The 141,216-nt window shown below is 43.8% G+C and overlaps 3 protein-coding genes and 1 long non-coding RNA gene across 4 annotated transcripts; 2 read left to right on the forward strand and 2 right to left on the reverse strand.

Annotated features, from left to right (window-relative positions):
* Positions 1-32,221: 32,221 nt before the first annotated feature.
* B4GALT1 (beta-1,4-galactosyltransferase 1) lies at positions 32,222-91,694 on the reverse strand. Its single transcript, XM_044418865.1, has 6 exons — positions 91,356-91,694; positions 61,824-62,059; positions 44,400-44,587; positions 42,768-42,890; positions 38,811-38,915; positions 32,222-37,947 (listed from the first exon to the last, which is right to left on the reverse strand). Exons 1-6 carry the CDS (start codon positions 91,588-91,590, stop codon positions 37,812-37,814), a joined length of 1,023 nt encoding a protein of 340 aa, XP_044274800.1. The 5' UTR covers positions 91,591-91,694; the 3' UTR covers positions 32,222-37,811.
* Positions 91,695-106,574: 14,880 nt separating this feature from the next.
* Positions 106,575-114,588, forward strand: LOC123017531 (cystatin-F-like). Its single transcript, XM_044418945.1, has 4 exons — positions 106,575-106,657; positions 110,767-110,939; positions 112,044-112,160; positions 114,425-114,588. Exons 1-4 carry the CDS (start codon positions 106,594-106,596, stop codon positions 114,500-114,502), a joined length of 432 nt encoding a protein of 143 aa, XP_044274880.1. The 5' UTR covers positions 106,575-106,593; the 3' UTR covers positions 114,503-114,588.
* Positions 114,589-116,069: 1,481 nt separating this feature from the next.
* Positions 116,070-138,513, forward strand: GSR (glutathione-disulfide reductase). The gene is made up of 13 exons (XM_044418913.1): positions 116,070-116,630; positions 120,101-120,127; positions 121,756-121,844; positions 123,422-123,491; positions 125,706-125,853; positions 128,907-128,961; positions 129,841-129,940; positions 131,986-132,072; positions 133,293-133,454; positions 134,321-134,432; positions 135,624-135,755; positions 137,609-137,742; positions 138,112-138,513. Exons 1-13 carry the CDS (start codon positions 116,070-116,072, stop codon positions 138,259-138,261), a joined length of 1,827 nt encoding a protein of 608 aa, XP_044274848.1. The 3' UTR covers positions 138,262-138,513.
* An 842-nt stretch (positions 138,514-139,355) lies between these two features.
* Positions 139,356-141,210, reverse strand: LOC123017500. The gene is made up of 2 exons (XR_006413620.1): positions 140,803-141,210; positions 139,356-140,010 (listed from the first exon to the last, which is right to left on the reverse strand). It is a non-coding gene; the product is annotated as an uncharacterized LOC123017500 (long non-coding RNA).
* Between the last annotated feature and the right edge of the window lie 6 nt (positions 141,211-141,216).

The following is a 141,216-nucleotide window of genomic DNA, read 5'->3' on the forward strand; positions in this document are numbered from 1 at the left end:
GTGTGAAAGGTAAATAATTTCATGAGTTCTGGCACCTGGTGCTGAGCCTAAAACAACCCAAAGATGGCTGACTCCAATCCCTACCAGTATGAACTTGCTTTTGCAGTCACATTGTTCAAGCAGTTTTGATTCAATTTGAGAGCAAGGTAACGCATCCCGAAGATTTTCAGAAAACTGAGTAGAAAAAATGCAAAATGACAGCCAAGTGAAATTTACTTTGGGCAACATCTATACAAAACATATTGCAAAGCCAGTACATTGATCAGTCTTCTGTGGCGCAGCAGTGGTGAGACTATGGCAAAATGATGGCCAGAATCACTACTCCTTGATTAAAAACTATGCTCCCAATTTTGTAATCAGAACAGCAATGAAAGATTAAAAACTACAGAACTGGCCAAAACTATTCTTTATGTTTCCCAGGAGTCTTTATATTTGCTCTTATTTTATTTCAGTAGGGAACTCCATAACAAAATTAAATAACAGGATCCAAAATGTTACTGTTGACGATCATCCACTTAGCATTTAAATGAAGAATATTTGGCTTGTATTGGCAACTCAGCGGGGTTGCAGAGACACTGTCCGTGTACCTTCATGAAAAATCAATCGTGCCTGAGCATCGGACTCCTTATAAATTCAAGACCATTTGTGTCATCTTCATACATTCTTGCGCAATGCCTATGCAACTCTCCTGCCTTTTCTTCTTGCAGCCCCTCTGCTCCTGATGCACATAATCCTCTGAACTGAGAGGTTTACACACGTCTGATGAGCATAGCTAGGCACACCAGTCGCAGCAATTGCTGCTGCCAGTGTGCCAAGTGCCACGTCTTTTACCTAGAGGAAGTGCCAGGGAGGGGGTGGGAAGGAGGCCGGGACATCAGTGCAAGCCGCTGGGCCCATCTGTCTCCCCTCCTTGCCTCTGGCATGTCCCTTTTCATCCTCTCCGAGGCCCTTTGTGACCTTGAGGGGGCAACTCTTGGAGCCAGTCTGGAATGAGCCATGCTGGCGAGCCTCCAAGTTCAGAAAAGTGACCTCAGAGAAGGGGGAAAGAGGATTTTCCAGTGAGTGGGGAAGGGAGGAGTCTGGAGGGGCCAGGATATGAGATATCCTATGCCTCTTCTAGCTTCCTTACTTCCTTCTGCTCCTTCCAGAGTGGCTTAGTGAACTGAACGAAAAGGCTGTCTAGCAAGAATCGCCAAAGAAGGAAGAGGGGGAGGGTCTGGGAACTGCACAAGTCTCTGAGTTTGGATGCTGCTGAGCAGCAAAAATGCATTTGCTAGGATTGTACCCTGAGGCACCCAGTTCCCCTGGTTAACAGTCGTCTGTACTATGGTGGGATGTACTGTATTTCTATCTATACGATCAGTTTAAATAATGGTGCACATGAATTACATATGTAAAAATTATACAAACTCGTATCCATTTTGGGGTTGATGCATTTCTTGGTTCTGTGTGACTACCCTAAGTCCACCTCGCCTTTTTTTGTAGCTTGAGCCACAGAGATGTGTCTCTGTTAGGATGGAAAGAGAATCTGATTCCACCCAAGAAAAATGGATCACGAAACACAAAAGTTCATCCCAAAGAGATAGGTTTTAATATAATCATTCTGCAGAATCATTTTCAGTGTAGACTTATGCAGTGATTCCAAAATCCGGGACCTCCAAGAAAGCAATTTTGATATTTTTTTTATGAGAAATGGCCTTCAGCTTTAACTTGAATAAAGATCACCACCATATTTGTGTTTGGAAAAATAAAATACTTAAACAATAACAAGAAAGGGATTCAAATTAGCAAATCTCCCTCCCTCAAAGAGCTTTTCCCCCTTGGCTCTTTAATCATGAGAGAGGTTTTGCCAAGCGTATTCAACCTAAGAGGTTACAGATGTTCTTGGCAAACTTGTGTGCTGGCGCCCAGCCTGTGCCTGGCCCTTATTAGCATGTGTACTGCCTGTCTAGTGTTTCATCTTAAGAGGAATTGCAGTGCTAAGGGGTAAAACCTGTAGGAAGAGCAAAGCACAATGGCATTTTGCAGAAGGCACTTTGGCACGGGACGCTGTGTGTCCTTAGCTGGACTAGAGCCCCATTGAATAAAAATGATAAATATAAAAGTAATTAAGCACTAGTAAATTGTATGGGGCTTACTCCCAGGAAAGTGCATATAGCATTGCAGCTATAATGTATGTTGACTAATACATTGAACATATTTACCAGAATCATACCCAATCTTGTGTTAAAGCTGGGGTTCAGCCACAAGCACCCCTATTTTCCCAAGATGTTTTCAGGCAGTGCCAAAAATTACCTTGCAAAAATGTTTGGCCTTCCACTTGTCTTCAGTGACCTCATCACTTAGTCAGATTGGATTGGCTACATCATCTGACACTTTTTGTTATAGAATGCCAACCGTCTGAATTCTGACTGTTGGAATTTCACAGGCACTTATTGGCTGTTGTCCATGTCATCACTGGTGCTAAGTCACTGCTTCCCAAGGGAGGGAGATAATAAATCAGGTTTCCCATTTCAGATGTTGGTGCTACAGCAGAAAGGCTGGACAGGGAAGTGGGGAAATTTTTCGTAAAGCTTTGCTGGACAACATCCAGTGGTGTCATTCTACAAAGTCTACACAGTTCCCTTGACTCGTCTTGTGCAAGTGGCTGACTTTTAAGATGGCACAGCCAGTTGTGTAAACGCTTGAGCATAGCCCAGTGGTGGAATGCACAACCGGATAAGCAACAGGTGGAATGTGCAACCAGATGAGCAACAGATTGTACATGTATAACGTACAACTGCCTGCACAACTATGCTTGTGCAAATGTAACTTTAGTTGGATTCTCCTCTTGCTCATTGTTTGGAATGTAGTTTCTGCTCATGCAGCCTCCTTTGCACTAACAAAACGACTTGGATACTGCCTAGTGAGATGAAATTGCAGCAAAGGAAGTACATTTTAAGATAAGGTAAGCGATTGCATTCAGAATGCAAACTCTACACTTCATTTAAAGAGTCTCACTCAATATTGAGCTGGACACAGATGCCCTTGAATATGGACCCAGCTTGAAATGGTTCTCACCTCCACCTGTTTCTGTCTTCTCCCTCCTTCCAATCCCTCCCTCTCCACATACAAAGGTGAAATTGTTTAACAGTGGCAGTAAGGACCATTGAACATACAAAGAGTCTTGCAGGTCCTGTCTTTATTTTGGGAGCTGGTGATAATGCATGTTGTAATGTTTTTTACCCCTTGAATGGATAGACATCTAGCAGGAAACTGGACGGCCATGTGTTCTAATTAAATAGGACAGTCCTCTGCTTGTAGGTCTGGGAGAGGATAACTTTGAAAGAGGACACTTCTGTGTTTGGAAGGCTGTCTGGTCCAAATCCAGAATAAAGATAAAGAACAGGAAGAAGGAAAAGCTGACACATTGGCCAGTGGTACTTTCCACCTGGAGAGGCAGGCACAGAGGTCATTTGGTCAATCCTCCTCACTAGGGCAAGTTGGATTGTATTTCTATTTTTGTTAAGAATGATTATTTCTAAATTTTCACCTATACATATAAATTAGCACATGTGTGTTTTATGCAGATCTGTTCTCCCTACTGTACTCTTTTCAGCCAGTGCGTGAGTGCGCACTTGAACAGGTAATCATAGCCTGTAATCCCACATAGAGTGTGGGATTTAATCCCCCCCCCCCCCCGCTTTTCAATTCTGTTCGGGAGGCAGACAAAACTGACATATCCTGTGAACGCCATTGGAAAATGAGCCATGTTGCGATCTCACCCTGGTTTCCTGGTCCTACCCTCCCCTGTTGCAACCTTATTTGTTTGCTGTTTTGTTGCTTGCGAAAGAAGGAACTGGCAAGGGATGGAGGGTGGGAGGCGATGCTTCATCCATTTGGTTTTTTTTTTTTTTTTTTTAGAATTCCTCTGCAAAGCTCAGAAAACCTGACAGGAGCAGTCCAAAACCCAAATGATTTTTGAGGTGAGCTGGTTAGGCAAGGGTTGCATGTCATAGAAAATGTATTCTATTTACATAATACACAGAATACTTTGCAGTAACCACACTGATGGAAACAAGGGGTGGGTTCAGGCATCATTTGGACCACTCAGACTGGCATTTGTGAGGCTCAACAGCTCTGCCATTGCAGTCCCGTCCAAAATGCATCTATTTTGCTAGATCTGCTTCCAAGTCAGTGTGCTTGGCTTTGCCACCTTTGTGCAGAATATTCTATCCCCCAAATGCCTTGCTCAACAGTTCTCTCTGTTATTAGATGATGCAACTTTTGATGTCTGTTACTGACCACTGACTCATGTGTTTTTCCAGCGGCTATTGTGCAACAACCAACAGAAGGAAAAGCTCCGCAATCTAGTGTGTCATGTTTATTCAGTGATGCCGAGTGTTCCAGCTTTGCCTCTGTGGCGGATTGGCAGACACCATTCCACGTTGTGCATGCAATGGTTGCTGAAGTCCCATCAAAAGTGCTTTTGCTCAAGACCTTCCTGGGAGCTCCTTACATGTCTTCCAACCATGTGGCTTTGCCAACTCCATCTCCCAGCACAAAGCACGGTTTGGAATTTAAGACAGTCCCGACAAGACTCAGAGCATCAGATGATACATGAATGGTGCTTTTCCCAAGAACTCCCAGAGCTTCATCCACACACAGGACCAAAACGTACCTTGGTGTGGCTGTTTGCCAAGGAAGAATCCCAGCCCTAGGGAAGGAATACCTGCTCCTGTCTGCAAGCGAGGCAGCTGGCAGCCTGGGGGTCCTGATCAGGCCTCCCTCTGGGGCTCAGCATGGCCTGTCATTCCAGCAGCCCCTTCCCTGAAGCATGACAGCTGCTTTCCCTGAGGCAAGCAAAGGTTCTTCGACCCACCGGTCCCTGATGTCCACAGCAACAGACACCCCTCTGTGGATGCCGTGTGTCCATTGTGTGAGCAACTGTCCAGTGGGCTTCTCTACACAGGGCAGGGTTGTCTGCTCATGATTCCTCACTCTCGGTTGTTTGCAGTAATTTCAGTCTTGAAATCCTCCAGGGCCTTTCCCTTAGTCTCCAAATATTTTCGGAGCAGGAATACAAGGCATTGCACATCTAATATGCAACAACCTGAAATGAGAACCTCGTGTATTCTGGCACTTCTGCCATGCCACAATTCCACCCTGTTGAATATGCAATGAAACATATAGAAAGGCAGAAAAGTGGATGGAAACCAGGGACACAGCCTGAGATCCAGTCTTAATCTAAAAAGAAGCCAGGAGAAGACGCCTCGCTAACGTTCTCACATGGATGGCCCAAATCCAGGTCTAGGATAAGAGCTTGCCCACCCGGGATCCTCTGTGCATGGCAGGGTGAAGTGGGCACAAACGGACGATAACTGCAGGCAAAGACATGTTGCTTGGCCCACCTGGAAGCTTTCCAAATGTCTCCTTTTCCTCTTTGCCCTGGACCCTGTGCCTTTACTGCTATTCGTTTTGAAATCTTACTTATAAGTATTTGCTCTCTGTGGTTCCTGGACATGCATATGGTAAGCATGTCATGAGAGGAGCCGGCTGGAGCTGGGGGTCAAACTAGATGGCCCGGGAAGCCCCTTCTGACTTGCTCTGTTTCTGTGTTTCTTCTTTAATTTCAATTCATTGTCCTTGGATGTCAGTTTTTAGTTTAGACCAGTATTTACATCTGTGTTGATTCATTCCTGTAGCTTATTGTTTGGCAGCAACTTATCTTTGGAGTTTGGAAACACATCAGCTTTAAAATGTTTCCCCGTCTTCCTGGATGACTACAGTATTTCTATATCAGTTACCATTACCTATTTCTATTTCATTACCTATTTCTAATAGTATTTCTATACTGTTACCATTTCTGCCTCTTTCCCCCATGCATCCATTTGTGTAGCTTGTAAACTGCCTGGCAAGTTGATCCCGTTTCTTCTTTGTATTCTTCCTCCTGTACAATTCTATACATGTAAACTGAGAAGTAAGTCTTACCTGGATTTTTTTTCCAGGTAAGTTGCTATAGGGTTTCAGCCCTAATTCTGTTTATTATACAGTGGAATGCCTTGTCTTTATAGGAACTTAAGAAACAATTTGATTACTCAGCCAGGAATTAAAAGCAGATACTACCTTTATGCTTGCTCCCATAAAGGAACAATTAGATTAAATGAAAAAGAAATAAGTGAAAACTGCCAAAACTGCATGTGAAGCTTTTGACATGTCTAAAACTTCATCCATTGTCACAGCTGCTCTTACTTATAAACAGCATTGCCTCAAAAATTAAAATGGTGGGTCTTGAAAATCAAACACACTGCCAAGATCTGTGTTTTCATATTTTGGGGGAAGAACAATTCCTCTCTGGTGGATGCCCCATCCTCTTTAACTTCCAAAGAGTCCTCTCTTTTTTGCATAATCCCCCTGTAAATCTGTTCCATCCTGCAAAAAGAACAACTGTAGTCTGTTTCAGGACAGATGCCACGTCTCTGTTGCAGGCCACAAAATCTTGACTTAAATTGAAGCACCACCCCAAAGTCTGTGTAGTAACCTATTTTGAATCCAACGCAGGTGCCTGAAGATGAGAGTTGTCCCTGAAGGAGATGATATATGTATTATTTCTTTACTGCATATCTATACTGCCTGATAGCTGAAGCCTTCTGAAACCACCACCAGATCAGGGGATGTGCTACTCAGGTAGTGTTGGGAAAATTCAGATAAATCCTGGCAGAAAAGGGTTGCTTCAATGTGCCTTTGTGTTATAAAATCAAACCTGCACCCCTTTCTCAGAAAGCAGCAGAATTCCAAGCCAGGTCACTGTTTAGTGCTGCTGTTACTTTAAGAAGATGGAATTATTAGCTGGACTGAGAAGTTGCTGTAGGCTAACACTATTAGTGAGGAAATACCTGTGTTCTCATCAGCTGCAGAAAAACTGAAACAATGGTGTCCATTTGTTTCTGAATGGACCCACCTACTAGTCCCACAGAGGCAAGTCCCTGTCCAGTATAGTTGTCAAACCAGGATTTCCTGAATGGTTCCTCCATCAGACACATTTGTATGCTTAAGCAGACACAGGCTGATCCATCGGTCAGGAATTCATTGAACCGACTTGTCAATAAGGCTCAGTCAGGGAAATTTTCTAATCTATTGTCACAGGCATTTCTGATTGGTTTAGAGTACTGTTTTGTGTATGAAGATATCAAGATGCTATTATGTTAACATTATCTGGAAACCTAATACTCTGTACAGGACTGGAACATTATAAAAATGTCTGTATATGAGCTGCGGTTTGTAGTTGGCAGAGGAGACCACTACCCGGTAGCATGCAGGGGTTCTGGGTGATCTCACCAATAAAAATGCTGGGGTTCAAGGTGATTCAATCTTCCCTGTGGGTCCAAGTATTCATTCTCGCCATTGGTAAGGAGACTCTGACAGTAGCCAGAAACCATTTGGCTGAAGAAAGAACCAGAAGTGAGGACAGGCATAAGGTGTCTAGCTAGCCCTCCTCTCTTCAAAGAAAGCAAAAGCAGGTCCAATGCATCCACCAGCATCATTGGACCAACAATCCTCCTGCTCCAACTCCATCTTCTGTCCCCCCAAAGTAAAGGGGAATGATCAAGCACCCAAAAGCAACCTCTTCCTTCCCTCAGATTAAGCAATTTTATTGTTCTCTTTCCTTCTACTCCTTGCCAAGCCCTAGCTTCATTCATTGGTGAGGGGAGAAGAGAGAAAATTCCTGAGCCCCCTTTATCTCTAGCCCAAGTAAAGAGTGCAGTTTTCCCATCCTGAAAATGTCTGATGTGAAAACAGAAGTTTTCTGTTGCCTATACAGTGACAGCAAGTTGATCAAGAAAAGCAAGAATCAAGGAGGGCCTCAAAGCAAAGACTACAGAAACTCAGTTCCCATCTTCCTTCATGGGAGAGCCTGGAACTTGGCAACCTGTCAGGCTTAGGATCTGGCCGCCGGGTCATGCTGCCATCAGGAAAGATGAGACAGAATGAAACCCTCTCTGAGCAGCTGTGGACAACAGTTGGGAAATGCACAGCCCTCCAAATCTTGGTGGACAGGAGTCCCCATCCCTGTCAAGATAGTTCTCTAGATGGCACCAAGTTCCTGTGCTCCCTGGCCCACTGAACTCTGTCTCAAGAAAGTTCACCAACATGGAGCCCCATGGATCGATTCTACAAAGCTGAAACAAAAAGTTCCAAAGAAGGAGAACCTTTATCGGCATTGGATTCACCAGCCTCCCCTCCTGCCATGCAAGCCCACTGCTGGAGGCTCCCAGAGTTTACTGACTGGTGGAAGCTTGTGTCCCTGCCTTGAGGTCCTGGTTTCTCTTCCTTGCTTTTGGCTGAACTTTTGCAGCCTGTGCTCTACAAATGCAGTAGGCCTTACAGTGTCAGAAATGGTGGGAAAACCTCCTCGCAGAATGGAACACTATGGGGCTGTTTCACTCACTGCCTTCCTGGATAGCCCACCAGAGATCAGTAAAACTCTGTTACAACCCAGCAGGGGCAAACTTACAGAGCTCCTCAGGTCAAGTGCAAGCGAAAACATGAGTGTCTGCTACGGAAGACTGGGGGCCAGCGACACAAACAGCAGCTGGAGGGGCTCTGCAGGTTTATAAAAGCACACGGCAAATTAAGCTGTCTGGCTTAGAGTGGAAATCCCTCCGGAATAACCTAATAATAGTAGGCCTCAAAGAAGAGAGCGTGCTGCCAATGTTTGTAGCAGATAAGCCGAGAGGGGTCTTGAAACTACTGGGTGGGTGCGCCCTAGAAACTGCTTCCCGTCTCCATTTCTTGAGATCCAACCCACCCACTAGCGATGCTCATAAAATCCCTATACTCTAAAGGGGGCGTTGAAATGAGCATGCAAAAATGGTGCCTTGCATTTGGGTATCTGAAGAGAAATGCATGATGCTCTTTTTGAACAATTCAAAAGGCACGGTGGAAATGCGCCGCATCTCTGCACTGGCAAGGAGATGGCCATGTAATTGTGACACTGTCTGCCACAGGCTTTGCTTTCCCACAGTCTTCAGTGCTCAACACGATGGAGGCTTCCACCTTCGAGGCAGCTCCAGAAGCAGATTTTCTTGGAGAAATCAATCCAATGTTCCTACAGGTTTATTCTACCTACTTCTCTTGTACTTTGTATAGCACAGCCCTTGAATGAAGGTTGTTGATCCGGCCATATGATGGCAATATGGAAGCAATGCCACAGAAAAGGGGTATGAAGTTTAAGTTGATGAAAGTTTTATATTTTCATCTATATGAGGTTAAGAAGGCCTTATTAAAGGTACCTTAATGCTTATTATTGTTAATAATATTGTTTGTATCTTCAAGAAAGGCAAAGAAGAAGAACCTGGGAACTGCAGACCAGTCAGTCTGACATCAATCCTTGGGAACATTTGGTGCAGATTATAAAGTAGTCATTCTGCAAACACCTTGAAAGCAATGCCGCAATTACTAGAAGCCAACATGGTTTTCCCAAGAACAAATCCTACCAGACTAATCTGATTTCATTTTCTAAAAGAGGCACAGAGTGTAATGTTATTTTTATTCTCCCTTAAATTACCATTTGTCAATGTGTTTTTGGTACATTGAGGGTACAATCCTGTGGCAAGTAGATGCTGTCTGGCCGGCCATAGAAATAGGAAGAGTCCCTGCTTCAAGCTTGGAAAAGCTTTCTGAGGCTGCAGCAAGGGAACCATCTTTGAAGGTCCCCTCCTCTTTCCACTCAGGGCCTGAGGCCCTCAAGGTGGTCAGGACTGGAAGTGGGGAGAAAAAGGAAGGGGTGAGGCACCACTGGCTCCAGCCCAATCCACATAGTGCCTCAGCACCCCCCCCCCACACACACACCTATCCCACAAGACTGGGGAAAGCATTTAGGTGGCCCAAGTCAGCCATCAAAACGTTTTGCGGCATTTCTCACTTCCATGCTTGTCCCACGTTTGATTGAATGTTCTGCAATGAAGGACTCCCGTCGCTGGATCATGCCCACACATGCAGTCAAACAAGTTTGCTGCCCTTCATAATGATTGACTGTAACCATGAAATGCTAATATGTGTTGCCATTTTCTGATCCACTTCTTTCCTTAGTTACAGCATCAATATCCAGGTCGGTTAGAGGCTTGGATACACCCAAAAAGTGCAAAGAGGTACTTATGAAACGTAAGAGGCTGAAAACTGATACTTCCTTCTTTACAGAAACATAAGAGGCTGAAAACTGATGCTTCCTTCTTTACAGAAAACCCATCTGTTCACTAAGAATACAAACAGGCTCCATAAGGACTGAGTGGGTGGATGCTAGAAACTTTATCCACAAGTGAACCCCAGTCTTGGTGTTACACCCAGTGGCCAGCAAGGAAGGAGGAATTTCTTGTCCTCACCCTTAAGACTTCTGTGTTGACACTGGCTCTGCATGACCCTAACTTAAATGCTTCCTTGATGATTCATGGCTGCTTTTGCCACCTGTCTTCTTTGGACTGCAAGCAAATCATCATGAGAGGAGACTTTTTTGCTTCTGGATCCAACCCTAGATAGGAATAACCCCCAGATACCAAGTATCCCCCATGCTGTGCTCCATCCTCAAAGCACGTGTTGTGGGACAGTATCTGGTAGGCACGTTGCAAGTATTGAATCCCAGTCAGTAAACAATCCCTTCATATCAGCCCATGAAAGCTTCTTGTTTAATCTTTTCTGCATGTCAAGGCCTGCAACTGGTTTCTCAGATCATGCTCTGGTTCAGTAAACTGCACTATAAGCCGTCAACTCTGTGGAGACTGAATGTCTCCCTTGTGAATTTGCAAGAGCTCAGAATCCAAGGGCCTCAGCGCTGGTGGATTATTTTGTCCTCAATGCCGTGTCCACAACCTCACGTTCGAATAAGAAGGATTCCTGTGAGGCATTTCTGCCTGGCAGAATCAAAGCCTATGCCTCCAGTAAGACAGGTGAGAGACAACATCAGGAAAATAAGCTCCAAGAGAAGATGAAATCATTGTGAGCCCATTTTGCAGCTCGCCCTTTCCCTGAGCTGCACACCAAACTGCAATGTCCCAGATAGGTTCTTGATATGCTACTGTTACATAAAGCAGTTTTATTTAATTTGCTTGTACCAGCAGTACTGGGAACGTGCTCAGTAAAATCTGTTTTATTCTGAGGCTTGTGAAGCAGGCAGGGCCTCTGAGGCAGAGGCAGTGGAGGTTTTCTTGCCCACCTAAAAGTTTTGTAAGTCAGCTTCAGGATGTGAGATGGGAGGCAGCATTTAGGCCTAAGCCTCAGGCAGCAAAATGCCCAGGGTGGGCCTGTTTTTTGTTACCGAAATGCTTGCTGTTATGACTGTTGCCACTAAGTGGCATCCATGTTCTAATATTTCTTTTAAAGAGGGTGTATTAGGGGATGTATGGGGATTTTGCTAATATTTGAAAGATTAATGAAAATACCCTTTTTCCAACCCCAGATGCAAGAACAAACATTGCTACAAACGCTGGAAAAGGTTCATACATTCTCAAGGTTCTGACTGTGTTTCAGAATGTGTCCTTTTGGGAAAAAATGCACGCAATATTGCACATTTGTCAACCTTTTCATGCTTTAATCAGTGGTGTGTATGGGAGAGGGGGTCCTCATTTGGATGCACTTGGATTTCCAAGCATTTGGATGCTTGGAAAAATGTGTATTTTTCTTGATCAAAAGGGCATACACTTACTGTTTCAGGATGGGGTGGAGGCATGCTTACACCAGCAAGCAAGAAGGAAGCAAAACAAACATCACACCAGAGGAGAGCTTTAACAAGCTCAGAAATCACTTTTTTGCAAATCTCCATTTTTCATTCATTCTCTCTCCTCCCCCCCTTCCTTCCTTCCTTCCTTCCTTCCTTTGATTGACTGGAAGTACTAGTACTTAAGTAGTACTTAAGTCGTCATCTACAAATGCCCACAGGGGATAGTTCCCCACCCATTGATCTTAATTCACTCCATCTCAGCTGTGGGGGAAAGGATAAACTAAAAATAAATGGGGAGGGGCCAAATTGCAGGATAGAGGTGATGCATGTGATAAGAAGTAACCACCTGCCTCCTCCCAGTTGATTCTCCCCTGCAAGTATCTTTCCTGCCCCTGCCACCTCTTTCATTTCCGCTGACATAGGGGTGGGGGGAACCTGTGTCAGGGATTTAACCTTGTGATTGTGCAAAGGCAGGAAAAGTTCAGTGGCTACGCTCTTAATGTTACAGGAAAGTTGAATGACCCAGATGGGAGGACTGATAGCAGGAATAATCCACATTCCTGGTGCATTAGCTTTCCCTCTAGCACAGGATGTTCTCAAACAGGCAGCACTGCATTTTCCTCCAGAGGGCCTTGCTTTGATGTCAAATATCACGGGGGAACCATGGCCCATGGCCCTTACCCGCAGAGTATCTAGAGTTCTTGCTAGAGAGATTGGAGATAAGGTTGCCACCTGTCTGCTGCTCCCTTGCTCGGACAGGAGTCCTTGTCTTTAACAGCTGTGCAGCAGGCAGAATGTAAGGCATTCCCCATCGCCCTGCCATACCGGGAAAGCCACCGCCTATTAGGTTTCTGTCTGGCACACAGCTCTTGGAAAGTGCAGGAGCAGGTGGCAAGTTCAGGCTAATGTAGCTCCAACATGAAAGCAAAGAAACCATTTGACATTATCACAGAATCATAGAATGGTAGAGTTGGAAGGGGCCAGAGGGTCCAACCTGCTCAGTGCAGGACTCCAAGTTAAACCATCTCAGGTGGCTGTCCAGCTGCAACCTGAATGCCTCTAGTGTGGGAGAGCCCACAAACTCCTGGAGTTACTGGCTCCGTGACTGTACTGCTCCAACAGTCAGGAAGTTCTTCCTACTGTCCAGCCAGAACCTGCCTTCCTGCAACCAGTTATTCCGTGTCCTGCACTCTGGGATGAACAAGAAGAGAGCCTTAGTATTTGTCCATATTGAATTTATGTATGTATTTATTTATACTTATATGAACCTGAGGGTTCTCTGGGCAGCTTACAAGATTTGAAACCAGCATCTAAAAACACAATAAATACAACAGATAAAAACAATAAAACTAATAACACGTTAAACAAGGTGTTATAGAATAAAAGATCATGAGGAATTATGCTCAAAACACAAACCAAGTACAACCAAATAATTAAAAACAAAACCAACCAATTAAACAAATCATCAACAAATACAAATTAAATTAGCCAAATGCCTGTTGGAACACGGAAGTTTTTACCTGGAGCCTAAAAGAAAGCAAGGTTGGTGCCAGCCATATGTCCCTGGAAGTGAATTCCAAAGTCTGGGTATCATTGCAGAGAATGCCCCCCTCCTAGGCTTTCCCCCCAATCTCTCATGGAGAGAGGCTTTTCCCCAGGAACCCTGGTCCCAAGCCATGTAAGGCTTTATATGTCAGTGACAGCCCTTTGAATTGTTTTCAGCCCTCTTCATTCTGTTGTTTTCATCCTAGTGCTCTGACCTATCAAGACCACTCTGAATCTTTTTTAATTAATGTATTAATTAAAACAAAGAAATAAACTACCCAGTTTGGTGTCATCTGAATTGTTGATCAGTGTTCCTTGCACTCCCTCATACAAATCACTCATAAAAATGTTGAAGAACACTGGGCCCAAGACTGAAACCTTCAGCACCACACTTGTTACTTCTTTCCACTTTGAGAAGGTGCCACTGAACGTTTTGAGTCCAATTCTGCAGCCATTTGTGGATCCATCTGATGGTTGTGATCAGGAGATCACAGGGTGCTTTGTCAAAAGCTCTGCTGGAGCCAAGTTATATTAAGTCCACAGCATTCCCACAAGGAGGTTACCCAATCAAAAAGGGAAATCAGTATAGTCTGGCAGGATTTGCTCTCAAGGAATGCATGTTGGCTTCTAGCAAACTCTGCATTGCCATCAAGGTGTTGGCAGACTGACTGCTTTATAATCTGCCCCAGATTTTTCTCGGGGATTAACTGGTATTAGACAATGGGACTGGGAGTTCTTTTGCCAGCTCCTTTATGACACTTGGGTGCAGTTCATTGGGCCCTAGAGATTTGGAGTCATTCAATCCAGTCTGATGGTCTTTAAACTCATTCAGCCCAGTTAGATGATCATAGCAAGTCCTGCTTTTGATAGAGGGGTTGCCTTTGGCAAGATCCCCAACAGACACACCCCTGCCCCAGTGACAAGAAGCAGCAGACGGAGCAGTGGCACCACTCTGTCTTGCCTTCTCCTGGACAGTGGCATGGACCAGGCCCAGAGGGACCGGGCAGACAAATAGGCAGTGACTGCACAGCTAAGGAGAGGGGACCCTCTCAAGGTGACCACCTGCATGACAGCATCTTCCCCACGGGCCTCACTGCATCTGCATCCAATGCTGCCTCACCCTCCCTGTTGCCTTTATTGTTCCTCAAGCAGACCAGGTCGGGCACAGATTGCTTTCTGAGTGGAGCTGAGCAGTGCAGGCCTTTGTCTCTGCCATCAGCCAGAAGCTGAAGCAAAATCATGGCTCTACCTGACGCTATGGGCTGGCATACCAGGCTGGCATTCAGCTGCCCAGTAAGCTCTTTGCTCAGAAATAAATCCCATTTGCAGTGATAGAACCTGCACATTCTCATGCTTTGAAATAAGCATGAGAAATGAGGGGTGTGGAGAATTTATGGGGCATTTGGTTGCAGGAATCCTACATGGGGTGTTTGCTGGAACAAGATTTTGGAACCCCGGGAACTCTTTGAACATGAATCCCTGAAGTAGCTTTAAAAAGGAGGAAGGGCTGAGCAGTGTGCAGGTTTGCACAAGAGTTAATCTGTATGAGAAAAGGCCTCTGCGGGTCATTATGCAATTCCTAGTTAAAAACTGAGCTGCTTTGACCTTTCAAAGGGCACCTAATCGTTCCAGGTTCTCCTGTCCTATGTGCCTAGCCCTGCGTGATACTTGCCCGCTTGAAAACACCTCCACCTTCACTCCTGGGCCACTCCTGCCACTTTTCTTCCTCTTGTTATTTGGCTGCATCAAAAGGACCTGGCATGGCTGTCCCGGGATCTGATCCCCACTGGTGGAATAGCCTGACTCTCGCACTGCCATTTTGATTCCCCAGCAGCTGAAGCAGCGGCTCCGTTCACTGACTGTCTCCAACCCCAGCTTCCCCAGCTGGGTAAGCTACAGATGTTGGGCCTACAGCACTGGGAACCCTCAGCCAGTGTCCCTTTAGAAAGGGTTATTGACAGGGCAAGGAGTGGCTATTGACAGGGACACAGGGGTGTGGATGTCCCAGTAAAAAAAGCCTCCATTGTGCTTTCATAATGCCTTAGGAAGGGATTTTGTTTGTTTGTTTGAAACTTTTCTGTACTGACCCATTACAGATGTCTCGGGATGGTTTACAGCTCCATTAATAAAATAGAATAGGAATAGAAATAGAAATAAGAATAGGAGTGGTACAGCATCCGATATTAAGTGTTTGGGGGTTTGATGCAGGTCCCTTGCTACAGGTCCTTCTGAAACCAGAAAATCACATGATTTTCAGGAGATCACAGTAATTAGAGCAGTAATCTCAGAGCAGCATTCCCCAACCTCATGTGCTCCATGCGTGTTGGACAGCAACTTCCAGCATCCACAGACAGCGTTATCTCTTGAAATGGTGAGATATGTGGTTCAACACATTATTATTATTATTATTATTATTATTATTATTATTATTATTATTATAACATTTCTATGCCGCCCCTTGCCGAAACCTCGGGGCGGCTTACAACATGATAAAATACATTGAAATACAATAGTACATAATAAATTACCATTAAATATAACAATACAAAAGCACTGGGCTGGGAAAGGCTGCCTTCCCCCAGGGCAGAGCTTGCAGGATTTTCACCCAAACTGTGGCAGATTTTGCATAATGTTTGCCCTCAGCTAAGCACAGTGCAGCCCTGTGGTCACTCCGGAACCACATTCAGATCTGCAGCAAGGGACAAAAGGGAGAAGTGGGGGGGGGGGTGCAGCTGCAGGGCTTGCATGAGTTGCTGGCTGGGTTGTTTGCTCCTCCAATACTTTGGCCTGGTTTGCGTGCAGTGAGAAGTCATCATAGCGGAATTTCACTTGTGAGATTTCCTGTTGTGGTGGCACGTGCCATTTTGCTTATTTTTGGTGGGGGCGGGTCGTGGCTTGTTGTTACATGCAGACCCAGTGAGGAGGGTTGTTGGGGGTGCTTGAAAGGCCACCCAGAACCCATGGGCTGTTTTAGGGTTGGAGCTGGCTTGTCAGCCACCCCAACAAACCACGGATGCTGGATTTGCACAAAATGGGAACTACGTACACCACCATATCCTGAATATGCAGAATAGAAGCTTCTTGGGACAATTCACCCATGGCAGCTTCTTGTTATGTGTAAGTCAGATCTTGGTTTGGTAGAGTTGCCAGCCCCCAAGTGTTTTTGCTCCAGGTTCAGTGTGGGGGCATTTTTTTATTTTTTGGTTTGGTGCCAGAGGGTTTATCTTTTTTTTACTGACCTCAGCTCCAATTTGCCTTAGCAGTCCAGTCCCACCTGCCTTTGCCCCTTGCCCACCCAAATGTCCACTAAGTTTTAGTCCTTGGCAGATAGCGGCATGTTAGGCTCCAGCCTACGATAATTATCAAAACCTCTTCTTGACTCCAGCCATATTTGGAGCCATGTGCTGGCAACATAATGTTTAAACAGGCATGAGCAGTGGTGGCTTCCAAACAAATTCAAGGTTTTCTCCAAATTCAAGGTTTTTCTCCAAAAAACACAATGTCTGTGGCTTGCTGGGTTAATTATGTCAATTCAGCATATTTGTATAAGTTTATGTCACCGCCTTTATTCTGCTTCCAAAATCTAACTGCTGAAAGGTTTAAGGAATGAATGGCAATCAGGGCTTGTTTCGGAGAATAGCAAGATGTGAGACCCCTAAGATCAGCACACTGGGAATACTGGTGTAGTGGTGGGTTCTTCTTTGAAAGGTTAGAAAAACTATTGAGGGTGCTTTACAAATACTCTGGACTGGCAGAAAGATGAACAAATGGGTCCTAGATCAAATCTTTGCTTAACCTAGAAGCAAAAATGACAAGAAAAAGGCTGTCATACTTTGGACGTATCATGAAAAGGCAAAACTCCCTGAAGAAGACAACCATGCTAGGGAAAGTCAAAACCAGAAGATGGAAGGGAAGAGCAAATAAAGGTTGACTTCATAAAGGAAGCCACAACCTTGAATTCAGAACAAGCTAAGCCGGGATGTCATGGATAGAACCTACTGGAGGATGTGTTGGAGATCACCTGATGGCACATACCATCAGCAAATTGAGGGTGCAGCTCTCCATGTGTTTGGCCTGGGCTGGTAAGGAATGTGGAGATATCCAAGACTTTGTTCTCTCTCAACAGGCTCCATGAGTATGAAAGGACACTCAGTTGACACAAGTTAACTGGCAAGCCACAGAGTTTCAGTATCTACGATGCAAAGCTTGAATTTCGCTGGTATTGCATGTTTAATCTCATTTTAATTATACTCTTCTCCAATGCAAAGCTTAATCTGTATCTTGCTGGGGGAAATCATTGGAAATTTTGCCACTAAGTTCAGTATCTATGGCTGCAGCTAAGCCGGTCTCTTCTTCATTAGCTTTAAGGCTGCTGTAGCAAGTATATCCAATTATACTTGGAGAAGTTGTGGAAACTTTGTGCTGCTTCAAAGTGTCTTCTTCTTCTAAAGTTCAGTGTTTGTCTTAGAGTTCCTAGCATTTGAGAAGGTATTTACTGTCAGCACAGAGAAGTGCTGAAAGGTTTTGTTTGGGCAGAGGATGCCTGCCAATGTATTAATTTTTCCATTAGAAACATCCATCACTCCCAGGATACTTTAAGATGAGGCTTTTATTATTCAGTCAGCTTGCCTCATTCATGACATTTTAAGAGAGGTCCAGAGGAAATTTCCCACTTCTAACTTTTGTGTGTATTCCCCCAGCACCTTCTGTCCTTCTCCTTTCCACAAAAAAGAGATGTTTAAAAAAACAGAATAGCAGGACAGTATTTTCTGTTTGGTACTGCTAGGACCTTATCTGTCTGGAAGAACCCACAGAATCAGCCATTTGGCTGAGTTTTGCATTTGGTTCTTGCTTTCTCTGTTTTAATCAAAAAGGGTGTCTGTGAGTATGAATCTTTCTCAACCAATAAACCCCACTTTTTAAGGCAGCATTTCCTGGAACCTGTCTGTGCTTGAGCCAGTGTGGCGTAGTGGTTAAGAGCATGGGACTGGGACTCAGGCGATCTGGGTTCTAGTCCCCGCTCAGCCATGGAGCCAACTGGGTGACTTTGGGCCAGTCACAGACTCTCAGCCCAATCTACCCTCACAGGGTTGTTGTTGTGGGGATAAGATGGAGGAGGAGAATGATGTAAGCTGCCTTGAGCCCTTTGTAGGAAAAAGGCAGGATATAAATCAAAAAATAAAATAAATAAAAATAAATAAAAGTCAGAGGTGGGGAACCTGCCACCCTCCAGAGGTTGCTGGACTGCCATCATCCATGACCATTTGATGCTGATGGGATCCAGAGTCCAACAACATCAGCTTGAGGTTTAAAACCTTTCAGCTCAGTTGAAAGGCCTTGACCTGATATCACCATTTCAAACATTGTTGATTTCTGAAAGCAGAAGAAATCCAAACGAAAACAATAATACACTTATCAGCAATATTGTGATATACCTCAAGGTATATTAGTTAAATATCTACCAGGAATAGACTATTCATCCTTTGTAACTCCATCAATTAAATCTGGCTGTTGATACTGAAAGAATATTTGAAGCACAATCCAATGCATGTTTAGACAGGAGAGTGGCCTGCAAGGATAGGTGGGACATGTTGGGGGCTGTAGGCCCTTTTTGTCTGTCTGAACATGTATAGGGCTGCACCCTTAATTTTGCAAAAGTTTGTAAGGGTGCTATACAAACCGTGTTCCCCCCAAAATGAGACCAGGTCTTATATTAATTTTTGCTCCAAAAGACGCACTAGGGCTTACTTTCAGGTGATGTCTTATTTTTTCATGTACAACAATCTACATTTCATTTATTCATGTACAAAAATCTATATTTATTCAAATACAGTCATGTCATCTTCTGGAACATTATCATAACTCACCAAACCCCAGATTGTGTTGCAACAAACATACTAAATGCATCCGTCTGGCTGATGATCTTAATTGGGGATTATTTTTGGGGTAGGGCTTATATTACAAGCATCCTGAAAAATCACACTAGCACTTATTTTCCAGTTAGGTCTTAACTGTGGGGAAACAGGGTAGAAATATAGAAACAGAGTGAGCCTCCCAGGCCATCTAGTCTGACCCCCAGATCCAGCCGGCTCCACTCATGGCATGGCTACCATGTGCATGTCCAGCCTATCCTTGAACACACCCACCGATGTGGCTTCAACCACCACAGATGACCATGGACAGAATAAGATCCCTATTTCTGATATTCTGTATAAGAGTCTCTTCCTGAGTGAATCACAATCCACCAGAAATATGCTTTGATTTGTTTGCAATGCTCTGATTTCTTGGACCCTCATTCATGTATCTCTGCCAAGCACCTAATACATCTGAGGTCTCGACAAGAGAGAGATGTATGTGACTAGCAAGGATCCTGATGATTTTCTGGCTAGTTGCACAATAGGAAACTATTTTTTATTACTCTGAGTTTGCTCTGCATGTTCTCAATTGTAGGTCCCATCCACAGGTGACAAACCCCAGCATTTGCAAACATTATGCACAATTAGTTAAACAATTGTTCTTGTTTGCTCAGACTATTCCAAGACTCTTGCTTAGCTTAATTCATCATGTTTCATCCCTGACTGTCTACGTCTCCTGCCATGAGACATGTGCTTAATCATAGTGCTGTACTCCATCTCACTGACAGAAGAAACATGAGTCAGCACTTCAGGTCAGTGATGGAAAATCTAAATAAGCTGGGATGAGACACTCTATAGATGAACAAGACTCTTTTGTGTCTCTTCTGCTATTCTTTCAAGAAAAGAGAAGGAAAATATTCTTACTGCATTTTCTTATTTTTAAAGTAGAGACCAATACAGAAATACATTTTAGTAAAATGACTTACACTATATTTAACACACGTCTCCCATGTTTTCTAAAAAGATGCATAAATTAAGATTTGCTATTTTAATTTATTTTGTGCAAATGAAGTAAGTCTCTTAAAAGGTAAGTAATTTGTCAAGGGCAAAAACTGACTGAAAGCACTTGCTTATGTAGTGTATTTTGTCTAGTGAATGCAGCAACAGCATCGACTATTCAGAGCTACAGCCCAGCAGGGAACCCTCAAGGGGCCACTGCTTTTCATTGAATGTACCTCCCAGTCACAAGCAGTAAAAGCTGTGACTGTGCGATTGTCACAGTTGCTGTACGTGGACCTGCACTCAGACAACTGCTGGGAAGCTCCCATTGGTGCAGGATGCGCCATTCCCCTTGCAAAAGGTGTAAAAAGACAGGATCCTGCACATGCGGTGAGTAGTGTGGTAGTCGCATTAGTTGGCTTCTGGGCCCGTGTCTGTGTGCTGACTTGTCCTCAGCATTTTTCACCCTGATCTTCAGTGGAAAAAGGCTTTCAGGGCTATTTACAGAGATCAGCAATAAGATGGTCTTTTAATAAGGCAGTCCCTTCAAAAGGTAGACTTACAATCTAGGAGACATAGGAAAAAGTGGAAACGGGGAGGAAAGCCAAGTCAGTGGAGAGGAGGAAAGCAAGCTCCCTGTAGCTCAGGCTGAATTGCTTAAAACCAGGCTTAAGAATTAAACCTCAGACCTCTGATTAGCCAATGGAATGAAGCATCCATGTTCAGGGTCTAAGTTTAGGGGGAAACAAGGGTGAGCTGTTGGCTCTGTGCTGTGTTGGTGAGCTTCCCAAAAGCATATGACTGTCCACAGGTGGAAACAGAAAGCTGGGTGAGACATTCAGGAAGCCTGTCCTTATGTGCAGGGGGACTAAGCTCTGAGATACCATTCAAGGTAATGGAAAACTTTTAAGAGGAAAAACTTGTTCCCCTATCCTCCAGCTTTGCTTTGCTAATGCTGATAATATGTATGCTAAGTAACAAATACCCAGCTCTAAGCTATGTAAAAATCCTTTCACACCTATTTTCACCCTCAGAATCTTAACTACTTGCTATATATGAAATCAGGGTGGAAAGAATTTGACCCTCAGGCTTTTGCCCTCCTTCCCTTAGCAACATAGCAGTGAACATGCCTATGGCCCATTTTTTGAAATGTATCCTTTGCTTTCCCAGAGCTGTGGGAACAAGTTATCCTGATTGCCCCTATCCTGGACTTGTGGTTTTCCATATTCTGAAAGGTGTAAGCTAACAATGCTCAGGACCAGAAGCTTCTCCCCACTCTACTCCGTGTTAGAACTGAACTGCAGATTTTGAGATCCATTTTTGCTTTACAATTTTAACATCAAGTAAGGTTTGCACATATGAAAAATGCATCCCTGTAATTCATTTTCTCTCTCCACCAACACTCTCTCATGTTTCCTTGTGAGTTATGGGCAGGATGTGGCCGGGCAGCATGAATGCCGTGATTCCATACAAGGGCAGACACAGCTGCCAAATTGGTATTGCTTGAAGAATTCCACTTTCCAAGAAATAGCATTTTAAAAACTGTCTAGACCTCGTGCTGCAAAGAAAGTGCGTGGACAATGTGTAGAGAAATCCTTAACAGCCAGAGACTGAGTGCCTCTTCCCCATAACTAAATTATGTAGAATCAATGATACAAGAGGCAAATATTGCAGAATGAATTATAAAAAGGAGTTCAGCAAAACAGTATAACTTGTACTGTTAGTCAAATTCAACTTTCCATGTCATGGAAGTTCAATTCGCCACCCTTGCAGGATTTCCTGCATCTGTGTTGCCTTTGGCTGGACTCACACAATTCACTTTTCCTACTACAAACATCAGAACAAGATGCTGGTGCTAATTATCTCCTGGTGATCTCTTCTTGCTAACTGATTGAAAACACTAAGAATCTTTAGTAGATCCAATGACTTAGACACCTCCCAAGCACCGGTGATTCTGTACCTTTACAATATCAAATACACTGAAAGAATCAGCAGCACACCTATATAATCTTTGAGCCTGGCTGAATGTTCTTAGTTGTAGTAGAAATACAGAAATGCCAAGAAGGCTAGTTAATTAATGTCAGGGATCTTGAACTGACCCATCACAGCTGAGTGATCAAAAGTTACAACCACAGGTAAGTATGGGTGATGTAAACCCTCTCCCCACTGCTGTTTCAGACCCTGACCTACAACAATATTCTTAATTCTTTCCTGCCCTGCCCTTTCTTTTTGGCTATATATCTATCTTCTCTTTTCCTCTTGCTTGCCTGGACTTTCTTCTACCCTTTTGCAACCCCGACCCATGGAGGGAAATCCCAGTCCAGCAGCTAAAGACCAGAGTACTAAAGATTTTCCTAGACTTGGAGGGACATGGCTAGACCAGACTTTTGCAGACTCGAAAATATCAGTACATGGATGCCATTCATCTTGCAACTTTTACAAAAGGAGTGACATAACAGCAACTTTTTAATGGCAAATAGAACAACAGAAGCAAGGGGCAGCAGGGGCCTGGCTGAGGAGTGCAATTAAGAGATGAAAAACTCCAGTTACAAAACTACAACAAATATATGCCTGGAGTACGACTGCCTGGCAACAGTGACACACGCGCTGGTGACTTCCCAACTTGACTTCTGTAACGTGCTCTACGTGGGGCTACCCTTGAAGATGGTCCGGATACTTCAATTGGTTCAAAATAGAGCTGCCAGGCTGCTGACGGGGACTGGGCATTATGTTCACATGACTCCAGTCCTCCGTCAGCTTCACTGGCTTCCCATTGAAGTCCGGGCCCAATTCAAGGTGTTGGTGATGACCTATAAAGCCCTAAACAGCTTGGGTCCTGGTTACCTGAAGGAGCGCTTACGTCCATATATGCCCGGCCGCCCCTTGAGATCTGCAGGAGAGGCCCTTCTCTGGGAACCCTCCGTGAAGGAAATTAGGAGTGTGAGTACTCGGAGGAGGACTTTCTTTGCTGTGGCGCCCAATCTATGGAATGTGCTCCCCAGAGAGGTCCGCCTGGCGCTGTTGTTATTTGTTTTTCGGCGCCAGGCGAAGACCTTTTTATTCAAATGTTATTTTAATTGTTAATAGTATTTATTCATTTTATTCTTTGGCCAGGGCGACTTAATTTATATATTTATATTATTCTATTGAAGTTTATTTATGGTTGTGAGCCGCCTCAAGGCTTCGGTGAATGGGGCAGCATAGAAGTCTCCTAAATAAATAAATAAATAATATGCTGGAATTTAGACTTTTTTTTACAGGAGGCTCCTGGCAATCAGGCAGAGGAACTTATGTTGGCTCCTTTTTATTCAGAACCTGCCACAAGGGAAGTATGTGTGTGGTTGCTAAAAGTCTTGAGGTATAGTAACCTTTAGGGCCTGTTAGGGAGGTTAGATTCAAGATTCTGTTGGTGTACCGTGCACCCTTCTGCCCAACAGACTCCCTGCCTGAGCTGATGGAGATCGTCTCGGACCTGGTGTTGAAGACTCCCAGGATGTTGGTCCTGGGGGACTTCAATCTCCATGCCGAGACGGTTCTAACCGGGGCAGCTCAGGACTTCATGGCCTCTATGGCGGCCATGGGGCTGTCTCAACATGTCATTGGCCCGACGCATGAACGTGGACACACTCTGGACCTGGTTTTCTCAACGGGGCAGGAAGAGGGTGATCTTAGGGTGAGGAATTTAAGTTTGACGCCCTTGTCATGGTCAGATCACTTCCTCATAAGGTTTGAGCTCGAGAGTGGCCTTTCTCTCTGTAAGGGTGCAGACCTGATTGTATTGGTCCGCCCCCGGAGCCGGATGGATCTTGATGGATTCCTGGAAGCTCTGGGGGATTTTCCGGTTGACAAGGCTGGTGATCCTGTCGATGCCCTTGTTGAACTGTGGAATGAGGAGATGACCAGGGCTATTGACACAATCGCTCCCAAGCATCTTCTCCCACCTGGCAGAGCCTGTTCATCTCCTTGGTATACAACTGAATTACGGGCGATGAAGCAGGTTGGGAGACGTCTAGAGCATAGGTGGAGATCACGGGGTGATTCTGATTGAACACACTTAAGAGCCCACTATCAGGCCTATGCTGTGGCGGTGAGGACGGCAAAGAAGAAATTCTTCTCTGTTTCCATTGTCTCCTCACAATGCCGTCTGGTGGGGCTCTTTCGGGTGGTGCAGGGGCTGGTACATCTGCGCCCAAAGAAAGATCTTGTGCCACCCTCGAAGGCCCGCTGTGGCAACTTTGCCAAGCATGTCAGGGAGAAAATCACTCAGATTCGCCACGAGCTTGACTCTACTATTGAACCAGATTCTACTGGGGAGATGCCATCGATGCCGTCAAGTCCACAATTAATGGATGAATTTCAGTTGTTGCGGCCTGATGATGTGGACAAGGTGCTTGGACAAGTACGCCCTACCACTTGCTTACTAGACCCATGCCCATCTTGGCTACTTAAGGAAGTCAAGGACTGGATTGGAACCTGGATCCTGGAGGTGGTCAACGCCTCTTTAAGAGACGGCCTCTTTAAAGGTGGTCAACGCCTCTTTAAAGGAGGTGGTAGTCTGGCCAGTCCTAAAGAAGGCATCCCTGGATTCAGAGGTGGCCGCCAATTATAGACCGGTGGCCAACATCCCGTTCCTGGGCAAGGTGCTAGAGCGGGTGGTGGCGGGACAACTCCAAGCACTCTTGGATGAAACTGATTATCTGGACCCATTTCAATCCGGCTTCAGACCCGGGTACGGCACTGAATCTGCCTTGGTCGCCCTGTATGATGACCTGTGCAGGGAGAGAAACAGGGGGAGTGCATCCCTGTTAGTTCTCCTGGACCTCTCAGCGGCTTTCGATACCATGGTATCAGACCATGGTATCCTTCTGAATAGGCTAGCGGGATTGGGAGTTGGAGGCACCGCGTGGCGGTGGTTCCGCTCCTATCTCAATGGCCGATTTCAGAAGGTGGTGCTGAGGGACTATGGCTCTGCGCCATGGCAGTTATGCCATGGAGTTCCGCAGGGGTCCATTTTGTCCCCTTTGCTATTTAACATCTACATGAAACCGCTGGGAGAGGTCATCAGGAGGTGTGGGCTGCGGAATCATCAGTACGCTGATGATACCCAGCTCTACCTCTCGTTTTCTACCAATCCAGGTGAGGCAGTGGCTGTGCTGAACTGGTGCCTGGCCAAGGTAATGGGCTGGATGAGGGCCAATAAACTGAAGCTCAATCCAGACAAGACGGAGGTCCTGTTGGTGGGTGGCTCGGGCTGCGGGATGGGGGACTTGGGCCTTGTCCTAAATGGGGTTGCGCTCCCTCTGAGGGACAGGGTTCACAGCTTAAGAGTGCTCCTGGACCCTGAGCTATCTCTAGAAGCTCAGGTGACGGCGGTGGCGAGGAGCGCCTTCCTTCAGCTTCAGCTGATACATCAGCTGCATCCCTTCCTGGAGAATGACTGCCTGGCAACAGTGACACACGCATTGGTGACTTCCCAATTAGATTTCTGTAACGCACTCTATGTGGGGCTGCCCTTGAAAACGGTCCGGATACTTCAGTTGGTGCAGAATATTGCTGCCCAGGTTGCTGACGGGGACTGGGCGTTGTTCTCATATAACCCCAGTTCTCCATCAGCTCCACTGGCTCCCTATTGAAGTCCGGGCCCAATTCAAGGTGTTGGTTATGACCTATAAAGCCCTAAACGGCTCGGGACCTGGATATCTACAGGAACGCTTGCATCCATATATGCCCTTCCACCCCTTGAGATCAGCAACAGATGCTCTTCTCCGGGAACCCTCTGTGAATGATATTAGGAGGGTGAGTACCCGGAGGAGGGCTTTCTCTGCGGTGGCGCCCCATCAATGGAATGCGCTCCCCAGAGAGGTCTGCCTGGTGCCGTCGTTATTTGGTTTTTGGCGCCAGGCTAAGACCTTTTTATTTAAAACTTATTTTAATTGTTAAATTATTTGTATTTATAGGATTTTAAATTTTTAGCCGAGATGCACCGGAGGTTTTTAAATATTTTTTTTGTTATATTTTTATTTATTTATGTTTTTTGTTTCTGTTGTGAGCTGCCCCGAGGCTTCGTTGCGATGGGGGTGGCATAAAAATGTTTTAAATAATAAATAAATAAGATATATACAGCACAATGAAGATCCAGGTGAACAATGCCTTCCTGTGGGCATTTCTGAGTGTGAATTCTGCAGCCCTGGGCAAGATGTGCACAAGAAAGCCTCTGTCGAGTAGAATTGGTCTTCATGAGAGGCCCAAATTCAATCTTGCACATAGGGCAGATGTTCTATGCACAGCTACGCTGGGGCTGTATCTGCGTGTGCAACAGAGGGAGGTCAGAAAATAGACTCCCCCATTGCAGGGCAAGTGTCACTAACAACAACAAATTATCCATGTGCAAAACAGAGCCAATCAGTAGAAGCATAAGCAGACTAAGTAGTAGTGTTTATTTTACAGTCACAGACGAGAATGCGCAACAAAAAGGTAAAATAGCAGTAGAAAAATTAAAACACAGTTAAAACAAGTGCAATTTATACATTTCCATCCAAGCGAGTGACCACTTTTTTTCTAATCTGCATTGCAGTCCTAAAAAAATTCAGCAACATTTCTGGTAACATAAGGAAAACATTCCGTTAACAATTGAGATACCAGGGTGGAAGAATCATTCCCATAAGGATCTGTTATTAAAGGTTTAATCAACTTCTCTCGGAATTCCCTATAAAAGCTGCAACATAAGAGAACGTGTTCCACTGTTTCTGCTGCTCCAGTACAAGAATTTACCCGCTCATTGACTGGGGTCTTATTAAATCAACCTTTTAAAAGTGCTGATGGAATCACATTAAAACGGGCAGGAGTCAATGCTCTTCTTAATCTGGAATAGTAAATGTGTACTGAGTAAATCCATCATTATAGCAATTATTGCAGTTAAGATGAAATAATGAGGACCTAGTTTTATTGGCAGCAGTTCTCCATTATTGAAGATCCAGATCTATTAATCATTGGACATCAAGAAACTGGGACTTCTCCGACCCATAGTTGCCCTGCACTTCTGCAGAGGAGCCTAGCTGATGTAGCTGCTTGTCCATTTCTCTCATCCATCAGGTAACATACATGCCTGAAAGCAGTAGAGACAGGTAGCTACCAGGCACTACTAGAGAATGTAAACATAGTCATTTTTTCAGTCCATGCCTTGCACTCAACAGATGGAATTCCTACTTCCAGATAAATGGCTGCATTGCACACACAAGGAGGAAGACCCAAAGCTTCCTAAGAAAAACAGACTGAACTTTTTCCATTTGCTGCTGTTTAGTTTGCTGATTCAATTGCTTGTCTACGTTGTTCAGACCAGGGCCCAGGGCTCTGCTGTTGGATTCCGAGATATTTCATATGGACAACTTGCTTACTGATGTTGCCATTTAAAGTCCATTTAAATTGCTTTCTAACTTTAGTGAACACCGGAACATTAGACTTATCATAATTAACCATGAGGCTATTCATGGAGTTCCTAATGCAGCTAGTAAATGATGTAACTCAGTTCTGGAAAATGGCACTAATACAGCATCATCAGCATACAGAAGTAAAGGTATCTTAGTATTACACAGTCTGGGAGCATGAGAATTGATGTTGCAGAAACAAAGAGCCAAATCACTTAAAGATAAATTAAAAAGGGGCCAAACCCTGTCTAACTCCACTTGTAACAGGGACTGGGTTAATACAGGAGTTGGCAACCCGTGGCTCTGGAGCCGCACATGGCTCTTGAATCCCTCTGCTGCAGTTCCGTTGCTCAAAACACACGCAGCCACGGCTGCCAATCTGCGACCCACGCCGATCTACTGAGCTTTTCCCCCCGATAGGCCAACCATGGATAAATCGAAGAAAAGTTTCTGAAGAAAACCGAACGTTTAATGGTACATGGGTAGATTAATTTGCTTTTACTGCTCACGAAATTATGGGGTTTGCTGTTTAATGCATGCAGTCCTTTAGCACTGACTTTGACTCTGCAGGAAGCTGTTCTCCTATTCAAAATATATGAAAGGAGTCCTACTAGATTATAATGTAAGATTAAAAATAAGTTTTCAGTGACTGAACAAGAGCTGCAGCTAAATCATAATGAAGATATACTGTAGATCTACTTTCTTGTTTTAAGAAGATTCTTATAAAAATTCCAGCAACATTATTACATTGGGAGAGGGATGTTTGTTCAGTATTTCACCAGACTATTATTGATATTTGTTGTATTGCAGAAACTCTACTTACTGTATGAAAGTATCAGTTAGTCCTTTTTTTATTCAGGTTGACAGCTGACTGCACCCTCCAGTACATGTGATAAAAGGATGAGGGCACACAGAAGCAGACAGCATTTTTGATTTGCTGCAGGTGGACAATTTAAGTTCGGCTTTTTATTTCATAAATACGAGGAGAACTCAAATAGACATTAAGTATTTTATTTGAAAGTAACCTTCAACCCAGCATCTTTTTTTTTGGAGTTCAAAATGTTTTTGTTGCATGCAGAAATAAAAATTTGTTTCCTCTGTAGTAGTTCATTGATTTTATAAATGAAACACACTAGTTTTTTATATATAGCATAAAGGTAAAAAACTATATATGCAGTGTTATCTTCATTTCAGTTGTCAAAAGGGCTTTGTGGCTCCTGGTGCTTTCTGTGGGAAACTGGTCCAAATGGCTCTTTGAGTGTTAAAGGTTGCCAACCCCTGGGTTAGTAGAAACTTGTCCCTGCAGACTACATCTGACTCAGCTGGAAGTCTGGTTGTACAAACACTTGAAAAGGAACAGTAAGTGCCTATCTGTGGAGCTATTACATAACTTAGACCACAACAGTTCCCTCGAAATCATATCAAAAGTTGATTTAAAGCAGGGGTCTCAAACTCGCGGCCCACGGGCCAATTGCCGGGACGGGCAGGGCACAGGGGAGAGGCCCTGCGGCCTTCAAAGTGCCGGCGGCGCCCAGGCCGGCTGTGGGATGAGCGGCCCACCCCCACCGCAGGGGTGGAATACTTGATGCGGCCCAGACTCACCCAGACTCTACTTCCAGCGGCCCCCAGGTAAGTTGAGTTTGAGACCCCTGATTTAAGGTCAATAAAGGCAGTGAATAGTTTCCACCAGAAACGGAGGTATACTTCTCTGCAAAGTGATTTAGCACAATGGTTTAAGGTTGACTGCCCCACTTTAAACCCAGTCTGTTCCTCACCTATTACACAATTTTATTTCATCCAGGTTAAAGGCTTATGCTTTGAGTACCTAGCATGAAGTTTCCTGATAAATGAAAGGTTGATAGGGGAATAACAGGCAGGGTTAGCTTTGTCACCTTTTTTTTAAAAATAGGAACTATTATTGTTTTATTCCAGATATCAGGAATCCTTCCAGAGTTATTAATATATGTAAAAAGGCTAACAATAGAGGCAGCCACCATCCTGGATTTGATTTTAGAAGATCAGGTGAAGCAGAATCTGAGCTAGGTGCTTTACCAGACTTAGGTCCGACAATCAAATCAATAACTGCACTAGGAGTAACAGTCTGCCATTCCAGAGTATCAGAAGACAAGCAAAAGCTATGCAAGAAAAGAATATTAGAATCCTGAAATATTGCAGAAAAATGTTTTTCCCACTCATGATTAGAAAGACAACAAGCAGGATATTCATATTGCTCTGATAAGACTCCCATTACAAGTTGCCAAAATAATTTATCATTCTTCTTTTGCGCAACACATAGTAACAAATTTCATATATCTCTTTAGCTCTTTTCTTTTGGTTATTAAAATCTTGTATTCTTGTTTCAAGTTGTAATATATCTCTGGTTAGACATTTGTCTCCATTATCTCAATATGCAGAATAAACCTACCTAATGTTATTCTTACACAATCGACACACATTATCAACACAGCTTTTGTTTCAGTAGTCTTTATTCCCAACAGGGGAACTATTAAGTAGGCTAAGTGTACTCCTTGCTGAGATTTTTTTTCTTTTGAAGAAAAATGGATCAGGCACCTGCAATTTGCAGCCTCCAAGTTCACTGCCAGTTTACAGATCTGTACAGGTAGAACATACTTAAGAGGAAAGAGGCTACAGTGCACAAGTCTGCTTAAATATTTTTCAAATGAGTATCATATCAGAACCATCTTATGTAAACAGGAGAAAATTCTATGGTGCAACTCTTGCTGTAAATGGGAGAAAAGCTGGATGCTTCAGTGCTCCCTCATAGTCAACGAGAAATCAGTGAAATAAAATGCTAGCATTGAGCTCTTTGTCTTATGTGCTATTTTCAAAGTTCATGGAATGTTTAATATCCGGGTGAGTAAAACCTCACACTTCCACTCTGAAATAATCCAGCAACAGCTGCGGCATGGACTTCTTCTGGCATCTTGGTTCTTTGAATAACAAATGTAGAATATTCAAAGGAAGAAAGTAAATCACAAAGTAAGGCAGGAACAAAATAAATGTATTTCAAGTACACCACAACACATATTGATTAAAAAAATACTTTATTTTGCTGTCAGTATAAAAAAATGAGACCATTGTTATAACATGTGTAGATATGGGCAACAATAGTGAACAGCAAAACAAATGAACAACCCCCCCCCCAAAAAAAAATCATCCATAGAATGCCAGAGGTATACTGTGCTGATTAATGGTAGAGGGTATTTGATAAACAGCAAACAAATGATTGTTTCCTCCTGGGATAATTAGCATTAGTCCTTAAGGTTAAAGACTCCTATGGGGATTTTGCAGCTTGCTGCAACAGAAACTCCTCCTTCCTTGTGCCACAATTAGATTCTCTTCCAATTGGACCTTGAGCCGTATGCAAGCATCAGCAGGGTTCCATAACACCAGAAATCTGAGGCCAGAGGGAAGAAGGCCATGCAGTGACTCTTTCCCATGCCAGCACTTATCTAGCCCTTGGGAAAAGAGATTCTGGCACAAGAACTGCTGATAGGGTGAGGTGGGGAACTGCCCCTTCGTGCTTCTTCAGACTGCAATTGCTTATTTATCATGGTTACCCACATTCAGGTTCTCCATCTGCTGTGATATTTATGCATCTTTGCTTCAATTGCTTAATTTATAAGGTAACAGAATTCAAATATTTTTGGTGTGGAACTTGGGTTGCTTGAGAACTGAACATGATGCCAACCTATAATGCAAAATGGAAATATTTCTGCCATTTACCTGCAGCTACTTACTCAGCAGTCTCTGCACAAGTTGGCTATTGATATAACAATTAAATACTCTGTAATCACAGTTATATTAATCATTTTTCCATAGCCTGATGTTTGGGACTACAGTACCCATCTTCCCTGATCATTAGCCATGCTGGCTATGGCTGACAGCAGTTGTGGGTCAAAACATCTAGGGGCCACAAGATTGGGGAAGGTTATACCAGCAGAGGGCCTTCCAAATCATTTCCCCTCCATGTTCTGTGCATGGAAAGCTGCACCTGTGGAATGACTGGGCACATCACATGAGACAAAAGCATTAACTTAGCCTAGCTGTGCATATGAAGGGCAAGGAGAGGGTGCACCATCTGTTACAAATAATCACACTACAAGGTTTAAAGAAGAACTGCAAGCAATGCCAGTACTTGCCTTCCCCAACCAGGTGTGTTGGACTGCAACTCCCAGGATGGCCATGGCTGGGAAAGTGGGTGTTACAATCTCCCACACCTTGGGGTAACAGGTTGAGGAAGGTGGGCTTACATTACACTTTCTAATTTGCTATTTTAGTACAATGAAATCAAGGAGTGGGCTTTTCAGTCTTGTTTCTGCACCCTAAAATAAATCCAGAAGGGGGGGCGCTAAGGAGCTGCAGTGTGGGCTTCTTCCACATGGACTTCTAAGGCTGCCAGTTACATGCAGGGAGGCTCACGTCACAGTGGCTCTCGTGCAACTAAAAGGTAATTTCGGAAGCCCCAATTTCTGCTAATCCAGGAATGGGAAACCTCCATTTCCTAACTGACCTGAACTTCTGAGTAACCATGTTTGGATAAACATTTCCCACCATCTGCCCCGGTGTAAGATAAAAGGGTTTCATGTACTCTTTCACAATTTAAAATGAAAGGTGAGTCAATTCTTAGTGAAGAAACCAGGGAGGGAAAGCAGCAGGGGATCAAAATATAAGAGTAGAAACGATTTTTCCTTAAGTAACCAGATTTTATTATTTAAGTCTTTAATGCTGTAACTTGTAAAGACAAAAATCAGCCCACAGCAAATATAAAGTAACTTACCAAATGTTGTTCTATGGAGGAGACTTCCTCGTCTCTTCCCAAACCTCACCCATGAACATACTTTAAGGCACTTTTGTCAAAAGTCTTTCAAGCTGAAAGCTAATACACCTCTCAGAGAGTGAAAAACGGTTTCTGTGACAATTTTTCCCTGATCTTCACATGCATCACACACATCCATACACACATATGCATACCAAAACTATTTATGATACCTAAGTTGCTTGCATAGAATGTCTGTAAACTACAAAGAATATTGTACTGTTCAGAACTCAGCTTACTCTAGGCTCAGAATAACAAAGCCCCAGTACTAGAGATAACCTGGTAGTTCCCGGATCTGGCCAGGCTTTTAAATGCCTCCTAATGTTCAAGGAGCCTAGAGACAGATGGTACGTAGCATTTTCCAAGGAGATAGGCAGTTTAGGAGAGAGATGGTATGTATGCTTTTTCCACCCCTGAATCTGGGAAGTGGGCTTTTGGGATGGGGTTACATTGCATCCCAAATCCAACAAGATCTTTTTGAACAGAGCTGATAATGGGGCCAAATAAATATGCACAAGCACTCCAGAAGGGAAGCTTCTTTCAAACAGCTTTAAACGTATTGACTGTCTCCAACTTTAACCTCTTTAACTGTCATAGAGGGCTTTCACATGTATTTTGCTCTGGAACCATTCAAAGCAAGAATAGCCTAACTTTCCAGAAGGACATTATTATTATTATTAATTATTATTATTTTGTTATTTGACAGTGGGCACTTCAGATTCTGTCAGAATGATAAAAACAGGTAATTTCAACAAAAGATTGGTAGTGGGGTCTTCTAATTGCTTAAGAAATTAGAAAACCGGATGCATTATAATATTATGGCACTATTCTGATTCATGCAACAGCAGAAGGGAAGCCCCTGGAAGCCAGGGATTGGAAACTGGACCCCAGACCACCCAAGGTTGCCCACTTCTGCAAGTGTTTGCATTCAAACATGGAATCTCCTGCCTCTGTAACTGAGCCATCTCAGAGAAAGTGCATTGACTGGATTGAGGTTCAGGTAAATACTGCATTCAAATACAAGCAGTGTAGCCTGGACATTCTTAAACAAGCTCCCCGTTCTTCGTTAATACTAATTCAATCCTCCTCAAGCAGGTGCCCATGAGATGTATTGGACTGTAACTCCCAGTACCCCAGACAGCATGGCCCACAATGAGAATTTTGGGGCCATTTTGGAGTCCAAAACATCTCCAGGGTGCTGGCTTAGGGAAGGTCATTTTAGTTAGCGTTAACAAAAAGATCTTGCCACTGACCTCTCAGGAAAGGCACATTCCAGCATTACTGCAGTCGTCTCCAAACATGTGATTACATTTTAAGGTGAGAGCAACAAATGTACCTCCATTCCAGATACTGGTTTCCAGACCCAGTAGAGAAAGCAAGCAGCTCAGTACATTTAAATAAATAGAAATATTGGATCCAATATGCATAGAAGACTAACAATCACACACACACATAAACACCAAAGAACTACCAGCTAAATAAAATGTGACACAGTCCTTTGCAAGCCTTCACCTCTTTGTTTTGTCAAATTGGAGTAAGACAAACAAATAGCAAGATCTTCCATTTGGGACAGCCAAGGTCTGTTTCAAAAGTTTTACCTGCAGAACAGAGGACTCCTTTCAACTCCTCTCCTGGCAAGGAGAGTGACTGCTCAGGAGATCTTACCAGAGAAATTAAGTCTTTAAAGAAGTTTTCTTCTCAATGGAACAGGGGCCATCTCATTTAAACAAAGCTGCAATTACTCAGCTTGAACATTTACTTTTCTACCTTGTGATAAAGGGAACTCAGAAAGTGCCAGAGGCAATGAAGGAAGGAGTGAGTCCAGAATCTGCACTGGTTTCTCAGCTACAGAATCCCACATCTGAGAAGTGCCTTCTGTACCACTGACTGAAAAATGCAAACATTCAGGGTTGCTCACTGCAGCCCAACTTTGGTGACAGCTGCCAGCTTTGGGGGAAGGCACTACGGTAGCAGTTCAAAGCATGGCCGGCAAGGAAGAGGCAATCCAAAGCATGGCCAGCAAAAAAGAGGCCAAGTGGGGAGGGCAGGTTCCTTCTTGCTCTACTGCCATTGGACTCAACAGCAAGGCTGTGGCAGATGGAATTTAGCATGCCTGTTTTTGCCCCTTCCTAAAGCCACAAATTGCCCTCTTGGCTTTCCTAATGGGAATGTGTGGGCAACGGATGTTGGATGATTGGGAGAATCTAAAAAGATTGTGGAGGAATCCAAAAGGGAGGAAACGGCCATAAACCCACACCCTTTAAAAGAAGGAGCAGGGGATGGCAAGCCCTGGGGTCAGAGCTGCCTGAAGGCTGAAATGGAGATTGTTGAGGAATACGGAAGCTGCTGTTCCTCAAGGCACTTGCTTATCATCAATGGAGAAACAGGGAAGGCAGAAGAAGGCTAAAGCTCTACATGAGCTTTGTGCAGGATGCAGGGAATGCTCTGAGAATCCCTGAAGCTATAAGCACAGCTAAAATTGAGTTGGTGTGGATCAGTTTCTTGGATGAAAACCCATGTAAAAGATAAAAATCATGCTTAAAAAAAAGAATTCTAATGGGGAAAAAAATCAAGATTTTGATGAGACAAGTGAAGAGAAAAAGGCCCGAGGCACAGCGAAAGAGGGTCGCAAGCAGACTGGGGAAAGGGTGGGCACTCCAACCATTTATACTATGCGGGGGTGGAGTTCCCGCCAAAAACTGTTAAAGGTATTAAATCTTCCCGGCAACAGGCACTGTGCTGGCATAGCACCCATGATGTGTGATGCACAGAGACCACAATGAATCACTTAGGTTTGCAAATATATGTGAAGGCAAGATCCAACCCTATACAGAAGCTATAACCGAAAGCAACAATAACACATGCTTGTGCTGCAGCTTCAATGTCAGCCTGTCAAAAGAACAGGCAAAGAACCTCACCATGATGGTTTGTATGAAGTAAAACCTTGTTTTAACATGACTTTGCCTGCAGCTTATATTAACAGTGTTAATGTGCTGCTTTATGGTGCAATTAGATTTTATATACCTTGCCCCACACTAACATTTTGTTACAATAAAACTCAGGAGCTCATTTCAAGTTTTACACACAACACTGCAAGAAAAAAACATTTTGTTGACCTTTGCACAATACTTAACACTTTACAATGGTAAACATATCCGATAAGACATTTTAAAAGCAAAGAGGGTGCATCACGAGCCCTGAATGCGCAAACGGTCTGCCATCCCATTGCAAGAAAGCATTTGATGCAAATAAACTGTGAAATGAAAGTCTACAACGTTCAGGATCTCATTTGGCTTTAAGAGGCTGCATTCACACATAAGGCAATCCAGAAAGAGCACTTCTGCCAGTTGGAAGGGTTTGGGGTTTTTTTGCAATGCCAAGAAGCAGGGGGTTCACTGAGCAATTGCACCTCAGCAATACAGCATTGGTTGCCAGTTCACCTGCTCTGCTATCATCTGTGGAGGCAGCTTTGCAGGCAGGCAGAAGAAAAAGATGACGAGTGCAGGGGTGGAATCCTACTCTGCTTCAGAAGGTGCTCCCATGCGGGGCCTCCAGCATGTTTAGTCAGTGCACTCAAAATCTGCATCTTGGCCCTGTCTCTATAACCTGTCCACTCCAAGGCTGCGCAGGGATGCCATTAGGCCCGTTCACATGACAAAGCAGATCCCCAGGGGTTATTTAACCTACAGTGAGGCTGCAGTGCGTGTGGCTGCCATTTTGAATTTGCTTATATGGGGTTCAACCCCATGCATAGCCCATGCTCTCTGGGTTTGCGCAGCACAACAACCCTGAATTTGCAGTGCAGAGCCCAGCTCAGCATGGCCCAAGGTGCCACAACAAGCCATTGTGCGTTGCCCAAACCTAGTTATTATGTACCCGTAGAAAATGGGCCCTGTTGGCTCAACAAATCCTCAGCCAGTCACACCTTATTTTTTGAGGCACTGCTTCCACGTGTTTCCAGTTGCATGGCAAGACTGCAAAGTAGCAGGGAAGGTCTTGGACAAAGGTCACTTCTGGTCATTCCCATCTGCAGGCAGCCCTCCTGAGCCTGGTGGAGCACTGCTTCGACAGCAAATGGTTGGACGCTCAATGGGCAGAGCCATGAAGTACGTCCATTTAGAAGAGGGATGCGGAAAGTGTCATATCACAAAATAACCATGACGGAAGGCCATTTGGTCCAGGACACTGAGTGAAGCCACCTGAACTGCAGCTTTCTCATAGTTGCCTATGCCAGCTGGGCTCATGGGGGTGGCAATCTAACAATGCCTAGACGGTGACTCGTTCCCCAGCCCAAGTATAGATTGGATGGAGCACCTGGAAGGGTCCTCTGGTGCCCATGAGCCCATTACATACATTCTGGCCCCAAGTCTCCCAGTGGTGGGCCTCACGACAGAGAGAAAGCATTGCATGATCTGGCCTGTATTGGGTGTATTCTTTGAACCTGGTGTTGCTCTGAATACCTAACCCAAGTGGGAGGCTGGAGAGAGCAAGCTGCATTCAAATAAATATGGTCCAAATTTTCACCACACACTTCCCCACCCCTGCTGCCCCCAGGGTGCACGTAAGCCCAAGATGATGAATGGGCTGAGGGCACTCCTAGGCACAACCAAGTGGACACCACCTGGCACTTAAGCTCTGAGCTTGAATATTTTTGCTATGCAAAGCTACTTTTTGAGCAAAGAGGCCTGAACAATTAAAATCCCCTCTGCCAGCAGAAAAGAATTTAAGGCAATTTTTCATTCTGATATGTATATTCCTTTTCTTTCTTTTTCTTTCCAGGAGAAATTATCTCTGTTGTTATTAGACAAAAATGAATGACCCTATCTACATGAAGGGGAGCTATAGACTGAAACATGTAAACTCGTACAACTTGTAGCAGCATTTTCCAGTCCTTCATTCTGTAACCACAGTGAATTTTCATAAATGTTGCCTATTTTGATTTTAAAATCCAAGTGGGGGAAGGAGAGAGGGGAATGACCTAAAACTGCAGAAGATGTCACAGTGGTGAAAGCAATGTTTTCCACATTGTCTGCTACTATTATTTAAAGAGAAGAGCATTGCAGTAGACACGGGGGCTTTGATCACCAGGAACTCTCGTTTGTGCCCCTTGGGGACAGACAGCAGCCTCACGACAGCATTTCCACAGAGCTCCCGTTTTTTTCTCTGGGGTTTGGACAGGAAATCTTCCCAGTGGATGGAGCACGTGTGTCCCCATCTTTCCCTGAAAATAGACATATTTGCTAACATCTCTGCTTATTTTCTAAACCTATAAAAACTGTACAGCAAAGTTCGGGATTAAAAGTCTCATTATCGCAGCCAACTGAAAGGCCTCGGAATGGCAAAAGAAGGCGTTCTTCTTCCATGGTGATTGTAAGAAAAACAGCAGGTATAAAAGGTTGACAGGATGAGTTGTCCCCAGCTAGGTGCGCCAAGTCCTCTGCCATGCTTCTGCCGCACTAGCTGTTTGGTGTTCCAATATCCACTGTGATTTTTGTATACAATCGGAATTTATCAGTTTTTACTACAGTATATGTCAGAGTGTTTAAACCATCGGACTTCATAGTCTCCCTTGTGTGAGCAATTTTGTTAAACCTGTAAAGATGAGAGAGATTTACAGCTGGGAAATACCAACTTGCAACCAGCATCTTACTTTGCATCTTTGTCAAGAGAATTTTGGTTAATTGCTTTCCGTGAGAATGAAACCAACATATTTTATAGTGAAATGTTCAAAGTCAAATATTTGATAGTCAAATGTTCTTCACAAAGCATGTGAAGACTCTGCTGGAACCACAGGCTGGCTAACAAAGAAATGATCACGGCAGCCCATCGTGGTTTGAATAAACCATGCTGGGTTGCACTGTGTGTTGGTGTCCATTTTGAATATTCAGCCTCCAGTGAGGGGCTGCCATGCTGTATTCTATCATCTGAACACAGGTGGCAGGGGTTGTTTGAGGGTTAAATGACCCTCAAATAATCTTACCCTGGGTTATCTGCAGATTGCTTAACTTGCACACAAGCCCCGCTGCCCAGGTTCAGATGACATGACAAACCATAAGAGTTCCCCACTGAGAGGTGAATTTTCAAAACGGCCACTGGCAAATGCCACAACTCATCATGGCTTAAATAAATAAGTTGTGGGTGGTTTCAGTCACTGTCTGAACACAGTCAGAATCTATGAGATAGATTGAAATGGCTCGTAGCTTAGCTTAAAGTTAGTGACAAAAGTTCAAGTTTCCTAGACCAATTCATTAGTAAAAATTAGTACCCAGAGTTAAAGAGGGCATAAATGAGCTCTTACATGTCCCTTCGGGGCAGCTGTGTTCCCTGCTCATGTGGATGCCTTATTCACATCTAAAAACATTCACTATCAGACAATTTAAGGGAAAGGGACACAAAATAGATAGACTGTAACTCTTTTGGAATGGTGTCCACAGAATGCAGAGCAAAAGACCAACCTCTGTGGATTAGGCTCATTTTTGCTGTCCCTCGAATGGCGGATCATTCGACATTTTCCAATGGTAGCATCTGGGCGGGAGATCCCCATGCCTTTGAAAACTAGCCTGCAAAGGCAAACAAATGGAGATGCTGTTATTACATAAATGCCATCTCTCTCATGCACACACACCTTTTAAAGCCACCTGAAAAGAACCATCTGGTTGCAAATAGGTTAGCAAATGGATTCATGGGAAAATGTGACAGTACCGCTACGGAATGTTTATATAGCGTTTGAAGTGTCTAAAGTACTTCCCGCAGCCATTAACTCAGCGAGTTATGCAATGTTGCTGCAGGTGAGGCTAATCATCTACAAAGTCCTGTGTCACATTCCTAATCGATCTGGGAATGGAATGGCTATTGCTAAGGGCAGGGCCTCAACATCAGTCACCCCACTAATTTGGAAACCAGTGAAAAGGGTGGGCAATGTGATTTTAGACTCCAGTCATAGAATCATCACTCCCAAATCACAAGAAATAATAGTTGGACTTTGCCCTGCATTTATCCTCTGAAGCACTTTGTTCCAGACATCATGCTTCAATTTCCCCCAACGATATTTGAAGAACACTTAATGCAAATCTTTGTTAAGACTTTAAGGCTTCGGGTTGCTTTCCTCTACCACAGCCCAATCCTGTGCTTGTAAACCAAACCCCTCACTTTCCCCATAGTCAGGAGATCCCAAAATCTTGGCATTATTATGTCAAAACTGCCTGGCCTTCCAAACAAGATGCAAGTCCCAAGGGCCAAGGAATAAACGTTTGTCAGCAGGCTGATGCAAGCGGCCGCTGCCAAAGGCTTGACCCTGACAGTGGGAAGTTGTACTTTTGTTTGTTCTCCACCTTGGATTGCTGTGCTAAGAGACAAGGAGCAATGACCCCCGCAGGTTGGAAAGCATCAGACTCCACTCCTGCATCTTCTGCCAGCTTGGTTTGATGGCAAGCCAGCAAGAAAAGGGAAACAGTACATGAGCAACATTCCCTGGCCGTTGCTGGATACAGGTCGCTGCAGGCTAGATCTGCAGGTCAGCTTGTAGCTGAACAACAAGCCAGACACTCTTTGCAAACGACATCCTGCACAAGCAAAACAGAAGGGAAAGCCAGGGCAATAGCCTAGACAATATGAGGAGTAGGTAAGGTAGCCAAGAGGAGTATAAAAATATCCATCAGGTACACAAGGCAGAGCAGAGCTTTTTTCCCTTTGTCCTTTTACTTGAACCCAGGGCCATCCCATGAAGCTGAAGGGTGGGAGATTCAGGAAAGAGGGAAGCCCCCCCCCCCACCCCCAGAGTCTGTGCTTGCAATTTGCAACTGCAAGCTGCGGTGATGTCACTACGCCAGCCCTGGAAAAGGGACCAAGCATTCCATAATTTGGCTTCGCTCCCTTGCTCGCTCCTTAGCAAGCGACCAGCAGAACAGATCAAAATGCAGCCATGAGAAAGAGGGAGGCTACTTAGCCTGTTCCCCCCAGTTCCTGACTGCAGTTGATAAGCAGGCAGAGTGTGTGCGCAAAAGGGGTGTGTGTGTGAGCGAGCCAAGGAAGCACGAGGGCAATGACTCGTCTGCACATCCTGTCCCAGCTGCTGGGAAGATACTTTGCTCTCTGCCTTTCTATTTGGGGGGAGGAGTTGAGGACCCACTGCTTTTTATAATTTTATTTTCTATAAAATAATTACTTCCCCCTCCGATCCCCACAGAAGCTGCTTTATACTGAGAACTTAGTCCATCTAGCTCAGTACTGTTGACACTGACTGGCAGCCACTCTCCAGGGTTTCAGGAATGATTTTTTCCAGCCCTCCCGTGAGATGCCACAAAGCAGGAGCTCTGCCCCTGAGCCAGTGGCTGGTGCAGTAGACCAATGTGGATTTAAAAAGGACTTGGGGTACTTCTGGGAGTTGGATGCATCCTCCAACCCTCTTCTTTGCACTCCTGATGTTAAAGTTATCTTTCATGCGTGAGTTTGCACTTTTGTAAAACCGGTCACTGATGGAGCAGAGAAATGTGGGGTCAAAGGATTTAATGCTCTGGTGCAGTTCCATGGGACAGAGATACCAACTCCTTGCTTTGAACACATGCTCTGGTTGACTCCATTCTCTGAAGCCTTCCTTGCCTGCCGTTCACTTCCCAGCCTCCGCTTTATCAACTGCCACTGAGTGCAAGCTTGTCTTACCGCAACTGAAGCCTGAATCTTACATTAATTGCAGAAAACAGGTTGCCCCAGCAACTAGCATTATGACTCAGTCATTATCTGTAACTGCATGGCAGCAGCCAAGATAACAGATCTTAAATAGCAGTGGCATATAATGCAGCACTTGCTTGTACCAACAGAAATAAAACTGTTCCATTCCGAGCTCTTCTACTTCTTTTCTAAAAATGCACAGCTCAGAAATAAGGAACTGAGAGGAGTTATCTTTAAATATGCAAGGTTGCTGTGTCCCAGCTCTGCACAGAATAGGCTTACACAGGTCCCACTCCATCTCAGTGCCAGAACATCCCAATAGCTGAATGGAAGGGCAAAGCTTCCACCTGATTTAGTAGCACAGGTGCTGCATCTCCAAAATGCCCATTAAAATTAAAATTAAAAGAGCCAGCAACATGCTGGACTTTCATGATACTGAAGGTTCCTTCCATCAAGGGTTCTAATTCGCTGCCACATTAGTGGGCTTTACACTTATAAGCTGCACTTTGGCAAAGCAGCAACTCTGGAAGACTCATTATATAATCAGGATGCTTATTGGGTTTGAGAATTTTTAAAAATACAGTCCCCCTCCCTCCCTCCCCCCCCCCTCTCTCTCTCTCTCTCACACACACACATACACAGAGGGAGGGAGGAATGGAACTAGAATGAGGAAGTGCCCATCATAAAACAGTATGGGTAGTCATTCTTCAGCAGATTTCTGTTTCCATATTTCCATGTGCCTGGGGGACTACTTGGCAATCCTTTACTGCACAGGGAGCACACCAGTAGCACAAACGGAATGACATTTTTTCAGTTTGCCATCACCATAATGGCAATTATTCCTCCACTTTTCTGGTTTTTAAATCAAATTAAAGATTGGTTCAGGACACACAGAATCTGAAAGCTAAAATGCTCCTTCCTTGGAAACAAAATATTTTGCGAAGGTGCCCATGTCTAGACTTGGATTCAAGCCCCACCTCTGCAGAGGGATGCATCCTGAATCAAGAAATGTTTTCCCAACTTGAAGCAAGAAACTTTCCCCAGGCAGTTACTCTCTCCCATCTGCCAGATAGCAAAGCTCAAGCACCACAGTGGTGGAAAAGAGGAAGCGGGCCCAGGGGGAGTGAGTCACCTTGGAAGAGGCAGAGTACTCCTACTCTGAGAAATTAGCCACGACTGATAAAGAAAAGTCCATTTTACAGAAAAAATACTTGTATTTTGAGAAACACACCTTTAACCAGAAACCCTGCTCACTGGAGGTGTGCAAAACAAGAATGAATTTGAATGGACTAGGCTCTCTTGTAGATAGTGCACTTAGAAATCACAGCGGAGAAGGCAGCCCTCCAAGCAAGTAGTACGTTCAAGGAAAACTCTCTCATGCAGGGCCTCTGCTGGTGGCTGTACTTTAGATGTGCCAGTCGCTTCTATCACTCCTGACTGAACAAAGGGACTAGCAGGCATTGCCTCCCCTGCCCCCTGGCTTGTTACACCTGAGCATGCAGTCTGTTTGGGGAGCAGTTCTCTGATCCAGCGAGTGCTCATAACCTCCAGCCTGAAAGGTCTGGGTGATCCCTAGACAAGAGCTCAGCACATCAGAAAACATGGAGGAAAACCCTGTGTCACCCGCTGGCACTCAGATCAAGGGATGCCAGAAGGACACTGGAGGCCAAGCACTTTCTGGCCAAAGGCCTCCAAAAAGGAGCTTCCCTAGACAGCAAAGACATCTTGAAGCACAAGTGCCTTACCTGTTATAAATGTCGTCATCTTCACCACCCCAGCCCCAATAATTATTGGGAAACCCATTGATTTTTTGGAATTGCTCCTTGCTTAAAGCAGACACGCCTCCAAAATACTGATTGTAAGGTAAGCTGAAAGAGAGAAAGGCAAGTGGTTAATCTGTTTCCACTACCTTGGGAAAGTATGGATTGCACTTCTGGTCATTTTTTAAAAAGTATTAATAATTGCATTGAAAAGAATATGTAAGGACAGCTATATAAATATCTGCTTCCACACACAGGACCAGCTGTTATTTTCTCTATCAGAATTACAGAAGAACTCAAAAGTTACTGGCACTTGCTTTTTCCTAGCAATTAACAATTCTTAAAACGTCACTTTGCAGATCATCTTTTCCGCAAATAGTAACAGCTTATTTGCTTTACCCAAACCTGTCCCTAGTGAAGCTGCGTAACTTGCAGTCGTTCAGTTCAGTGGTAATCAGAAACCATGCTCTTACCAGCTACATATTGTGGCAAGACCTGGGCTGGCGCAGGCACTCCTCCCATCTCGGAGGAGGAGAGAGGATGGGTGAGGCTAGAATCCCCAGTGCTCACCAGATTAATTTCACACAATGCTGTCGGAGAGTGCCTCAGATACTTTGTCATGCTTCAGTACTGGGCATACCAAATGGGCAGATTAGTAAAGGGACCTGACAGCTTTTCTTACTCTGGAAGGCTTGTCCTACTCTTTCACCCACAAGATGTTTCTTTTCAGATGTTTAGAGTTGTCCTATTTCCTGTTGGATTTGGTACATACTCTCCCAGCCATGGCCAAATAGTTGCCATCCTGAGCTATGAAGCATTACATACAAGGGGCATGGTTTTTTAATATGTGGGGGGGCATGCATAAGCATGCACCCACAGATCCATGTATATATAGGAGGTATGGGAGCATGGTGACCAATGTCTGATTTGATTTTCTAAAAATACAATATGGCGCATGCCTCAAGAGCTGCAAATAAATTAGCTAGGAAATTAAAGTATAGGATATATTTATTTGAGCAGTTTCAAGCACTTTTTAGGCTATGCCTTCCCAAAAGAACATGGAAACAAGTGATCCCATCAGGACAGGTGTCCGGAATTACCCTGTGAAGTGGCTCTGCAAACATGAACTACTGTAATCGGTCAAGGGCAGGCTAGAAGAGGCCACGGCTTTAAGGACTTCCTAAATGCTACTTCAGGCACCCAGACCGCCGAGGGATGTTAGATATCCTTGGAATAGGGTACCCCAAGTGCAGTGGGGTCATGCCCTCCACTGGGCAGGCTCTCCTGAGTACAAGCACATATGATTAATCCAGCCATGACATTAACAAATGCAGTAGACTTCCCCCTGCTACCTCAGTTGTTGTGGAAGGCGACCTGGTCCAGGGGGGAGCCCTCAGTCCGGGCACAGGGCCCCGCCAGACATAGAAAAGGCTCTCCCCAACCCTCCACTAACTTCCATGTGTAGAAGATAACAAAAATGACAAGTGGGGGTGGAGTTAAGACGCTTGTCCTCACTCATCTTCTCTCAGAAAGTGCTGACATGGAATCAGAAGGCTACTTGCTCCAGGACATGATTTTGTGCTGAGTTCAGAGAAATGACAGCAACTGAGCTCTTACCGAAATCCAAACTTATCCATAGACACGGAGAGGTGCCTGGGTTGACTGTAACACTTGTAGGTATTTCTGTCATCCATCGGGATTAGGTCGACATCACTAAATACAAAGCAGTCATAGTCGTATTCTTTTAGAGCTTCTGTGAAGCCTACGTTCAGAAGCTTTGCGCGATTAAATGTTGCTTCTCCATCCTAATGTAAGAAAAAGAAGAGCTGTTACATTCCCCAAGAGAAGGCATTCCACATTTTGGTCTGTTACAGGCTTGGTCCTCCACAAGCAACAGCATACACATGTTGGGAAAATTCATACAAGCCCACTGCTGACCAGTTTCCCCTAGTGTTCATTTCAGCGTAACATTAGCAAGATTGCTTTAACCCCAAGAGCATTATGAATTTGAGATCACAATCCCTGCTTATTTTGTCTTCTGCGCAGACTTCTCTGGAAGAGGCTGCAAGTCTCAATTGCCACCTTTCCATCAGCAGACAAAGACATTTCTAGTCAACCAAGCAGGCGAGCCAGTAGGGTTGGATGCAGCTTTCTTTCTGTTATTACTGTGGTTTTAGTTTGTTTTATCACAGTTTTATCATTGTTTCGATAAAGTTTTCTAAGCTGCTGTTTTTATTGGAATAAAGGTAGGGTACAAATTAAGGGTGCAGTCCTATGCATGTTTAGAGAGAAACTGGTCCTACAAATCCCAGCATTCCCCTGCCAGCCTGGCTGGGGAATGCTGGGAGTTTTAAGACCTTTTTTGTCTAAACATGTGTACAGTTGTGCTCCAAATAAATAGGAATCTCACATTGCTCTTCTTTGTGGTCACTTTCCCCATCAGTATCCCTGTATAAGTGCTATCTCTTCATGTTCCTCAACCCCTGAATGTTTCTGAATTTTCAGAGCAAACTGGACTGGTCAGATGCAGCACAATTACACACCTACAATCCAGTTAATTTCAGCACACCCTGACAACGTGGAAATAAAAGAACAAAGCTTTCAAATTATTTTGGAGAACTCTTAGCTGCATTTATGGAAGGCAAAATCAGCTTCAGAATGAAGCAAGGAATTCTGAAATGTTTTTAGGTATGCTCTTAAAATATTACTTCCTTATTACAGGGTTTGACGCACTGTGACTGTAACAGGAGGGGCCAAGGTCAAATCGTTGCACAAAAGTCATACAAGTGGTTTAATCGTGACATTAAGCAAACAAGTATGCAGCTACCACTTGGTTCTTTTGTTCTTCCTTCCTCCTGTGTTTGGTTTCCCAGAGAACACACCTGGCTGAAGGTCACCTAGTGACCTGAGGAGTTTCAGCTGATCTCCTTTAGCCTTCCTTGGCTGCCTGAACTGCTTTCGCTCCCTCCTTTGGCCAACATTATGGGAAAGCCAGAATCAGGTTGATGGCAAGGCACTGGAAGCTCACACAGTGCTTGCCAAGAAGAGCCCCTGGTGGAGAGCCACCACTGGATGTAATACAGAAGGTGGATGTGATGACTTCCTCTGAGGAAGTGGTAGCCAATGTGTGGTGCCCAAGTCCTACAGAAGAGTTTAGTCCCGCTGTTTGGGTGCTGGGGTGGTGGAGAGCAGATACTGAGGGCAAGCTGGAGCCTTCCAGATAGCAATACTGAACCTGTTTGGTAGTTCTGGCTATTACTGCTAAATTTGGATGTATTAAAGGTGTTTCTTCAACTGCAATGCAGAATCAATGGAATTATTTGGACTGCTGATTCAGTGCTGAGGGAAGATCTGCTATTCTTAGTTTAAATTTCAGTAAGAGTAGCTACCACAGAGTGGGGAATCCTTCACGGATGTGTCCCAGATTTTGGGGTCAGATCCTCAGGACCAGCTAGCGTTCCAATAGATCCCGTGCTCAAATGGACACAGGAGCCTTTGCTTTGTTTGTCACTCCTAATCTCACCCAGAGGTATGACCTTGGTGGAGAAAATAAGCAAGAAGGCCAACGGGGCTTTGCTAGAACAGGATAGGACAGAAGAGGGTGCTGAATGATGAGAGCTGCATAATCTTCACAGAATCCACAGCCGTTTCCAACAGTAGAAAGAGTAAAAGTTATTTGACAGGAACTTTAGCAGCACTCTAACGCTGCCCTATTCTGCTGTTATTTTAGTAAGTAAATAGTTACTAGAAACAATGGACTGCCAATAGTTTCCAGAATTCTAAATTGTAATCTTAGCTTTTGCCAAGGTTGAAATATAATGACGCTCTTCATAACTTTGGCAAGACTTCCACAATACTTAAATCAGCACAATTAAAAAGTATCCATGCCAGTTTAACTAGAATAGAGAACATGGATGGAACCACATGTTTCTCTTACTCTGATTAACCCTTCAGGCAAACCCTTTTCCGTGAATATAGAGCAATACATGAACAAACAGTGGGAAAAGAATTCCAAGATGAGACAGATGTTGTCTTGAGCAGGGACTTCAAGATGCAGATGTTTATTAGGAGATTAACATACTTTAACATGCATTTCAAGCAACAGTTCAAAATTCTTTCCTTTTGGAAAAGTCCAAACCAGAATAACTTTCAGAAATGATGCTAAACTATCATTCAGGGTTAAGCAGAAATTATTTTATTCATTCATTATTTTATGTCCTGCTGTTTTCCCCTTCCTTCAAAGGAACTCAAGGAGGCTTACGTAATTCTTACATAACAGTATTCTCACAACAACCCTGTGAGGCAGGCTGGGCTTAGAATCTGTGCCTGGCTCAAAGTCACCCAGTGAGCTGCATGACTGAGCAGGGACTAGAACCCGGATCGCCTGAGACCATCCTGCACTCTTCACCAGAACACCACACTGGCTCTCAGTGTGGATGGATTATTTATTTGCCACATTACGGACTATATAGTATGTAAATTAATGGATTATTAAGTTACCACATCTTTATCTTCCTCTTTCTACAAGGAAATGAGTATCACTACATGAAGGCATCTCTTTTTCGCTCCACAGCTTCCCCCTTGAGGTAGGCCAGGCAGAGAAGCAATGAACTGCTCACAAGGTCAGTTCAGAGCTTCTCAGCTCTATCTATCATCCATTTTAGCACAGTAACTGTCTCTCTCTCACACACATATTTCTATATAACTGCTACTTGTCTAAAAAAATCTATATTCTCCTCTGAAATGGTTACTAGCCTAAGACTCTGGAAAAGGGAAAGACAGACATTAAATCGACTCACACGGACAAGTGAAAACTTGCTGGAAATTGCACCCAGCAAGGCGATTCCCTTGGGAATTCTCCCCACATGCTGCAGGGAAAATTCCTCCATACCCGACAGACAAGCAGGCCCAGTGTGGGGTGTCCCTCCCCTCCCTCCCCTCAGGGCACCTGCAGTAACTCAGATCCTCCCTTAGCTGTGGAAGCCATTTCAGGTTGGGGACAGCTTGGCTTAAAAAAAAAATCCAAGCACAAGGGGATCTATCTGGGAGGTGCCTCCCCAGGGAAGCCCCCAGTGGTACCTTGGAGAGGACCACCTATGCTTGCCCTCTAGTTTTTGCCTGATACCGAGTTTGACTGGGTGTGCTCAATATCAGAGGTGGTGGTTTTTTAACCTGAGCTGTCATTTGCACTAAGGCAACCAGGCTCTTTGGTGCCACTGGGAGGGGTTTGCGGAGTGTGGCAGGAATAGACTGGTGTCCCATTGTCCAAACCTGGTGGGTGCCCACACCAGCCAGCCCCTCCCCATCTGCGTGGTCAGACCATGACAGGGAGAACCCTGCTTCCTCTCTTTCACAGCATGCCCCCCCATTCCTTTGGGGGCAGGTCCATTGCTGCAGGTGTCCCCCAAATGTTGACACTGCCTCCCTGCTGCTAGCACCCAAAACTTGGGGAACCCCCTGCGGGAAACTAGCCTGTCCCTTTAAATGCCAATCCTCACCCAGATAACCAGGTGCACAGGATTCTGTCCAGTTTGTCCACTTCTCAAGAGCAATCGACTCAGGGTAAATGGCAACATTGAGGGGATACTTCGGACTTCCCAGCACCCCCCTCCCAAACCAAGGGATTCTGCATGGAAGGGGAATGGGATTAAAGGGCTATCCCTTAAACAGCATCTGTGTTGTGTCTGTGCCAATCTGGAACACTGCACCCCACTTCTAACTATTTTTCAAGGTTTTTTTTTTAAATTTAGGGAGGAAAGCATCCTTTGCACCAGAATCTTTGGTGCTGCACACGTGGCCCTGGACTAGCCTTGCTTTCCCTGGTCATACAAATGACACTCTATTTCATTATCTGACACCGCACTGCACCCACCTGCACAGAGAGTTTCACACAAAACAAGTCCACGAGATGAGTAGCCCTATGGCATCCACCTCAACTCCTCACCCCACCAAAGATCCCAGTGCCAGACCAAATGCAGCAACCCCAAGTCCTCGCTTCCCTCACATTCTCACTACCTCACACTCAGCCCATCACAGATCCAATTTGCACATACATCAGTGTGCATGCAGTCAGATCAAACAGATAAGTGGCTAGTGTGTCCTAGGCAAAAATAAAACTACCAACAACATTGTAAACAATTCATGCCAGTGATCAGGTTACCTAATCATTTGGTATTGACAATTTCCTGCTGCAAGAAAGAAGGATTCTCAGGATTTCTCTTGTTTAAAAAGGCTGAAGGGATTAGCATTCCTTCTTTCTCATTTTAGCTTTTCCATGACAATCCTACATGATTGTTAACATTTACAAATGCCTCAATCCCTTCTGCATATTAGGGAGGGAGAGGAATCATGCTGCCACCCCAGCTTCAAAAATCAAGCTAAATGTGCAATCTAGCACAGAGTTAAAAAATAAAAATAAAGAAGGGTCTTTAGTCCAGAACTGCTTGGAGGCATTTGGGTAAAGGGCTAACTTCTGCTTGTTTGCCACTTTAAATAGTACCAGAGTGTCCTAAGTTAAAAGTTGTACAGTGGGAGACTGCAGATCTTTCTCCCCAAATCAAGGTAACCTGCTAAAACAAAAGAGTTAACCAAATGGCACAGAGTATTGTTGAGGTCCCTGCTAGCCAGGTGACTTACAGACCCACTAAACCAAGTGCCAATGAGTGTCAGGTAGAGATTCGTTCAGTTTCTTTATTTAGCTGAGCAAAGCAACCGGGTGTCCACTCTACACACGCAGGCAGGAACACACCACGCAATTCACCAACTCATCCTTTTTATACCTTTTTCCTTAATCTCGCCCCCATTGTTCCCTCACCCAATCCCCTCTCAGGGCCTGCTTGACTCTTGCATGTCTGACCTCATGCATGTCTGACCTCATGTGATCACTGAATGCCAGACCTTGTGTAGGGGGTCTTCTTCTTCACAATATGTCTTACTTTATCAACATTCTTTTGCCTTCCCTTTTTCCTCTCCAAAGCAAGCAGTTTTACAAAAAAGCAAATCGCATCAGTTAAGCTAATCAAGCTCCTTCAGTATGGAGGAACTTGGAAGTTCGAGGGGCATGTGGTATTTGCCAAGAGAGGTAACCCTGTGACTCCTCATCTCCCCGCAATGTGTGGGTTCATGCAAGAAAACATGTGAAATGACAGTAGTCTGAAAGCAGCAGCTTCTTTGGCAAAACCGAGCTCGATGGATGGAATATTTTGATTGGGATGAGGCATGCGGGGGAGGGGGGATTGCCCAGGTACAAATTACCACAATCTACACACAAGGAAAAGGAATGAAGAGATCAGTTGCCATGCCAGGAGAGTCTTAGTGATGTGCGGGGGGGGGGGGAGTAAGTACAAGCTGTAGCACAGATTACCTTTCATGCATACAAGCCCCAGTGCAGCCAAGTCTGTCCTGGAACAGCCATGCAAATAGTGCTGCAGCTTCCTCACAGCTGGGTAGTGTTGGAGTTGTCCTCATAAAAGTTACAGTTTTATATTCTGGAATTCAGAAATCTTTGCCACCTTTCCTTCCCCACCCCCACAAAAATGCAGGGTTTTTTTCATTCAGGTTCCTTTTACAGGAAAAGGAGCAGAGCCCCAGGTTATGCAAATACATACTGTTTCACATGCACCCTTGCCAGCTGCTTCTCCCTGGCTATCTAAAACACCCAACTGGTTTACCCTTTTGTCTGTATGGAATTTCCTAATTCAGACTGTAAAGGGCAATCACTGAAACCTATTAAACTCTGTAACTTTTGATTGTGCTAGTGTTAATCTCTTCTTCAAGTCATATGTTTTACAGATTTTTTCTGTATTGTCCGTGTGCTTCCATATTGTTCTTGTATATCATCCATTCAAAGTCTCCTTCTGCCTCCCTACAATGCCTACATGACACCAACTCTGTAAAACGCTCTGTGTGCGCGTTGCTCCTTTGTAATCAGCTTAAAAGTGGCTACCCCTCAGGACTGCTGTAATTTAGGAATATCTGCTTGCTGTAAATAAACTGTCGAATGCTTGGCTGTGATTGCTCCCGTTTGGATCTAGACATACATTCTTTGAAGGTCTGAAATCCTGACAGTAGCGAAGAAGTGAGCCAGAAAATCGTTAGCTCAAGCACAAACTCATTAGGTGGCCTTCAGGAAACCAGAGCTGCTCATAACAGACAGAGAGTATGAATTTGAAACATAAATGTGGATTATTACTGGCTGTGCCTCAATATTACCTTTTAAGAAGGTATAAGTGTGTGTGGCAAGCCCAGTTTGCGGAGTAAGTTCCACAACGTATTTTCCTAGTTAATTCCTTCTTTAAATGAACTATACTAGCTTCAACTTCCCTCCAGTGGAATAAATATATAGGAAAAGTTCCAGGAAGGAATTAGAAGCCAAGTGCCTCAGACCAAAGATTAAAATATGAAAGCTTTTCATATGTTAACCAAGATAATAAGCTTTCACTTTCAGCCTCTTCCATACTTAAAGTTCAAAGCTTCAGAACATTGACATTTTCTCTTTTTACTTAAAAACCCACTGACAAAGAAGCAATGTTACATTCTCGGCAAAGAGCGAGCTTGGGTAAGTCCAAGGTCAAGTGTACTTTTAGAAAAACAAGCTTCACTGGAATGCCTATTAAAAGGCCGAAGAGGTGGTCTTTCCTATTAAGAGGTGGTCTTTCCCAGCTGGTTTGCCACAGCTTATTATCTGCCCTTTCAGCAGCTAAGGTCCTCTCCTCTTCCCTTCATTTCCCAGTCAGCTGCTCCTGGTGACCCAGTACCTGGCCCACCATTTCCCCCACACCTTTAGCAGTGTCCCACCAAATCCCAAATTGGCCACACACTCAGAAGTGCTCAGTGAGACTCCCTCCCAAGTAACCATACATGGAGTCATGCCCTGGGTTTATCCCACAGAACTCAATGGGGGCTGCTGGGAACTGTCTTGGCTCCAGAATGCATTTCTAGATTATGCTGGACTGAGACAGAACCCATGAGTGTGCATTATGAGATTAATAGGCGTTCTATTGGTGAACTTTTTCTGGAAATGTTGTGCAATCACGGAGATCAGCACAAGAAATTCCTGCTGGCACAGGAAACTGAAGATCTGGAGCAGGTTCCATGATGCAGATCTTTTCTTGGCATGTGGAGGACGGGCTGAGAGACAGGAATGCAACCATGAGATCAGATCAAACCATGTTCGTTGTAGGGTGTACGTGGCGGGATTGCCTGGACAGGGCTAGCATACCAGAATTAAGATCCTTCTGGTTCTCTCAAATCTCTGTGAATGGCACAGACCCAACCCAATTTAAAGCCCTGCATTTGGGGGTTTTGTACCATAGTCAGTTTATGTGATAATGGAAAGATTTGGTCTACATACGGGATGCACAGTTCTGTATCATGGAGGACACAAACAATCATACAATGAGATCTTAACTATATTGTAGGGCACAAAACCAGTAATTTCCCCCAAAAGATATAACTTGTGTTTCTCAGTAAATCCAACTATGTAAAGGAAAAGATCTCTTCTGAGCTACTAGTGGATTCAAATAATACAAAATTTCTGGTAAGCAACTGGTATATGCTGTTGTTAAAAATAAGACATTTTGCAGTTTTCAGAAGGGATCAGAGAGAGGATTGGGGCACTACAACTCGCGAACAGAGAAGGAAGGGATCTGGGGTAATGTAATTTCTACTTTGAGATTTTGCAAAGTTAAAAAAACTCATTAATATCCAGTTTCACTGATATCTGACACCCCCCACAACTGTTGCATTTATAGCCTGATGCGGGACAGTTGTCACAGCTGTGCAGCAGTATATGTAAATCTGAACATACAATTTCAGTGTTGCATTATACAAAACTCTGGAGAATCAATTGATCAGACTGACAGGATTGGTTGTTTCCTATCTCGCACTTCTGAAGTGATGCTACTAACTTAAAGGAATGCTCAAGATACTTATTAAGAGTTATAATACTACATTTACAATGGGAAGAAAGCAGTGGCCCTTCATAGATCAGAGTGTATAACGATCTGGAATATTGTGTGGGAGGAAAGCCCACTGAACTGAATAGGATATATTCTGAGTAAACATGAACAGGTTTGCACTATACATGGGGAACCAAACTAAACAGTAAAGAAACAGTCACTGACTTATGGTTGCAATCTTTCACAATACATTTCAAGGTCATATTTTTCCCGCAGTGATAGAATCTTCTTTGTGCCATCGCCCTTTATGCATGCAAATTTCCTCCTTTCTAAATAAAAATGGAACACAATAAGCACATTTAACTTATGCAAGATGGGCAGATTTGCATAATGTATACAGGTGGTTGTTGAATTCACTTTATCATAGGACAGTTTAAATTCCCTGAATTCAGTTCTTGTTAATTACAGTGCTGCGTTCACACTGCTGCATAAGCTGGAGAACTTGCTTGCTAGTTGCTCATGCCCAATTCCTGCCGTGCACCTGAGCCAGCTTCAGCCGCAATCAAATACAGAAATCAAAACAGGAAATAGATTTTTGATTTCTAGGTCCAGAGAAGTCAACTGGTTGAGAACAGGGCTGCACGATTAGTATCTCGTGCCAGTTCCCAAGCTCATACAACATCAATCTTGTATGAACTACATTGGTTACCAGTTGAAGCTTGGGCCCAATTTAAAGTGCTTGTTTGAACATATAAAGCTCTAAATAGCTTAGGACCTGACTACCTGAAGGACCATCTTCTTCAGTATATGCCTACCCAATCATTAAGATCTGGGCAAGAAGCCCTTCTGAATGAGCCATCCCTCAAGGAGGTGCCAAATAGAAGAAGGGCTTTTCAGTGGCTGCCCCCCTCCTGTGGAATGGCCTCCTCAAAGGAGTTCACCTAGCACCAACTCTGCTTTCGCTTCAGCACCAGGCAAAAACATACCTCTTCTCTGCCCATTTTAACAATTTTAATAATTGATTTTAATAATTGTTTTAGATGCATATTTTGTTATTTTAGTAAATTTGGTTGTCCGTCTCACCTGAACATGTTTTTGAATCATTCTAGTTAAATTATTATTATCAATTTGTTATTTATATTTTAAAGATGGTTTTAATGTTGTTGTCTAGTTGTAATTTTGCCACCGAGAGAATCCATCAGAGCTAAATGGTGACATAAATAAATAGACAAGTTTAGCTTTTAAACTAAGAGGCCAATCACAAATAAACAAACAGAGTTTGCCACAGCATTGTAAATGATTGAGAAAAATGAGGCAAAAGATTTAAAGAAGACCAATCTTTTTCCTAACTTGTTTCTAAGGGAAGAAGCTTTAAGGCACCTATTTCTTGCTTGGGCCTTTTCCTTAGGAAGGAAAAACATTCTAAAATATTATCCAAATCTGACACTGCATTGTCTCCTCACCAAGAAGTAACAGAGCCCACGGCTTGCAAAGCAGACACAATGCCTGCTTTGTGTTGCAGAATCACATGTATCTGCATTATGACTTATCTCAAATTGGGAATGCCTTCTAGATGGCTCAGATAAAAATTCTGCTTGAGCAGATCCATCCACCCTATGAACTACATGCTGAAAGGAAACTAACTCTCTGTTCAGCAAGATGCAAATATGTAGAGCAACAGGTAAGAACTGAAATCAACTAAGCAAAATGGCATTTGCACGTGTACATCTTTGTTCCATTTTCATGCTCTTTTGCAGTACATCGCAATGGCTGCAGTATATTAAAGCATATCCTACTAGCCCAGTGGTTTTCAGATGTCTAGTCTTTGAGAAGCCCTTTCTTCATTGACTCATCTGCTGTGGATCGCAGTGTGGAACTCCCCTGCACTGCAGAAGATGCAGCGGTACCAGCTCAGCTCCCTGGAGTCCCATCCATGCCCAGGTGGCTCTTAACAGTGCCCCCTGTACACAGCAGAATGTCTCTAAGGATTCCCTAGAGCTATGCATCGTAGGAGTAGATCAACAGTTGGGGAGAAGCCCTCTCTCCGGAAAGACTGAGTTGCTACTGCAGACCTTCCCATGAGGAACCCCTGATAAGCATCCCAAGGACTCCTGTTACCCCCCTCTCACCAGCTGGAGGTAATGAGTTTCACACACAGGTCGCTAATAGGAGAGACCGGGTTGGGCGACTGCAGGAGCAGCTGCTATTGGATTGCCTTTTGCACCGACTGAGCAGATAATCTCAGAGCTGCGGAACAATAACCCACAACTTCAGGCAGGGCTGTGAACCATGACCTCCGCCGAGCATTTACATGGCGCTGAGGAGTGCGGCAAAGATGCTTGCCTCTTTGTTTACCACCATTCCCCACGGCCCCTCCTCTCCCAGCCGCAGCAATCATAGGCCTCGGAGCCCCAGATGGAAGAAGAGCCATTGGAGAAGCAAAATGCAAGAGGAAAGGAGTACGTGGGTGGAGAGTTAAGTCTCCTTTCCTCTCTTCTTGCTCATTCTCTCCAAGTTGTGCTCCCTGCTGTGGTTTCAATGCTTGGCTGAGATCTACTTCTCGAAGCCTAGTTTGCCATGGAATGGCTAGCTTGGCTGTCGGTCAGAGGATTCGGTGAAACCTATATTCTTGGAGAAGAAGGGTGCATTTGGAACCTCTGTGCATTGCCAGAAAATTCAATAGGCCAATGGTATCTACTATGTAGCCAGGGTATCGTTCATACAGCCCACTGATGTCATAGTAAAAATGACTGCCTAGAGTTGTGGAGGATCTTGGGAGGGGTAAGGAACTAAGGAAAATTATTTTCCTTCCTTTACCTCAGGCTTAATATGGGGGCAAAAAAAGAATTTGGCAAGGAAACTCTTAGAAAATATTCGCCTTCAGTACAAACCACGAAATTATGTCCAATCAGGAAATTTCTAAACTCTCAGTGCTTCTAATCTCAGATAAACTTCCTTTTTGTCTAACAAACAAATGTTCAGCTTCCTCCTGTATTTACCAATGGCAGGAGTCTTTTTAGGCCTGTGAAGGAGGAGAGAGATAATTTTATAAATCATGGGCAGTGCAAATCAAATGCAGCTGCCTCTAACCTTCCAAAATCAGAGGATTTCAGGCATAATGATGATGAGGACAGAAGGGGCATGGAAACAAAGATCATACTTCTCCCGCTCTGCAAAAGACTTAGCTAATTTTGGCCGTCTGTTTTGTGCTTGCTCACAAGGAGGAGAGGCTCACTGGGGTGCACCTTATCTTGGCCTCATTCTTCCACACCCCACCATCCCAGAAACCCGCCCCGCTTGACTAACACTGGCACCAGGGTTGGTCTCGCATCCTCAGAGCCGCAGCCAATGTGGAAAGGAGTGCGCCAGCCACAGGGCTGGAGCCAGTAGCCTCTGGTGAGACTTCCAGCTCCAACCCCAGAAAGCATATGCAAGGTCAGAGTTGCGACCTTTGGCTGCTGAACAGGATTTCAACGCTCCAGGCTTGCACCCTAAACTGATACACAAACTGACAAAAATATATGTTTGGATATTTTGAAGTGTCGCAGTTTGCAGCTCCATCTGAAATGCTGAATATATTTGTAATTGGCTTGAATACTGTTTCTCTGTAAACAAACCAAAGAGTTATATTTTACATATTAGCTTCTAAGTTATGCATAACAGGATGGATCCAAGGTTTCCTTCCTTTCCAGAATGGTTGTTTTTGGTTCCAACCCAGTGTGATTCATGTTCTTAAAGCAGTAAATAAAATTTAGGCTTTTTAAGTCAATACTGTCCCAAACAGTATTTCCCCTCAGACTTCATTCCCAGACAACAAGAAAGAGACACCCATCTCCATTTCTTTTCCTCAACTCTTCCGGTTTCAAATATTTTCTAAATTGCCTTTGAAGAAAGGTGTTCCACAGCTAGTTCTTCATGACTGTACAAAACAGCCACGTTTACAATTATTGTATTAACAGAACTGGAGAACATTCAGAGCACCTTCCGCATGATGTTCCTGAATTAGGCAGCTTCAAACTAATTACTATTTGGTTCAGAAGGCCAGCTGGGCGTCTGCCGTAAGCAGCAGCTGTAGGTTTCTGTCAAGTTTGAGCAGGGAAAAAAACAACCCTGTTGATTCTACTAAGTCAGTCAGTCTCACACAGAGCTCACTTCTCCAAGGCTGCAACATGTCAAACAGCTGGTGCTCATTAATTATCTGGCACAAATATTCTCTAAGAAGAATTAAGAGCATAAGACTGGTGTTGCAAGCTTAGCAGGTTCAAATCCGACTTGGCTGTGGTTCCTTCCCTGAGCCTGACAGAGCTCACAAATTAAGAGGCTCCCTGCCCTGTCCCATTTTGCAGAAGAGAGTTCATGTCCTCATTAATTAAATCTTTCAAATATGATCAGATTAGGAAGTTGTGACAGCAGATGCAGATTTCATAAAGTAATGAGGCCACTGAAAGTAGCCGCTCTATTATTTTTAGAGGGGCTGCTTCCTGGTTTGCCCTCTGTGTTCCAGGGCTTTTCGGAGTCGCCAAAAGCATATTGGTGGCTGCCCAGTAAGGCTTGCTGGGTTTGCTCTAGAACATGCACAGCTTTGCGGTGTGCCCAGCATCCATAATAAAACCCCTGCAACATCCCCCTGCTGTTTCCACACAGATGCCCCCGTCAGCCCCCCAGTCACACAGAAGCACCCTATGCATGCACGCACGCACACCAAGATACACATAGGCACATGCCTCCCTTCTCCTCCTCAGTGCAAGTACTTACCCCTTTTCAGGTTCTTCCCACATCCACGCAGCCCCCATCCATTCAGGCATACAAGCAGACTACCCCCAGCTTGCTCACGACTGGGCTCCACAGGCTTTCTGCAGACCTCTCTGGCTCAAGCTGGCTTCCTGTTGCCCTTCCTAGCCCCTCCCACTGCTTCCTGGAGCTTCCTCACCTCCAGCTTGGCCAAAGTCCCTGGGAGCTTTCCCAATCCCCCCTCCTTTTGCTTGCCGGGTGGGGGCACTGCAGAAAAAAACACAGAGCCGCAGTCCCCATGGCCTTCATTTTATAAGAATCTTACTGTGGTTCAAAGGGAGCCATGGGAAATGAAGGTGGCGGCAGCTGCAGGCCCTCAGTTGGCCTTCGGGTGAACCTAGCTGGCCTCAAGAACGTGCGTTCAGTAAAAATTTGGGATGTATAAAGCAACACAAGGGTCCCAAGAAAGGGGTCTGGGGGAACATGGATGTCTGAGAGCAGCAGTCTGTTAAAGTGAGTAAGCCAACTTGCATGCTACAAAAATGGACAATTTGCATCCTGGCTTTTCCAGTCACACCAACCCAGACAGACTGTACAGCCCCTACATATTCTCACTTTGCCCCCCCACCCCCATTTCAGCACAGTGTTCAAGCTAACCCATTTCAGAGGCCCCAAAGGTCAATGGTGAGAAAGCAAAGGTTTCATGTGTGAATTTGCACTGCACTGACAGTTAAGAGATGGGACATTACCATTGAAGCCGTAGGATCACCAGTATTCCTTCCTGTCTTTTTTTTTCCTATGGGATGCAGAGTATAGAAGGTGCGAACGGAGTAAGAATCACCCACACAGAAATTCTCCTTGCTTCAGTGACTGCTTTGCTATAGGACAGGTTTAATAAGAAAAAGGTAAGATTTCCCCCCTAGAAGGAAGAAGAAGAAAATAAAAGAGAAGGAAGGATGGATGCAAAGGGGGGATACACAAGGGGGCAGGGGGAGAGAAAATCAATTGTCAAGAAAGCAAAGAAATAAGAACGTCTTAGCAGGCTTTAAAAACTCCTCACATACCAATCCTTCCAAGAAAAATACCATGTGGATCATTAGTGTCATTGCTGGGATGCAACATACTTAACTGGTCAAAGTGATACTGCCCAGAATTGCAGAAAACACATAGAAGACATTCTGCTTTAATGAAGTTAATCAAGCTGAATGCTTCATTGACAATTTAGTTCATGACGCTGGATAGATTTTACGTGGCTTTGCACCACAGTGGAAGAAGCTACAGCATAATTATGCTCTGCGTGCACCTTGCTTGTGTGTGCTTAGCATTAGCCATTATTCTCTTTTTTTCTTCCTAAGTATATAATTTTATTCTGCAGAGAATCCCATGAGAACCCAGAACCCAAAACAAACCCACTGAAGACCATTGAACTGATTTCAGAATAATGTGTATTTGAGATCAAGCTGCCAGTATTCCTGTGAAAACATGGATTGCTATATGAACAGCTCCATGGAGGGACATAAACCTGTTTTTGAGTGAAAGAAGAAAACAATTACATCCTAAGCTGCTGAAGGGAACAGCAGAAATTAAAAAGGACAAGGTAGAACTTTGATTCCTCAAAGACTCCACCAAAGATTTGCCATCTTGTTCATACAAGACTAGTCAGAAGCATTCACAAAGCCCACTCCGAGATGACACGTCCAATGCTTCTCAAGCCGATGTAGATGGCAAAGTGCAACACTACACACAAGGAGAAATGAGCAACACTTTGATTCCCTATCTGTATGGACTGGCATGTGCCTTGAAAACCTAGCCCCACCCTGTCAAAATCTGGAGCACTGACTTCATCCCAAGGATTTGAGCTTGAGCGTTGAGGGCTCTGTGACACAGCCGGTCTGGATCAGACATTTCCTGGCAAGTCCGTTGCCAAGAAAGCATGTCTCATCCCTGAGCCCTGACAAATGAAGCAAATGGAAACATGTCAGGAAGCCATATTCAATGGGCTATTCTGCAATTGCCAGGAGGATTGCGGGCCCATTGTTCTGGGAGTGGACTAGGAAAATATGCACGGCCTTTTAAAAATGTAACTGTGAAGGGTCCATCTTACTTTCATCAAGGAGAAGAGAAACTGTGCTATTGCTCGGCAGAATAATTTCAGAAATTCTTGGGTGAGATCCAAATCAAAAAAGGTTGTCTAATCGGCTAGGACAACCCACAATGTACAGAATTTAGAATGACTAGTTCCTTCTTGGGAAACAGATATAACTAAGCCTGGGAGAGTTGCATCATGAAGCAATGCACAGCCTATAAAACTGGTACATGCAATCATTGCCTTGATGGCTCATGATTTTTTCCCTTCTGCATCTTGCTATTCCTCGCTAGGCAAGAGGCATTTCCTTTTGCGAAGCTCAGGAAGACATGAACAGATAAGCAGGCATAGGAAATCAAACTCGGCAAGATCATGGTGGCCCTTGAACTTTGCACAACCGGGAAGCACAGCTAAAGTTTTCAGCATGTGGTGCCAAAGTATTCACCCCCTACCAGAAGAAGGGACAGACTTGAAGCTTAGCAAATTTGCTATGAATTGTGGCAGCATTCTGTGTTACAGCTGTTCAGTCCGTGCAAGGAAACTAGCAGTCTATTCTGATACGACTCAAGGTTCAGACGCCACAGGGCTTGAACACCTAGCCCTTGAGCTCAGGACTAAGTGACCTGGGCAACCACCCAGGGCTGCTGTTTAAAGAAGGGATGTGCAGGTATGAGAGGCTCAGGGACACCAGAGAGTTAATCTGGTGCCCCTGCCTGAGATAACGTGCCTGCCATCCTTGTGTCCACAGTTGCTTTTGGAGGCTGCCAGCTTCTCTCTGTGGGCTGGCCTTCTGCCTGCTTCCCTGTCCCCCAAGCAAGCAGCTTGCCCCTCAGCCTAAACAAAGGACCTGAAGACATTTCCCTACACCATGAAAAGTCAGGGGGGAAAGATCTCCTTATTAGGGAGCTCCTTCCAGTATTTTGCTATTAGAATGGTAAGCTAGTCCATCAGCGGGATGAACTGAAACACCCCAGCACGTGCAACGATCAGAAAAAAAGAAAAATAAAGAGTTCAAAAAGATGCATTTTGGGAACTGAAACCATAGCTCCAAAGAAATATTGTAAATGTGTTTGCCACATTGTTTTATTATTCCATTGCATGTATATTCTGCTTTTTTTCCTCTAGCAAAGAACCCAAGGTGTCTTGCATAGTTCTCCTCCACTCCATTTTATCCCCACCACAACAGTCCTGGCAAGTGGGTTGGACTGAGAGTAAGTGAGTGGGCCAAAGCCACTTAGTGAGCTTCATGGCTGGGTGGGAACTAGAACCCAGATCTCGCAGGTCCCCAGTCCAGCACTAACAGCACCACACCACACTGGTTCTCCAGAAGAAACCCTCATTAGCCAATGCTATTCTTTGCATAATGTATAACCACATTATACACTTGCTACAGGATTTTGTATTCTTTTAACAGCAGGAAAAGTCTATTGCTTTCTTGTTTCAGATAGGGTTAACTAAGGTTATATCCCTAACTGACAAGGAACAAAACTATCCTTTTCATACTTTTCTTAGAATCTGTTTATATAACTCTTCTGTTCATATAGGACACACCTTTTCATATTTTTCTTCAGAAAATGTTTATATAACTCTACTGATCATGTAAGACACGTTGCTCTCTGTCTTCTGAGCTTGACAGGGGAGTTACCAATTCCCAATCTTAGGTAAGTTAGAATTTTGCTTATCACCTATTGAGTTTCCAAGATAAAACAGAAATTCACAGGCATGAGAGCCAGCTTATCAGAGGAAGAATTTTTATAACATTAAGAACTGGAACTGATTAAAGGAAGACATGCCTCCACCAGTATGCTGTGCTGCCTGCCCTAAATATTGTAGGTTCAAATGTTGACAACTAGATTACAGAGAAGGCTCCAGAGAATTGAGATGATTTAGATTGATTTAGATGATTTAGAATTCTTCACTCAAAAACATCCTGCCTAGACAGCTGATTTCTGACTTTTAGAGGGTTGGCAACTATGAGTGAATGGCATTTGAGTTGCTGAACACAGATGGAGAATGATTTTATGTAATTTGGGGTTATTTTATGTAATTTAGCTGCTTGTTTGATAGTGCAATTTTTATATTGTATTATATACATTTTAAAAATAAAATAGTAATCAAACATAATTGGTTTTGTTAACCAGCATGCAAAGCAAGAGTCTTTTGCATCACTGTAAAGAAACATCCCATTTCACCATTATTTAGTACTACGTTGCTTCTCTAGTGACTCCAAAAAAAGGCCAAATCTATGTCTGAAAGAAACCTTCCAGCATGCACAGATCCCTTGCACACATGCAGCTTGCAGATCAGAATCAGACAATCTCTTACCTGGTTAATTACATAAACACCATAATCGAGTTGCTGTCTTTGAAGAATCGGATGGAGGTAATACAGCCAGTATTTCAAGTGTTCATCTCGTTTCCTGAACGGGATGATAATGGCCACTTTCTGCAGTGCTTTGCAGTCCTTTGGAGTGTAGCGGCCTCCATCTCTGACTTCTGGGTTGTTGGCCTCCACAGTCTTCAAATTTACAGGCTGGGAAAACTCCACATGCAAGGCGCCAACTGGGTGGAAGAGCAAGAGAAAGCAGGACATTATTGCTTTGTTAAGCAGAGCTCCAGTCTAGAAAAGTCTCCTTAGACAGTGGTAGGAGCCAGTGATGTAGTTAGGGATACATTTAGGAATGGTATTGTATGAGAAGCGTTAATTTGATAATTCAGAAATGGCAGACTGGGGTCATAAAGGTTTCATTTCCTAGCAATGTGTGGATACAGCCACATGACACATGTTATGCTCAGCTGCACCTGACTTTTTTCCCCAGAACATTTTATTTAAACTTCTATCTCCTTTTACATTTTTTTCCCAATGGCATCTCTGGTAAAACTGTAACACAGGTAGGAAATATGTTATAATTTCTATTGGATCATACATGGACACAGCTGCTTGTCTAGAAAGATATTCCAGATTAAAATGCTTGGGTCTTTTAAAAATTCCCCATCAGTGGCCCAATGGTCTAGATGCTCCATGATGGAGCTGTTGTCCTGCCAGATCTCTTGTAACATCCAGGTACACAGGCTAGAATTCCTTCCTAGCAGATGCAGTCTATGAGCAATAAAAGATAATTCTTCCCATTGCAAATCTGTTTTTCCTATCTCGGGCTGCAAAAGCTCTAACAGTCCATTCTACCAGGTCCGCATTACCTTTGTGAAGGCCAGCATGGCACACTGGTTAGAGTGTTGAACTGGAGACCTGGGAGATCCAGGTTCTAGTCCCCACTTGGCCATGAAGCTTACCGGGTGACTTTGTGCCAGTCCCTCACTCTCAGCCTAACCTACATCACAGGGTTGTTGTCATGATAAAATGGAATGGATGAAGCCTGCGTAAAATGCCTCAGGTTCCTCACAAGAGGAAAAAAAGCAGGATGTAGTAATAACAACAACAACAAATTATTGTTGGGAACATCAGTTTGGGAGAATCCTCACCACCACCACCAGCAATAACCCTCTCTGCTGATTTTGCATGGATGAAAATGGGTCTTTTTCTTTTAAAATGTGCCAGCCCAAAAGACCTTTGCTGATCTTTGGAATATCTCTTTAAAAGTATCGAATGTAGGAGGGACAGAGAGCAAACTTTCTGAATTCTTTTGATACTGCCTATCCAACTCCACCCTCATTCCTTGGCTTTAATCTTAATAAGGCACCTGAATTTGGAGTTTAACTGTATACTTTTGATCACCCCAGGATTTTAACCCTGCATGCCACTTTGCTTGCTCTGCTTTGCCCAAGGACTCTGCTCAGGGCATTTGCTGGCAGTTTCCCCCATGACTAAAAACCTGCAGACTTAGGAGTTCCCGATTTACTTGCACGTCCACATGCATGTGCATGCAAACACACACAGCATTTGTTTAACAGAACTGTGTGAGAAATCAGGAAGGCTGGCCCACCCTGCAGTCGGTCCTTCACATTTCTTTTAAAAAAAGTTGTGGTTTTCCAACCTCTCCAATTCTGGGGATTGGTATTAAGATGGTAAACAGGTTCTTGGGTTAGCATTAGAACAGGACACAGAAGGGCATCCATTATGAAATATAAATTGCAAATGGTAAGCATGGTTTCCTACAAGCATGCAATTTCTCTCCGATGTCCATCTGTGTCCATGTGAGATCAAGCATGCATCGGACAACTGCAGCCGGCAGGTTTCAGAATTCATCTTACCATTTGCCAGGATAACAGAGGTGATTGAAATAGCCCAAAGCTGGTGGAATTCCCAAAGGTGGTCTGGTGGCCACCCATCCTGGTTCGAACAGGCAGCTTACCAAGTAGTGACACATAGGCCATGATAAGCTATTGCTTGATATAGGCATCTGCTTTCCGCCTTTGCTCCTCCTCCTCCTAATGCATGAGGCTTGGCCAAACTGGGCTACCAGCTGTTGGATAAGCTGGATTTAAACTACCAGGCTTTTAAAAGGACCTCTTGGGAAGACTTAGATAAAGGGTTTTCTTTCATGCTTTAGGGTTTAAGGGAAAATCTCTTCAGCAGGCATAGACAGAAGGTTGAATGCAGCACGGCGGCTTAATTTTTCAGGGTAGGCCCAGTCTCTTGTGGTACACTAATATGCCTCAGTACACAATTTGGGGATTACTACTGTAAGTGATAAGCTGATTGGGGCTTGGGATCTTTAAAACATTCCTTCGTTCATTTTTGCACATCAGACAATAGCACTAAGCCACTATTATCTCCATATTACAGATGACAGTGCTGAGGTAGAGAGAATAGCGAGAGGCTTTGGTCACAGTGCATGTCTGTGGCAAAAGGAAAGTATGAATTCAGGACTCAATGGTATACCAGCTCATTTGCTTATGCTACGTTTACCCTGAGGTTCCATAGACATCTCTTTTTCTTCTCCCTCATCTCCATTTCTGACATATCACACATTATTAGATAAGGAAATCTAAACTGAAAAGGGAGTTTTGGATGTAGAGAAACCTGCAAAGAGCAAAGGGAACTGCAACAAATAAGATGATCTTGTTTTTCAACTCCTTCTTCCTGTCAAAACCCTAACGTTTTGGCCCAAACAACACTTTATGATAGGCACACACAAAGCAAATCCCAAAGAAGCTACAGCTCTGGACATCTTGCAGCCCTCCAGATGTTCTGGCCTGCAGCTCCAGTAAGCCCAAGCCAGGAAAGAAAATGGTGAGGAACAGTGGCAATTCTGGGCCAAAACATCTGGAGTACCAGAAGTTCTCCACCTACACTAAAGCAACACTGAAATCAATGAGGAGCCTCTTACCAGTGAACACAAGATAAGCCTGAAAAATTATCTTGAAACAGTGTGTGCATTATATCCAGTGAACTTTTGTCTCTGTTATAAAGCCTCAGACCACCAGAGTCTCAAATGGTTGGTTAGAAACACATCTGGATTGCTGTTAACTCTGATTAACGGCAGTGTACTTGGGATCTTGACCCACATTTAAAGGTGGCTTAAGGCCAAATATGAAAGCAAGAGGGTAAAGGCAGAAGTAGCTGCCCCCGTGACAAGATGCTTTAGCTCATGTTATATGTTCCATGCCTGCACCAGTCCTTCATAATCCACAACCTTGTAAACAGCCCCTCACATCAGCACATCTCCAAACAGTCAGTCAGAGAAGCTTTTCTAAATCAGAATTTGAGTCATTTTCTCCACTCCCCTCCTTCTAGGGGTTGATGTGCCACAAGCGACTAATGCAGATAACTCTGTGCAGATGTGCACAGAGCAACAGTTCTATGACCGTATTTTCAAAGCCGGATCTACCATTCAAAGAAACTAGTATTCTGTCTGCTGCATATTGTGAAGTGTGTGAAGCAGCGATCTTGAAGAGGAGGAGGCCTGGCTGACACCTTTCTGGGAACCCTGTTTTGCCTTGCATTCTTTCATGGAAGAAAAGGGTGCATGTGTGTGAATGTAACAAATGTATAAATAAAAGACATCTTGGCATGATAACTTGTCCCTGTGTTGCACAAACCTCAGCGCAGCAACTAACCCATAGCTGTTTCTGAAACATTAGGTGGGAATCATCTTGGCAACTGTCATTTTCAGATGTTGGCTTTGCTTGTTTATCCGTAGGAACTAACCACATGCAAAACAAAACCTCTTTTTGGTTTAGTTTACCCACTGAAACTAGGCACCTCCTAAAACTTCTGTATTAAAATTCTGAAGCAAAATGAATCACCAACACAACAGCTGGCAATGCTTTGTCAAGTTTCAGACACCTCACACATGGGCACATGTGTGTGTGCACACGCACACACTCCAATCATCTTTCCAAATGGCATTCATGGCTCAGGATACTTGGAACGCACTCACGTAGCAGGAGGCACCAGAAAGTCTGAGAAAAAGCAAATGTTATCCTTCCTAAGGAAAATTAAACACGCCAGGGGTAGATCTTTGTTTAAACATGGATTTCCCCTAACAATCATGTAAAAATGGCAGGGGGTAGAACTGAACTTGTGGATTTCCCATTTGAAGTATTGCACTAGGCTCTGTAGTCTGGTTTTGAAGAACGCCGACGCTTTAACAAGCTGCCTGCCAAAGTTGCTGGTACTTGCTAGGCACCCTTTGTCTGGTGGAGCTAGTTGTGTTGTCGGAAACAGACAGCAAGATCTGTTAGAGAAGAAATAACCTTCAAATAACCCATGGGCTGTGCTGCCCAGGTTCGGCATTTGTGTACTTCGCAAATTTAGCCAGGCATGGCTTGTTTAGGCCGCAAAAATAATGTGAACCAGATCCGTAAGCAGGAGAACCATGTTTAAACACACTAATGTGTGTCTAAATTGTATCTAAAGCAAACCTCGAGGGACAGCACATAACCTTCCATTTGGCTAAGGCACAAAATGCCGAAAGGTATGTGGCAAAGAATAAACAAAGTAATTAAAGGGCACCTGGGCTCCAAGCACACCCACACAGAGGAGGTGGCTGTCCTACCTCTGAGTTCCTTTGCTCTTTTGCTTTATCCTCCCTTGCCACCTTGCAGCTGGACTTCATGGGGGGGGGGGGAGGGCAATCCTGCCACCCCACTGTTTTCTCTGTGATTGGCTTGTTCAAGCATCCTGGGCACGCTTGCTCTTGCTCCTCCCTCTGAACACACCCACGGAAACCCAGTCACTGGGCGTATGGTTAGTTGGATTCTTCTCTAACAGAGCATCAACTTGGCATGATCAACACTGAAGCCGTGGCTTCTGAGCTTCTTCTTGTGATGGCTTTCTTCCACATCTTCTCTCCCTGTATTTTACTGGCTCATTTCCAAATCTAGAGTGAAATGTACACAGGAGTAAAATAGCCATTCCTAAATTATGTGGATTAGTTATAGGCCCCTGTAAGAGGCCCTGGCAGGGGCAGGAAAGAGAGAGAGCCAGGCAAAGCCTATTGTGAGCCGCCCCGAGGCTATGGCGAATGGGGCAGCATAGAAATTTTCTAAATAAATAAAAATAAATTTTCTAAATAAATAAAAATAAAGCCTATCGCATTATCTGAGGAGTGGGAGGAGAGCCAGAATGGGAAGCCCATGCCTGCTACTCATAATATGTGAGCTCAATAGGATTTGGCCCTTGGGTAAGCAAGTTGCAGCCCTTTTGGCTTTTCAGACTCAGTCCTGGTGATACGGCAGAAAAAGCTTCTACTGGCTGAAGCATAAAATATTGGATTGCTGGTAAACTTAGCTGGGTCTTATGACAGACATCCAGCAGTAAGGAATCTGTGCCAAAAATGAAATATAAATGTACTTTTCCCAAATATGGTACAAAACTCTGTGTTATGAATCATAACACTTAATTGCTGGGGACACTAAAAAACTACTTTGCAATATCAAATGCTCAGCCATTAGCAAAATACTAGGAAATTTCCAGGTATCAATGGGCTTCACTTATTCACAGGGAATCCATACTCAGTGTTGGAAGCGAACAACTGGCAATGAGCTAGCCATGTAGCTATGAATAAGGGTTACCAGCCCAGCCTTATCACGACCCAGCAGCCGTTTTGACTTCTTTAGCAGACACAAAACACCACACAAATAACAGCTTTGCTGGAAATGAAAATCCATCCCAGCAAAATGCAAGTCTAAGGTGAAAAAGACCGCATCACCTTCTTAATGTATGCTTCCACCGAAAGACAGTTGCTACAAATCCTTCCAGAAGTTACTTATTTAAAATGACTATACAATTGGCCACATCTTGGATGTTTCTTTCCTATCTCTGATAGTGGGAGTGCTAGAGAAATTTTCTGCTGCCCCAATTTGCAAGGTTTTATGTTTAGTAGTTGCCTTCAGCATTTCATTCTGATGGCTTTATTATAATTCTCCAATGGTCGCTTTATTATTGTATCGAAGGGGAGTTCGAACAATCCTTTCAGAAAAGAGATTCCTCAATGTATAAAATGTATACATGTGCCAGGCCAACTGCTGGAATAGCAATGGAGGAAGCCACAGAGAACTGCCTTAGCCCTGGAACAGATGTAACCCTAACCATGGTTGCAAAATAGGGCTCAGAAACTCCCACCTGACCCTCTTGTCACATGCAGGCTTTACACTCCCAGTTAAATTTCCTTTGAGAACATCTGAATCCGCACTAACTTCATCTCTATCCAAGAGGGTGCCCATCACCTCTTTCATGGGCTGGCCAAGTGTTAGTTTCTGGCCTTAGTGTCAGTTTCTTTCACGCTTGCTAGCTCCTCTTCCTGCTGCCCCTAGGCAGAAACTAGTCTCTGCAACTGAGATCTGTCTGAGCTTGCTAGCTGTAGTATCTGGTGAGCAGTGTCCACAAAGTTTAAGCTACAATAACCTTCCAGGTGCCACAAGGCACGGCTGCCCAGGGAGTGGCCAACCTCCAGCCATAGTTGCACTTCAAGTAGATCCACTGGGATGTAAGTGGACTGATTTGAATGGGTTTACTCAAAGTAGGGTTAACACTAGGGAAATCTAAAGGAGGTTCTCCTTTCTTATTTTAGGTTTGCAAGTGAAAATCTGACTGGGTTTTTCCATCTTCCAAAACATCATGGAATGTGCCGAATGTAGGGCTTCCCTCCCAATTTTGTACCTCACTAATAAAATGTAGCCTCTTGCTTTGCGTAGCCAAAATTTAGCCATTTACTTGGAAAAGTGCATGTATCAAAGAAACGCTAGGTTTATTCTAGAACAAATCTGATGTCTCTGCTGTTTCAGCCCCAAGTGTTGCCTTTACTAAACAATCATCACAGCTTTCTACAAGTTGCCCTGCACAGTGGGACTATTGATTTCCAGTTAAAAGGCCATCACAATCAAACACAGGTATTCCAGTGGGATTTGTTAGTTCAAAAGCAAACCTAGTTGACCCAAAGGGAAAATTAAACTAAGCAAACCTTTTTCCTACATAGTCTGCTCTCACAGCTGTCCTCCAGAGAAAAGAAAGGAATGGAAAATCCACCCTGAATAATTCAGGAGCATTATGTAATTCTTCTGACATTTGCCACTGTTTTAATTAAAACTCTTCTTTTAATTTATTGCAGAATGAATCCAGTTAAATTCAATTCACTGCAAAATAGTTGTCATCAACTCTATGTTCCTGCTTTTCTAAGGGGCAACATAAAAGTCTCAACGATGCATTTGTCAAGGTAATGGGAATGAGGGGAGAGAGGCATCGGCTGAAGGGTCCTACTGAACTAGCCGGCTTTTCTCATCTCCCCCACCGCTTAGGCCATTTCCCTCAAATCTTGCTTTGGGCATTTGTAGGAGCGAAACGGTGAGGTATCCATTCCTCAGCTGATTCTCCCTTGGCATTTTCAAAGCAACGGACCGTTCCTTTGCAGAAGCTCTTTATTCCCCCAAGGTACATCCAGCACGCACAATCAGCACAGCATGAGTCTCTGAACATGCCCAGAAAAGTTCACTGAACCCAATCAAGCGACTACTTTCAAGAACCCTCTTCTTGAGTACCCTGGGCCCCCTCCTTCTGGGAGGGGCCTTTGGGAGGCAGGCAAGCCAAGTCTTCCCTGCACGGTGCCCCTCTGGTTGGCTAGCCCTTCTCTCCCAACACCACGTCGTGGGATCGAGTCATACCAGGACTGCCTGGCTCCTGGAGCCCCAGTCTCACACCCCCTCCTGGCAGTTGTGCATCCTGGCTATTTCCAGAGACCGCCTGAAAACCTGGGAAGGGCTGCCTTGCGATAAGCCCCTCCGTTTCTCCCATCCAATGCATGGAGATGCTGGCTCCCAGGGCCCTTCCTCTGGCGAGTCCGAATCTGCCTGACCTTGGGACGTGCACCAAGAACAACTGCCCCATGTATTCTCAACACTTACAAAGAGAGAGATGGGGCTGGGAACTCCACATTCCCCACTTACCTATTCAGGTGCTCAGTCAGGGATGCAGAAAGAAGCTAAGCCTTGTGGCACCTCAAAGGCTAAGCAAGATATGACAACATACAATTGTGTGGTTCATTTCATCAGGGATGTGAAGCATTACAGAAAGCTTCTCACTTCTACACATATGGCAGGGGGTGGGGAAGAAACTATAAACAATGAGGCGGGAAGAAAATTCTTTGCAGAAACTACTGATGGGGACAATTACGTTAACAGTCATCACTGACACTGCTGGTCTTGCTGATAACAAGTGTGCTGGCACTGGCTAAGCCGAGTACCACGTGTAGCATGATAAAAACCATGTAGTGTGATGAAAACTGGTTGCTCTGATTAAAGCTCTGACAACAAAATGAAACAAGGGGCTTAATTTGAATTTGGCAATCTCTCCCTCTAATCTTCCTTTGAAATTCCTTTGATCCACAACAGCCAATTTAAGGTCTGCAATAGTTTCCTGTGAGGGTGAGGTGCCAAAGCGGTTCACACAGAGAACAAGGCAGAAATATGGAACGTTATACAAGCGGTTTCCTGTGTAATTGACACATCCCTTCACAAGCAGGAAAGCCAACAAGTAACCTTAAGCCGCTCAGTGGCATAATTAAAACCAGTGGAAGGCCCTCTCCAGTTTTATGCACATTGACCACGATCCAACAAGCCAGTATTATGAGAATAAATGGGGCTTCCTCTTTGCGAAAACCGGATTCACCAAATGCGGGCACTAGGCAAGCCAGTTAACATATATCATAGTCAGAGCATGAGTTGAAAATCCATGACCTGAAAATCCCTTACAAATTCAGGATGCTAGATCTTGGTCATTATGTGGAAGTGAATCCTCCTGAAACCAATGATTTCTGAACCAATGATTCCTGAAACTAATGGTTCCGACGTGCACATTAAAGGATTAGGTTGTAAACATCTTTCGAATCATCAGATTATGCATCTGCTCTTTTCTGGAATAACTTGGTTTGCATCATTCTATTCACATTCATTCAGTAAAACACTAACATTGCAATGTAAAGAAAGTGGTATTTCTCCCAGACTAGCGCATAATATCTCAGTAAAGCAGGTTTGACCACAACTCCTGCAAGCATCATGGTTGCGCACATGCCCTGACCTTACTGCCACCCACCTGAGATGGGATTCAACTACTGCTGGTCTTTGCTTTCCCTATGCAGTGTTTAGCACTTCATATTTTGGAGTAGATAAGAGATCATGGAGGTTGTGGATTCTCCAAGCGGCTCTACCCTACTATTGCTGATTAGGGGGATCGGGATAATTCCAGTGTGTTGATTTTCCCAAGGAATGTTTCAGGGACTACTTAGCTCCAAATAGAGCGCCAATAGTAAAGGGAGACTCCAACATCATGAATGACATTTCCAGTGTTAATTCTAGCAATGAGTAATAATTTCTATTTCTATGGCACTTTCTGCAAAGGGAAAAGCGAGAAACTGACCATGATATTTAAAAGGAAAGGGGGAAGACTGAGACATCCAGAAGCTGATTGACTTTATCTAAAAGCTGATCAACAATTCAAAGCATGCAAGTGTTCTGGATTTTACAGGTTAACAAAGGCAAATGTAAAATGACTCAGGAAATAGCTTTGCTGGAATTTCCGCCATTTCCAGAACAATTCAGGTCTCCGAATGGGACAGCCTAAAAAGTATGTCATATATCAAAGCAAGCCAAAATTTGTGACAAAGAAGGAATGTGTAGCTGTTAATATAGGACAAGTGTAACAAAAGAGGAGTGAGGGTTAAAACAGACTTTTAAGAAGTGCAGCACACAATATGGATGGTCCAGAACCAAAAACGTAAAGCACTGAGTATATTACAAAATCTAGAACTGAAACACCAGTGCTCATTTTCAGCACAAGTATGAACAAGTGAAGAAATAAAAGGGGGGGGGGTAGTGCATTTGAGCATATGCAGAGTGCTCTCACCAGCAGTTCCATTCCATCCGGAAAGAGGAAGATGGATTCAATCCAGTGCATTCAGCCATTAAATGCAGCTGAAGGAAATCAAAGACACAGCATCATTAAAGGTTCAGAGCTATTCTCGACTTCGCCAGGCATCAGTTCTTTTGAGGCAGGGACACAAGGGCTGGGTTTACGCGAGTCATAGCGGCTTCTTTTCCCTGAACAAGCTGGTCGCACACTGCACAATTTATGTAATTACCCTTACAGGTTGCTTTGCCATTCAAATCTAGCACTATGCATGGGCGGGAGGGAGGCGGTCCAAACCATCCCAGAACCTCACAAGCTTCTGGGATGCTTTGGGAACCATCTCTTCTATGCACCTTGCCTGAACCACATGGCACAGCAACCCAAACACCATGAGGAATAATTGGTAAATTGTGCAATGTGCAACCAGCCACCATTGCTTCCTTCCCCTGGTGATTATGTTAATTTGCTCAAAGACCATGATCAGACCATCTTATCTCAGCCTACCAAGCCATGATATGGGCCTTCTGACTGTACACGTAGTTGCACAAGTGACCCAACCTGGTGCCCTCTAGATGTTTAGCACTAAATTCCTAGCAGGCCTGATTAGTGTGACTAATTTTCCTTCCTTCCAGGATAGTGACTGGTCAGAGATAATGGGAGCTGCAGTCCAAAACACCTGAAGTGTAGCAGGATGAACAGGCATTTTTTCCTGATTCCAGAACCAGTCAATAAATTAAGCCAACTTCAAATAATGAGTTAATATCCTAGTTTGTGCCAAAGGATAGCCATCATTGTTTTCCTGTTCCGATGCATCAGGACATTTTCATTTAAAGGAAGGCTTCCTCATCTGTTTGTTTCCACCGTGAAGGGAGAACTGAAGAGGCTGTGTGTGGCCCATCCGTGGTCATCCGAGCTCTCACAAAGAAATGACTAGCTGTGCCCCTGGCGAACAGTTTATAAGCAGGTTTATGTCCCAGCACCTCGTTCCACAATTAAATACTATAACTATGTTGGGATCATTGCTAACTATTTAAAGAGCTGAAACCTTTCAATTCCAACCAATGTTTTGCAGTGAGGGGGCCCAGCTCCTGCAAGTTACAATCTGTTTTGAGAGTCATCTGAGTGTGAGGAAGAAGCGGAAGGGCAGAGGTGGGCAGGTGCATCAAGGCTCTCCAGTGAAGTTCTGCAAGCAGAGTAAGAACCAGCCCACCTTGGTAAAGGATGGAGACATTTCAGAATTGTGGTGAGGGGAGAAGATTGGGAAGGAGTTCCCTGACCCTTTCAGGAAATGACATGTGAAGCGAGCGGGTCAATGCCAAAGTGTCCCTCCACCCAGCCCTCAGGTAGCAGGAGCCAGCGTGAGGATGGAGTCGGAATCTTTTTGGAAAGTGAGGAAAGGAGAGGAAGCTCTTTGCAGGGGCGGATGCTTCTCTCAGAAAGAACACTGCATAGATTTATACCATTCTGTAACCTGTTAAGCTTTAATAGGAGGACTGTGTTTCTAAAGTTTTATCTGAGTCTGCTGCAGTGGAAAAGAGAGGGGAGAAAGACATACGACATGTTTTTTCAGACACATTTTTTAAAACAAACTGTTAAATAAAGATCCGCTTGCATATATGCAAGCTTGTTCGTTGCATCACTCAGCTGCTCTTAACACGAAACAGTAACTCAGCGTGTGTTTACAGACTAGCATTTGTTGGCTTGTTCAGAGGGAAACTGCATGCTATTTTCAGGCTCTGTAGGAAAAGTGTAGCCATAGAATATCACTTTTAAGAGAAATGCCACATTTCCCGTTGTAATACCAGCACACTCTTAGCATTGCATTGTGCCATTCTTTCCTAAGAAACATGATACACATAGAGGGAGCTGGAGGATACAGATTTTCCTTGTCGGGCCATCACTTTCTTTGGTAGTCCCATCCTTTGCCAGCCTGGTGCCCTTGAAAACAACAACTGCTGAACAACAACTCCTAGCAACCTCCAACCAGCCATGCCGACGGAGGATGCAGGGCATCTCCATCTGATACATCTGGAGGGTTGGGGGAGGCTGTTTTATATCATGTGTCCTTTCTCCATTTTCTTACATCACAGACATTTTTCCTGCATGGATGACACCCAAACTATTTTTCCTTTCCATCCTCTGGAAGGACTAAATCAAGGGTCTGGTTGCAGCAATAAATGCAGCCATGAAGGATCAAATTCTCCATCTGTGGACCCTCAGCAATGCATCTGTCATGAGCTCCTTCAAGTGGGCCAGGATGTATTCAGTCAGCCAGGTCTGGTTCACCTCAGATAACTTTGCTCTGCTTGGGGTGGAGTGCTGAACATAACATTCAGGTTTGATTACTGTAGCATGTCTTAAATGGGCTACCTTTGCAGAGGATTTAGACACTGCGGCTGGTAATCTGGCAGCTGCGTTCTGAACTTGGCCTGGGCACCACGATCCATCTTCCCACGTCTGTGCCATAGAAGCTGTGTGCATTTACACTCCATGCCATCTTCTTTTCATTCAGGTTTATTGTAAAGTTTCGACAAATAAAAATAATTCCAATCAAAAATGCTTTTCAAAATATGCAACACCCTTGATGGCTCTGGTCTAAAGTAGCTCCAAGGGGCACCTCTCTTCATATACCCTCTTTGGCTGCTTCCACTACCCAAGGTGGCTACGAGGGAGAGAGCCTTCTCACTCCAATTACAGCAAATTCCCCCAGAGAGGATTACCCACTTCATTATTTCGGTGCCAGGCAAACGGCTTTCATTTTTGCAAGCTTGTTGCAGGCTTTAAAAAGCTGCTCTATGGTACCTGACTCACTCACAAGTTGTTGCTTTACAATTATTTTATCCAAATCGTATTGATAATTGCTATGTATTGTAAACTTTACAGAAGAATAGGAGTGGATTCCATATTGCATTTCTGAAGTGCCCCACACATCACATTTCTCCAGGCTTTGCACAGATCCGTAACTTCATAATGATTTCATTACTGCCCATGGTAAAACTGCCAGCCCCTCTCCCCAGTTTTGCAGCAGGTTTTAATCAAACCAGCTTTGCAGGTTTTCAGCACACTTCAGGTTGTAGCAGGAGGAAACTGATTCCAAAAGTTGTGCATATGGATGGCCCTGGTGCCTCCAGAACACAAGAGCCCATTTTTCCATGACGTCTTTGGCTTAACTCCCTAGTTCAAACTGGAACAAAATCTAAAAAAAACCTGCAACTGAATGCACTCCTCACCATCAGTAGTCAACCAGGATTTTCCTTTTCCTACCTGCTTTTCCTCTCTCCCTCTGTCCAAATTTGAATTTACAAACTGAAAATGTTTTTAAACCACTTTTTGTCCTTGCAGCTACCAAGACAGTTTGCTACTATGAATAAAATAATACTAGCATAAAGGCAATGCAACAGTAAATGTTCAGCTCCTTGGAAGACAGATTCACCTCTTTTACTTAGCTAATTTACCGTATTTTTCGCTCTATAAGACTTACTTTTTTCCCCCTCAAAAGTAAGGGGAAATGTCTGTGCGTCTTATAGAGCGAATGTGTGCCCGAGCGTCCGGGATGCTGCCAGCCCACCTGCACCACGTAGCACCACCTGGCCCGCATGCGCTCGGTGCGCGCTGCTCTGCCCCCACCCTCCGGCGCGGGTGAGAGCTGTGCTGCTCAGGGGGAGCGGTGCGGAGGAGGAGCCACGGGCTTTAACCCGCCGGCCGCACAGAAAGACGGACTGCTCACCCCCACCGCCCGGGAAGACCTGCCACGGAGGAAGAGGAGCCGCGGGCTTTAACCCGCCAGCCGCACGGAGAGACTGACTGCTCACCCCCACCGCCCAGGAAGACCACCGCCGGCACGCTGCCGGCCCGGCTGCACCACGTGGCACCACCTGGCTGGCATGTGCTCGGTGCGCCCTGCTCCGCCCCCCTCCTCTGGCGCAGGTGAGAGCTGTTAATCACAGGTCGGTGTGTGTTTTCAAATGGCAACCCGTCTTTTAATGAAGCCCATGGGGAAGTGATGGGAAATGTTCCTGTGATTATCAGGAAGCTTTCCATGGATCCCTCCTCTAAAAACTAGGTGTGTCTTATGGTCAGGTGCGTCTTATAGAGCGAAAAATATGGTAGGTCACTTTGTAAGACATCCACAGACACTGAGAGTCCTACATACATGAAGAGTGAACAAATATGAGAACCACACAATGCATTTCTTCCCACAGCAATTCTGTGGTAACTTTTTACCTTCTTGGTTTTTTCTACCACCCATGGAAAAGAGGAATATAAATGTGCACAACACATACGAAGTTCTCCAACAGGAAGGAAGGAAGGAAGTCATAAGGGCCTGTACTAGATTAGATTAATGGTTCATCCAGGCAAGCACTCTGTTCACGTGGTAGCAAACCAGCTGCCCACAGGATCCCTCAAGCGGGATGGGTGCAAGGCCTTTGCCTGCCCAACTTCTCAGCAACTGGTGCCCAAAGGCATATGGCCACCAAATACGGGGGCCACACACAGCCAGCAAGGCTGGGAGCTGGGGTTATTCTCCTGCTCCAGGAATTTGCCCAATCCCCCTTTAAAGCCAAACAAATTGGTGTTCATCACCACTTCCCGTGGCAGCAAATTCCACATGTGCTGTGTGAAGAAGGACTTCCTTTTATCTATCCCAATTTCCCACCAGTCAGTTCCATAGGATGAGGTATTACTAGAATTACTATCTCTACACTGTGCATAATTTTAAACACTTTTATCATGTCTCCTCTTACTCATACTTTCTCTAAGTTAAACAATCTCAGTTGTTGTAACCATTCCTCATAGGGGAGTTGCTTCAATCATTCATCATTTTAGCTACCCTTTTAAAAAAACTTAATAATGTCCTTTTTTAGGTGCAGTGACCAGAACTGTATGCAATACTCTAAGTGTGTTTGCAGAACAGATTGTATAAGGGCAGTACAGTATTGGCAATTTTATTTTCAATTCCTTTCTCAATGATGTCTAACACAGAATTTGCCTTTTTCACAGCACCTGTTTTGTCAGTATTTTCTCCACAATCCCAAGAACTCTTTCATGGTCACTCACTGCTAACTCAGATCCCATCAGCCTAAACCTGAAGTTGGGATCTTTTGCTCAGATTGAACTGGATTTGCCATTTTGATGTCCACCTTGGAGAGATCCTTTTGGAGTGCCTCACAATCCCTTTTGTTTTTAGTCACCCCACATAGTTTGGAATCATCAGCAAACTTGACCACGACGCTGCTTAATCCTAATTCCAGATTATTTAATGAATAGGCTAAAATATGTTGTTCCTCGTACAGAACCCTGTGGGACCGTAGGGTCTACATTCCTCCATTGGGAGAAATTACCACTTATTCCCACTCTCTTTTGAAAGTTGAAGTAAACAGATTCTACCGCATCACTCCATCCATGTACTTATTGTCACTCTCAAATAACTTCAATTGTGAGACAGGGCTTACCCTTGTGTAATCCATATTGATTCTTTTGCAGCAGAGCTTGTCCCTCAATGTGCTGTCTGATTCTATCTTTAATAATGCTTTCAACCAATATACCCAGAACAGACGTTATGCTAACCAGCTGTAATTTCCTGGATTCCCACCAGAGTCCTTTTTAAAAACTGGTGTTACATTCTCCAGTCCTGTGATACAGAAGCTGGTCTTTGGGATATTTTACTATTTGGATGAGGTTGGCATTTTCAGACTTCAGCTTTTTAAGAAATCTAGAATGGGTACCATCTGGACCCAGTAATTTATTAACTTTTACTTGGTCAGTAAGGTTGAGAATTCAGTCTTTTGTCACTATACTATCTGCCTTGATTCCCCAGACTCCCATCCTGGACACATGAGCTCACAAGCAGGGATCTGCTCAGGTGTGAAGACAGATAAAAATAATTCATTTAGCTTCTCTGAAATCTCCTCATTCTCCTTTAAAGGTAAAGGTTTCCCCTTGACATGTCCAGTCATGTCTGACTCTAGGGGACAGTGCTCATCTGTTTCCTAGCCAAGGGAGCCAGCGTTTGTCCACAGACAGTCTCTGTGGTCATGTGGCCGACATGACTAAACACCGAGGTGCATGGAACACTGTTACCTTCCCACCAAAGTGGTACCTTTTTATCTACCTGAATTTGCATGCATTCTCCTTTAGTGTTCCTTGAATTCCATTCAGTGGTCCAACTATCTCTCTAGCTAGTTTCTTTCTTCTGATAAAGAATTCTTTACTTTTGGCCTTAATATTGATATCTCTCTATAAGCACTTCAAAGGCTGTCACTAAGAGGAAAGTCAAGATCTCTCCTCGCTGATAGAAGAGGTAGGAAACAGAATAATCAAGTCAAGTTGTGACAACCCAGATTCAGGCTGGACATCAGGAAAAGCTTCCTCACTGTCAGAGCAATAGTGGAACCAGCTGCCTAGAGAGGTGGTGGGCTCTCTCACACTAGCGACATTCCAAAAGAAACTGGACAGCCATCTGAGTGGGATGGTGTAACTTGGTGTCCTGCAACAGCAGGGGGTTGGACCCAATGTCCTTCCTGGCCCCTTCCAACTCTACTATTCTGTGACTGTATAAGATATGCTCCTTCCTTTACTTCTTTTCTTGTCACCAAAATCTCCCTTGTGCAATCTTGTGCTCCCTTTTGATTTCGGCAAGATTCCCATTTCTTGGAAGTCCCACAACACATTTTTTCCTGCCTAAAAGAGCACAGTATGGCTTTTTCGGGCTTGCTTTTTTTCTTTTTCTTTTAAGAGGTTTCTCCCAGCTCTTCCCCTTTTGCATTCGGTCCACCATCAGCCCACTCCCCAAAGCATGTGTCCCACTCTCCTGTAATATGTCCAGCTTTCAAAGCTGAATGTTTGGTCAAAGCCTCCTTAGCATTTGCTGAAAACACAGCACTATTTTGTACACACACCAGTTTTTGAAAGGACTGGATGCTGAACAGCCGACTGCTTTACCCCCGGGCAAAGGATACCCCCTCTCAGCAGGGATAATACCTCAGTGCTCGCCTTCCTATTATCCAGCTGGGGCACTTTGGCATAGCTCCTCAGAGGAAACAAAGAGGCGCTCTTGCATAGCTGTGCTTATGCAATAAAATTAATAGTCCACAAATCAAGGTCAGCCTAGAATGTGCCAGAATACAAAGGACTGAGAAGCACAGAAGAGGAAAAACAAAAGACACTGGGTTACTGAATCAAGGAGGCTTCCTGGCTTCTGCCATGAGGCATATGGTCAACAGCCTCCACTGTTTCACAACAGGAATATTACTCAGCTTATAAATATGGTGCCATTTGTAGCCAAATGCCCAAGGCCATGATTCCAGAAAAACCAGTAACCTCTGTATCTCCTAGTCATGGATGCTCCAACTAGCATGGCTCTGAGCAATCCCCACCTCCATCTCTCTCTCCCATCAGGGTGATTTAGGCTCCAGAACAAACCCAGATGGAAAAGGATCCAGGTACTTTGCTTCAGTCAGAAGGACTTGGATTTGGGCTGCTACTGTCTTCACCAAAATGGGTATGAAGCAAAGATCATGGATGTAGGTGATTCACCACACCCTCACACCCTCTAAGCACATTGTCCTCAGCCTGGAACTGAAGGGGAGGCTCAACTGAAATTGATTTCAAAGAGTTGGATTAGGCCTATCCAAAGGGCTGTACCAACTTGATGAGCAACTGTATTCTCAACAGGTCTTGCAAGGTCTCCAGGGAGTTGTTACAACGGATTTCCAAGTGTTCCACTGTTGCCACAGTGAGGCCAGTTTTCAGTAGCCCATTCGCTGCTCTGAAAAGCAATGCTGGATGGCTCCACAAGGATGCAATGGAAGGAGACAAATGTCCATGCATCACGACTACCACTCTAACATCATATACATCCTGAAATTTAAGCCAGCTGTTTCTCGTTGTCCAGCCTATACTGTAGCCCATATTATCACAGTAAACCAGGGAGCGAGCTTGATAATGTTGGAGAAGACACTGGAAAACAGCCATGTCATTAACCTGTTCCATTTTACCATTCCATACTGAGACAAGAGTTTTGAGAAGGGTACCAGCGGGGTCCACCAAATCCCATATGTCTCCGGGGTAGCCCCATGGGATCAGCCCATCATCCCTAAATAGAGGAACAGCTGCTGACCGTCTCAGCTCCTCTAGGAAGTGATCTGACCATGACAGCTGAGAACCCATTTAATTACAGACTTCCATTTGCATGCATGGTTAAAAACACTGGTTGCAAAGTATGTCCTGCAGAAGGTGCTGGAAGGATAACCCAATAAAACTTAGCATAGGATATGGTTACTACAAAAATGCAGCCGATGAAAGGGCATACAGATGGAGAAAATGAAGTAGGGTTCTGTCAGAGTCATGCAGGGTGCAGAAATAGGTTACTGATAAATATATTAAGAATGCAGCCTTATGAATGCTTAGTCCAAAAAGGCCTAAAACTCGCAATGTTCTCCAGCTGGCATGACTGGTTGTAGAATACCGAGTTATAAAACTTTTTTCTGTCGAAACATTCATACAATTGCTCTTTAAAAGGATTAGAGTACAGCCATAATAGCCTAATTCAAAATCTATGTTCCTAATCAGTATCTCCTAACATAATAAGTTGTCATTATGCAAAATAAGTTCAAAAAGTGAGATAAGGTGATTCTCCTTGATCAAATCAGGTCAGAACTTGCCTTGGAAGCAAAAATGACAAAACTGAAGCTGTTGTATTTCAGGCACATCATGAGAAGGCAAGGCTCAATGGACAAGACAACCATGTTAGAGGAAGTCAAAGGCCGAAGAAAAGGAGGAAGACCAACCAGGAGCTGGATGAGTTCCCTAAAGCCACAGCCCGGCACACACAAGAGCTGAGCAGGGCTGTCAAGGATGGGATATTGTGGAGGGCAGTTATTCATAATGTCGCCATAAGTACAAGACAACTTGATGGCACCCAAGAACAAGAAATAGTTCTCCTTCACACTTCCTCTACAAAGCACCCAGGATGCCAATTCCTTTCCACTCATTTGAACCAGTTTCTCCTTCCCACCATCTGGCTCTCACTGATACCTCCCCAGGCTCAACAAACTTCCATCCCCTGTTCCAAAACCAAAGGGGTGGGTCCCTAACCTAATCTGAAGTGACCAACCTAGAACATCCTCTTCCCTGGGGATTTGCAAAAGCTTGGCACCAAAGTGTACATGCCCTACAAAGGTCTCCAAGGAGGCCCCAACCCTCGTGCCACTACCTATTCTGGTTTCTAGCTCCTCTCCATAACCACTTGGTCTCCCATGCTACAACAGCTCCATGGTTCTAGGAGAAACAAGATGTTCCAGACTCTTCTGCCTTCAGAGACAATCCCACTGCTGCTACTGACATTTCACTTACCGTATATTTCGCTCTATAAGACGCACTTTTCCCCCCCTCAAAAGTAAGGGGAAATGTCTTATATAGCAAATGTGTGTGTGCCCGACGCACGGGATGCTGCCAGCCTGCCTGCACCACGTGGCACCACCTGGCCGGCATGCACTCGGCGCGCACTGCTCCACCCCACCCCCTCCGGAGCAGGTGAGAGCTGTGCCACTCAGGGGGAGCGGTGCAGAGGAGGAGGAGCCGCGGGCTTTAACCCGCCAGCCGCACGGAGAGACGGACTGCTCACCCCCACCGCCCGGGAAGACCTGCAGCTGCACCGCCCGGAAGACCACCGCCGGCACACTGCCGGCCCGGCTGCACCACACCTGGCCGGCACGTGCTTGGCGCGCCCTGCTCCACCCCCCTCCTCCAGCGCAGGTGAGAGCTGTTAATCACAGGTCGGTGTGTGTTTTCAAATGGCAACCCGTCTTTTAATGAAGCCCATGGGGAAGTGATGGGGAATGTGGCTGTGATTATCAGGAAGCTTTCCATGGATCCCTCCTCTAAAAACTAGGTGCGTCTTATGGTCAGGTGCGTCTTATAGAGCAAAAATACGGTACCTTTTTAACAGGACCAAGCTATTAGACAATGAGTGGATAACACAAAATGATTCTGAGCACATTTTTATGGAGATGCTAAAGCGCACTATGTCTAAATGAAGGAAGACTGTAATAAGATCAAGAAGCTAGAACACTTCCTGTATGAATGGAGGATTTCTAGATGGGGAGCAGGATAGGGGAGGAAACCAGGAGGAGGGAGCTATCTCTAGTTTTTTAAAGGACAAGTGGATCGGAGTGAGGAAGTGGCTAGGAGAATTCTCCCTCTCTCCTAATATTCATAAGTGATCACAACTTCTAGTGTATTTGACTGGAAGCAGATTCAGGGCAGACAACATAAAACTCTCCTTCAGACAACACTGCATAACCAATGTATGGAATTCACTACCACAAAATGTGGGACTGTACACGGTAGTTTTAAGGTAGGATAAGAGGAGCTTGTGGTCTACCAAGGCCGCTGGCCATGAGAGCAACGTGGAAGCTCAGAAGCAAGGCGACACCGAGCAGCAGAAGGGACCACAAGGAGAGACTCCTGGGCTGGGCTTGGTTTGGTAGGATGCTCACTGAACAGCCTGACCCTCAACTTCTGAACGTTCCATACTGTGTGCACTTAGCAGCCTGTGCCTATATTTAGTCGCTTCAACAACAGAAGGTCAAAACAACAAGTCCCAAGGCTGCATTTTAGTTACAGTGGGATCAGGTTCAACCGGCAGCAACTCACAACACGGCACAAGCTACTGACTCCTAGCTAACAGACGGAAGTTTGCATGGCCTTGAAAAAGCAGTAATTTCAATGATTGTATTTCAAGCCACTTTGAAACGAACAAGCCCAATACGGCAAACCTGGTGAGTCCCGTGACCTGCAGCACTGAACCAACTAACTTGATGGCCTCTGCCAGCGCTGGCATCCTGACCGAACTGAGCAGTGAAACATTGCCAGGAGACTGCGGCCCAATATTGCAAGGCAGCAAGAGGCTGACGATAGTTGAACAACTGGCTGGCTGCCTGCATAGCACAAGTGCATTTAGAAAGTGACTGTTGTTTTGCTGTTATTGTCAAGTCATCTCTGAAATACAGCAACTCTATGAATGAATGCCCAAAGTGTCCAGCCCTTGGCAGCCCCGTTCAACATTTAGAAGCTCAACTCTATGGCTTTCTTCATAGACTCTACCCATTTCCTAGCTGGACTTCCTCTTCTTCTTCTGCCGTTGAATTTCTTTAGTGTGATTGTTTTCTCCAGTGAGTCTTTCCTTCTCATGATTTGCCCAAAGTAGGACAGCTTCAGTTTTGTCATGTTTGCTTCCAGGAAAAGTTTTAGCTTGATATGCTCTAGGACTTGTTCGTCTCTCTGTTGGTCCATGATATTTGCAAAGCTCTCCTGCAGTGCCAGAGTTGAATTACATCAATTTTCTTCCTGTTGGCTTGTTTCCCAGCCCACCTTTCACACCCATACCCAGTGATTGAGAATACAATAATGTGGATGATCCTGGTCTTGGTCTGCAAGCTAAACAACCTTACACTATTTCCTTCTTGATGCTCTTCCAGGTCTTCTTCTAATTTCTTGGTTGCGCTCCCCCTTTGAATTGATGACTGAGCTGAGGTATGCAAAATCTTTCACAATTTCAATGTCTTCATCGTTGGCAGTAAAATTCCATAATTCTTCTGAAGTCAGGGTTTGTGTGTGTGTGCTAATGTTCTACTTCAGTCCTACTTTTGCCCTTCCTTCCATCACATTCATCAGGAGTAATTTCAAGTCATTGCTGCTTTCTGCCAGTAGCATGGGATCATGTGGATATACGGTGGTACCTTGGCTCACAAACGTAATTCATTCCAGGACTCCGGTCTTGACCCAAATTGGTCGTGAGCCAAGTTAAATTTCCCCATAATTTTCAAAGTAAATAAGGTTAATCTGTTCTGTAACTATTTTTTAAATCAGAAAAATGTGAAGCAAAGTGACAAGAACAAGAAAGATCGCAGCCATCTCCCCCTGCCACCAACCCGAGCACAAGCACGGCCATCTCCCCGCCCCCCTGGCACTCTGGGGGGGGGGGGGTGGAGAAACAGGCATGAACGCAGGTGTGCTGTGGGGGAGAGATGGGTGCGAACGCGGGTGCGCTTGGGGTGGGGGAGACGGGCACGATCGTGCTGTGGGGGGAGATGGCTGAGATCACAGTTGCACTCATGCAGGAAAGACAGGCGCAATCTTGGCCATCTCCCCCCCTCACCCGCCCCCAGCACAATCGCAGCCATCTCCCCACTTGGGGGAAATTTTTGTTCACGACCTGATTTGGTTGTGAACTGAGGCATTCGTGAGCTGAGGCACCACTGTACTAAACTAGTGATGTAGCTTCCACCAATTTTCACTCCTTCTTCCTCTGATTCTAATCTGGCTTTCCCTATGAGACAAACTGTTTACAGATTGAACAGACAGGGATCCTTGTCCGATGCCTTTGTCTATTGGAAGCCATTCTGTTCCCTAACAGAAGAGACTTGCTGATAACCGGTTATTACAGAAGTTCAACACAGTGCTGAAGGACACTCATTTCTTCCAGGGCCTTCCACAGCTTCTGGTCATCCACACAGTCAAAGACTTTGGCTGCAGCCTGCAAAGCACAGGCAGAACTAGTGAAATTCTTCAGTGTGCTCCAATAGCCAACATATTTGCAATATCATCTCAAGCCCCTCTTCCTTTTCAGAATCCAGCTTGAACATTAGCTATTTATTGCTCCATACAGGGTAATTTTCTTTGTTACAAGTACCTTGCGCAGGGGGAATCAGTGCAATGGTTCTGTAATTGCTGCTGTCTTTTGCATCTCTTTTCTTGGAGATTGGAGTGTATAGTGAACATTACCAGTTTGTGAGCCGTTGTTTTGTCATCCATATTTACTAGCATATTCTTGTTAGGATTTGGTCTGACTCTGTCTTTCCAGCTTGGAATAGTTCGACTGGTACCCCATCTATTGCAGGTACTTTATTTCTTCCAAGTGCTTTCAGAGCAGCTTTCATTTCACTTTCTAATTTGCGAGTTATTCCTCACAGGATTCCTCTTTGGAGGAATGTCATCTTTCTTCTCTTCTGCATGGTTTTTCCATATATACTTCTCCTTATTTATTTTATGCTAGGCAAATGGTATGTCCCCTTGTTGGTCTTTCAGCATTCCTAATCTAGGTTTGAATTTCCTTTTGATTTCTTGGATCTTATAATTTCCTCTAAAAAAGGATCTGTCTTAATTGGTAGGTCCTAAATAAAAACAAGCCAGTGAGCTGTCAGACATGCTGATGTTTAACAGTGTGCTTCTAAGACTAGAACCTTATACTCACTTACTTTGGTGTAATTATCATTCTAACCAAAGATATCTGCACCTGAAACAAATTCATAAGACTTCATGGTAATGCTGCCATCTTATACAGGGTAGCTTTTATCAAATTAAGTGAAATTTAGTTCTTAGTAGACATACATAAGATTGCACTAAATCTTTGTCATTCTAAATAAAGTCAAGGCTTTAAATATTTAACTACTCAGTTGATCACGACTCAGTTGATCACGTATTTCATCCCCTCACATGTGCAATCTTACCACTGTAGAACAAAGTGTGTTAGAGGAGAAACACACAAATATTTCTTCACAGCCCCCACAGCACAAGTATTTCCTTTTTAGAGCTGTTCCTCTTTAACAATAGCTCTAAAAGCAGCACTGTGGATATACTGTACACACACATAAAAATAAGGCTGCTGCTGTTATTTTCTAATTTGTGCTTTGGAAGTGTGCAAATGCACACTTGCAGATTTCTAATATATGTAGCCTTGCCAGGTCAATTTCAAAGGAAGTGACCAAGTGCAGCTGGTAACAGATTGATAGGGAGAAATTACACATTGGTTAATCTTTGCACAGTTGCTGACTGCCCATGGAAAATCACTGGTAAGGGGAGGGGGGAGTACAGGGTGACATGATCTCCCCCTTGGCAATGTATCATCCCGCTTTGCAATGAAAACCTCTTTTTCTCTTTTGTTCTGGCTATCCTCTGAGTCTGTACATTTCTACTTTCTCCCAAAACTCTGGGGGCTTTCTCCACATGAGGCTTTATCCTGCCATTTTACCGAGGATTCTGCCTCTATTTTCTCTGCAGTTCCTTTACACATGGATGTTTTTCTGAAGGTTTTCTTTCTCTTCCTTTCTATGTACTCCATTACACAACCACAAGGTGGCATTGGGGGAAAGCTGTGACATAACAGAGTTGCAAAAATACACAAACATCTCAGAGGCTGTTTTCAGGCAGCACAAGCCATGGTGGGTTGTTGTTGTTTTACCATTGTTGGTCTCTCATGTTCAGAAACAATGGTTTGTTCTATGGTTTCCCTCTACTACCATGTTGTCTGAACCACAGAGTCTTCTGGAAAGAGTGGCAACTGTAGGAACCACTCTAGCAACTTTAGCCTCAACGAGGAAGGGGCAAAGGGACAAATGAAGGGATGATGCATCTTTGGTTCAAATTTCAAGTGCAGTGGCTTATGGGATACATGCCAGCAGTGGAGGATGAAAACCACACTAAAGTAGAAACCACTTGACTGTTTGTTGGGTAAATCATGGTAAAATACCTCAAACCATAGTAACAATGCAGGGTTGCTATTCTGTTGCATGAACATAGCCATAGAGCCTTTTCCTGAAATTAGGAACTAATACCTGACTTTCTTTATTCGAAGAAAAGCTATGAAAATTACTTCAAAACATAAGAGAGGTCCTGGAGAATAATGAGGTTGTATCCAGCTCCTACAAACTACCACTGAGTGGAATTACATGCACACAATAATTGTTTAGTGAAGAGAAGGTCTAACTGCTCAGCAGAGTGCAATAGTGCATCCTGTTTCAAAATGTGGTTTTGACAGGGCAATGTGCATCTTTTGAAAAATATTCAGCTTTTTGTCAACCTACTTTCAAATTCAGCTGTGCCCAAAAATGGAGAGAAGGCTATGCACCCAGAGGACTGGATCATAAACTACCGATCCACGGAACAAGCCTCCATACACAGCTCCTGCTGTTTTGGGCTACATGGTATTTGTACAGAGCAACAGATAAGCAGTTCCTGTTTCAAAGGAATCAAAGGAAAACTGCTGAAGTCATAGCAGCATAAATGCAGAAGTGCTGGTCTTAAAGGCATTTCTGTTGACTCAGGATGCCAAAGAAGAAAGCTTAACATAGAATCCAGTATGCAACTTTTTTTAAGCAAAAAGGAAATGGAAAAGAACGTTGAAATAATGTTGCATTATTTTTGCAGATTTTTGTTATATTCAGTTTGGATGTTTACCATATGAAGCAGCTTTCTTCCATCAGCCTATCTAGGCTAGCATTGCTTGAGTTCCCAGAGAGAAATTGCTCAAGATTACGGGAAAAAGTCCTTCCCAGCCCTGTTATCTGAGATCCTTGAACTGGACAGACCAGAAGAAGGTTTTGTCTGGGTCCTTCTGCATGCAAAGCCATATAATTTTAGACTCTGGACATGAAGGATTTTTGAAGAGGGGACTCTTCCGATCTGAACTGCAGCACTCCTCTGCTCGTCACCCAAAATCTTTCCATGCACTGCTTCTACGTTCCTCGTCTTAGAGAAACCAAAACATTGTTTGCTGTCTCTGACAAATATATATCCACTGATGAATAGATGCAAATATAGATATATATTCTGAGCATATGTAATTTTGCATATTAGACTCACTGAAATCGTAGTCCCATCATGCCTATCAGTAGAAAATGCAGTTTGCTTCAGCTGCCACAGCGCTGAACATATTTATTGTTTTCATGGTTTTTCACATTTGCATTCCATTTTTCTTCCTCCTGTGAGGAATCCAAAGTAGCTGCATGGTCCTCCTCACAACAACCCTTTGAGGTAGCTTAGGCTAAAAGTGGGTGACTAGCCCAAAGCCACTCAGTGGCCTTCATGGCTGAACAGGGACAAGAACTCAGTTCCCCCATCATGGTCCCAATCCAACACTTTAACACTGCACCACACTGGCTCTTATTTGTTGGGAACTGGGACTCAGGAAACCTGGGTTCTAGTCCCCACCTGGCCATGGAGCCAACTGGATGACTTTGGACCAGTCACAGATTCTCAGCCCAACCTACTTCACAGGGTTGTTGTTGTGGGGGTCAGAGTGAGAGGAGCAGGAGGAGCAGGATGTAAGCTGCTTTGAGTTCTTTAGAAAATTGACAGAAACAGTGAGAGAGGTGGGATATAAATCTCAAATATAAAATAATACAATACAATAAATGTAATATATATGATGTAATGTGTAAGGAAAGATTAAAGTATTTCTATACTGCCCTTCATCTTATGTTACAAGGACAGTTTGCAAAATAAAAATTTTAAAATCCTGATGAATATCTGTAGCCACAAACATCCCAGTTCAGCCATCCCCTCTCTGAATAGGTTAAACACAGGACACACGGCCCCAGATCCTTCACCAGCTGCCGCTCTCAGAGTAGCAATACGTGGGCCAAAGTGCCACCGATAAGCTGCAGTCCCTTTTTAAGACACCCCATATCTGTTCACAACAATCTCTAGAATTTATTCATGTGAGAACTCAGGGAAGGGAAGGGAAGCCCTCCTTCACACCTCCCCCACCCCATGAGGTGAGGGGGAACTACAGAGGAAACAGGCGTTCTGAAAAAGGGTATTCTCAGTGGTTGCACCTCACCTTTGGAATTCCCTTCCAAAGGAGGTGCGACTGGCTCCCACATCATCTTGCTTTCGGCGCCAAGTTAAGACTTTTTAAATTTAGTATTTGTTTTAAGATTATGATTTATTGGTCTTGCTGCTGGTTTATTGTTTTATTGTCTTGTTAATTATACAGTGCTTATCTTCCTGTTGCATTTTATATAGCACTTTTTTGCACTATGTATTATGGTTTTAGCTATTATTCTTATCTATTTTTATTGTATTGTTATGATTGCGTTGTGAGCCACCCAGAGAGCCTTCTGGCTATGGGACAGCATAAAAATGCAATAAAGAAAACAAACAAACATGTCTACCCATGAGGAATGAGTTTGGTGAGTTTCTGTACCAGATAAGAGGGTATAGTATCGCACACTGAGTTCTGAACAGAAGACCAGAGCAAAACTGTAATAAAATATATCCCTTGATGCTGGATTCTCTGTGTGTGTGCATAGTAAGACAGAATAAAAAGATACAACAGGGCATAAATGGAAGATATGTAAAAAACAAATACCCCAAATCATTAGCAGCTGAATAAGTTCTACACTATCACTACTCCCAGGGTGGCTGATAAAATGCAAACACATTATTAAAATAATAAAATCATGTTCCAACAAATAAAGGGACAGAAGCAACAACAAGGTGCGCCTGTACATGTGTGTGTCAGATCCAGCCAAGTTTTTAAGAGCTACCATAGCAGCACTTTGGTTTTACCCTCTTGCTCCACAGTCAGGAAAAAGACTGGCAGAACGAAACACCAACTACTACTTCTAGGGAAAGGTCCAGCAACATGTAGTTCCAGTCAGAAGAGGTATTCCAAAGCAGTTTGTGAGAAGCCTCTGTACGTGTGTGTTGAAGCATGTACTTTTTTTTAAACTTCTCCTTTTAGAGATCATCTATTCCAACCACACTGCTATTGTTCGGCATCATTTAATGGAATATTAAGAAAATTGAGAGGAAAAGTAGTATCTCTGGGGATGCAATCCTATAGCTAATTCCCCCAATGAATTCAATGAGATTTACTTGTGAGTAGACATGTCGAGAACTGTGCTTTAAGAAAGAAAGGAAGATAGGTAAATGCACATAAGAAAAAATCCAAACCCAAGGAAATTTCTGAAAAGTGTATTTCAATCTGGATGATAGCTGGTAATTTTTCAAAACTATTGGCTAAAGGAAAGACTGTGGAAGAACCATTCTGGCCACACATACAATAACAAAAGAAAGATTAAATAGAAGACAGTAAAAGAAGCAGAATAAAGATTCTAGGATTCCTAGAATAGAACATGCATTAAAAGTACAATACTTGCTTGTCCTATTATTTCCAAGACTCCCAAAACTAATCCCAAAAACTCAGATAATTTTTCAGACTTCTTTTTATTCCAGCACCTCCTTCATACTAATTTTTTTTTCTGAATATGAAATTTCAAAAGCAGCTTAGGATATTGAATTCACACAAATCGTACAGTGCAACTCACCTGCCCCTAAGCAGTTTTTCGACTCCCAAGGAGAGTTAACAAACTGCTTTTTTAGCCAAAAGGTCCACAATGAAAGAAATTGCACCAAAAATGAAGTAATAGATGACACGGGACAAATCACAATTGTCAGAACCAGCGATGGTTTGTAACATACGCACAGACCTAGCTTTGCTTGGCCTGCATGCCTGGTGGTTCTCTGGCTTCAACAAACTGGACGCAAAGCGACCCCAGTGCAAGGGTGCGCAGGAATATTCTAGCAATGCACAGCCATGTGGCAACAGCCAGTCCACTTTTGGCTACATGCCAAAAAGGTTCCCTCAAACCGCTGGGCTAGAATCAGAAAATAGACTTGCAGAAGCACTGCTCCTCCTGCTCACAGTGTTCTGTGCCGAAGAGTTTTGTCCCTGTGAAAAACTCAAAAAGACAACCAGTGACTCTGCACCTCCAGTGGGTTACCAGGAATGTGCTTGTTGGGGAAAAGTTGCCCCAGTGGCCTCCACAGCAACGTGGCACATGCGATTCTCCCCTTCTCACACTGCACTACGTTGCCAAAAGCTGAACTTTTGCGGCAATTCAGTTACGCAGATCTACAGATATAAAAAGCTATTCCGGAAAGGGGGTGGAGATTTTTGAGCAAGAAAAGAGGGAGGCTGTAACAGAAAAGCACACGCTCAAAACAATAAAATCGACTACACACGGCCACTTAAAGTCCCACTGAATTCAACGGGTCTTGCCCGCGGGGACATGAGCATGCCATGCACGAACGTTTGGCAGAGTCCGAATGAACTCACTGGGGCTTATTCCCAAGAGTGCGCAAGGGAGAGCAACCACACAGACCGACCTGTTCATTTTACTCAGAGGAAACCCCGCTTGGTTCAGGGGTTCTCGCCTCCAAGTGCACCTAAGGGGGATCGGGGCCTTTGTTTACGATGCAGAATCTGCGCGGTTTCCCTTTCTTTATCACAAGGAGCACGGAAACCACTTCATCTGCCGCCTGCCTGGCTGCACACCCTCCTCTTGTCTACAAGAGGTACGTCTCCAAACGCGCGCTGCCCGTGTTTATTATTGGAAGGCGTTCCGCTACGCTCAATACAAAGGGAAAGCTTGGAAGTCAGGGAAAGTGAAGGCGAGAGGAAGCAACTTGAGGAGGGGCGGCGGTGTCCTGTTTGGGTTAGCGGCTTTCGAGAGAGAGAGAGAGAAGGGCCCGCGGGGCGACAGGAACAGGAAAGGGTGGAGGAAGAAAGTGGGCACCGCAGTGAGGAGGCGGGGAGGGCCGATGGGCGCACCGGGGTCAGGAAGAGGGTGGCGAGGAGCCCGGGGGATATGGGCCAGCCGCGTGGGTCCAGCGAAGGCGAGCGCTGGGGAGGCGCAAGGTCGCACCCCAGAGCGCATGGACAGCCTGGAGACGGCGTGGTGCGAGAGGCCGCCGGAGTCAGGCGCTTACCCAGCAGAGGGGAGGGGTCGGGGCAGTCAGCATCCAACTTGGAGGCGTTGGTGGGTCGCGCCGCGGGCTCCCGGCGGAAGGGGATCAGGCCCCGGAGCCGCGGCTCCGGGCTCCCCTGGAAGTTGACCGTGTTCCCCGATAGATAGTAGACGAAGACAACCAGGAGGTGGAGGACGCAGAAGCACACGAGGAAGCGGCAAGCCTTCTGCAGCCAGGTGCCGGGCAGCTCCTTCATCCTGTGCCGAGGTTCAGTGCGCCGATCGGGGCACCGGAGGGCGCATCATCGCTGCGCGCTTGGGCGGCAGGCCGGGGAAGCTGTGGGACCGCTAGCGACGCGCAGGGGCGCTCACCAGCGGCCGGCGGGGAAGGGGAAGGAGGGGAATCGTGATGTCAGCCTGTGGGGCTCCTCCTTCCCCCGTCGCTGCTGCTGCTGCTGCTGCTGCTGCTACGAGTGGGCTCCTCCTGCCGGAGGTAGTGCGGGCTGAGCATCTCCAAACTTGGCTCCGCCGCGCCCCCGGCGTGGCTCTTGGCAGGGGAGACCCCGCGCGCGCACCGGGCGCCGCCGTGAGGAGGGCGAGCGGGGCCACGCGCGGACTCTTCGCCGGCCACCCGGGGCGCGTGTGTTGGCCCCGCCGAGCTCAGCGGGACTAACTTCGGAGCGGGACTACCTTTGGAGCGGACCTGTGCAGGACTGCCCTGTGAGGCTGCGAGATGGCCTTGCCTTTCTAACCGAAGGGGCATCGCCACACTACAGAATGCTCTCCCAAGCAAACCGAAAACGCTGTTCGGGTGGGTAGGACGCACCACGGGGAGCACGAGCTACCAGTGTGGCAATACCCCTGCACTGGAGGAAGTTTAGACCAGTTTCAGATCACACCGAGTCATTTTCAACTTCTGCTAAACTAAAGGAGAAAACCCCAAATTTTAAAAATCTCGACCTTTAGTACCCGGGCAAGGAGGAAGTATAACTCGAGCAGTCAGGTCCCTGTAGTTGTGTCTTTGTGTGATGCGTATGTTGCTGATTCTAGCAATGGCAAGCTTACCCCTCTGGCGACGCTGTCCTCATTTGCACTCAAGCAGTGCTGCTAGAGAACCAGTAGGGCAGTGGCAAATTTAGAAGTCTGGGGTCCCTTCATGAGAAGCAGAGCCACATCTCGAAGCCACGCCCATCAAAGCCACGCCCCCACCATCTTCTATCCCCAAGGTTATGCGACCTATGATTATACCAAAAAAATGAGCTGTGTGACTTGGTGTTGAGTAACCAAGGCAAGATGAGAGTACCTCTTTTTGAGGTGAAATAATGACTGCCTCTAGAAGTTATTTCTTATTATGAATTGTTTTTTTAACATACATTTTACATTCATGCCAAAATGTATGCCAGTCCAAAACTCCCAGATGGAATTAATGTGGCTTATGTGGAATTAATAAGGCAGTTCCTTCCCACAGGCTTACTATCCAAAAACATGACATACAAGGGGAAAGGAACAGGGAGGGTAGAGGGAAAAAGGAAAATCAGATACTAATTACCCACACTTATTCAAATACATGTAGTTATAGTCTCCCAAGGGCAGTGGTCTGGGTTGACAATCACTGTTTGGTTTTGTTAAATTTCTGTGGCCTATGTGCATATGTGTGGGAGATCCTCCATGAGTCCAGAGTTTAGGGTTCCAGTTAATCAAATATTAATAATAAAATATCCAGTCATCCTTTATTGTGCTCTCATTGAATCAACACTGAATCATGCGTTAAGTAAGCTAACGGAAGTAAGAAGGACTTGATTAGTCTCTCGAGAGGCAGTGGGGGGGGCAGTGACCAGAGGGAGGGATCCAGTGATAACCCCCCAGGGCTCCATCCAAAATAAGTGGAGGTGCTCTGATCCCCCCAGGGGCCTCCTCCATTACACCCTTGTACAAGGCATACTAATTACCCACACCAGATGTTCGATCGCCTTTCCATCCCACAACCAGTTCAGTGCTCTCATCTGCTGACAAAGTCCTTCTGGCAGGTCAGATCTCTGGACAAGAGGACACAATCTGTACACAGAACATATCATAAGGAAAGCTGGATTAGGATCAGAGGAAGGCATGAAAACTGGCAGAAGAAACCTCACTAATTTAAGATATGCAGAAAACGCCGAATTACTGGCAGAAAGCAGCAGTGAATTGAAATGATTCCTAATGAACATGAAGGAAGAAAGTGCAAAAGCAGGACTGCAGTGGAACATTAGAACACAAAAATCCTGACTTCAAAAGAATTACAGCACTTTACTGCCAGGATGAAGACAGTGAAATTGTGAAAGTTTTTGCATACTTCAGTCATCAATTCAAAGGGGAAGTGCAACCAAGAAATTAGAAGAAGACCTGGAAGAGCATCAAGAAGGAACTAGTGTAAGGTCGTTTAGCTTGGAGACCAAGGCCAGAATCATCTACACTATTGCATTCTCAGTCACTGGGTATGGATGTGAAAGATGGGCTGGGAAACAAGCTGACAGGAAGAAAACTGATGCGTTTAAACCCTGCTGCTGGTGGAGAGCTTTGTGAGCTTTGGACTGACTGAAAGACAGGCCCTAGAGCAAATTGAGCCAGAATTTTCCCAGAAAGCAAAAATGACAAAACTAGAGCTGTCCTACTTTGGGCAAATCATGAGAAGGCAAGACTCACTGGAGAAAACAATCACACTAAAGAAATTCAACGGCAGAAGAAGAAGAGGAAGTCCAGCTAGGTAATGGGTAGAGTCTATGAAGAAAGCCATAGAGTTGAGCTTATAAAAGTTGAACGGGGCTGCCAAGGGCTGGACAGTTTGGGCATTCATTCATAGGGTTGCCATATGTAAGAGATGACTTGACAGCCCATAACAACAGCAAATATTTAGAAATCAGGGAGAATATTTGAGTCTCCCAGGTCAATGATGCTCATCTGAAAGCTGTCATTTTCCAAAAAAAGGAATGATAAAGGAAGATTCCAGCATGAAACAGTCAAATTATAATGCCCCACACCAAAAGAAAATTATTTTTTCATTTAGGGCTAGACTGAGACAATGGATTCTTCTTTAACTACAGGTCACAAATAGGATAGTGTTACCAAACTCAGCCAGTCAACAGCTAGGGCAAACCCAGGTGGACCCCAGACCCAAGCCAAAAGGAGCCTGAGACGAGACTTAGAGCCAAAGCCAGCTTTATTCTAGTAAAGGGAATGTCCCCTTCTGTCTCCCTTTATTAGAATAGTACTTCTATTCTAATAAAGGGAGACAGAAGGGGACATTCAGCCCAAAGCAGTGTCTCGAAAGTTGCACCCCAGCACATGCGTTTTATACCCTAGGTAACCAATTAGGTCACCTAATACACATCTAATACATCGATACATCAGTGTATGCACCCCCTCCCGTGCTGGAGAAAGAGTCCTTTCTTCTGTCAAGGACCAGACATTTCCCATGTCTATTTCTTATCTGCTCGAGATTCACACAGGCTTGCCATGTTCTTGCTCCCTGCACATTTGCAACTTTCATGGCGGCTAGAGCCAGTTTCCACCGCCCCTTTGATTACCGTATTCGAGGTCAGGCTAGCGTGTTAGCTGTGGGTTACACAAAGTTCATTTTGTTCCTATCTGCCCACCCTTCTGGGACAGTATAACTGTGGTGTTTTTGCTATGTGGCCTTCCTCTGGCCAACTACTTTTGGGGTGTTTTGGGGTGCTGCAATTGGCAACAATAGCAAAGTTAGAACCCATTACTGCCTCCATGAATGATCAGTTTGTGTATAGTAATTTTTACCTATTCAGTGTCTGTCAGTGGCTCTTAGCCTTGCTATCCGTGTGCCATCTCCTTTACCAGAGGTGGCACACCTGCATACAGCAGTAGCTGAGGGGCTGGGCAGGAGGTGGTCTTGCACCCATCCTCCCTGAGGGATCCTGTGAGCAGCTGGCTTGCCACCATGTCTACGGAGTGCTGGACTGGATGGAGTTTTGGCCTGATCCAAAACTTTAATCATGTTTGTACATTACTCATTGTTCCCGTTGCATTTTATAAATTGTTTACATTTTTTTCCACACCTATGTATGTATGCACTGCCAAATGAAGCTCACACTTCATGCATCTAATGTGAAGTCTAGTCCAGAAAAAAATGGCTATAATAAGACTGTTGATTTTTAAGGTGCTACACGGTTCAGTGCTTTTTCTGTACAAACTGTTCTTTTTCATGAGGAACTTGAAGGTAGGCTAGGCTTGGGGTGTTTTTCACAATCAGCTTTTAGAGAAAGATTAGCATGACTATTTGTTAAGGCTGCTTCCGTGCTTGTTGGTTCACACTCAGTTAAGAGGCTAGAGGTGTTCACCAAAAATGCTGTGAACCAGTTCACGTTTAAAGCAGCTTCCGTGTGTGAGTGCTGCAAGGACACACAGGGCTTTTGTGGTAGCACTTTCTGGAATCCAGCTGTGAGCAAGCACATGGATTGCCTCTGTTTGGAGGCACCTATTCTCACACGTGGCAACTCTGTGAGGGAAGCCCAGTTGCGAGTCCGGCAGCTGCCCCCAGATGTTCCTGACGTCCTTGCATGGCAGCCCCCTGCAAATGTGAATGCTTTTTAAGTGTAATTGTTATTTTATGGGGGTTCACGATAAAGTGCATGGAAGACCTATATAGAAGTTATGTCTACTACATAATAACAGAACTATTAAATGAGCACGAACCATGGTGGCAAAGTAATAACTATATTTTGTGGCTCGCAGATATTTCTGACTGTTGGAAATGCTGGTCCCAAGGTGGAGTCCTAGATTAGCTGTGTCATATTTTCCCTAGAGAAAATATGATTCATATTCAAATCATTCATTTGATTCATTCAAAATGCTTAATGCCATTCTATTTCTAACGGGCAAGCTTTTGGTACAGCTGAAATTCAGGAAGCAGGATTACTCATAGTAAAATGTGCTGAGAATTCATAAAAATAGAAGATGAGGTCAGTACAGGTTTTTAAATGACCGAACCTTATTTTCCAAGATGAACTGGCTCTTTGAAACCATGTCCAATTGATGCACCAGAAAGAAGTGACCAGCTAGTCTGGATTCCCCACTAGCTTCTAATAGGTTGCAGAGAAAGTGATGATGGAGTATCGTACCTTTAGATTTCATAAGACAAAAGAATGCATATTTTAGCTGTCCGTGAACTAAACAGCTAATGTAGTTGTGGCCAAGCAGCATTACATACAGAAAGGTTCCTTTAATAAAAAGTTTCTTTACGCAGAGTTTCTTCTTATGAAGAGGTGCCATTCTGCATAGAAGGACAGAAGAAGAGTGAAGGGCTTGGTGAGCATCTTGGGATAGGTCAAGAGCTTAGGGCCGCAAAGGGGCAGAGTTTGAGGTGGCCACACATTGGTGTAGGTGGTGGATGCTCTCAGAACGTGCTGCTAGAACTTGTTCTTGCTCTCAGGACAAAGACTGTTTTTCTGCATGGCTTCAAGAATAACATTATTATCTTTACTTTTTAGTGTATCCCCTGCACAGTCAGCTTTGCAGGCATGCTCCCTGTGAATCCCCGTTTGGATCCTCCTCATCATGACAACGTGATGTTACAGCTCACGTGACTCCTTTTCCTCTGTGGCCTGGGCTGCTGGGGATTCAAGCAAGGGAAGGATCAATTATTAGGCCTCCTGAGGGAGCCACCCAGGCATGCACCATCCTCCTGGGTGCTGGCTTTGCAAGTGAATTGTGAATTTTAAAGCAAGGGAGTGTAATTCCAGTGTCATATGCAACAAGACCAATGTACACCAGCCCGCTTCCCTGCCACTACAGTGCTCGGCCCACCAGCGTGGCGTATGTGGCCAGCCTTTGCACGGTGCCAGCCTCTGTTACGGGCATTTTACAGTCCTGTAGTATGAAATCTCTTTTTTTTTCTTTATTGCATTGTGACCGCAGTACTATTTCAGTGTGGCAAGACTGTGTGCTATTGCATCAGTACAAGAGATTTCCATTAGCAAAACTGGTGTGGATTCCTCCCTTTTCCACCTTTACCTTGAGTGGCATGGCTGAGAAAAGAGAAAAGAGGGGAGCAGTCTTCCCTTACTGACCAGCATCCAACAGGCTGGTATTCATATTAAAAATCAAAAGAAAAGCACCTGGGAGGAGACCTCAGTACACTGAGGGAAAAAGGGGAAAAATCTGTGAAAATAAATTTTATTTTTTGACTTTTCAGTTTATCTCATTCCTGCATCTGTTTGGGAATTGCATTTTATTTTTTAAAGTTTGCATGACAATGCATACATCTTTTAGGCTTATTTCTCCTAACTCACACAGAGTAAGCAATTTTGCCTAATATACATATTTTTGAAAACAAGCTTCCGTTATAGAAAGCCGTTTGAAAGATATTTGCACTGATATGAACATTTGTGTGCATACTTTTCCCTTAAGATGTACATTTCTGTACATGTTTCACTGGGGAATTGCATCACAAAATATGAAAGCCAACTGAACTTTGGTTTGTGAATAAGTTTGCAAATCTGTTGTTGGATGAGTTTGCATTAAAATGCAAACCAAACCAATTCTTTCCCATCCCTAAATAATCATAACATAGTTTATTATCAGGAACTAAACAATTTCAGGCCTTTTCTCTCTGGCTTGTGCTTCAGAGCTGAGGAACATGTACTCTCTTGCAAGAAGGATAGCCATTCTTCCTATTTCCTGTGTTCAGGCTGTGTACCATTCCCTCTGTAATCAAAGCAATGCCAGTAATACACAAGAGGGAAATACTGGATGGACTGGGGAACTCCAAGATATACCGACACACAATATCTCTTGAGGAAAAAAGGATGGGTTTGGCATACCCATTCTCCTTTTTAAGAGAAAAAAATTTGATGTTGTAAGCCGCCCTGAGGCCTCGGCAAGGGGCGGCATAGAAATGTTTTAATAAATAAATAAATAATAAAACAGTACTGCAACAGTTCAACGAATCTTTCTTCTAATAGCAAATCTTACCATTGACTACCTTTTGGAAACAAAATACTGATACTCAAAAATAAGAGCGTGCTTTTATTACATACATGGGCAAATGGCCAGGTACACAAAAGTGTTTTTGTTTGCAATTAAAATGGAAAATATCAGTTCCAGGACTTGCAGATCATTGATGGTGCTTGAGCTGGTGCAGAAATTAAAAATGATGGGTTTGTTTATAACCTGCCTTTTTTCTTGCAAGGAAGTCAAGGTGGTGTTAGATCTTGCATGGATCGAGACATATATATTGGCACATGCAAACTTGATGCACTCCTGGGCTTTTGTCTGCCATCTTTGTAAAGCAATATAGCTTTAAAATGGCAATGCAAAATAGTTGCCTGGTGTGGGAGGGAGAAAAGAACCACATTTATTTATTAGATTTATACCCCACTTTTTCTTGCACTGAACTCAAAGTGGTTTGTATCATTCTCTTCCTCCTCCTCCTCAGTCTTATCCTCACAACAACCCATTGAAGGCTGGGTTGGGCTGAGAGTCTGTGACTGGCCCAAAGCCACCCAGTTGGCTCCATGGCCAAGCAGGGACTAGAACCCGGATCACGTGAGTCCCAGTCCTACATTCTTAACCACGACACCACACTGTATCCAGATGCAGCCTTCCTATTCTCACCCCAACACATGTGCACTGTACTTGGAGGGGAAGTGCAGGGCTGGACGAACTTAAAGATCCAGGTTCTTCCTAGCATCTGCATTTGGCCACCTTACGGCAGCGGCAACACAGGGCCTGATGTGGACCTTGAGTCACCTGTATCTGAGACAAGGAAGCATTCACAGAAGGATTGTCCTCTGGGGCTTCCGATTTCTTCCCATGTCTTTTATTTACAAGGACAAACAAACAGCTTGCTGGCCACTGCTTCCTTCACAGGGTTGTGTTGCACCTAGCTGGAAAGATATACCCAAAGTAACTGATCTCTCTAGAGTTAACTAGCCATAAATAGCCTCTGTAGTTGACATCTTTGCAAATATATCTTAATTGGCTGTAGGAGTAAATAGGTCTGCCTGCCCCTAGTGGAAATGAAACTCGCAGATGACTGTTGTTTTGCTGTCATTCAGAGACAGACATTTTGGGCCATCCTGTGTTAACAGCTGCATGAGATGCAGTAATTCCAAGGCAAACCATTCACCATTATTTCATGTGGGCAAACGCTCTACTAGCTTAACTTCTACTTGTCAGAAAGCTGTGAATTTGTTTTATTTTAATTACAAAATTTTATATAGACCACTAAGGCAAAGCCTCATCCAGCTAAACTTTGTAAAAAAATGAAAAATTTGAGTATAAAATACAGTGAGCTAGGATAGATCCAGTGTAGGATAGCAGTTACAGTGTCAGGGTGGGACTTGGAGAATCCGCATTCTGGTCTTCAGGCCACAAGGCTTTATGATTCTCAGTCTAACTTACTTCACAAAACTGTTTCGAGGATAAAAGGTTTATGGCAATTGCTTTGGAACCTTGCAAGAAAAAGAGTGTGCTACAAATATAAATAAACATAAATACCATCAAGTATTTAAAACAGCAGCAACAATAAAAAAATATTATTAAAGACACAAGAAGGTTGTTGAAACTAGTGGCAACCCTAGATAAAGTATTATAGAACAGCACCTGGCATTATAAGGGTGGGGAGAAGCATTGCTGGCTTCAAATCTGATGTGCCAGGACAAGACGTGCTTGGTATGCCAAAGCAAGCATGGGTCTGTACAGGCATTCGGATGTGGTTTAGACGTGTGGCTGTAAACAAATGCTGAATTCTTTAATACATCTAGACATCAATTAATTACTGTTGCAAAGCACTCCAGGGGTGGGACAGAATGAACTTCCGTCATTTGAGAAAAAGCTGCTCCTCTTTATTTCCTACTTCAAAGTCTCTCCCTGCCTGCAGCAAGAAATCTGGGATTCGAGGATGGGCCCCCTCCGAGAGACTTGCAAAGAGTAGCAGCACCCTCTGCTGGGCTGGACTCGTCCCAACTGAGCTTGAGCTTATTTATCCTCTTTTGGTTTGCATCTAAAGTACATGCTGCACGTGGGAATCAGTATACTTTATTTCAGGGGTGGGAAACTTCTTCCAGGAGCTTCTTCCCTCACCATTGGCAATGTTGGATGGGGGTTGTAGGCTGAAGCAGCTGGAGGGCCACACGTTGCCCCCCTCCCACTTCAAGGAGATGGGGGTTGAGGAGAGAGAGGACGGGGTGATCCAGCACCTCACAGCACAGTCTCAGATCAGGGTGCCTTGCAGCTGGTATCTGAGGCAAAATGCAAAGCTGTCCCTCCAAGAAAGCCGGATCCATTTCTTCTCATGCCTGGCATTTGGACGTGGCCTCCATCTCTCTCTACAGCTTCCTGCACAGCTGCTGTTAACTGCTTACAGCTAAGCTTTGCCCTCCTTGAGCAGGAACCTCAAATCGCTCTTGGTTTCCACCTCTGTCTCTAGGACTTGAGTGGCAGTCATCTTGTCTCTTTCACCCTGCTTTGGTCCCGGCATTCCCAGGCTCTTAGAAGCTGCAATAAGGTACTTATTACTGTCCAGCAATGCAAAGACCTCCCAGGGTATACACATCTTCACCAAATGATGGAAGATGGTGAGGGAAGGAGCCTCTCAAACTTCACGGTGCCATAGTTGGGCTGCTGCAACTGAAAACTACCTTTCTCTTGTCCGTAGGAAGCATGCATCCACCATAGACCGAGATCACTGTTTGCAGGAGCATATTCTAGAAAACGAGCTGGATTATATAGGAGGAAATCTGAGGAATCTGGGACTCAAGCCAAGAGGTCTTAGGGCAGGGTTGGGGGACCTCCAATTTCCAGCCTGTAAAGCCTCCCCATCTGACCCACTGAGTGCCTGCCCCCTGTCTTGAGCCCTGTCTAGGACAGGCTCCACCAAGAAAATGTGAGAAGCAGTAGAAGACAGTCCTTTGGAGAGCCACAGCCCATGGGCCTGGAAGTGGTGCTTCCCAAGGGAACAGGTTTCTTTTCCCTGCTGTTCGGCTGTTTCCTGAGGAAGTGGGACTTGTGGGACCATGGAGAAGGGCCCCAGCAGCCTGATCGGTTTCTTAAGTCACCAGGCCAGGATGGTACTCACACTACAGTTCTTAAGAGCCCACATGTAAAATTTTAGATTGTCTGAAAAAATATGCAACATGTCCCTAAAATCAGCCTTTGTACCAGAGGAAAATGGTCAATGTAATGTCTTCTCCCCGTTTTTTGTCCCAAAAAAGGGAATCTAGGATTTAGAAAATACCAAACGTTTTTGCTTAATATCTATTCTGGGTAAACTATTGAAAAGATAATAGGCATATAGAGGGAGAAACCTTGCTGAAAAAATATCAACATGGCTTCTGCAAAGATAGTCTCCCTAACCTTTTAGAGAACTTTGAGAAAGTCAGCAAACAGGTGGATGAGACAATCCAGTAGATGCTGTTTACATGGAGTTCTAGAAGGCCTTTGATAAAGTCCCTTGCCAAAGACTTCTGAGCAGTTATTGAATAAAAAGGGAAATTTTCTTATGAATCAGTAACTGGCTACAGAACAGTTGGAGTAAATCAGAGAGAAGGAATAAATGGCAAATTTCCCAATGGAGAGATGTAGAGTCTCACAGGGTTCTGTGTTGGGACCAGTGCTTTTGAACTCATTCATAAATGATCTGAAATTAAGAGTAAGGTGAATGCTAATTACACCAATTTAGTAAGAGTGGTAAAAACAAGAAGAGACTGCTAAATGCTCCAGAGCGATCTGCCAAACTGGGGGAATGCACAGGCAAATAGCAAATGCACTTTAATGTAAACAAGTGTAAAGTGATACATGTCGGTGCAAAGAAGCCCAACTTTATGTATCTACTGATGGGATCTGAGCTTCTGCTGACTGTCCAATAAAGACATCTTGGGGTTATGAATATGTTGACCCAGTCTATAGCTGTAAAAGAGAAAAACTCCATGTTAGGTATAATTAGGAAAGGAACTGAAAACAAAGATGACACTATCATGCAGATGCGTGGTGCGGCCTCACTTAGGATACTGTGCGCAGTTCTGGTCACCACATTGTAAAAAGGAGAGGATATTGTACAGCTGAGAAAAGTGCAGAGAGAGCAGCTAAAATGATCAAGGGGCTACTAAGGAAGGTTACAACATCTGGGACTTAAAGGAGGTAAGAGGAGGCATGAGAGAGGTGTTCATGGTATAGAGAAAGTGGCTAAAGAGACATTTCCCCCTCTCTCATAATAGTGGAATCCAAGGTCATCCCATGAAGCTGATTGGTGGACAGATTCAGGATGGATAAAAGGAAGTACCTCTTCACACTGACATGGCTGAACAATGCAGTTCACTTCCGCAGGAGGTGGTGAGGATGTTTTTAAATGGAGATCAGACAAATTCCAAGAGGGTAAGGCTGCCAGTGACTACTAGTCCTGATGGCTACATGCTGCCACCAGCAGTATGCCTATGTACACCAGTTGTTGTCCTGCTTGTGGGTCTTCTGTGGGCAGCTGTTTGGCCACTGTGTGGACAGAAAGCTGGACTCAATGGACCTTGGTCTGATCCAGCTTGGCTCTTCTTCTGTCCTCTGTGCTATTCAGCATCTACAGGAAGCCACTGGGAGAAGTCATTCAGAGGTATGGGTTGCAGTGTCACCAATAAGCAGACGACGTGCAGCTCACATTCCCATCTAGTCACCCCAAGAAACTCGTGGAACTCTTGATTTGATGTCTGAAGGCAATTAAGGGTGCATGAGGGTGAAGAGGCTAAGCTCAATCCAGACAAAACAGGTGAGCTGAAGGTAGTGAAACTGACTAACCTGGCTGATGGTTTGTGTAGGGTTGGGATGAACTCTTGTGGAATCCATCCTTCTAGTATTTGTGGACTTCCTCTTGTGCTTGGCCTGGTATTGCAAAATGAGCAAGCCAAGAGGAAGACTGTGAACACTTGTGGAAAGAAGGTTGTGCAACAGGCAACCTTCTTCCGCATCACATGCAGCAGCAATTGTGCAGGCCTCCATTCCTGGTGAGCCCCGTGTGACCAACTTTCCTCCTTGTCAAGGGCAGCCATACAAACAGCTCCTACGCATGGCACAGAAGAAGGATGCTGCTAGCAGTCATATGGGGCTCCATTTCTTAGGTTCTTGCAAACATTTTCACACAAGGTTTGAGAGTTGTTTTTCAGCCTCTCTCCCAGGGTTTCCATGCATTGCTTTCAAGGTGTTTGCAGAATGACTGCTTTATAATTTGCTCCAGAATGTTCCCAAGGATTGATGTCAGACTGACTGGCCTGCAGTTCCCAGGTTGTTGTCCTTTTTCTTTCTTGAAGATGAGGACAACATTAGCTCTCCTCCAGTCATCTGGCACTTCCCCTGTCCTCCATGATGTCCCAAAGTTAATAGACAGTGGTTCTGCGAGTTCTATTGCCAGCTCCTTTGTGACTCCAGAGTGCAGTTCATTGGGCCCTGGAGACTTTGACTCATTCAGCCCTTTTAAATGATCCTTATCTATTTGCCTATAAATCTTGAGCTGCCATCCTGTTCCTTCACCTTGTATTTCTCCTTCATCAAGAAAGTAATAGATCCTCTTTAATAGATGACTGAGCCAAAGTAGGAATTGAGCGTGTCTGCCTTTTGTCATCTGTTATCAATTTACCACCCACACTGAGTAGTTGGACACCCATTTCGTTCCTCTGTCTTTTACTTTGGACATATCTGAAGAAGTCTTTTTGGCTGCTTTTAGCATCCCTCATTAGCCTCAGTTCATTCCTAGCATTAGCCTTCCTGATAATTTCCCTGCAATTCTGTCTTACTTGCCTGTATTCCCTCTGTAGCTTGGCCTTCCTTCCACTTCCTATGCATGTCCTTTTCTTGTTTTCAGATAAACTCTAAGCCTTTTGTGAAGCCACATAGGCTTCTTCTGTTCTACCCTTTTTCCTTGTTGGAATTGTTTGTAATTATGCCTTTAGAATTTCATTTTAAAAAAATCCCCATCCATCTTGGACTCCTTTTCTCATTTCCATAGGACTTATCATGGTTCTGAACTTATTAAAATTGACTTTCCTAAAATCCAGAGTACAGGTTTTGCTGCATTTGACTTCTGATTTTTTACAATCAAGAATTTAAGTATGGCACGGTCACTTTCCCCCAGAGTTCCCATAATTGCCACTTTGTTCACTAGGTCTCCCCTGCCATTTACTATCAAGTCAAGGATAGCCCTTCCTCTTGTTCCTTCCTCCACTTCCTGTTGGAGGTAGTTATCAGCAACACATGTCAGGAATCTCTTGGAAGGACTGTGTTAGGCAACATTTGTCTCCTAATATATATTGGGGAAACTGAAGTCCCCATAACCACAACAGGATGCCTCCTTGCAACACCAGCAATTTGCTTTTCAACAGTTTCTTCTTTGTCTTCTCCTTGACTAGGTGGTCAATAATAGATTTCAACCACTGTCCTCCTCTTATTCTTTGCTCCATTTATTTTAACCATTCACTTGTATTTCTGTGCAGAAATAAGTAATAGTGTGACTCTGCCTCCCTTTGTTCCTTCTGGTTTGGTTTGGTTTGGTTTGGTTTGGTTTGGTTTGGTTTGGTTTGGTTTGAAAAGGTATGTCCTTCAAGAGTTGAAATCCAGCCATGGGAGTCTTCCCACCAAGTTTAGGTTAAAGCTATCAGGTTGCATGTACCCTCTTGTATTAAGAGTTCAAATTCATGCTCTTTTTCCATACTCTGGGCACTAGTATAAACTGAAGACCACATGCTTTATACTCTAGCTTTTTTCCTACATTTTTGGAAGACTATTATTGGGTACTGTTAGAGCTGCTCTCTCTGTTGTGGTCCATAAGCCTTTTTCCGTGGTTACACCCATGTGTACGTCTCCCTTCCTTGTAGGATTCAGTTTAAAGCCCTCCTGATAAACTTATTCACTGCTGTGGCCAAACACATTCTTTCCAGTCCTTGTAAGCGGCAACCAATCCCTTGCCAGCAGTCCATCTTCTAGACCTGCGGTCCCAGAATCTAAATCTCTCATGTCACTTCCACCTTTGTGGCCAGGCACTCACTTGGAATATTTGTCTTTCCCTGTCTATTCCTCTTCCAAGAACTGGAAGGATTTTAGGGTCCCAAAGTTCTTGACTTTCCTCCCTAAACCTTCAAAGTCTGATGTGATTTCTTCAAAACTCTACTTGAGAATGCCATTTGTTCCCACATGTATAAGAAAGAAGGGATACATACCAGTGGGCTGTATGAGTCTCGGCAATCTTTCAGTTATATTGCTAATCTGTCCTCCAGGGAGACAGCGTACCTGATGAGTCCACAGGTCTTCCTGACATGCATGTGCTTCCATCCCATGCAACAGGGCATCCCCCACAATTAACACTCTTCTCTTCTTGCTCTTGCAAAGCTTGGTATTATTACCATTACTTGGCTGACCCTTAACCTCTTGTTCAGTCTTGCAGTTCTTCCACAGCAGGCTGCCCTCCAGTCTCATCCCCAAGTAACTGAAAGTGGTTCAAGAGTTCCACTACTTCCAGTGATGCAGAATGTCTTCCAGTTCTTCTGGACCAATAATTCTTTTCCAGGGAGCGCCCTCATTTTCCCTTCCCTCGGGATTTTCTTATTTCACCTCAGCTTGCTTTTGCAATTCTAGCTTCTGTACTACTCTTAGCTGTGGCTAAAAACTTCTTTGAATCTTCTTTGAATACCTGCTCACCTTTTCTTCTGAAAGGGCGACTAGTTTGCACTTGTGGCATGTGTAGGCCATGTTGCCCTCAGGAAGGAATACAAACATTACACAGACATTGCAGGTTGCTGCCACTGGGAAGTCTTTTCAGTCCATTCTTTCAGCTACCTTTTGGACTCTACCTTGTCAGACCCGTTGCAACAACCTTTGCTATCTCCTGCCTTCATTAAAGGCTAACAACACAATCCTACCAGTAGATGGGAGAGTGTTACAAGGAAGAAAACAAAGGAAGCGGGGGGGGGGGGGACTAAAAGGAAAAGAAGAAGAGAAAGAAAAAAATGTTAGGAAGTTCCTTCTCGACCTCCCCCACTGAACTCCACCGCCAAACTCCTGATTGCTCCTATCAATTGCTAATCCAACACTGTTGAAAAATAAATTTTGCAATGAAATATGGGTTTTGCAAGGATTAAAAAACAGAATAGAAGGGGCTTTTAAAACTTGCTTTGCCTAACCAATGTGATTTCCTGAACTAGCAGTGGTAACCCCACTTCCTGTACTGGGTGTAAGAAGCAAGTGACATGTTCTTTACTTATCATTAAGTATCCACAATGGTTGTTGGGTGGAGAGTGAGTCTCCTTTGCTCTCTGCTTCTCTGTGATGTGACCTGGACTGGTAAGCAACTTTTATATTCCTTCTACAGTATCTGCATAAGGGTATTTAGTGACATTAGGCACAAGCAGCATTATTCTCCTAAAGTCAAAAATTCTGTTAGGCATTGTGTAAGTGCTGCATTTTTACTTCTAAATCTGAAGGGAGGGTTCACAAATCCATCATTTAAGCAAGGAGCGGCTATGGCAAGCTGGCCTGGTAACAGCTGAATCAACTGCAGTTTGCATCTTAAAAAGACATGTTCAAGATACCACCTGTTCTTACTATCTCCATTCCTTTGCTTCTGCCAGCACCCTGCATCACACAAGTTTAGCAGGTAGAATTTCTTCTCACAGTATCTCCATGTAAGGAAAAGCTTCACCTGCTAAATAGCTGCCAGATTGTTCTTAAAGGACAGGGCAGAACACAAAATCTTTTCAGATTCTCTTTATATGGAGGATAAAAGGCAACTGTGTGCTACTTGATGAACTGGTATCACACCCTTTCTATTTCATTTTCCATTGAGAGGGGTGAAGGCAAGGAGAGGAGTTAAAAATAAGATTTGGTACGGCTTTAGGCATTAAAAAGTATATTTAAAATAACCAGCAATTTCAATTTTTTTTAAAGAGGGGCACTGAATACTGTTAACACTTGCAGTGAGACACCCACCAAATAGGGATGATGCAATGGAACCATGGCCTGCTGTGCCATTTAGCACTCTGGATGGTGAGACTTCCAGCAAAAGAGAAGAACACAGGAGACAAGCAACTGACCAACTGTTGGCCATTATGGGTGTGAACATAAAGCGTGATAAAGTGGTTTGAACATGCACTCACAACTCAGAGCAGAGACGTGTTCAAACAGCTTCCCCCGCAAACTGGTTCATGTGTGCTAACAGCCCAGCTGAGGCTAAACACCCCAGGGGTTGACTCCAGACCCCAAACTAGGGCTTGTCTCTCCCCTGGCTTGTCCTCGTGATAAACAACCAAAAACAGTGCCATTGCATTGTTTAGCTTCTCCTGGTAGGATGAATTAAGTGGAAGTGACTGAATCATGTGGACTAGCATGCTGGCTCATTCATGACAATCCAGGAATTTTAACTTAACAACTCCTTGCCACCTAAGCATGTACATAAATAGACATGCTGGTCCCATTCTTCTTACCCTATTTCAAGCTTATGTCCCTCCTGCTTTAGTATTTAGCATAGTTGAGGTTAGGCAACAATTTCAGTATTTATGTATTTATAGGTACTGAAAAAATAAGAAGTCAAATATGAAAGTTTATGGCATGTAGGAGTTTTGTTAGTGAGCTTTTGCAGGCCACATTAGGAGCTGCGTTACTCGATTTCTGTGGCCTTGCTCAACTGGTACTTTTAGCCAGCACCTGATGAATATGAATGTCTGAACCAGCCCAGGCTGGTTAAGAGACAAAAATGGCCTGCTTTTTGTACCATGAATTATTTCGACAGTACTTTCTAATGACAATCAACTAGGCTTGTCATTTTATCAGCTGCAGGATGCATGACCAGCTTATGCAGGCCACTATCTGACTCATCATTTAAAAACATAGCCTTTTCCGCTTGTGTACAATTTTGCAATGTCATTTTAACACTCTTTACAGAGTCTTGGGCAATTTCAGAATGGCATTAAACAACAGAAGGGTTTTCAACTGTGAAAGAAAGCAAGAAGCAATTGATTCTTCCTCTCATGGCATCGGTTTTGCATGCTCTGTTTGCTCATTCTAGATTCATCAGATAGCCATTTGTTTGCTAAACCAATAGGAAGGTAATAAGTGACATTTGTATCAGGAGTGTTTCAAACCAATGGGAAGCAAGCTAGCACCTTCTGGACCAAATTTGTCTGATAAAGAAGTTTTGTCTGGCCTTCCATTGCCCAACACATCTGAAAGCTACCAGGCTTAAGAAGCCTGGGGTGGACTAAACATGAACAACACAAAATTGGCAAAATTGTGCAAAATTGTGGCAAGATTGTGCAACAGTTTCATTAAGAGGAGAAAATGTTTTTCAAAATTAGGAAAGCAAGGAAGAGTCTCTACCTAAATGCTGCAATGTTTTGGGGGATTATATGCAATACAGAGGCAGTGTGATGACACGTGCCCAATAAATAAATATTAAGCACTTACATGGAAATGGTACTAGCTTACATTGACTACCCACAAGGACTTAGCCTGTAGGAAAAAATATATTTGAAGTTGGCTGTCTCTTTTCTTTTAATTGGAGTTGCACTTTTGGAAGAAAGAATGGGTCATAAATTAATTTTAACAGGATCTGGGAGGCAACTTCACTGGGGAGAATTAACTGGCTGGGGAATTACTGGCAATGATTGATCTTCTGGAGCTTAGATTCACCTCTCCCTTGTGCTCAGGACATGCCCTTGAACAAGTCACTTGTCTTTGCCTTCTGTAAAATTTAGTTCCAGCTGAAAAGTATTTAGTCAGATAAGTGGGCAGCATTCATAGAAGTATAGCTTTCAGATCATGTGAAATACTGGTTCCCCTCCATGCAGCACTAGTTATGCCCCATCTAGAGTACTGTGTCCACTTCTGGGCTCCACACATCAAGAAAGATGCAGACAAACTGGAAAAAGTGCAGAGGAGGGCAGCACAGAGGTCCAGGAACTGGAAACAAAGCCCTGTGAGGAGAGATTGAAAGAGCTGGTCATGTTGAGCCTGGAGAAGAGAACATTGAGGGGAGATATGATAACATCATTCAAGTACTTGCAAGGTTGTCACACTGAGGAGGGCCAGGATCTCTTCTCAATCATTGCAGACTGCAGGACATGGAATAGTAAGTTACAAGAAACCAGATTCTGACAAGACATCGGAAAATTTTTCCTGTTAGAGCAGGACAGCAATGGAACCAGTGACCAAGGGAGGTGGGGGACTATCGCACCCTGCAGGTATTCAAGACGCGATTGAACAGCCCTCTGTCAGGGATGCTTTAATTTGGGGTCCTGCATTGAGGAGGCAGTTGGACTTGATGGCATTATAGGCCCCTCCAATTTTTTTATGATTCGATGATTCTAAGTTCTTTGAAGTTAGTGTCTCAATTTCAGCTCTGACCTACTCAGTGTTTAGCTTTGGGCAAGTCACTTGTTGCCTCCATCTGGTCTATCACTCAGGACCAAACGGAGGGTTTGATCCAGGATCAACCTTATGCAGGAGGAAGGCAATGCAGGATTCTGTTCGTGGAAAGTCCTTTCACCCGATTTTGGAGGGTTCCCCCTCCCCCACACATATGACAGCTTTCTCCCTTCAGCAGGGTCTTCTGACTCAAAATAACATTTTCAAGGGGCTGAGGGGGCTGGCATAGGAAGGTGGCAGTGAAATAGTTCACTTTTTCCAGTGTACAGTTTTGTCCTAAATCAAAACCCAGTCCTGTGTCTTTATATTTAACATGCTGGTTTTTAAAAATTGCAGACAGCACCACTGGGGCGTGGGGTGGGGAACCGATAATTATTGTGCTTGCTGCAGGTATGGAGAGAAAATGTAATCCTTTCCTCTCTTCCCAGGGCTCCCCAGGAAAATCCCTCCTCTGAAGCATCTGTTTAGCTTGAGAGGAGATCCCTGACTTATGTAGAAAACCTGGACTTTAAAGACTTTAAAGATGCTTTAATATTGTGTCAGTCTTGGCCTCCGTTTCAAGCCCAGACCAACCATACAACACCAGGAAGGTTACACCTTCCTGTCATGTATTCCTAGCATCTTATGAGGCTTGTGAGATAAACCACCTCTGAACTTTCTATTGGATATCGCTGCTGAAAGCAGAGCCATCCATGCAGCTCGGATGAAGCAAGTGTGAGGAGCCCTGGGTGGATGAACCAAGGACAAGTGTGATGAACTTGCCCAGGTGGGTGGAGCTTATATGGTACCCCAACATTTGGGAAGCACCAGCCATCCCTCATCACAACAGCACATTGTATGGCTCCACTCTGTAGAAATAATCAGAGTCACGTGCAGAAGCTATATGAGACTTCATAGCTACTTCGTGAATTAAGCTTAAGAACTTACTGATACACAAGGGAATACATCTTGTGCAGTGCTGTATAACATATTTGCCCACAGGCTAAAGTTTCTAAAGTACTGCCCATTTGTGAATTGTTGTCTTTGTTCAGGTATAAAAGGCCAGTTGCCCAATTCAAATATTCAGCCTGGAGTTCCTGTCCATGTCAAGACCAATGACCCAGGGGTTCAGAAAGCTGCCAGGTTTGGTGTCTACAGATACAATAACAGTTCAAATGACATATTCCTATTCAAAGAATCTTGCATAAACAACGCCACAATACAGGTAAGAAATCATCCAGATGTTTGCAGCCACAAATGTGCAGTACATATTCTTTACAGCACAAGCAAAATCCCATTTGCTCATTTTATGCCAATGAAAGATGGTACATTCCTGCAAGAAAGGTCAAGCTACAGCCTCCAGTTGTATTATCATTCCGGTTCTAACATGAACGGTGGCAAAACAAGCACTTGCTTACAGTTTGGTTCAGCTGTTGTTGTTGTGTTGATGGCTAAACACTCCATGGGGAGGCCAGGTATTTCCAAGGTACGTGTAATTCCTTGAGATAAATCTGCAGCTGGAACTTTGCTCCAAAGCTCCGCAATATTGAGCTGGAGAGAGTTGCTTTTCAGAAAATTAGAGATGGTATGATAGTGATGCAGCAAAGCAACTTTTCGCCCCCCAGCCATGATGTTCTTGTTGCAGTGTTACAATCCTGTATATTATTTCAGTCGTGAAGAAGCGCATGGCTCGCATTAGTCTTGTCCCTCTGGCGCTACAATTTCATGCTTCTGTACTTCCCCCACTTTTTGACTTGTTGGAAAAAAACAAGCCAATACCTGTCTGCCGATCATGATGAAAACAAAATACTCTTGAGTATGTACAGTTCCATATTTTAAGCTTAACTACAGGCATAAAATGTAGTTTGGTTTTGCAGCCCTGATGCTGAACACATTTACTTCAGAAAAGAAACACTATTTGGCTGTGGAAAAGGATCATGCATTTTATAAATAAGAAGAAATTGAGGATCTGTAACTATATATACCCGCTTGCCCTAATAATCTGAGTATAAACAGGGAAAAAGAAACAAGAAAGACATGGGAACATGTACATGCTGGTCCTATTTGCTGCTGAGTGGAACTCTTACCCGCCTCCATGATGTCGATCCTTTTATCTGTCGTCAAAGAGATTTTACAGTTTTTACAAAGCCTGAGAACCGAGATAACCGTGTTTTCAATATACACATTACAGGCACCAATATGTCTGTCATATTACCCTTTGGAAAATCTTGTATTTGTTCCTGGATTCAATATTTACTAAGCGCCCTGCATTCTCTCCACTTTGTTCTTACTGTGGCCTGTTTAATGAAGTAGCAACTGCTTTTTCTAGGTAGTGAAAGGGCTGAAATACAGGCTTGATGTTGATATCCGCCGGACAGTGTGCAGGAAAAGGGTACAACCTGACTTGGACCAATGTGATTTCCAGAGAAACAAGAAACTGAGACAAGTAAAATGTGTTTGGATTTCTGGTTTTCTTACAATTCTGCATGTAATAGGATATATTGCACTGCCCTGATAGATGACTTTTCTGTGCCTGGCTTTATATTTGCCAATACGTACAATTTTACTTTTATTTTTAATAAAGTATACCTTTAGTTTTAATTAGTAACTCAAGCAAAAATCACAAAGTCCTGGAGCACCTTAAAGACTAATCAGATCATTTTGACCTAAGTTTCATGGACAAGAGTCCACTTCCTGAATTATTATTGTCAGTTATTGTTATTTACACAGTATAGAAAGGAGAATTGGTAAAGCCTGAAATACATAAGCAGAGTCTGAAACAATTTAATTAGATCTTAAATGTATGCAAAATAACTACAGTGACCAATACAAATCATATTTTGCATACTTTTAGGAAACAATACTATGCAGATTTATAGGAATTATAAGAAGTCCCATGATTCCAACGATTCCCCAGCCAGCATGTTGGGAGATGTAAGATTTCTTTCTATCTAAACCTGCATAGGAGGAATATTTATTTATTTTCTATACCACTAATTCTATTGCTTAAACTCTAGTTGTATTGTCCAACTGCATTTTGCATTTTGCAACCATCTGGTCCCACTTCATTATAGCTCGCTCGCTCGCTCTCTCTCTCTCTCTCATTCTGACACACACAGAGCCTACACTGAGGATAATAATGAATCCAGTAAAATGAATCTAGTCCACAGAAGTGTATCTCGTGATAAATGTGATAGCCTTTAAGATGCTGCAGGACTCTTCACTGTTTTTCCAGTGACAGATTAACATGGCTAGATCTCTGGAAATTATAACAAGGAATTTAGAACACGCACATGTGTAATGTAGAGATAGTGTTGCACAGAACAGGTTTCCAAAGTTTGGGAAATACTTTCCATATTGACCAGAGAACTCATGCATGCTACAAAGGCTCCTCTGCTGTGCTAGTGTGTCTGCTCTGCTGGTGCAGGATAGTGGCTGAGCCAGCTGCATCCTATATTGTCCTGTACAAGAAAGAAAGCACATCCCAGGATACAACACTCTCTCCCATGGCTGCACCTAGCAGGCGGACAGGCTGACTCGGCAAAGCTTGTCAGTCATGCCTGTCCTTCCCATTGTAGAATCCCTCTATGCTGTGAGCCGCCCCGAGGCTTCGGCAAGGGGCGGCATAGAAATGTTTTAATAAATAAATAAAAATAAAATAAGCTTCCAAGGATAAGCATCCTGCCCTTGATATCCCTGGATATAGTCTGAAAACCATACTGCCCTGAAGAATTGTGTCTAGCATGAGGATTGCTCATGCTGAGAAAAGCTCACCCAGTGTTAGTTGAGAGCATATTTCAGAACAGGAAGTAATATGAGTGCTTGACCTGACCATTTCAGAATGCAGGTCAGTTGTGGTGGTGATCACTTTTAATTTTCCCGGAAGTAAACACGCAAACCTCACACCAGAAAAATGACTTTAACAGTTCTTTCCAGCAGAGTCCCTGATGTGCTAATTTATTACATGCAAAGATATTGGGAACATTTAAAAACGCTACCTCCTATCTGCACTCTAAAGGAATTCAGTTCTACCTCCTCTGCCTCCCACTTAATTCTGAGTAATATCTAGAATGGCTTTGACGCTCCCTTCTCAAATTACCAGTACAGCCTGAGCTAACATGAGATGCCTGGTGTAAGGACACAGAGGAAGATTTAAAATGGCAGCCTGGAGGTGCTACGGTTAGGCAGGCCCATGGCCCTTTGGGACCATTGATGCTGAATGGGCCACAAAGGTGTCTTTGCTGAGTGCCTCTTCAGCACCGGAACTCACTCTGGTTGCTCCCATGTGGTTCGGACATCATCTTACCAAAGAGGCACAAATAGCCACTAAGTTCTGTTGCTTTTGAAAAGGGAAATGGATCTTCTTTTATGATACAAAATCTTTTTGTATAGGTGGGCTTTCCCCAGTTGGTATTGTATGGTGTAACTCGCTGGAGAACATACTCTAGCAAGAAAGCCAGGGTGTTGCAACAAACCATTTTTTCACACTGGGCATGAAGCTTATGCAGGACAGGAGTTACACATGTTATAGCAATTGTAGCCACATCTCCTTACATTAGGGTTACTCAAGAGGAAGCCAGAACAGTTGTTTTTTTTTTTTTTTTTGGAGAGATGTTCAAAATTGTGAAAAAGATAGGACACGTGGCAGTTTCCTGGGTTCCCACTTTGGTCTAATTTGGTGTCTCTCTCTCTTTCTCTCTCCCCACCCAGAAATTCAGATGCTATTTTGAAGTGTGGCTTATACCTTGGTTACAGAGAATTCAAGTTCCAGTCTCTCTCTGTCACTGACCTTCCCTCAAAAAAGGTTACGAGCTCAGATTTGTTCTCTATTAATTGTCCAAAGACCAATATCAATAAACACACTGGACTGTAAATAATTGTAGACTCTTTACTTTTATCTGGTGATCACTAACTAAATCTGGCCTCATTATGCTAGCATGTGTAATCCTGATTTCCTCACAAATTTTGTTATGGGTGAAATATAGACAAATGGGGTGGTTTAGGGGAGGAGGAGAATGTGAGATGCCCTAAATTTAGTGGGAACAGCCATGCCAGATTAGACAAAGGGCCTCACATACATACATATATGACATTTGTCATTCTGATGCCAATTCTTTCAGTTTGGAGAGATCTTCTGGAGCTGTTTGCTGTCCCATTTTATTTTAACAACCACAAATAACTTGGTGCCATCAACAATCTTGGCCTCCTCACTGCTTACCCCACCTCCAGATCATTTATGCATTAAAAAGCACTGGTACCAATACAGATTCTTGGGGAACTTCACTACTTCCATATCTCATGTGGCTTTATTCCCACTCTCTGCTTTTGGTTCTTTAATCAACTACTAATCCAAAGGAGAAGCTCTTCTCTTATCCCATAGGGGCTAAATTTTGACAAGAGTCTTTGTTGAGAGTCTCTGTCAAAAGGTTTTCGACAAAGTCTAAGTAAGCAATGTCTACTCAGTGGATCACATGTATCTGCATGCTTGTTGATACGTGCAAAGAACTCTAAAATGTTAAGACAGGATTTACCCTGGCAGGAACCTTGTTCTTCTGCAAGACTTCTGTGTGCTCAATAATTTTATCTTTAATAACACTTGCCACTAATTTATTTGGAACAGATGATAAACTGATTTCCCCCTGCATCCCTTTATAAAAAATTAGCCTTGGCCACTTTCCAATCTTCTGATTAAAAATAAAAAGTCTTAGGAACATGTGATATCATTAAAGTAGAAAATCAGCAATTTCACATCGGTGTTCTTTATGATCTCCTAGGCAAATACCATCCCCTCCTACTACTTTAGTAGAAAACTCCACCAGCTGCTCATCCCTGCCCGCATACTAGACCCTCGTAGTAGAAAGTTGCAATGCTCTGTATTATATTTTTGAAAGAGAAACTAAGCAAGTGTATTGGCAGGCCAGAAAGGACTCCCATTTACAGGTAAACCTGCAACAGAAACTATTAGCCCTTGCTACCGGATTCTGTACCATCCAAACATTTCACACATGAAAAGAAGCATGCTTATAATGGAAACCTGAAACAGAAAAGAATGGAAAATAGGGGTTAGTCAAGAGAATGAGAACATTCGAGGCTTCTCAAATGCTGATGTCAGATAATTCTCGAACTGAGCGCTGAAAGAAAAGTCTGGACGCGAGCTGCAAAAAACAAAGTTCCTGCAGACCAAAGCATTCAACCCCAGTTCCCCGGGTTGATTTCCCTCCTCTGAAGGGCACTGCCCGCTTGGCTGCGACTCTGCACTCCCGGCGCGATTACAGGGAAAGGGAAAGTCAAGCATGTCTTGAGCGACCATTCCTGGGAAAACGGGGCGTCTCGCTGCTTTAACGTAGCAGAGTCCATGGTGCAATTAGAGGCCGCGGAACAGAAACGGAGCACCAACCCAGCCCAGCCGTGGGAGACAGAGCAGCCCCATAGGTTCCGCCCCCAAAGCGCCTCGGGAGCAACATTTCCGAGCAGGCAGAGCACTGCCTTTGCATCTCCGCCCCCTCCCAGGCGTCCGTGGCTCCCTTCGCCGCCCGTCTGGCAGAGTGGCTGGCGGCGCGGCCAACCAGAGGCTGGAGAAGGGCTGCCGCCGGGCGAGGCGGGGCGAGGCCCCGGGGTGGCCCGCCCCCGGCTGCGTGCGCCTCGGGCGGCGAGCGCGGCGGCTCCTGGAGCGCCGGGCGAGGGGCGTGGGGAGGGCGGGATGCGGCTGCCGCGGCTTCGTGTCGCCACAGCCCTGCTCTTTCCTGCCCGGCGAGCCACCGCCATGGCGCAGCTCCGCGGCGCTTCCTCGTCCGCCGCGGCCTTCGACTACCTCGTGCTGGGGGGCGGCTCGGGCGGGCTGGCCAGTGCTCGGCGCGCGGCGGAGTTCGGCGCGCGGGTGGCCGTGGTCGAAAGAGGGCCGCTCGGGGGCACCTGCGTGAGTCGTGGGGCGCGGGCGGCGGCCGGCGGCGGGAGGGAGCGGCGCGCCTCCCTTTGCACGCTCCTTGAGGAGCGAGCGAGTCCTCTGGAAGGGCCTTGGACTTCATTTGGCAGGGAGGGACTCTGCGTTAGCCCGCCGCACCACCAGTAGCGCGGAGCCTGGTGGCACCTTAGGGCGCAATCCTATACCTCTTCAGTCAAATCCTGCAACTCAGCTTTCCGGAGCCAGCAGGAGGAAGAATGGAAAGTGTGTCGGCTGAACGCTGGGAGTTGTAGAACCCCTTTCTGTGTAAACGTGCAGACTTAAAAAAACTGACACATTTATGATAAAAGCTTTTGTGGATATTGCTTGCAACGTGAGATGGATAAATTCCACGCGATGAAGAGGCTAGCGTCCAGGAAACTTTATGCCAGGACAAATGTGTTAGTCTTTAAGCCCAGAAAAACACTGGTCCCCCCCCCTCCCCATGGACTGATGCTTCTTGATACTAATTTTGCTGCATAGGATGACCAAATGCAAAGGCTGTGATAGTAAGAGCAATAATCTGATTTTTACTGGCTTTCTGACATGAGTTACACCCTTCTTCTTGCCTCCCTCTTCCCGTTTGGGAGGAAGGAGAATAGAATGCGTACATGAGAGGGGTGCCAGCCTCTTATGTAGAAATGATGATTTGCATTTCAGGAAATGCTGTGCAGCTTTAGGATTCAGATAGGTTGAGAAAGAGACACTAAATAGCATTAATTTAGTCTTTCCTGGCAGCCGCTTTCTATTTCTTCCCCATGGTGGCTGAGAATGCTGGAAGTTTTAGATTTTTTTTCTGTTTAAACATGACTGCAATTGCACCCTAAATTTTGCATCTACTGAAAGCTGCTGTTCCATTATTGTTAGATGGGAACAAAAATGGTTTATTTCTTAGAGCTCTGTATCACCCTTTAACAAAAGTTCTCTGTTGTAAACACTTTCATTTAACAGAAAAGTTGCATTTCTTGGTGATACGGACTTGTCTATATTTAGGATTTTGGCTCTGAGGGCCTTTCGTGTGTGAATGACACCAGGTAGAGTTTGCCCTCACTGTAATGTCCTTTTACATTTTTCCATTGGAATGAATGGCAACTGTTAAACGTAGATGACAAAGTGAAGGGGAGGTGTCCATGTGGGGACTCTGCAAGGTTGGGAACTAAAGTTACTTCCCACAAATATTTTTGCTATGGAAAATATGGATGCAATTTAGTCTGCTTTTTAATGCATATTTATTTAAATTATGTTTATCCCACTGTTCAACCAAGTAGGCTTCTTTTATTTATTTATTTAGTAAACTTCTATGCTGCCCCATTCGCCAAAGCCTTGGGGCGGCTTACAACAATAAATACATATAATCTGGAGTAGTTTGCATATAATCAGTAAAATAAGACACTGTGGCTTGTAAACTAAAGACATGACATGAAAGGATAAAGGAATGAGAAGAGAAATGAAGGAGAAAATATTGCTCAACAGGACTGGTGGAATGAATGGCCTCATTTCCCAGTCATCCTGGGCCCTTTCTTTTCCCCTCTTACTTCTCTATAGCACTATCAGTGGGTATTGCACTTTATTAAGCCAAAAAAAAAAAGGGTCCCTGTTTTCAAGGAACTTGTAACCTTTATTTCAGCAATGGAGGCGACAAGAGTAGCAATTTAATAATCATGAATTATTTGTGTGTATTGCAGTATTTTGACTGTTTATTTCTTATGTAGCCAAAATTCTGGCAATAATAATAACTTGCTGTTATACAGAACAATAAAATGCAGTGCCAGACCTAAATTAATAATGCACAGAACTATTAATTCACAACAGAAGTGATTCTTGAACAGTTTGGGATCCAGTACTCAGACATCCTTACAACGTTTTAAGGTCGATGACTTATAATAACCATATTACAAGGAATTGTACTGTGCAGATAAGGGAGAAGATCAAGGCACTGACTTGCTTATGGGAGTCTTAAACTGAGCGATTCCCAGCTTAGATTAACTGCTATGTTATAACAGAACCTTAATAGTTTCACAGAAGAGGGAATTTGGGCATGTGCGTCTTGTCACACTAAGATGCCTTTTCTACAGAGCTATTAGAAGTACAGGATACTTCCTCTCAAGTGGTTTCTGTGTTTAGAACACTTGCTTGTAGTATACTTTTGTATATGGAGCAGGGAAGCCTTTTGGCCTGCTGCTGTCCAAGGGGCCGCCTCATAAAAAGTAGGTGAAATGCTTGCTAATGTTTTTTGTAGAAAGGCTGTTGTAGCTTTAAGATTTACCCAGCAGACAAAAGTTCAATGCAGTTTCTAATAATTGGTATGCCATGAAAAACATTGCCAGGCAGGTGTTAAAGGCAAGTGAGTCTTCCCTTCTGCCCTCCTTGGGTCATTTTGTTTGGGGATAAGAATAGGGCCATGGATAAGCTGCCCGGCTCAAAATTCCAGCATCATGTAATAGAGCATAAGTGCCATTTATTTACTTTATTGGTTTTTTTGTCCCGCTTTTTATCCGGTACATAAAATGGCTAATACACAATGGATCAACAAAACGTGAAAACATAGAATTCTGCACAAATGTAATGAAAAGATAAAACCACCTGTTAAATTAAAAGCAAAAAAGTAGCAACTAAAAGACTGAAATGCAACATTAAATGGACACCTTTTAAAGTCTTCCAGCAATTGCTAAAGTCTCAGAATTGGATTGATTATTTGTAAAGATTCTCTTTAAAGTGAAAGAAAGGAGCAGAGGACATCAACCAAAAGACACTCCCATTATTTAAAAATACTATTAATACACATTTTAACCAGATCTGAATATCTGTTTATTATATTTCATTTCCTGTCCTTTAGAAAACTCAGAAAGCTCAGACATTCAACAGTCCGCTATTTAGGTGCTAACCAAGTGGATACCTGCTTAGTTTAGTACTGAAGTGATGTGGCAATCTATCTTAATGAAAGCCGTTTTCCATTACCCCATCATGAACAGAAAAGGTACCTAGGATGAGGTTTTGCAGAGTGGAACTGGTTTGTTTCCTAAAATTCCAGGCACCAAAGCCGGAAAATAGGTTTTGGTTCTGCTCCAACAGTGTCCCCAGGTTTGCCCTTGGGGAATACTTGCAAATTATTTCTGTGGGGAAAACTAAGGCACTGTACTTGGGCACTGGGTGTTAAAGGACACCTTTTCCCTTCCAATCCTTTCACTAGACATCTAGGGCTTTTGCAGGCACGTTGTAGTGTCTCTCTGCTTTGTGCACAGTAAAGCAATGACCTGGAAAGATGCCTTGCAGTTGGCAGGATTTTCTTCACCCTATGCCAACACCTGTCTTGATAATGCACATTTTGATATTGTAATTAATAACAACGATCACTCCATCAAAGAAGCTTCTAATCTGTGCATGATTTGTAAATACTTGGTTTTCTTAGAAGTGCTAGTATTTGACATGGTTTATTCTTTTCATAGGTGAACGTTGGATGTGTACCCAAAAAGGTAAAGCAACAAAACAATCAAATCTTTTAACATGTTATATGTGGTGCTATGAATCAATCTTTTAAAAAAAACCTTGCTGCTATTATCGCTCAAGGAAGTGAAAACTGAGTGAGCCTAACTTGCTGGGAATCTACTAAGATTTTGTCTGAGGTTCATATGTGTGCCCCCAAATTGGTATATAAAACAAGTATTTTAAAAAGAGTTTTACCATTTAAGTTTGCCTTCCAGATAAGTACAAGGAAATTAACATACTGCCCCCCCCCCCCCACGCAAGCCTGCTTCCCTGTTTAACCTGTTACCTTGTGTCACAGCCAGAACATTTAACACTGTGCCGGCATGTTTCTTGCCCTGAAGGAATGGCTGCTAGTTCTTTTGGATGACTAATTTCAAGACTTTTTCATTCTGAGCCAAGTTACACTGCAGTGTACAGAACAAATGTTACTTATACCGGGTTGCAGCGGTGCTTTCTTTCTACAAGTACAAATTAACTACTCCCACCTACAGTTATCCTTACACGAGTGTCTAGTCCAGTCCTTTGATTTTGCTTGTGCAAGGTACTGCTCAAACTCTTCTGCAAATAATAAAAACTAGGCATTGCCAAACTCATTATGACTGAATTAGACTAGGTGTTGCTTTCACTTATTCTGAAAGCACTTATGGATCCAACTTGTTAAATGATATCATTTCTTGCCATTTACACACTAGCAAAATATTAAATATAATCCAGAACTAACACAAGCAACACATGGTGCAATGAAGTTGTAATGAGTTGTACAATCGCTTGCACAAATAGAATCAAAATATTGGATTGGATACTCGCACAAGAAAAAAGGTTACTCAGATGGTAGGGTTTGCAATAGAAACGAATGGAATGACACCGCTGGATACAGTTCATTATTTCTAAAATGTGCATTTTCCATTAACATGCCTGAACATGTCTAAAATGATACAAAACGCTACACTAAAGGCAAAAAAAATAACTTAGGATGGTAGAACCTCAGCCCCACTTCTGTTGATGGAAGAGGGGTTTTTAAACCTATTAACCTAGCAAATGTGTGGAATTGTTCTTGATAAAAATTCCTGTCACTAACAGAGGATGACTTGTACAAAGATTGTGCAAAGACTGTGCCTAACTTGATTTAGGCAAGTTAAATGAGAATGGTCAGTACAGCAGACCTTAATTTGTGCCTTGCAATTTTTTTTAAGTTTTCTAGGAACACTTGTGCCAGAAATGGGTGGCTTAAAATAGTTCAAAAGAAAAGTCCAGCAGATGCCACGTTCGAAGCCCCCAAGTGCTTCTCCTTGCTTAGGTCTTTTTCCCTTAAGGCACAGAACAACATTTTATAGCCCAGGGTTGAATTTAATATACAGGGTGTGGCTTGTTGGGGTGATGTTTATCATCTGCTGAGGAATGTGAAAGAGCTTGTGAAGCATTTGGCATAGTGTGATATATGTCTGGTGGGTTAGTTTGGTGGAGCAGAGGTTGTGTGTGCCGGATGGCCCAAACCACTGTCCCCAGGTTCAATCCTTACGCATGGCACCTCTTTCCCCATATAAAAGGATTTTACCCAGTTTGTTCTGCATAAGAGAGCTTTTCATTTTGGTTGTTTTTACATTAAATTAAACAGGTGATGTGGAATACTGCTGTCCATTCTGAATTTCTCCATGATCATGCGGATTATGGCTTTGAAATATCTGATGTAAAGTTTAAATGGCGGTAAGTGAGGTCAAAATCTGGAGTACCTGTGGTTTAAATAAGCAAGCACTCTCCAAATCTAAACACACATGATCAAATGTGCAATGCTAATAATATAACACTTAGTTTAAAACCTAATTGCCCTTTTACTGGTTGCATATATGATACCTTGAAGGGGCTGCACAGTTTGGCATAATGGAGCTGTTTGCCTGCATTTGAAGGGGATTTCACTTAGATGTTGCAGATGATTCAAAAGTCTAGTTTGTGTTTGTATCTTCATTCATAAGTTCTTGCAGGGACCCATCTCTTTTTATGGAGTAATCTGATTGGTCTAGGTTCACACATCATGATGGCAATTCATAGGTTATATAACCCAAGAATTGTCAAGGATGGGTGGCGCGTGCAAGCCAATCTCAATTAACAACCCAGGAAGACCCCACCCCATTCTTGCATTCTTTTGTGATGTGGAAATCCAGGACCTATGCGTGGTTTATGGGTTAGCAAGACAGTAAATTCAAATGGGAATTGAGCAGCTCATATACTACTTATCCCCACAACTCAGGAATTGCTGCTGTAATATGCGAACAAGGGTGATCAGGAAAAAAGTTTGTTTAAAAGCTGTATAGCTGGTGAAGAAGGCTAAATATTTATGTGATACTCATTCGCACATCAGGCTCTCCCTTCTGGTCATGGCACCATAGTGTATGGAGATAGGAATCTGTCACTTGTGCTGTGAGTTTTAGTGGTAGGTGCGCATCCTGTGAAAAGGACCCAACTGAAGAATTTCTGATGGGACACACACATTTAGATAGCCAGATTTCTGTGTAGTAAACATAGAAGTAAAATCCCAATCCTTTTCTTTCACTGCTTTAATGTTTACTTCTCGGAAACTCAACCATTTAAACACAAGGTTAACAATTTACCTAGCTCCAGATTTTAAACAGGGTTAAGCCTGACCAAATGCAGGAAATGCAGACCTGATGAATAGGATGCAGTCCGCTTGGAAATTCTTAGAGGCTTTTCTCACTGAAATGAACTGGAGATGGGCACAAGATGTATCTTTTGCATTGCAGCAGCAGAGCCAGCGGTGGAAAGAATCCTCCACAGCTAAAAAGTTAGTTTTTAGTCAATAGATTGACATGTATGAAGTTATTGCTTGGACCCTGCTTTGAGATTATGTTGCAATGCAAAATGGAAAATAAATTTCTTAAACAAAATTAAATAAATAACTAAAAACTGGATTTACTGTATTGTGCCTGACTTTTATAAGCTGCTCTCTCTGGATGTGTGAAATACCTTATTTTTATTGTGCGTTAAATCTGATATACACGATTCTGCAAATTTATTTGATTTTCTGTGTAGCATTTTCATCTAACCGAAGAGACTGCTGTGGGAGGGAGAGCATAAGGAAAGCTTTGTACAGGCAGAAGATTTAAGCTGGATCAACAGCTCTGGACTCACTTCTGCCAGTGCAATTGATCCAGCTTAAATCTGAATCCAAGCTAGTAAGTTGGGATAAAAAAGGAGGTGCAAGTTTTGAAGTATGGTATTAGTGGCAAGAGAGAGAGCTTTGTGACATAAAACTTATTTTATTACAGAATAATTAAAGAAAAGCGTGATGCTTACGTAAAACGACTGAATGGGATCTATCAAAATAATTTGAACAAGGTTTGTAAACTATCCTATTCTGCACCTCCACCAATTTAAACTCTTTCCTTCTGCTGTACATTTGGTAAATTTCACAGTGGGCTGGTTTGCTCCTCAGGGCAATGCTAGCATTTCTTTAAAGTATGGATGGTTGGGCATGAGCAAGAACAAATAGACAGACTGCCTCCCATGCTTGTCACTTCCACCTCCAGTAAACAATCTACAATTCCCTCACTGGTAGGTTGTTACTATGGTAACAGAACCTGGGGAATCTGGGTCATGGGTCCCCAACATGGTGCCCACAGGCTCTATGACACCCGCAGAGAATTCCAGCAGGGTCCAGATAGTTCACCAGTTCCTGTTTCCTTCCAAAATGTATTTTTAATAAACACTCTGAAAATGGTTAAGGCACCAGGTTCTGCTTGTTCCCGAAGCTGCTGCTGATCAGCTATGTGGTGATCATGAAGAGAAAGGAAGAGTTGCTTCCTAGCCACATAGACCTTTCTCCTTAGAATCTCTCAACTCTTACTAGTTGTCTTCCCACCCCTTTTCTTACTGTTCCCTAACTTTTTTTCCTCCCCTTCTAGTCCCAAGCCTTGCTGCCTTTCCCCCACTCACCCCTTACTGTGACCCTCCTTTCCCCACCTCCTGCTGTTCTCCTGACCCTTTCTTTACCTTGCTGTTTCTCCCCACTTTCATCTTGCTCTCCCCCCCGCCTGGCTATTTTTCCCTTTCTCCCAACTTTTACCACACTGTTTCTCTTGCTTTTAGCCTTCAGCTTTGCTGTGTCTCTTGTTACTTCCCCTTCCATAGCCTTGTGCTTTTTCTTCTCTCATCCATTTCTCACTCTTCCTTCTCCAGCCTTGCTCTTTTGTCCTTCTTTCTCAGCCTTTTCGCTCATTCTGTGCGTACATGTACAGACACACAGAAAGTACCTTAATGCATGGGGGCTCTGATGACAGAGGAGGAGATAGGAGCTCCAGGTGCAAAATGAAGTGGCTGAGTCTGGGGCAAGGTAAGGAATATATTTTCTCTTCTTTGTGCCTGAGGACATTTCCCTTTCCCTTTCCGGCTAGGGAAAGGTGTGCATGTGCAATTTTATTTAGATCTACTCAGAAGTAATTCCCACTAAGCTCTGTGTAAGCTTGCATATGATTGCAACTGAAAATGGGCATTCTATTGTGCTTCCTTGCATTTGAGTATGTGAATTGACTTTGGAGATCATGCCCTTCCTCTACTTGTATTCAGTTTCTTGAAGTAGTTATTTTCTTTTGACTAGCTGCCATTATATGACTAGCCACATCTTCCATGCGAACCATTTTGTGGTGGTGTCTTAAATTCCCATATGGGCCCAAAAAGTTAAAGACCCCTGTTCTGACCCCTGAAGACCCATTGTATGGGTTAACTCTGGGTTGTTTTGACACATAAATAACCCAGAGTTCCTGGGTTCAGATGACACAGTAAAAGCCTATGAATGGGGTTATTATAAATTGTTAATTAAAAGTGGAAGTGCCAAGTGTGACAGAACCCTTGCTCACCCCTGCTAGATTTCAATAATGCATGGCTTGAATAATGCACGAACTGCCGATAGGTCCAAACCAGGTCAGTTTAAAAAACAGGGTCGCATTCTTGCTTTGGAACAACCACTGTTGGTGTGCGGAAATTTCTATTCTTTTAGAGCAAATTGGTTTAAAAGTGACTCCCTGTTTAGAATTCAACATAATGCATGCAGGCAATCAGAAAAAATTCTTGTGGTGTTGCACTGTCCCTTCTATTAGGGAGCCTTCTCCTTCTGTACATTGTAAATTTGCAGTGATGCTGTACCATTTTGGCTGTCATTGTTTCTCTAAATAATTCTGAGAATTTTCTAGTTCCCCCCACCCCCCCAAAAAAAGTTCTACACTGCTATGAATTCCTTTTATTAGAAATTGCTAGTTCCTTTAAGGATTTTGGGAAGGTGGAATAATGAGTTAGTCTGCACTATAAGTATGTTCTTAGTTCTTGGTTTCATTTTAGGAACTCATCTAGGGTATTGATCAAATATATATGAATGAACAAAAATAGCTTACCTGTTTACATAGATCAGAGAAAGAATAGATGGGAGAAGGATGCAGGTACCAATCATGTAATTCTAGGACAAAAGAGTCAGCTATAATATGATCTGAAGCCTGTTCTTTATCTGGTGTATGACCGAATGCATTGATTGGACCTTCAATCTGAATTTGATTTCACTAGGCTCATATAGAAACCATTATTGGCCATGCAACATTCACATCTGATCAGGAACCCACACTTGAAGTTGGTGGTAAAAAATACACTGCACCCCACATCCTGATTGCTACTGGTGGGCAGCCTCTGGTTCCCAGTGAAAGTGAGATACCAGGTAAGACTTTAATTGGTGTGTTTGTCCTATTTTTAGAGAGGGTCTCTGCTGAAGGCGGAGTTGACAGTTCAGCTCACTGCTTTAGAATCATCAAAAGGCTCCATGCTATATTACTTCATTTGTAACTTCAGCCCTTGGCAAATGCAGTAGCTTCTGCTCTCGAGGCTTCCCAGCGTGAGGGCCAGCCTTAGTGTTTATAACTTAATGCTGGGCATGTGGAACAGATCAGGGATTCTGAAAATGTTGTCTTACTGATGGTCTCTGATGTTGAGGATTCCCAAGATGGCTGCTTTGCAGGACCTTAACGTATAGGCTGAGGCCATTGTATCTAGGGCAGCGCAGGACTTCCTGGCCAGAGATGAGCCTCAAGACCTCATTTGCACATCCTGGGCAGTTCCTTGATGTATATCTGAGTGGAGGGCAAAGAAGCAAGAGGCTTGATGGTTAGAATGTAGGTGGGGGAAAGCTCCTGCTGGAGGGCATCTTGTAAAGCCTGTTATGAAGCGTGCTCTGTGCTAGTGAGGGTAGCAAAGAAGCATTTCTTTGGAACGTCATGGCATCTTGACAGGATTGCACAGGTGAGCTTTTCCAGGAGATAAGGGTCTTGCTGCAACCTGGCCCAGAAGAGAAGGTTGGTTGCACCCTCCGTAGCACACTGCAGTAAGTTTGCGCAACTGGTTCAGCTGATGTTCTGAACCGGTGTTTGGACAGAGCAATGGACTGGATGAGGGGCAGTAAATTAAGACTCAGTACGGATAAGTCGGAGATGCCTGGTGTGGCTGGCTTCTTTGACTGATTGAGTGGCAATCAGTCTATTCTGGAACAGGTTATATACTCCCACCTAAAGGGGAGAGGAGGGGAGAGGCGAGGAGAGGCGAGGAGAGGAGAGGAGAGAGAGGCATGGCATGGTCCCCACTTTAAGGAGCTTACAACCTCAGGGCTTGCATGAATGAGCTTACTGTGGGAATGAAATAATCACATTCTAGACAGGACATGCAATTTTAGTCTCCAGATTGACTCTGAGGGAAACTTGTTTTTCCTGCTGGCAGCAGAAAATATGTGTGTACAGTGCTGACTGGCCCAACCTATCAAATATGTGTGTACAGTGCTGACTGGCCCACTTTCCCCTCTTCTTTGGGTAGGGCTGGACAGTGCAAATCACAAAGTCGCTTGCCTTGCTCAGAACAGAAAAGTGTTCAGCTGCTCCAGTCAATCACTCAATTGGGCTGCTTGACTAAAGCACAGTAGAGGAGCTATAATTCATACTTATTTTGTAACCAGGAACAGGTTGTTTGAGGAGCAAGAGGGTGGAGAGGCAGAGCATTTTCTCCAACAGAAATCTTCCAGAGCCATTCCTGTTTCCGTGTATGTTTGTATTTTGGTTTGAAAAGGAACCAAAAAGTGGGGCAGGAAAAAGAGAGGGAAGGGTAATGTGGATAAGTGGAAGCAAATGCTGTTGCATGTATATGTCGTTTGGGGACAGGGACTTCAAGGGGTTAGGCTAGGGATGATGAAGTTCTGACCTGTGAGCCAGACACCAGCTGTAGGAGTTCCCCATCCAACCCTTCCGCTCCTTTCCTGGGCCCTGCTCCCTCTCCCTGGGATGCAGGAGCTGGTTTCTTCAAACTGCAGCTGATCAGAGAGAAGAGCTGTTTCTCTGCTGTGTACCAGAAAAGGCACCCTTTCTCAGTGCTCTGTAGCAAAAAGCTCCCATCTTCAATCAGAGATAAAAGCTTTTCCCTCCCAGGGAAAGAGGGTGGGGCCTGGGCAGAAAGATGCTTCATTAGCCTAATCTGCTTCTTAGGTTTGTCCTTCATGGGCATACCCTGCTTGCTTGTGAGCAAACCTGCAGAGGCTTGCATTGTTTCAGAGCAAACATGATGCTTATGCTTGCTTCTCAGTAGGCACAAAGAGGCTTGGTCTTTGGTATGCTATGTGAAACTGAAGGGTTTTTCCATTGACTCTTTTCCCATATCGGAATGCGGTTCTTGGACCAAAGAGGGTTAGGCTAAAGGCACAGGTGTGCCAGATAGGTGGTGTCTGTCTGATTTGGGGAGTTGCTGATCCCCGTTTGTGTCATAATAGGCCTCCACTAAGCTGTGCTTGGCTTACTAGCCGGCCCCCGTTTGTGCTTGCCCAAGACTGTTCCTCTCTCCCACCTCTTCAGCTAAGAACAGAGTGTTTTGGGAAGAATCACAGATTTCTCTGGTTTGATTTGAGGCATGGTGGTAGTAGGGAAAAGTGGATACAACCGTGCCCTTCCTTCTTCCCTGACACGCATACACAGGGGGAGAAGCTGGGGTTTCTCTGGAGAGGAAAAGAAGCCAAGCTGGGGACTCCTGTCCTTTTATGGATCCTCTAGGCTACTAAGCATGAGAGAGGATGCTGAAGGAGAGAAGATGGGAGCTTCTGGGCACCTTGCTCATGAGCAGGCAAGTGACTTTGTGGGGTCCTGGTGTCATGGTAGACAGGCAAGGGCAATGAGCTTGTGCATAACTTAAAACCTGCCCCAACTAATCAGGCAGCTGATTTGAGGGTTTTTGAATGGATTACACCCAACAGAGTCCTTCTGTCAGCAGAAGAGACATCAGAGGCAGATCAAATTTCTATTAGAATTCTGAAACAGATTTGGAAGGTGTGCAAAGGGGCTGAAGGATGAAGGGAAACTACCACTGAGTTAGTGGAAATCTGCTCATGTAACACTGAATTTAGTTCAGAAGTAATAAAAACTCTCTCTCCCTCTCCCTCTCCCTCTCCCTCTCCCTCTCCCTCTCTCTCTCATATATATACCAATCCTCGCCCTCTTGCAAATGTAACTCAGTGACAGACATGTTAATTTCTTTTGTATGTTTTAAGCCGTGTATTTTAAAAATGTGTGAAGGGGACTAATATGAAGGAATAAGTTGTCAGAAATGCTGAATATGTGTATGAGTTTGATCCATTTATTTACAAATCTAATGAATATTCAGACAAAAGTCCTGAGACATCTGCGAAGGGATGGGTGTAGAAAAGTTTTAAATAAATAAACAAATGTACTTTTCACTGCTTTGCAGGGGCAAGTTTTGGAATTACTAGTGATGGGTTCTTTGAACTTGAAGACTTGCCAAAGTAAGTTGCAGTCAGTTCAGGCCATTCTAGTGTGAACCTGTTTGTGATTTGCAACTTTGTAATGGAGCTTATTAGGTGAACAGAACATGCTGGTTATGAGTTATTGTCCCATATTTATATATATGTGCCACTCCTCAAAAGTGAAGTTTGAATAAGGAAAAAAGTCAGGCTAGTTAATATTTCACTTGCCATTGTCTGTCTTGATGCCTTTTTTCAGGATTAGGCAATATCGGAGTTATATAAGAATGCTCTTTATTCCCTTCAGTGTTTGATAGGCATATGATCCAGCCAAAGTTAAGTACTTTTAGTTCCATTAATTCTAGTGGAAGAGAGCTTAAGCATGTGATAATCTTTTGCACATTTACCTGGAAGTTGGCCTTTTTGACCCAGTCAGCAATATTTCTGAGAAGGCAAAAGCTTTTACCAGAAAAAGAGATATCAGTTAGCTCAGGATTCTTTATTGAACAGTTGTTGGACTGACTGATATTTCTTTGACTGACTGATATATTTCTTACTTTTGAGCTGCAGTTTGGACTAGGAGCAATCAGCATTGATTGCTTCTCTTTGATTCCAATTTACAGAGTGGTATTGGGCAAACTAGTTTTTAAAAATTCATTTTGCCTCCATATAAGACATTCAGGGCAGAATCATATTAACAGTTCAGGGTGTAAATCAAATGGAGAACATTTGGTCCTCCAGATGTGCTAGACTGCAACTCTCCATTATCTCCTGCCACTATCTAAGTTGGGACTCATAGGAGTGCAAATCCATTCACGTTTGGAGGCCTCAGGCTCATTCACCCTCTCTCTCACCCAGCATGTATTTAGAGCCGTGTGTGTGAGAGAGAGATGCCTCAAACTCCATAATTTTTTCTCTTAGGCGTAGTGTTGTTGTTGGCGCTGGATACATAGCTGTAGAGATTGCAGGTATCCTTGCAACCTTGGGTTCAAAGACTTCCTTACTGATACGTTATGATAAGGTAAGGCATACTCACTTACTTCTTCCTTGTGCTGAATTAATGCAGTGTGTTGAGCTGTGGGTGATAACAGAAGCAATACTAGGATTTGATTTGATTGGGATACTTGGTGGTTGGTAGCTGCATGCTCCAGGCCTGTGACCTAGCTGCTGTAACATGTGGACAGGATCCCGTTCTTACAACCACAGAGCAAGCATTATGATTTAACAGGATTGCACTATTATTGCACATGACAACTCAGAAGGGACCAAGCCGTGCCCCAGTGTTTATGCCATTGTTTAAACTGGAAGGGGCTTAAGCAGTATTCAAGATACCACTATTGCTTTGAAAATCTTGACTCTCTCAAGAGTTTATATTTAAGAGTGTTCGGAATCTAGCAGAGATCTTCAAAATATGGTAGAGTTGCAATTTATTACTTTTTAGAATAGGTCTGCCCTTGCCCCCACCCTCTCAGAATTGAGCTGGAAGTGTTCGCAGAGTCTAAAAAGCATCTGCTGGTCATGTTTGCGCCTCTGTGTGCATATCTACGGATATATTGTTTGTTCTGGTATGTATTTCTCTCTCTCCTGCTTATCTTTACATTTCTTCTGGTTGAAAGCATGCTCTGTGGCATGCTTGTGAATCTAAGAGCCAGTGGGGTGAAGTAACTGGTGTGTTGACAGTAGACATCGGGGGGGGGGGGGGGGCAAGGACAGATCTTCATTTATTCATAAAGGCAACTATGTTGCTTTGGCAACTTTGTTTTTTAGCCCAACTCACATAAGATACCCAGATATTTGTGACTGTAAAGGTTCCCATTTGTAATGCTTTACATTTTGGAACAGGTCAGGCAAGAGACTGTCAAATCTCCTTTAGTGACCAGTCTCAGATCTAGGCTTGGTCTGAAAGTGCATGATCGTTGCATGGGCAATTATGCAATAGAATTATTTAATTCTATTTAATTAATTAAATTATTTTTAATTAATAGAATTGTGACTATGCATGAATGCATAGGTAATTACTAGCTCTGTCCACCAATTAATGAAACCTTACTTGGCTGACAGACAAAACATGAATATAAATTCTAAATTTGTAGTGAAAATCAACATTTTAACAAAGCTAAAGGAGGAGAAGGAGGAGGAGAGTGCAAAAGTTGGCTTGAAACTCAACATTAAGAAAACTAAGATCATGGCATCTGGTCCTCTCACTTCCTGGCAAATAGATGGAGAAGAAATGGAGGTAGTGACAGATTTTATTTTCTTGGGCTCCAAGATCACCACAGACGGGGACTGCAGCCAAGAAAGACACTTGCTCCTAGGGAGGAAAGCTATGGCAAATCTAGACAGCATACTAAAAAGCAGAGACATCACCCTGCCAACAAAAGTGCATATAGTCAAGGCTATGGTTTTCCTAGTTGCAATGTACGGCTGTGAAAGCTGGACCATAAGGAAGGCTGAGCAATGAAGGACTGAGGCCTTTGAATTGTGGTGCTGGAGGAGACTCCTGTGAGTCCCTTGGACCGCAAGGCGATCAAACCGGTCAGTCCTAGAGATCAACCCTGACTGCTCCTTAGAAGGCCAGATCCTGAAGATGAAACTCAAATACTTTGGCAACCTAATGAGAAGGAAGGACTCCCTGGAGAAGAGCCTAATGCTGGGAACAATAGATGGCAAAAGAAGAAGGGGATGGCAGAGGATGAGGTGGCTAGATGGAGTCACTGAAGCAGTTGGTGTGAGCTTGAGTGGACTCCGGCGGATGGTGGAGGACAGGAAGGCCTGGAGGAATGTTGTCCATGGGGTCGTGATGGGTCAGACACGACTTCACAACTAACAACAACGACAATTAGAATCCAGTTATTGCAGAAGTACAGGCAGTGGGAGGATAAGAGGGAGGGAACGATAGCTTTGTAGGTTTAGGCCATGCTGCTGCTAAGAACCAGGGGTTTCCAGGCTTGTCGCTCAGACTTAAGTCATTCTGCTACACTAGCTCCAAAGAGGGGCAGGGTACTGTGTCCTTTTTCCATGTGGATGAGTAGCATCTTGGCACTAACAAAAGGATTTTTCTTACAGGTGCTGAGAAATTTTGATTCGATGATTAGTTCAAACTGCACCGAGCAGCTGGAACATGGTGGTGTAGAACTCTGGAAACACGCACAGGTATTATCTACCTACTACCTTCTTCTCCCTAACTTTGCATGCAGTGTTGGAGACATAAGCACATTTGTTTGCCAATGATTTCCTACTGGGGTGCCAGTTAAGCTTTACGTAGGCCTGCTAGAATTGATCTTGAATGCACAGTATTGCTGCTGTGTTAACCTGCTTCCCTTTAGAAGAAAGATTTGGGGGAAGCAGGACCCCTCCCAACTCCCTCTAGGTGGGAGGGTGTAGTGTGGGGCTAACCTTCTGCTAAAAGCTACGAGCATCCTGAGCCAGGCCACCTACCTTTGTGGCTTCCTTAAAAGATAGCACATCTTTCCCGCATCCCAAATCCACACAGCAGGAAAATCCTTTGAAATGCTTGGTTTGCCAGATTGGGCAAAGCATGCCACTTTTTATGAACACCTGGGTAGCTTTCCTTCTCAGGTTGGCAGGGTGAGAACATTAGTGCTTCTTGTATCTGTGGCCAACAAGTAATTGGTGAACCAAACCAGATGAAATAGAATTCTTTGTCCCTTTATCACTGAGCCCCTCCATTACTGCTCTGAAATGTGGCATCTTTTCCAGCCAAGGAGGAGGTGTACTGTACTCCCCAGTGGCCTGTAAGTCCCTGAGTAGCAATAAGTAGGCACTTTAGAGAGCACACAAAGAGAGCTTCTGCCTAATGGACCTACATTTAGGACTAAAGGAAGTTACTGGCCAAAGCATTTGTAGGGTCAGAAGTTGCCATCTCTGAGATTGGCATGCTTGCATAATCTATTTTTATACATAATTTATTTCAACGTTTATTTCCCCATTATCCAGCTTGTTAGAAACAGTGGAACAGTCTAAGCAGAATAAGCAAATCCTATCCTGTGAGCACCAGAAAATGTTTGGACAGCCCTTGGCTTCCTGAGATGTCAGCACACTTTTTCTTCAAAGCAAAGCAGATATTTTAAGGAAGCCGAGTTTTGTATCATACACAGTGAAACAGTGCTTTCATTACCTATAACTCAACAACATGTAGGACCTGGCAAATAACGGAGATTTTGCCCAAAAAATTTTGGATCTTTTTTGGATCTTACCAAAAAATTGACATAAACTATGTAATAGGAAAAATTTGATGGAAAAAATTGAGACTCACACCCAAAAATCCACTGTCGTATTACTGACACTTGGTGATGAGTGCAGTGTACTGTTTTGTGCTTTTATTTCTCAGTTGTTTGCTTCTTTCTCGACAGATCAAATCAGTCACAAAGTCATCTTCAGGACAGCTGGCAATAAATGTAGCATCCTCTCCTCCCAATCAGAAACCTACTTTTAGCACTATTGAAGATGTTGATTGCCTCTTGTGGGCCATTGGCAGAAAGCCAAACACAGAGGGGCTAAACCTTGACCAACTGGTGAGCAAGAATGATCTTGTCCTTTTGGCCCTAGATGGGGTATAAATGCACTGCATAGATAATTCAGGGTTATATTGTAGTTGGCATAATGTAATGATTAGGAACAGTATTTAATCAGTTAAAAGAGCTTGTGCATAACTTAAAACCTGCCCCAACTAATCAGGCGGCTGATTTGGGGTTTTTTGAATGGATTACACCCAACAGAGTCCTTCTGTCAGCAGAAAAGACATCAGAGGCAGATCAAATTCCTATTAGAATTCTGAAACAGACTTGGGAGGTGTGCAAAGGGGCTGAAGGATGAAGGGGAACTACCACAGAGTTAGTGGAAATCTGCTCATGTAACACTGAATTTAGTTCAGAAGTAATAAAAACTGTTGATGATACATCTCAACTTAAATAGTCCCCCTTTTATTTCACCAAGAGAATGCTAGAAGACATGCCTGCACTATAGTAGGATTATTGTTTCAGGGCTATTGTTTTTAATTTATGCAAACTAATAAACTGATTTAACCGAAGTCTAGATGACTAATCAAATGTTTTTAGTTTGTTGTGAGCTCATGGAACGTCAAATCCAGCCTGAGCGGCACCCTACAAGCTTTCAATGCTCCTCTTCCTACAATATTTCCCTAACCAACACTACTTAAAAAATATTTGAAAGACTTGAAAAACACTATTTAAAAGTTGAACAGGAAAATTAAGTCAGACAGCTCACTTCTTGAACTTACGATTAAAGCAAAGTGCATGATTCCTCTTTGAAATAGTTCCCTGCTTTTTTGTCCTGTTTCTTACTATTGCAAGGAGAGAAAGCCTCAGTACCATTTCCCAAGACCACAGCTTTGACCTTTAATTCTCCCTTTCAATTTCAGGGTGTGAAGGTAGATGGCATAGGTCACATTATTGTTGATGAGTTCCAGAATACCAGCAGGAAGGGGATATATGCTGTCGGAGATGTGTGTGGGAAAGCACTTCTTACGCCAGGTAACAGTATTTTTTTAAGTCGTATTGTGAAGTCTGTCAGGAATCTGTTTCAGATTCAGAAATATATATATGTTCATAGCTCCAAAAGATCTTTCCACACTATATAAATTGGGAATAAAAGTCCTAATGGGATTTAATGTAAAAAAAGGATATTTTTTTCTTTCTTTATGCATCACTTTATATTACCTTCATATTTGCACCGATGGTGTCTAAACTGGCTGTGGTTGTCAGTGGCTGCTAGTCACAAAGAATATATACCACCTCAATACCAGTAGTTGGGAAACAACACAGAAAAGGTCTGTTGTAGGGATGCTGGAGGGAGTGGGAATTGGTTGCTTGACTCCCCAGACTCTGGTCTGCTTGCAGTGGCCCAAAGTCTTGACTTCCGGGCATGTATGCCCTGTGTTGGTGGGGGGCTTGCCAGGAACCAAGCCCCACATGCTGCATGAGCAGCACTCTTGCACCCCACCTGCATCAGCCGTTGTGTTAATTGCACCTGATGTGGAAGATGGTTGCTGGTTGTACAGTCAGCATTCCCTGGGTGTCCACAGACTCCCTCTCAGCTCTGCTTGCCTTGCAAGACCAGGCTGAACACAAGAGGAAGTACTAGAGGAATGGATTCTGCTAGGGTTCATCCAAAGCCTAGTCTGTTGTTCTCATGCCTTGCTTTTAGGCTTCCCATGGTATCAGGCTGGCCATTGTGGGAAGCAGAATGCTGCACCAGATGGGTCTTCTGTGTTGCTCATCAGAGTTGCTCCTATTTTCTTACAGAATGTATTTGATGCTATTGATAGAGGTTCCTGGCTTTTCTTACTGCCTTTTACTTTCTCAGTTCAAATGTATTCCTTTTGACATTTCTCTGCCAACCTTAAGGCAATACACTACAACAATGTTTGTGGGTTGGCTCGCATGTGCTGGAATCCTCCATATAGCTGTTTGGACAAGTTACAAACTCTGTAGTGTAAACCACCTGTCACAGGAACGTACGAAAGATAAAATTATAGGTGCAGTTCACATGAGAGGCCAGGGGAGTGATCCTGTGGTTACATTCATGAGGAGGAGGTAATGCATCAATTGCTAGGACCCTACAATTTCCCCATTGTAGTACATCTTTCCTCAGTATAAACTGCGTGCACAGGAGTGGATAATGGGCATTGCAATGTTCAATGGTATGGCATATTATTTTTACAGTTGCAATAGCGGCTGGAAGGAAACTGGCACATAGGCTTTTCGAAGGTAAAGAGGATTCTAAATTGGACTACAGCAACATTCCAACAGTGGTCTTCAGTCATCCACCGATTGGAACAGTGGGACTAACAGAAGGTAGGAGCTTGGCTCTCATCTGTTTGCTCGTGAGGTTCAGTGACCAACATATAAACGGCACTGTAACAAAACTGTTCGTGCTGGCCATAAATGGTGCCTTTGAACCATTGCTCTAGGAAAGTGGAGAGAGACATGTGGCCTGCCAGATGTTAGATTCCTGCTCTCATCTGATCTCAAGGAGCAGTCCAAATAATCCAGCATGATGAGAGTGTAGTCCAACAACATCCAAATGACCACCAGTTTTCATCCCCTGCTCAAGGACAAATTTACCTTGGCAAGGATTCACTTGTACGCTCACGAAACTTCTGTATTAAGTAGTAGCAAATGCTTGGCTTGGAGTAGCCCAATTTGTTAGAGCAAAACTTTCAATTAAATGTACACAGCTGTCAGAATTGGACATAGCGCGTTCACTTTATCGGAGGGAAGTCATGCCCATTAGTACTCCTATGTTCTCCTGGAGGGGTTTATCCACACCATTCCTCTGAGAGATGCTGCCCCACAGCAATAAGAAACACAACTCTGTCCTTCTGCCTGCTACACCCCCTGCTCCAAAATGTGTGTTCTGTAAAGCTATGTGCTTTTTAGGGAAGTCTGTCCATAGTCTCCTGGGTTGTCATGATGCATACCCCGTATCATGAATAAGGAACTACACTAAGGGCAGAATACGGAGAAACAGACTGGTTTTCCATAGGCAAAGGCATGTGTTCAATCTGTATGTAGAACATATCTTAAGGAAAGCTGCATTGGAATCAGAGGAAGGGGTGAAAATTGGTAGAACAGACATCACTGATTTAAGATAGACACAATGAAATAATGCCTGATAAAAGTAAAGAACAAAAGTAGGACTGCAGCTGAGTATTGAGAAAAGAAAACTATGTTCACAGAAGAATTACAGAACTTTATTAATAATGAAGAAATTAAAATCATGAAGGATTTCGTATACAGTAATACCTTGGTTCACAAACGCTTCTGTTCACGAACAATTTGGTTTGCAAACAGAAAGTTTGGCAGACTTTTGCTTCCGTTCGTGAACTCCGCAGCGGGTGATGAGCAGTCGCAGCCATCTTCCCTGCACCGTGTGTGCGTGTGGGGAAGATGGATGCATTCGTGTTCGCAGGAACACGAACACGGCCATCTTCCCCACTTTGACACGTGGCCGCATCCTCCACGCCAGAAAGTTGCCTCAAGCAAGGTTAGTGTTCTCTCTCTTCATACTGTACTGTACTGTACTTTGCTTCATATTTTTGTGGTTAAAAAATTACATAGGGTTCAGAACCTTGTTTACATTGAACCTTATGGGGAAATTTGACTTGGTTCGCATCCAGAATCGGTTTGCAACCAGAATTGTGGAACGAATTAAGTTCGTGAACCGAGGTACCACTGTAACTCGGCCTAGTCATCAGTTCAAAGGGAGACCACAGCCAAGATGGGACATAAGTTGGAGATGACACATAACACACCCTAGTAGCTATAGTTGTTACTCCAGGATATAACCACACAGATGTATTTAAATACATTTTAAAAACAATGATAATGAGGTGCATTACCCCTACAGCCAAGTTCCAGGTGTGTAGGGTTCATGGTCTTGGAGCCAAGACACTGATGGACAGCTCTGTCCTCTTTTTATTATAGGCAAGGAACTTTGCATAAGCAAGAGACAACATAGCCATCTGTGAGGGATGCTCCACTTGCATTAAGCAGAGGTAGTTTAAAATTAGTTTAACTTCCAACTTCCTTCCCAACTCTAATTCTCTAATACTTCAACAACTTCAAAAGAAGGCAAAAATTGTTTAAGCATGAACTTCCTTGGTTCTATATACTTGTATTTCTATCTTAGTATTTCTTTGTTCCAGCGGAAGCGATAGCTTTACACGGAGTAGAGAATGTGAAAACTTATACAACTTCATTTATCCCACTGTACCATGCTGTAACCAAAAGGAAAACTAAGTGTGTGATGAAACTTATCTGCGTCACTAAACAAGAGAAGGTGAGCAAAGAATGGAGGAATAAAGATTTTGTGACCAATGATCCAACAAGTTGTTCCCCTATAAATTCATTCTGACGAACATGAGGAAAGTAAGATAGAATGAAATGGATTTCACAAAGGATATTGGCAGTTAAACACTTTGCTAGATACCATTTGATGTCTTAAAAATTTGAGTTGCTCAAATAAGCAAATATGAAAACCAGAGTGCACCAAATGAAAATAAAATTTATCATACACACACCCATTTTTTCCTAATGTGGAAAGACAGGAGCTATTGAGGGGAAAAAAGTGTTTGCAACACTTCTGGCTTAAATATGAAATGTAATTGATGCCCTTTGTCTAATGTGTTTATGGTTCTCATGTTTTAAGGTGGTAGGACTTCACATGCAAGGGCTGGGATGTGATGAAATGCTCCAAGGCTTTGCAGTGGCTGTCAAAATGGGAGCAACGAAGGCTGACTTTGATCAGACTGTGGCCATTCACCCAACTTCTTCAGAAGAGCTGGTTACCCTTCGTTGAAAAGGCGCATGTGCCTGGTGCTTACAGAAATGTTTTGTGAAATGGGTAAGGACTAATCTTTACAGAGTTGTATAAAAAAATTTCTTCTGAACTCAAAGCTAACATTTCAAGTGATATGGTTTTTTTTGTTTTTATACTGCTACTGAACAATGATGGACTTACTTATCTGTGGATAAGTACCAGAAAATGAATGCTGTGGGTGAGACCTATGTACTTGGTCATAATCAATATCAATAAAGTAATTCAAATCAGTGTACTTGCTAATTATTTGTGATGGAACATCCATTTGGTTTTCAAATAAGCTTGATTTTCAGCAGTGACCTTTCAGTAAACTGCACTCATCCTTTGCATTTAACCAATTAGGAAGAACTGATGTAAGAACGGAAGAACTTAGTACACCCTGGGACCAAGTATGATGGAAAAATAGGCAGAGTTACAACTGCAGCCACAATCAACAATATATTTCTAGTTTTGCGTAATTTGGTCTGATCCTCATAAAGGAATAAGGTGTACAAGGCACTAAATTTCTCTGCCATCTGCCCCAGGCAGCCTTATCCTGCCGTTCTTCTAGATACAGCGTCCAGCAAACGAATATCTTTGCAACCCGTAGAAACCAGACAGATTTTAATTGCATGAAGCTAGTTCTGCAGTGAATGCATTCCCATTCTGCCAGTGACGAGGGAAAGCGGGAGAAATGTCTGCCGGGGAGCTAAGTGGATGTGTTTAGTTTAGGATGACATTTTTTCTTCAACTGTTACTAAGTCCTGTTTAGTAATTTCTGTGTTCAACATGAATACATGTATTCATGTATACATGAATTCTTACAAATACTCAGATCTTTTTAATCACAAGATGAGATCAACTAGTAAAAGATGTTCTTAGAAATGTTGTTATTCTCTTTATTCCAACATGAAACTGATATCAGCAATCTCTTGCTACATTTGTGGAGTTTTTAGAACAAGCACAGTGGTGTTTATAAGTGTTTTCTCTGGAGGTTTAATAAACAAGCTATAAAGTAGTAGCATGACAACTGATCATCTCTTGCAGTTAGTGTGTGTGGGAAACAAATTGTTCTATTTTAGCATACCCATCTGTTTGGAATAATGATCTGCAAGTTTATTTGTTTAAATACATCAAATTAAGATGCAAGCACTTTCATAACAAATATACAGAAAAAAGGGATCAACACAGAACAGTAATCTAGTTTAAATGGAGGGAAAGCTTATGACAACATACTCCCAAAAGGATTTTTTTCTCCAGTTACTTATGTCAATAAAATAAGAGGGCAATAGGCTTTATAGGGAGTTAGTTTGTGCATTTTCCTTAGATTTCAAAATGTTAATACATGCCAGTTAAACACTACAACTAAAATGTACAAGTAAGCATAAAGGGAGATGAGAATTAGTTACCTTTCCTCTCTGAACAGTCCAGAAGAAAACAATTACTACAGTTACAGCAGGCAAACTGGCTGTTGGACTGGTTGATAAAGGACTGATTAGTATACTGAAGTCAGTCTTAAGTTGTGCTCAAAGCTGCTCATCCTCATTATGGCACAGTTTGGTCCATGAAGAGGCTTTATGCTCAGACAGACCTCGACTTTTATCACATAAATTGTTGCTTTTCAAAAAAATGCAGGTCTACTACCACTGCTCAAGGCCAGGCCAAGGAGGAGGCTTTTATAGGAAGTAGTCTGGGGTACGCCGAGTAACGTGAGGCTCTCCACGACGAGGCGCTGGATCAAACTGAAGGCTGTCAGAATGAAAAAGGCAGTTATGTGATTAGTCTTCAGCTGATACATTTGTATTAATAACCAAACTCCTATACCACCTTGTGAATGTAATTCCTGTTGCAGGACATCAAGTCAATGAAAATATTTCAGGCTTTCCTGAGGCTCTGTAAGGATATGACAGAGCATAGTTGAGTATTTCACTAGGACTTTAAAAATGTGTGGGTGTTTGAATAGACTGGTTTTCCACTAAACTCGATGGGACATATGACAGAGAGAATTTCTGACTGGCAGTAATGAAATGTAAAAGGGGAAACAGTATTGCAAATTAACTGCAACAAGAGAGAGCTTAATATTTTAGCCAGTGCTATTATCTACACTTCACTTTCTGTCTGGTTTCCAAGGATCCTGCAGTCACCACCTGATTCAAGAGATTTCTCCAACTCTAGCATTATGCAGGGACTAGTCTGAGGACTGATGCAGATGTCAGCTTCCACAAATGGCACCCTGCTGTTGGAAACGGCCATTGTTTGTTTAAAATTCTGTTCTAACTTTGTTATCTGTGCTAAACACTGATGAGAAGGGGAAGTTCTCTTCTTGAATCAATTGTTATCCTGCCCTATCAAGGCTTATATTTTTTTTCCCAACATCTAAGTTTCAAACTACTAATCTTTTCTTTGTCTTTCCTTTGATAAATTGTTTCTTGCCCTATCAGGCATTCCACAGTGTTCATATCACAAAATATTATACTTTCTGAACATAAACACAAAGGCAGAAAATTAGTTTTAAACAAATCCCCAAGTCTAATTTCTTACAAGGAATATTTTAAAGTGTCATCTAGTTCCATGATAGCAGCCTGGTTCCCACAGCGGTAACAGTAATTAGGTGCACTGAAAATGGTGACCACGTTCCGATCGTGACACCAGTTGTAGCCCTGCAGTGGGAGAAAGACCAATTTCAGTTAAAAGATTCAGTTCATGTCTTTAAAAATCCATTCTCTTTCTGCTCTGCTGCTAATGCAATCAGCTTTTAATGTACACTTATACTACCAAATGCCTACTGTTGACAGATTCCTTTAAGGGAAATAGGAAAGATGCTGTTGATTTATTTGTTTTCCCTTAAAGCTTGACATTCAAATTAGCATAAATCAGAATCAGTCGTATGTATTTCAGGATTGTTGGACAGATGAAGAAAGGCAGGTAGTAAAACCACTTACTTGTGACAAATGT

Source organism: Varanus komodoensis, unplaced genomic scaffold (assembly GCF_004798865.1).
Source record: "Varanus komodoensis strain SLA01 unplaced genomic scaffold, ASM479886v1 scaffold94, whole genome shotgun sequence".
NCBI lineage: Eukaryota > Metazoa > Chordata > Lepidosauria > Squamata > Varanidae > Varanus > Varanus komodoensis.

Coding starts and splice junctions, on each gene's coding strand:
- LOC123017531 (XM_044418945.1), top strand. CDS start 106,594: ATGGTTGTTGGGTGGAGAGTGAGTCTCCTTTGCTCTCTGCTTCTCTGT. Junction 110,940..112,043: donor TAAACAACGCCACAATACAG/GTAAGAAATCAT, acceptor TGCTTTTTCTAG/GTAGTGAAAGGGCTGAAATA. Junction 112,161..114,424: donor GAAACAAGAAACTGAGACAA/GTAAAATGTGTT, acceptor CTCCCCACCCAG/AAATTCAGATGCTATTTTGA.
- GSR (XM_044418913.1), top strand. CDS start 116,070: ATGGTGCAATTAGAGGCCGCGGAACAGAAACGGAGCACCAACCCAGCC. Junction 129,941..131,985: donor TACTGATACGTTATGATAAG/GTAAGGCATACT, acceptor TTTTTCTTACAG/GTGCTGAGAAATTTTGATTC. Junction 134,433..135,623: donor GAAAGCACTTCTTACGCCAG/GTAACAGTATTT, acceptor TTATTTTTACAG/TTGCAATAGCGGCTGGAAGG.
- B4GALT1 (XM_044418865.1), bottom strand. CDS start 91,590: ATGAAGGAGCTGCCCGGCACCTGGCTGCAGAAGGCTTGCCGCTTCCTC. Junction 44,588..61,823: donor GTGTTTATGTAATTAACCAG/GTAAGAGATTGT, acceptor TTCTTACATTAG/GATGGAGAAGCAACATTTAA. Junction 38,916..42,767: donor GATGACGACATTTATAACAG/GTAAGGCACTTG, acceptor TTGCCTTTGCAG/GCTAGTTTTCAAAGGCATGG.